Genomic DNA, 144,179 nt, shown 5'->3' with positions numbered 1-144,179 from the left:
TTTCAAAAATAAAATAGACTTAGCTTTGAATAACGTTGCCTGAAACGCGACCAGAAGACCATTCTTGCAGAACAATTATGACGTCACAGTGAAGATGACCTTTGACCTGTTGGATATAAAATGTCATCACTTCGTCCTATTAGACACTGGTGTGAAATCCTGTCATGATTAGAGTCATGTCAAAACATGTTCTGTGACGTCAAAGGGACCTTTGGCCAGTGAATTCGAGTCACTTCATCTTTGAGTCCTGGTGGACATTTGTGCCAAATGTGAAGAAAATTCCCTCAGGGGGCGTTCCTGAGGTAGCACGTTCACAAGAAAGGGAGTTACGTACGACAAGCTGAAAGCACAATGCCTGCATAAAAAGATGACTTTTAAATTGACTGTGGTTGTTCATGATGTATAAATTAATACAGAGGTCCATCGGTGCATACTGAGACACATAAGCACTTCCATGATTTAGTTTCAGTGTTTTGTTCAATAACGTCTTTACTACCGTGGACCTAAAACACAACAGCCGGTTCACCTTGGTGCTAGCCTTTATTTTTAGCGTTTACAACAGTACTGTTAGCATTAGCATCAGTCACATGGCGCCCAATGTGAGGCACACATGGAGTGTGCTGCCGCTGCTGGTGCTCTCCTCCCCCCCCCTGCCTCACACGCCTCCTCCTCCTCACTAGTCTAATCCCAGCCAGGCACACGGAGGCCACTGCTTTAAATACGCCCAGGGTGGAAGAGGGAGATTAAAAATGACAAGAGTGATTAGTGAGGCTATTAGGAGGACAGCCTCTGCTACTGGACAATACTCTTTCTCCAACGAGCTGCTCCTGTGGAAGCATCTCACAACTTTATTTTCCTTTCTCTCATTTACAGGTTGAAATGGTATTTTTTTCACCTATTTCTCACCTTCAAACTCTCCATTTTCACTTCAATTATTTTGGTCGGAGAATTAAAAGGATGAATACAAAGGTAGAGAAAAAGGACGGCTTGGGTCACAAAAAAACCTGCAAAATCTTGAAAAGTCAAAAACAATTGCATAACGTCCAGAAGATCTTTGTCATGTCTCTTCTCTCCCAGATTGCCTCTCTTGTTTTTCCTCCCTTTGTTGCACACTCCCTTTATTTCTCTTCTCACCTCCAAAACAGCCTCAAGTCCTCGATGTTCTCATTGTCACGCAACACTGCATCGAGTATATTCCCTGCTGGACTGTGACTCGACAATTTGTCGGACTACCTTCCTCTTAAATGGAATCTACACTGCCACCGTTAAACCTAGACATACTATAGCACCAGAGGGACCAAACTGTGTATGGATATTCATACTTGATTTATAATCAACCGTATAATTGTACAGCGTGTCCTGAGAATAGACCTTTGCGCTCGTGGAATCATGGAAAAGCCATTTGTTAATGTGGGGGTGGCTGGTTCCTGCTCCAACTGCAGCTGTTTCAGGGTGATAGTAATCCCACAGAGCACCGAGGCCCGGGGCAGCATTAGAGGGGACACAATTCAAAGCCACGCCTGGTTGTAATGTCGTACAAAACAGAGGAACGAGCGGTGACAGTTTTACTGGGAACAAAAGGGGAAACCCTAAATTGGTTGCTCAGATAAGACAAGTCAATACCTGCAGGACAGATGGGCACCGAGTACCAACTGACTGGACACAGACAGCACAGGGTGCCAGTTTCCTCTGTGCAGACTCATGCCAGCGTCAGTCCACTGGCTCTCCGTGTTGCTTCACTGACCTCTATCCTCTCAGAGTGTGCGGCCTGTGGCTATTATAATCTGATTTGTAAGTCTTTGCATGGATCTTATGTAACAGCAGCAGGGATGAGTCTGTAGCTGGGGAGATGTGTGCACACTCAAATCCATCCATGAACTGCACGGTGAACGGGGGAGGAGAGGGGAAGGGAAAACCAGCTGGCACTGTGTGTGTGTGTGTGTGTGTGTGTGAGCGAGGAAAGCGTGCCAGAGACTGTGAGCATTGGGATACATGAGACAAAGCTGCAGGATGCGTAATGACACACACGACATGAACGATGGCTGCGATATGTCGAGCTATTGTATTGGATTGATTGTGCGATGCATCTGAATCATTCTTGTCAAGGCAATAATTATTTGTATGTTTTCAGGTTTGTTTTTTTTCCCAATTCATGCCAAGACAGCAAAGCAGATCTGTGTATGCAGTTTTTGGAAATGAATAGGGTTACACACGAGAGTACAATTTAATAGAACTGTAAGTACATAACATAATCCTTCATCCATTGTGCTTATCTTTGCAGTTGTGCTAAAATTACTTCTAGAATAAACTGTACTTTGCTCGTGCGTCGTATTTTTCTGCACTATCACACTCTGCCAGACCACCTGCAGTTCTGCCCAGGATCCATGATGTGAAAGACACCTTCTCATGGATCCTGGGCAAAACAATCACTACCTTTCTTGCTCATTTTGTTCATACTTTGTCATTTCTCTCTAGACATTCATACTAAATAATTCTAGCCTGATAATCACACTGAATACCATTTCGCACCATGTCATTCCTACAGTCTGGCACTGTGTTCATGTTAGCTGATTTCTTGTTGGGAGGATGGTTATTTTGTCGTATTTTGTCGTAAACAGACCGCAGAGTCATGAATCCGTCCCGCAATGTCATTTTTTGTTGACACTGAAGCTGCGAAAGTTGTTGGTAGGAGCAGTTGATTTAATCATGTTTACATCGACCATACGAGACAATTTAAGCATTTGTATTCCTGCTAAATAATTTTACCCAAAGTTGTACAGTGCCAATCTTGTCTAGTCTCACTGAAGACAGCCTAGAGAAGGAACAGAGTACTTGACATCAAAATGAAACCATTATAAGATAAGGATTGTTTGAACAAAATATCAGCTATTAGCATACACATAAGTAAATGTCTCTCAAATCCATTCATCAATAGCAGACTTAGAGAGGAGCATGACCCTGAAACGATGATTAATAAATGATTCTTAATCCTCCCATCGAGTGACTCACCATCACTCAAACACACTCCTGGGCCAACAGCCTGCAGAAGCACAGACAGCTACATAAACAACACTCTCCTCTCCTTCTCTGGACTCGATGGCCACTCTGCAATTTCCATTTCAAACACTCTCTCCGATGAAATAACGACAGAGCTTTGAGGCCAGTAAAGGACCGAGCACTTAACTGAAAAGGGAAACATGTTACATTCATAGAGAGAGTCCATAGTAATATCATGTGAATGTTTACCCATCAGTGTCACAGGCAAGATCTGCGTGAGTGTAATGACGAGGTTGTCTAGGATCATGAACGCTGAAAATCTGTATTGATGATAGTTATTAAAGCTCAGGCTGCTGCCTGCACTGTGTGTGTGTGTGTGTGTGTATCTATAATCCACAGATGTGTCATGACCACATCATTTATATTTAAGATTATGGTCTCGCCGCCTGTTGGGTTGAAGTTCTGTCAGTTCATTAGTCATAAAACATTGAAGCAGCTCCAGCTTTTATTAGTGCCATATTGATTTTATATCAAGGTGCAGCTCATTATGTCTTGTCAATTTTGAATGATATTCAATCCGATCAATAATATTTCCAGAAATGAGTTACTGCTATTAGAGAGCGGCTGCACTGCTTTTACATAAAACACATTGATCTTCATCAAAGTGACCCAGTGGGATTCAGCTCGCTCTACATTAAGGCTTTCATACACGGTGGAATCCAGGGAAAAAAAAGCCGCCATTTTATAAATCTGCTTCCTCGACTTGTTGTGGGAAGTCACAGTGTTAGTTTGATCTCTGAGGGAACAGTGAGGGAGGTTCAGGAAAGATGCAACCACGAGTCTCCTAGCAGGAAGACCCTTGCTGCTTTGTCCTCCTCGTGAGCCGTTTGACCTTTCACACCCCTGCTCCGTCTCATCCACGCCCACATACAGTCACACTGAACAAGGCTCCATTTGTGCCGAGAGCAAAAACTTAACAAACTTCTCACTGAACACAAAAGCGTAGCTTCACTTCATCGGTCCGAGTCAAAAGCAATCCTCCGAGAACAAAAACAAGTGAGACTCACTGAAATCTGTCTCCTACAAAATGATGCTCTCATATTAAACATGCACTCTCAACTATGTTTTGAGGAAATATGTTTGTTTTTTTGGACTGAACAGTCATTGTTTTAACACCGTTTCAAACATATATATTATTTAACCCATCCACCACCATGACTTCCTGTCGCTGACTTATTTTTAATTTATTTGTGATACGTCATGAGCATCAGCTTAGCTTGAAATGTAATTCACAATGCAGTTTTGTATGCCAAACATAAGATAGTATTAAAGTCTTCATGAGCTCCATTCTAATACAGCTAATCAAAGAGCAGTGAGTCACTTGATAAAATAATGTTAACTCAAGGCCCACTTACTAACAGGTTCCAACAACATCTCATCACCTTCATTAGCGTGAGATCATCAGCACTCAAACATCTGGAAACAACTATTTAAGTCATATGCATAAGTGTAATAAAAGAAAGGAAGAAAGGGTATATGTGTGAGACAAAGAGGAGACAGAAAATGTGTGGAAAGCAAAAATATACAAAGAAAGTGGAATAATAATTTGAATAACTGATAAATCCAAATTGTATGAGGTACTGCATATTTTATAGTAGAGCTGAAATTAGTTGACCAACCAGAAAAAGTGACATAAATGTCATACTTTATCTGCATCAAAAATTCGAAATATAAAAACATTTAATAAACAGTGAAAGAGAGATGATAGGTAAGAGATATGGAGCGAGGTAGAGCCACAGAACAAATACGATAAAGAAAATAGAGTCAGGCTGTTTATTCTGTGACAACAGGCCTGCAGAGAATCTGTGTCTGCACCTTTAGGGGAAAACACCGTTAACCAGGAGTGGACAGATCGGTCCTGTTGTCTGTGAGAGCGCAGGAGGCACCGACACTCCACGAGGGTCCCTGAACTCAACACATCGCTTCACAGGAGCCTTTCATACAACACCAGACTGGACTGGAGCAAATGCTGCCAACCCCGAAAGAAGATTCTTTATCATTGTTGATGAAGATAAATGTCTTTCACTTCTAACTTCGAGCTAAACCAGCTAGCAGCACAATAATGGATGCTGCAAGCAGCCGTGCTTTTACACAAAAATCAATACAAAAGGAGAAAAAATAAACAAACAGATTTGTACCTTCCAAACACCACCGCAGGCTTTCAATCATGCTGCACCAATTCCTCCCCAAAATAAACAATAATATTAATATATCCAGAGACCAGCATGACCCATTAAAGGAGAAAATTGAAAAGCCACAGTAGACCAACATCCTCTATATTTGATATTGACTATCTGTTATTCAACAGTAGTCTGATTTGATTAGATTTCCACTCCATAAAGAAGATCCCGTCACCAATAATAAAATGATACACAGAATACTGATGTTTACTGCAGAATCTTTAAATTCATATGAGAGACATGCACTGAGGAAAATGCTTCTCAACAAAAATATCATAATAAATAATACAATATTAAGAGCTAAAATGATAAGTTGATTCATTGATTTCTCTACCAACAAAAAGTGAAACTACTTTGATTATTGGAATTTTTTTCAAGCAAATAAAAGGCTAATATTTTCTCAAATATGCTGATTTGAAGCTTTCCTTCTTTCACGACAGTAAACCTAATCTCTTTAGGTTTTTGTCAGACAAAACAAGCAATTTGAAGATGTCATCTCGCGCTCTCAAAAATCATCATGTGCATACGTCAGCACAAAAATAATCAGCAAGTTAATCCATAGTTAATTATTGTTAGTTGAACCCCCCAAAAATAGGTCAGCAGTGAAAGCACTCTAAAGAGTTAAATACAGGTCAACAAAATCGGTAAATTCAAAAATAAAGTACAGATAATGTCTCAATAGATTGTCTGCAAGGGATCAAAACATGGCGCAACTTGTGACCTATAGTGTATTACTGCCTATACATTAGCCTATTGGTGTTTCTTTTATTTAGCCTCCTGGCATAAATAATCAAAACTCGCAATATGACGCAATACAATTCAACAGCACACAGATTATCGTCTCTTAACGACCACACAGTTGAATCAACAACTCTCCAAAACTGCTTCAACACAAACGGAGCATCATGACCTTCGTGAACGTCGGGTTCATTGAAGGACTGTAACTGCATTAGTTTAAGCCAGGCGCACTTAATAAACTGGTAAATGTGTGTAGCTGGTCAGCAGTGCTTCAGAAAATGAAATGTATAAAAAGATGTCTGTGTGTTTGTGGCCACGCGAAGAAAGTAGGTTGAGGATCAATAATTTATGGATTCAAGCCAAACACCCTCTATGTGTGTGTGTGTGTGTGTGTGTGTGTGTGTGTGTGTGTTTTATTACATGGCTTTTGTATTTACTGTGTGGAGGCTTGACTGTATTTCATATCGGAAGCTCTGCTGATGAACTCTCCCCAAAGCCGTCAGTGGTAAACAAACAAGGTAAACAATGGTTGCTCTTATCTCAGCGGTGAGATTAATGATGAGATGTTTTAAGGGACTATGCCAAAAAGAAACAAATCAAGAAAGTTTCACGCAAACATTTATTTTGTATTTGTATTTATTAATGCTAATAAATATTTACACTATCTGCTAACAATCATAATCGATCCCCTGGAAAAATACTATACATCATTACAACTGTGTTTTACTATTATAATTTGTTTATGCACCGACCTCCACTTATGGGTGCTCACAGGAGAAGTTGCAGTTGTTGACAAATATATCAATAATATATCTGCTACATTACAGTGTATTATACAATATTCATTACATGTTTTTACACTGGTTATGAGTTCTAAATAAGTGAAGTCTTGATAAATGATATATAAAATATTCTAATTTTCCAAATATAGGCAAAATATAGGCGTAAAGAAAATCATTATGTACATTGTACGTGCTTTATATTATTTAGATGAGTTTTTTTATGCAGGTGAAAAAACAAACTAAAAGCTCATCAATTTTAATTTATATTATACTAATTTTCTCAGAGGATTGTCATATTTCCTTTACCATCCGTCCCATGCAAAACGTACTAATCATCTGTTCAAATGAATGAATATACACTGCAAACACCTGCTTACATGGCTGTGCAAACACACACCTACATGCATGCATACCGGAGAGCAATTAAAAATAGTTTTTTCATTTGCATTTAATTCAAGGTGTCTAATCCACTGTGGGCGGTGTTTGTCACATTAAGTCTGAAGGCAGAAAAATAACTTTGCTTACCCAAGTCTGCAAGACGATGAAGAGGCTTGTTTACACAAACCCCCAGCGTGATTACATTATTCATGACTCAACAGTACGGTAAACAAAAATGTCAAAGCAATTGCACATAATCGTACGAGTTTACTGATAATTGTGTATCATATATAAAGGCTTGAAATTGAAGCTACATGCTGTACCTGCGTCTTCACACGACGAGGCTTAAACATGTTTGAGTGTTTTTCAGTGGAAAGCGACATCACGTAAGGTGAAGTCGTGACTTAAAATGTGGAAATAGAAGCAGCAAGGAGGATTCGTGAATCTCTGACCCAAGCACATGGCACATTTGGCGGCCCGGTCCGGCACATGCACCACGTTTCACAGATTACCGCTGCAGCGCTCTGATTCTGACACACACACACACACACACACACACACACACACACACACACACACACACACACACACACACACACACACACACACACACACACACACACACACACACACACACACACACACACACACACACACACACACACACACACACACACACACACACACACACACACACACACACACACACACACACACACACACACACACACACACACACAGGTCCAATATAGGATGCAAAGTCACTGTGCTCTGATTAATCTCAGTATAATCCCTGACAAGCCATTCAGTCTCAGCTCTGCCGTTGGTGGGAGGACGCGGTGTGTGTGTGCACAGAGCTAACGTGTCCACGGCTACATCCACTAACATGGCTTTTTCTTGACAAAGGGACGCATACAAGCACAACAAGATACATTCTGTTCCCCCAAAACTTGCTGGACACTCACTTTAGCAACCATATAAATACAATAAAGCATGTTCTGTTCCCTCCCACCCTTCATCACTGTCCTCTCATGAGTCAAATTAGGCATTAGACTGAGCGCATGATGCTGCAGCTGCCTGAAAGCAAAGCCTCCTCTTCTTTTTTGTTGCCGACATCATCCCCCTCTCTCCATTACTTCCTCCCTTCATCTATTCCTGCTCTCTGCTACACTTCATGCCCTCTTTATATCATGTTTCCTCCCGCTTTCTTTCTTTCTGATCCACTCTTGGCCAGCAAAGTCATCTACAATATAAAGCGCATATGCTGCATCATTCTATTTTGCTTCTTCATGTTTTAAGCAATGCTAACAATAGGTTATAGGTCACGCTGCTGGTACATGTTGTGCATACATGCATAGTCCCCAGAGGATGTGCCCTTCTTACAGCAGGTTGACATTTTTACTTTTAATGAAATATCTTATAACTGCCATGAAATTAATCCTTTATCTATGTATTTTGTGTCTTTAGTTATCCTCTGACGGTTTAAATGTCTATTTATTCCATACGTGTGTTATCAATCAAAGCACAGTAACTGTACTCTGTGCTTACTGATAGTTTGCAATGATTCAAATGCTGATGATGTTCATGCCAAAATTACACATTGCATTAAAAAACTATATATTATTGCATTAAAACATATATATCTTTATAAAGATATATATTGTTTTTAGGATATAAATATACATATTGTTTTTTAATGCAATGTGCATGACAGCCTCACAGCTGCAGTGGTTGTACACTCTTGGTATCCATAACCTCGGCAATAATCAACATGGTGAATATGTGACAGATTGGGTTTCGAGGACAGTGTATGTGAGGGTTATGGGTTATAGACTCCTAGATTTTTCTCATAATTATGTGACTGAATGGGTCTAAAGCAGAAGTGTGGTTGTGTTTATCAGTATGGAAATGGTGAATTTGGTCTCATCAATGTCCAAGCCATTTCCATGCATGAATCAGGTTTTAGTTTAGTTTTGTTCCGTCTGTTTGTGAATGCTTCTAGTTCTCAGAACTCTCTTTCGTTTTCTAATCTCAAATAGACTGCCTGATTAAATTAGTATTAAATAAATCAAATTAACAAGGACATTGGTTTCCTTTCTCATGACACATTAACTGTGGAATAATCATTTAATGAAAAATCTAATGGTATTATTTTGTTGTATATTATTACTTTACTTTAGGCATTTAATGGTCAATACCTTAAAAAGTTTAAGGGGAAATATGCAGAATACTAAAGTACCAAAGCGCATTCATCATGTTTGATAAGACAAACCTTTACCCATAACAAGTCTTTCCCTTTTCCAGTCCTAAGCCAACGGACGTCTCTCCTGCAGTGGTTGATGCCCAGAATATATAATATGCCAGTCCTGAATAAAACATAAACCATGGCCAGAATACTGATGTTGGAAATGGGATGAAAAAAACGTGAGTGGAAAAGAGCAGAGAGAAACCACGCAGTGACAAACACCTAAAAACACTAAAGCGACCATCACTTTCAACACAAGAACGAGTGAATCTTCAGGATACCAATGTTTCCTTCACTCAGAGCATCTTCTTGTTCTACAGATTTTAAACTGGCTAAACAATGTTCATTCACATTTCTTCTCCATGAGGACATCCAATGAGTTTACCTCGCCAGTGCTCTTATTGAAAATGTGCCGCTAGCATCTGGCCGACAGGACTAGCCAAGAATAGGACGAATGTCCGACTGTCGTTAACCTCCAGAACTGAGCTGACGTCAGAACGCGGAGAACTCCACAGTCCAGTTTTCAACCCTCTGGCATGTGCAGTCCTGTCAAAAGCAATACCGTTGACAGTATATTTTAAATAATAGACTTACTCTATTGTTTCTGGCCGCACCTCTAACGTGTAGTAGCAACTCTGGAGATGGCGAGTCAACAGATATTTTGTAATGCTCGCTGAAGGATCTATGAGGTATCCGGGCAATTAACAAGAGCATGTTAGAGGTGAGGTAATAGGGGTGACCTTTTAAATTAACATTTGTCAAAGAAGTGTCACTGCTACTGAGGATTGGTGAAAAACTTCCCCGTTTAAAACCTCCGGATGGGAGCAGCCTTCAGAAGGTGGGATCAAATATCTGATAAAAAAAATATATTGTTTGTTACTTGTCAGAGGAAAATAAATGTATGCCTGCTTAGCAAGCCCAAGCAAAAGGACAGCAGAGGGACCTGATGGAGAGAAAGGGTTCTACTGTGGGGAGTGGAAACTTGTTTTTAAGCTGGAAGTCATATAAAAGTAAAAGAGGCACTGTGAGGGAAGGAAATAAATCAAGATGAAAAGATTGGGAGGTATATTGCTTCAGGGGACTGTACTGCTGGACTGGATCCAGTACAGCATCACTTTTACTGCATTGCTGAACCACACTTGGCCAAAACTGGAAGCACTGGGTCGGTTGGGACGAGTGCGTTCAGCTCTTAAGTGATCATTTCAACAATGAGTCTCCGTCCTTGGACTTCGAGAGCACATAACAGACACGACACAGCATCTACACTCGATGCTCAGCCCAGTGTCCCTCGTGAGTCACACCCATGTTGGTCAATTCTGCATGATTGACACCGTACGCCAAGATTCAGTGCCACTGCGACGTATTTAGTGAGGCTCGACGTGAGGGTGTAGTGGTCGGGGTGGTGGAGGGGAGTTTAGCATGTTTGACTTTTATGCAAGAGATTGCAGTTTGCATGGTGTCTCAAACCGGAAATGAACATTTGCCTTTTAATATTGCTATTGCATAATAATTTCCTAACCTTGAAGTTTAGGGTGGGAAATGTACTTAAGAAACATTTGTTATATTTGTTGAAAATCTCTTTACATGCTGACAGCAATCAATAAATAACAAAATAAAATCCTGTAACTGTGTCAGGACTGTAATAAACCTGTTCAATCATTCCATGTGAGACAAATGCAATGATCGGCAGAAATGGCTGAATGAAAGGATATACCTGAAGTGACGGGCTGTCAGTGTATATATCAGTATATCATATCAACTGAATACTTACTTTTTTTGTTTATCCAAATTTGCAGACCCCAGCTTTACCTGCTGTAGTTGCCATCAGGGGTGGGAACTAACTAAGTAGCGTATTGTACTTCAGTAAAACTTCTTCTAGTACTTTACTCTCTTTGAAACCAACATGGTGAATGGGTTAACATCCTTTGTAGACGTCACAAATTGTAATAATTTCCCAACAAAATGGCAAAAGAAATCTGGTCTTACCTTCTTAAAAAGAATTGTAGTAAAAAGATTGTAGTAAACTGAATACTTTGGGAATTTGGACTGTCAACGTTAATTTGAAGAGCTCTGGGGGATTTTGATGATCATTTTATTATTATTTTTAGATGAACACATTAATTGAAAAATGAAAAACTAACAATTGTTAGTTGCAGCCCTACCAGGAATTATGAGTAAATAATAAACTGGCATAGTACCAATATCAACTGATAAAATTCCGTTTCTAAAGCCTGCAAGAACGTACATCCCAGAATCCCCTGCGGATCGCGCGTTCTCCCCACTTCCTCCTGTTTGACTTGGCAGAGTCCTTCCTCCTGCTCTCGCCTGCAGTATCTCTTGGCTTGAATTCTCCTTTTATCTCTCTACCTCTCCTTATTACTGTGCACGGCCGCTTTCAATCTACTTCTCTTTCCCCTTTCTTGTCTTCTCTTATCCCTCTTCTTTCCTTGCTCCACTCTCGTTGCCCCTCCCGACCCATCTGTTATCTCCCAGCTGGATCTGTTTTACGCTGCACTGCAGTAGGCCCAGTGAGGATCCGGGCTGTATGAGTCACCCACTCACAATCTGCTGCCCTAAAGCCCTGCAGGCGTCAGTCACATCCAAAGACCCCATTGCTGTCCACGGGGACACACGGATGTACAAGTATGCACACTCGAATGCACGTACCCTTTTCTGGAGGAAAGTAAAGCTGGAAAAGCCTCTATCTGCACTCAGATATGGAGAATTCACTTTAAATGGACCAATAAATTCCTTAATTATTTACCTTGAAGCAACAAACTAAAACAAGACGGTTACCAATTGCCAAATCATAATGCGACACACGGTACAATGAGAGCGAGATGTGTAGTAGTGCTCATTAGTATTCAGCACACACACGCTGGGAAACCTTGAGTCGAACAAGGGCTGACTGCAAACTAAAGGATTACTGCTCTGGTACGTACTGTAAGAAATGTACAGCATCCAAATGTGATCGTCGTTTCTTAAAACCTACAATGAGCGAGACAGATTAATTATGCACTGTAGCTACAATACCTTGACTGATCGTTTTGTTTACATACAGAACATGAATTACATAACACTGCGAACTGTTTTCGACAGCGGTACGGCAACGGTGGCTCGGACGGGTTTTTAGACTCTTCCCAGTCTGAAATGTTGAAATTAATTTCTTAAACATGTACGGGTGGACATTGCTACCTGGAGTTCATGTGATGTGTCTTTGCAGTCTGCGGGGTGGTTTATTTTGTGCTGCTAGAAAATGTCCATGTCTAATTTGTTTTTTACATTTTAAACACAAAGTATCTCAATTTGGAAAGAAATGTACATGGCATTGACTCAAATCTGGTGTTACGGATGATATACTGAATTCATCACCGTTATTAGATTGAATTCATTCATTTAATGATTATGATGTTGAAGGAAATGGAGCGTATCTAGAATAGGAATATAGCATAATAATAAGTATAGCTGAAAAACACAAGAGGTCTATTTACCACTATTGTGGAAGTGATTAAGAGCAAAGGATTCCTCAGTGTTTGAGATGCAGCCGGGTCTCAAAGTGGGACTCTGCGGTCACATTTAGACAGACTAAAGGATGTAGTGATGTAGTGTTCAGCTAACTCTCAAATTCACTAACCTTATGGGGGGGGGGAATTAATAATGGAGATTCACACTCAATTAATTTAAACATGACGTGCATGCGAGATGCCAAACCTGTGAGGAAACTTAATGGCATCTTTCTGACATTGACGAGAAGCAAAGCAACCATTTTATCTGGAACAGCTACAAGACCAAACCCCCCCCCCCACCACACAAAGACTCTTCCTTTTGTTTCCCTCCTCTCAAACACTCCTCCTCTCACACATTATATCTAGCTTCCTTGCCGTCCTCTTCATCTCCCATCTCCCTCATGCAGTTTCTATTGAATTAACATATTGTTGTCTTCCTGCTGGCAGCACACACTCAATATACAGAGATAAAGTATTCTCTCTGCAGCCATCAGACAAATATTAAATAAAAATAAAAATTGTTTTTAAACCTGGGGTTTGATTGAAATATAACAGACAGAACTGCAGGAGACGCACAATGCAGTTTATGATCTTTCTCCATTAATTGAGGATATAACGGCCCTGAGAAAAAAGCCTCACATCATTAGCACATTTGCGTGCGTACGTGACCTTCTTCACGGGACCAGCGCCATCATAAAAGTGACATCTCCCCAAACCATGACTCATTTGACTTGTGACGTGAAAAGCCAGCAATCACCACTTTTATAAAAAATATGCCAGACAGAAAGATTGTGTCTTAGCTTGAAATGATAAGGAGAGTACAAGGTGTCCTTCTTTATTGCAGGCTAATGCTATTTTCTTAAGTACAAATAGTCTCAAGGTATTCCAATATATTACAGTGTATGAAGAAGTGTATGGAACACAATCCCCAGAAAGAGTTATGGACGGCTGGATAAATAAATCTAAATAAATGAATTAAGAAAAGGCAAATTGTAGTAGACCTGCTGGGGTTTCCCCTTCATGCCCCGTGCTTCCATTCTATTTAAAATGGCCACCATGATTAATGCACCACTATGAGCCCGGATGTCCTTGGGTGACAGAGAGACGTCTCACATCGGAGGAAAGTGTGATTATGCGACATAAATTCTTGTTTTGCCATTAAATAAATCATAAATTACCCAGTGGTGTATTTCAGAAAGTGAAGGTGAGGTTGTGTGAGCATGTGTGTGTGTGTGTGTGTGTCTATCTCATAAAACTCCTGTGACTGTGTGGTATTCAGCCTTTTATGGGCTGTTTGACTCTGCAGAGAGCATAAAGTATATCAAGAAGAAATGCACAAGAAGGAGGATTTCCCATCTCTCACAAAGGAGATGCTGTTCACTTAATGTCAGACAAAGACACGCAGCTCATTAACAATTAGTGATGCACGGGGTTATAAGGTCAATGCAGCGCTTTAGGATGTGCAATCTGCTCCAATCTGCAAATAAACCAGTTGACAATATCGCAGCTCGCCTTGTGTTTTATGTTGAAATGTTATGTCATCACAGATATTAAGCCCATATTGTCCTGTCCTCTGCTGTCCACAAGCTCTGCTTTACACTGCTTGAGACAAATTAAATGCTCAATCAATGAGCAAGACTGCTTCAAGACAATATTTGATTTTTATAGGATTTGCATCAATTTGATATAGGATCTTGATTTTATTTTGTAGGGCTAGGTAATATATTGATATCATATTATTATTGTAATATGAACCGGGATATCGTCTTGGATATTGTAATGTTGCATAATTGTCTTTTCATGATTTTTAGGCTGCATTCCAGTAAAGTAATAACATGTTCTAGCTGTTCTATTATTCGCCATGACCCACTTCTATCTACATAACTGATGATTATCGAACAAAAATATCAATGTTTAAATATTTTTTTGAAAGCACCAATATCAACATCCAGGTATTTGGTTAAACATATTGTGATGGTTGATTTTCTCCATAACAGTTTGTTATGTATTCAATTTCAATTTCATAGCATCTCTACAGCTAAAAGATTAGCACGTCATATCTTGATTGCTTATTCCATACAGAAAACAAAACAAATGACAATTCACCATTTTACAGTGGATTATATGCTAAACTAAGATATCAGGTAACTCCATATTCACTTTACAGACATGCAAGTGGCATGGATCTTCTCATCTAAACCTCGGCAAGAAAGCAAATAAGCATATTTACTAAAAAAAATGTAAACTATTCCTTTAATGCTGATAACCATTCTGCCAAACTCCCGTCTTACTCTTTTTGAAATCCCATCCCTTAATCCCTCTGACCTCCTCTTTGTGTGTTGGGGTGGGGGCTCTGCGATGGTCGAGTTGGAGGGTGTGTGTGTAAGTAGCCAGATTGCTAGATCGCTGCCTTGGTGAGTCTGGGCCTGGATTACAAGGCTGTGGCACGGAAACAGAGGGGTTGACCGGAGCCTTCTGCCACTGGGAGTCCAGGGACGATGACTGTGTGTGTGTGTGTGTGTGTGTGTGTGTGTGTGTGTGTTGGGGGTGGGGGGGCTGAGGAACAGACAATAGGAGACCACAGAGACAGCTAACTCTGAGCCTCGAGCTGCCTGAATCGCATTGGGAGCAAAACTGAGAAATGACAGACAGAAGAAATACAAATGCAGGTGCATTTCCTGCATATTTACACACTGAACCACATCTCGTTATGCATGCACACAGAGAGACACATAACTGTTTATGCATATTTACAGATATAAATGCTCCGATGCACACTCGCCTCAGACGCAAGCATTTGGGCGGTTAAAGAACAACTGCAGGGAGAGACGGGGCTCTCATGATGGGTGACACCGGACAGAAATAACACAATCTGTGCAGCCATCTAATGTCCTGTGTGAGCTGCTGGCTGCTTCCAATCTGATCAAATGAGCTTTAAAACTGACAAGTGTAGAACAGAAGCTTTTTCAACTGATCTTTTTATTTAATCTTTCAATATGATGAATCTTTCATATACCATTTTATTCTGATCTGCAAGTGCTACTCTTCAAGAAAAGCAACATCCCTGTGTCGGGCTTTAAACATCATCACAAGCCTCTCAACTGTCATGTGACATAAGCAAAAAATATAAATAACTAATGGCAGCATAAATGAACTAAAAATACAACACTAGACCCCAGTGTATCGTCATATTGGATCCCAGCTGTTAAATGTGTTAATGAACTCCTGTTCTCACAAACTGCTGCATTAGTCTCAGTTCTTTAGGTCCAAAGCGTAACTAATAGAGTTTTAATACAGTTGCTGGCCTTCAAGATATATTATCAGTATCACAGTTGAGAATGATAAAGATGAGGAATGAAGCAAACTGGGAGCTGTAACTAAGGCCCGTTTTGGAGACTGGGTGAACTGGGGAACAAGGACAGGATCAAGCAGCATGTGACTCAACCAGGCTCCTGGTGTCCCGCTGTGTGAGGCCTGAAGCTGACTCTCAGTGTTACTGTGACTCAGCCCGAGAATCAACCTTCCTCAGACGTCGGAGCTCCCGATCTATCACCGGAAATAAAAGTCAACTCAAAGCCCTGGAGTTCGTGGAAAGCTGCAGGGACAGATCAGTCTTTGGCCATCAAGATCCCAGTGGTGACCTGTGGCCCCGACTCTGAAGGCCTCCAATGTGGCCTCCAATGTTACTGAGAGTCGGAGTCCAAAATAACTAGGGATGGATTGAGGAAGCCGCTGAGTAACCTTGAACAGGATATCTCACCATGCATTAGGCCTATGTCTAGAAACATCACGTGACTCGGCATTAGAAAGGGAAAACTTGATTCAATTTCAGCAATAAAAGATAAGTGCGTTTAGAGGGCGCCGAGGTCATGGCGTGCCGCCGCTGATAGGAGCGGATTTCCGCCAAGGCGCACTTAACCATTGCATAACATCGTGCGCGTCGGAGTTCCCACTGTGGTTGGCTGAAAGGAACACCGATTTAAACCGCCCTCCGTGCGGGGGCAACAACATGCGCATCAGCGCGAGCGGCTGCGATGAGCTGCAGCGCTGGTGCTGTTCTGTGCGGAATGTCATCTGAAGGGTACCGAGAGGAACCGACATCCCCGACATCACTATCATCCTCATCATCCTCATCCTCATCATCCTCACCATCATCACATAGTCGTGCCACCTGCCTCATAGAAACACGCCCGAATGGCCGTGCGTCTTCGCGTTATGCATCAAATAAAAAAATAAAAACTCGGGTGAATTACGACGGCGAATGCGGTGCACAACACGAGTACCCCTAATCAATTATTCTACTGGTGCAACGCTGCACCATCTTTTTCAGTGGATTTCAGGACCAGGAAAGCAACGAGTCCGTGATTCAGAGGTAACGACGACAGCAGCCGCGGGCTGCACACACACACACACACACACACACACACACACACACACACACACACACACACACACAGCTCTTCAATTAAAACACCGATCTAGCTGCTCTTTAACAACACACACACACACACACACACACACACTGCCGACATGACGACGTGAGGAGACGTGGGGGTCCGGGGCGTCGCGTGCCTCTTACCTGAGTGGCTTTGTGGAATTGCTTCTTCAGCCCCGCTACAGACATGGTTGCTGCACGGTGTTTGTTTTTTTTAGCTGGTAGTAATTATGGACTTGATGCTGCAGTTTGGTGAGGGAGGAAATCTCGGCCCTAATTGTATCTGCTGATGATTCTTGCAACCGTGACTAACCCCTGTCTACGCTGGTCTTGAGCAGAGGGATCTCCTGTGAGAAAGGGGCTGACTCAAGCCCTGGTCAGGCTATTGGACGTCAGACCCACATGTCGAACACGACGCTGACGTCGGAGCCAGCTCCTCTTAAAGAGGCCGCGTCATCACTGAGGAGGAGGCTGAGCTGTTTCTAACCGAAACTGGTCGAGGAGATGGACGAGGACACACTTGGGGACGGCGGCGATATGAGTAGACCAGTGCTGGACTGGAAGAACAGCTACTCAAGTGCTCACACAGTCGAGCTGCTTGTTCATTAGGCAAGGCACGTTTATTTGTAGAGCACATTTCAACAACAAGGCGATTCAAAGTGCTTCACATAAAACCATTAGAAGCATTAACACATAATGCAAAAGAAAACAAGATTTAAAAACCAATTATGAACATTCATTAAAAAAGTCAAAAAAACATGAAATTAAAGAAATACAGTTAAAGAAATACAATGCAGTAGTGAGATGCAGAAATTGATGGAGATCTTTAAATCGTGTTCAATTAAAGGCAACAGCAAACAGAAGAGTCGTCGATCTGGATTTAAAGGAGTTGAAGGTCTCTGCAGACCTGCAGCTTTTAGGGACGTTGTTCAAGATATATGGAGCAGAAAAACTGAACGCTGCTTGTCCATGTTAAGTTCTGACTCTTGGAACAGAAAGTAGACCAGTCCCAGACGACCTGAGGGGTCGGGATGGTTCATAAGGTAGCAGCAGATCACACATGTATTTAGGCCCTAAACCATTCAGTGCTTTATAAACCAGCAGCAGGATTTTAAAGTCAATTATTTGTTGGACAGCAAGCCGGTGCAAAGACCTCAGAACTGGAGTGATGTGATCCACTTTACTGGTCTTAGTGAAGACTCGAGCTGCAGCGTTCTTATTTACTTTTTACTCCACTTCATTTATCTTACAGCTTTAGTTACTTTTCAGTCATTTTTTCACACCCTTCATGTCCAACGACAACCATGTAACGCCAACTTTCGTGATTTTGAATCCCCAAGCTGAACAGAGGGCTATTTTTCTCGACTTTTTAGATATACATGATTCTGAAACATACAGTATCATGATCTTAGAGTGTAGAATATTGTGCAATGCTGTATATTAAACTAAACCCAAATGTAAATAAATGATCTTCACCATCATCCACCAGTAAAATGCAACATCTGGATACTTTAAGTTCGACAGATCTTTTGACTGGAATTTGACTGATAACACATACGTTTACTTCAGTGAGGTTTCTCCATGCAGGGCTTTCACTTGTATTGTAGTATTAGTTGTTGTACTTTGGCAAATGATCTGAATCCTTCTTCCACCACGAGTTTAGACTCAGCTTTTGACATCAGGATGAAATGAAGAGTAAACATGACCTAACCTCAGCATCAGCATTGATAGATCACGTTTTTGTTGTGATGTGCTTTACTGTAGGTTGTGTTGTCTTTAGTTAAAAATAAGATGAAGTGGCTTTACACCACCATCACCTGAAAAATAAAGAGAGAAACACCTGGATATACAATTAGTTTTAGTGCTCACACTTGTAATGAGACTCAATGACTTGTGAGGAGAAACCTGAAAGTTTTAACAGGCACCACTTCTCCAGCACCATGGACAGCGCCCACCGACAGAGAGACAACTTAGTGACTTTGCCCCACTCTACAGTACAAATAGAATAATGAATGAAAGCTCCCCATGTCAAGGTGCAACTATGCTTATTTAAGCATGCACTTATGTCACTTATCAAAGAAAAGGAATGAGGCACTTATTTTTATTTTCTTTATTATTTAATTTTCTTAAATTTAATATGTCCTGCTCTGCTATTTTATTCTATTTTAGTGTATTGCATATAGTGTAACCTTGTTTGCTGTGGGGATGAATACAGTATCTATCTATCTATCTATCTATCTATCTATCTATCTATCTATCTATCTATCTATCTATACACTTAAGTTAGCTGAGGGAAATACAGCAGTGTGGTCAAACAAGAATATATATTTTTTCGTTTGAATGAAAATGATTAAGACAGCATTTACATGTGTACTGTCGCTTGAGAAAGTTTATTGAGATCTATTGTTAATTACTGAATTCATGTTGATATCGAAAGTACATTTTTTACCCTGGAAACAGCAGTTGCCAATCAGCGGTTTGCAGTCTCACTGCAAGGTCCATGAGTCGATGACACATTCCTCAAGAATCTTCCCAGTTGTGATTTGCATTGTAGATGATAATATTTCCATTTTTCTGAACACTTAAAAGGACCTTGTGGTGACATTGCTATTGACAGCTATTGACAGCTTTCCACATTGTGGACAAAACATTTGTCAACAAACTCCACATCCTATGTGTGAACGAGTATATCAACACGATTAATCATGACCTTGTGTCACCTCCCACTGGTGCCATCAATCAGTCAACTCAGATAGCGCCTACTGGTGCGTAAAGGCACAAACAGCTGCTCTCTCATGGCAGTAGGTTGGATTATAAGAACGGAAACCTTATTTCAAATAAAACTGATTTACAGATAATAGTGGCTGCGGGCGTTTGAGTATCATGTAATAACTAAAAGATATTGTGTAGTATTCTTCTAATGCAGAAACCGCATCGTACCGATCCGCTACGACCACCCAAACCGAGTCATCACAATATAATTTAGCTGATAGGATTAAAATCGGATCAGCGGCACTAATGTGAATAATGGTTCTGAATTAAAGTTCAGAAGTCACCTGCACACATTTATCACCCTCGATGCCAGATGGCTGGTCCATTGTGGCAGAACTACTTGGTTTAGACAGTCAGAGACGGATCCCATATGGCCACAGCCCTGGGATAAGACTCGGAGGGCCGATCACCATATGGGTTATTACATCCTAAATATGACCATGTCTGCGGCTGTGAAATGTCCAAATAAACCAAATACAGGCAGTAAATTTCGAAGCTGCTTCCGTGGAGGAAATACAATATGCAGTCGAGAGAAGCAACCTTTAGGATATAGAAGAGGTGTGCAATGTTACAATTATTACCATCACTTGTACCTCTTCCTTTCTAAAGAGATTACATACAGCTTGTGTTTTGATCTCGATGCGCATATGAAGAGCAAACACAACATAGGTACACAACAGGCTTGCTGTTGTGTACCTGCGAGGAGCATGTGCAGTGCACATGTTTCTCGCCATTAGACCACAAACTAGATGTAAGGAATGCAAAAACACACATAGTCTATATGAACTGTGGGACCAAGCCACACAAAGATATGTTTATGTTAGATATTAACATTGAATGACTTCTTTGTATCTATTTAATGATGTATTTGTCGTTCCACAACACCTTCATTATCTACACTGCGGTTTGATTATTCCATCTTACTTTTCTTTTGTTCTCAAATAGAGTCTAATTATGTACTCAAACTCCACCAAAACGGATTATTTAAGGGGGGTGTTCAGTTAAAGTGGGGACACACATTTGTTATGTTAGTGGCGCCATCCTGTGGAAGAAGTAAGTAATTATCTATGCATCTATCATCTATCCATCTGTCTGTCTGTCTGTCTGTCCGTCCATCCGTCATAAAAAGACACCAAACAAAACCTGCACTTTAAATGAAATGTCAAAAAGGTAATCCTGCAAATGGGTTGCAAAGGCAATTCAATCATTTATAAATCACTGATGCATTAATCGATCTTACTTACTTAAAATACCACCATATGCCCCATATGTCACAAAAATACATGTCAAGGGTTAAAATAATCACTAATCATAAAGCTGTGTTTATCTATATAATCACTGAGGATGTCAACATTAAAATGACATATAATCTATGTTAGATGCTACTAGTCCTATTTTTATAACACTATGCAGCTCTGCCCACTGCCCAAAAGTTCACAATATATGATGCTTTGCTTCCACCTGGTGGTAAGAAATGATGCAGCAATTATGATGCATACGTGCGTACGAGGGTGAAACCTGCCATGCAACACATATGATTACAGTATGTTGCACGAATCAGATCAGACCAGCTCCACAGCGGAAGCTGCATACGTATGAGGCTATATCTGATATATCTGATATATATATATATATATATGTGATGAATATATATATATATATATATGATGAATATATATATATATTTATTACAGGAGCACCCTGAACACCTGTTTTGTGTGAGTAGTCTTGTTGGCTAACAGAGGAATTAGGAGTGATACATCACACCGGTTGACAGTGACCTGAGTGCAGTTCTTTGCTCAGTTTTCCTGCCCGCTGGCCTCGACGGGCAGCTCTGATAAAGTGCTTGGTCCCACGGCTCAGTGATCTGTAGGTGCGTGTGTGGCCTGAGGTGAGTGTCCATTTGTCTTAACTCATGAGGCGATAAATCTCACCTGCACTGAACAGAAAAGGAGGCTGAAAAGAAATACGAGATTGTTGCCATTAACTTTATTACACTGACCACTGGTCTCATTTTTTGTCATCATCTCTTGACTGAAAGTTGGAACAGTATGAAGTTTCTGATTAACACATTACTGACACATTCATGTTTTAGAAAAGTCAGTCACATTTGTAATTTTAAAATCTTACTTCGGCAGTATATGTCCGATTTTGAGCTGAATTCTTATTCTTATATTCATATTTCATACATTTTTCTACATTTTCAACGTCAACTGATGTACAAATTCCTTTACTTTCAGAACCTATTAAAAGGAAATCAAAACCATATCTGTCAAATTCATGTTCAAATTCATGTTCACACGAGAACAAGCCCCAGAGATTCTTGAACTCGGTCACTTGGCAACTTTCTCCCAACTTGATGAATAACAGATTTTGTGTCCTCGGACGTGGAGCTTTGAGGTGTCAGCGGAGGTCAATGGTCCCATGAGGCCCACAGAACTTAACAGTAGTAGGTTTGGTGACTTCAGTACTGAAGTCACCAAACCGCACACTCCTCATCCTCGCCGGGACTTTGTGTTAATTTAAATCACTGATAGGCCACTCTCTCTCACTCTAAAGAGCTGGTCTCCTTTGTCTCGACTATGATGGAATCAGCAATTGGCCAGATCATCTCCTTCAGCATCCTGGTTAATCCTTTTCGTGGAGAGGCTGAGCAGAGTGACAATCACGATTATTGGGTTCCTCACTTCACTCCACTTTTTTAAAAACAGGTACACTATTCATATCTGTCAATCAATAAGCACTGATCATGACCTCTGCGAGACAGCAAAACTTGATCAACTCTATCGTGTCCACAGCGCACAGTGTTACTAACAACACCATAATATTCCTGGTTGAGGTCAACGGTTCTCCGCCACCACGAGTGCCCTTTCCTGAGTCGCCAAAACCTCTTTCAGACCAGCCATCAATCATGGGCGTAAATATAGACTGGGGCCCGTTGGGTGGGGGTGGGCCCCATGAAGAGAGCGGGACCTCAAACAATGTGTAAGGCAGAAAATGGGCCTTAGTTTTCACAGAAGAAGGTTAAACCAAAAATAGTGTAATTTGCAATGCATCTAATTATGTGCTTATTCTATATAAAACACACAAAATAAAATAAAAAATAAAAATGATAATGAATATTTTTTTGGTTTCTTTGGTATAAAATAAATAAATCATATACAAATATGTAATTAGGATTCTTGGGTAATATTGATGTTGTCAAATGTCAACTTTCTATTTGATTATGTGACAAGACGATACGGTTTAGAAGCAACATTTGTCAAGCCGAGCGAGCAGCCATGCTTTAGAAACATTAAAAGCGTCAGTAAAGAAAAGCATGCGTGAGCTTCATAACTAGTAACTAGTGTGCACAAGGGCCCATCATAGTATTGTGCACTGGAGTCTGTCGTGGAACAACCACTGACATCCAGCTCCAACCCTCACGGTTGATCATGAGCTCTTTGGACAGTCACCACAAAAATGAGTCTCCTTTGCAGGGTGACTGGGATCACGCTTAGGAGGTGAGGTCAGAAATCAGGAATCCTCTTTGTAGCAGTTTTCTGGGGTTAACCAACTGTCAGACACCCTCATTAATTGTTTACTTTAATTAGTAGTTTCGCTAATGTCCCTTTAAATGGTCAGGAGCACCTGCTCCTGCACTCAGCCAATTATATCAAATGTCTGCTTTCACTCCTTTAAATTATCTTGCAAAAATTTGCAAATTGGCATGTTTATACTTCATCACACAAAAGCTGCAATTGTATCTGCGAGGAAAATGTGTGCGTAGGTGCAGATGGAAAAGACCGGATGGGCGGGGGCAGCAGACCCGGGGTCATCTGTCACACATATGCCAGCCGTTTCAGTGGAGACAAACCACTAACACACACCAGGCCATGGTCATGTGTTCCGTAATGCCTACCAATCCGCATGTCATCCCACTCCACTCAAACATGCTAATGTACCTGTGCTCTGCTCTAATTGGTCCCAGTGATGCTCGCCCTGCTCCACCTGTGTTCATGGGAAGCCTCCAGTCGGTCCTGCAGCCAGGCCCCCACCACTGTGTGCGAGCGTGCAGTGCTAATATTATGCAAACAAACACGTCTTTGTTGTTTGGCACTCTTTGCACCGACCCGCCACTGTGGAAGAAAGGGAGAAAGTATGTAAAGGGAAAAGGAGAAAGGAATAAGGGGTGGGTGAATGGGGGGGTGCTTGAATTCATTAGTGTGATTACCTGAGGTGTGCTACTTTACAGGGGGCAATCTGCCAGCCCGTTTCATACCCTCCAAACTTCAGCCAGTCCGCTAATGAGCGCTTGGAAAAGTTAGTCAAGGTGGAGAGGTGCTTTCAGTAGCTATACACAACATAATAAGGTGTTATTATATATGCTGGAGCGGAAAACAAAGGATGCTCTCTATTTTAAAATAGCTAGGACCAATGAAGACTGATACAGTTGGAGCTGTTTATTTTGATTCTGAATGCACATAAAATCGTCCTCTGGATAGTGGGCCAATTGATGAACTCAGAGCCTCACAAAAAAAGAATACCCCCTGCTTCGAAGCTTGGCATATCTGACAGCATGAAATCTCCGATAACAACATAGTACACCGAAGGATGACAGTGTGGCTGACCTGTGATATTAGGCGACACATCTTCTTCGCCGCTTGGGACGACATCCCAGAGCAGGGTTCAGCTAGTCACATTCAAAGAGTCGCTTCTCTCTGAGGTGATGTTGTGGACCGTAGCTTCCCGCTACACCGTAAGAGAATGTGGATTAGAGACCAGATCAACCGCTCTCCCATTCTTTTTTCCTCTCTTTTTTTCTCCCCAGGAGCTCAGGCCATAGCTTTAGAGAGACAGCTGCCATGAGCAAGGCTTAGGACAGTCCACGGGGACGGAGAAAGTGTGTGTCAAAGAACAAGAAAAGTGCAAGAACAGCTTGGTTACGATGGACAAGACTGGTGAGAGGGAGGGGAAAGACATCCAAAAAAGGAAGCCAGAGGAGATACATATATATAGATATATATACATATATATGTATCTATCTATCTATAGATATGTGTGTATAGATCATGTAACTTTCCCCTTCTCTTGCCCTATGCCTCTGCTTTATCACACAGCATCAAAACATAGCTTTAGTCCCCCGAGTGGCTGGCCTTTTTATCTGCTCCCTAGCTTCCCACGGCGGGCCGCATCCACCCATAATCTGCTGCTGTTTCATGTCTGGAGTGCAGTAGAAGAGGATAAGGGACTTGTTGAAGTGAAGATCAATGAGGTTGTATACATAGCATATGTGCATCAGGAGAGTGTGATCCCTTTTTTCTTTTTAAGGTGGCATCTGATATAACGAAAAAAGAAAATAATACATGGATGCATCGAGGAGTCGTACCGTTTCTGTGATCTAAAAGTTAAAAAAATAATGAGGTTCTAAAATTGCAGACAGTCAGAGATCAATACAAAAGCGCGTTGAGATTTCAGTCATAAACTCAGCATCTACTTTTTGTTTCTGAACCTTCTCCCTGTGGAGCAAACATGAAGGATAGGAACAATAAAACACAGTAAACATGTTGCATTATACATTTGTCAAAAACACATTTGGCTGTATGTCACAAGTACCTTGTTATTTAGTGCCAAGTGTCTGCTGCGTGTGTGAAATCAAAGCAGATTGGTACATTGGCAGCAATAGTCGGGTGTGAAACTGTGTCAGTGAAGTAAGGGAGATCACCAGGGGCTGTTTTCTACTCACTCCACAGCTGGTTGACGAGATCTGCAAGGACTAATTGTGCATCAGTTGGAGAAAACCTCGGTTTGGGCTTCGATTGTTCTTTGTACTGTGGGCTTCCCGCCTTCCCACCCAAGTGGCACACACTCACACCAGACTGAGGGAACTTAAAAGTACCACAGAGAAGCCTTGGGACACACACACACAAGACAAACACACACATACACAAATCATCGATCAACCCCAAAGTCAACCCGTGACCCTGACCTCCTCTACCCCTCCAGGAACAATCTCCTGCAGGACTCCGTGAAAAGAAAGAAAAAAAAATACAAGAAAGTTGAATTTGAAAAGAAGCCGGGGCGAGAGAGAGAAAGAGATGAAGACAGAGAGAAAATGACACCCAGTTTATTGTGTTGGAATGAATAAAAAGGGGAAGAGAGGAAAACTTTGCATTTGGAACTACTGATCAAAGTAATTCCCACATGAAACCACTCTTAATGAGAGCTGTACAAAAAAAAGAAGGGTGGAAGACAAGGAGTGTAAAAGAGAAGAAAAGAAGGGAACAGTATGCCATTCCTACACAGAAAATAAAGAGATGAATCATACGCAGCGCCTAGCGGAAGACATGGTGTGTGTGTGTGTGTGTGTGTGTGTGTGTTAGGAGGGGGGTTGTTTGAAGGGTGTTTTCAAGATCGTTTTAACGTCTTCACTGAGGGAGCGTCAGAGGCAAGGCCAGGTTAATTAAACCCAAGGGAGTACCAGCTGAGGGGGCCCACATTTGAATATGTCATAGAAATAGCACGAGTGTGTCAGCCGAGGCCGGGGCTCGGCGAGCAAACATGTTGACTATGCATTACACGCTAAAAGGAAGAGAGAGAATTAGAGAGAGTCAGACAGCAAAGGGCGGGGGGCTCCGACATAATTTGCGTGGCACCAATGCTTTACTCTTTTATACCCACTGCGCCACCGGATTTCTCTGAGTTATTAATGTTTGTCATTAGCTGCATTACCCTGGAGGACAGTGACTGAGGAAAAAAACTGCAGAAATTTATATGGGACAAATATTGACAATAGCTGGCTCCTGGGTATTGGAGAGGAAGAAAAGATGCAAACTATGTTAATGAATGGTAATTAACCACAAGGGTTTGTCTCTCCTGGATCCCGGCTAAATTGGTCCCCGAGTTGCAGCTAGAGACAGTCCTGGCCTAATCCTTTATTATAAAAAGATAAAGGAAAACGACATCATTAGCATATATTTGAGAAGGGAGGGGGGATTAAAAAGTGGAATTATTTCTTTTTAATTCCTGAACGGAGGATTCTTCACACCATTGTTAATTATACATAACAAAAAGAAAAGAGGAATGTGATGAAGAGGAAAACAAAAGCTAGGAGAGGTAGAGAAGGACTTAAAAAAGAAGAAGAAAAAAGCAGGACTTGAAGGGAGGTGTGTGGTCTCTTGTGTAGGATGCCAACTCAAGGACAGAGGAGACCAGGATTATGGTTTAATATTCAAAATGAATAATAAGAGTGGGAGGAAAAGGGACACAGATAAAAGGGGTTGGAGGTAGTTATGTCAAGGATGTAACCACTCCTCTAATACACCCCTGCACTGTGCTGTGTGTGTGCTCATGTGGACCCTTGTTAATGATGTCAACAGCAGGGGTCACTTGTTACAGACAGGAACCATGCCAACAGTCAGCTGTCAATCATAAGGGAGGTGTGAGCACCCTGCTGTCCACCGGAGCACCCTCAGTTACCATCACACGCTGACTGACAGTCCTTTGAACTGATGGAAAAATAAGAGAGACCATTTATAAATACGACCAGGAAATTCAGAACAACAATGCCGTCTTTGAAGAACAAAATATAGACAAGAAAAGAGAAATGGGCTTTTATTTTGAAATTTAGAAAAGCTTTTCAGCAGAAATCATTGATATTTAACATAATTAAGTAATACATTATCAACGAATATTTGTAATGCTAGTTCAGAAGCTATAACAAATTGAATACATGTCATACAGATCATTTCCTTCAGTGCATTTGATGAATATAGTTTAGTGGACTTCAATCGTTAAATGTTTTCTCTCAGAGCAGTGCAGTATACGGTCTGATAAATGGATCCAACTCCTCTGTGCTGCACACTTGACTTTCTCAAAGTGTTGACTTGGCATTACGAGGTCAAGTCCCTGCACCCCAAGGTCCTCATAAATTAGGGAGAGAGGTAAAAAGAGAGCAAAAGAAAAAAAAAGTCTAACTTAAACATTAAAGTAAGCATTTGCCTTATCACCCCAGGTCTGCGTTGAGAGTGGCTGCATTATAAATTAGCTCGGTGCTAAAGGGCCACTGTCTGGTAGACATAGGGCACTGAGCGCTAACACAGATGTCGAGGGCTCATTTACAAAAGCCAGGCTGCTGAGTCGAGCCAGTGGACCAGAGTGAGTCGACAGCGCTTTTCTTACAAATATTGGTTCTGCTACCCCGGCTCAGCTTGGCTCAGCCCAGCTCCCACAGAGTAAGAACTGGGGAGGGAGAGAAGAAGGGAGGGAGAAAAAGAAGAGGATGACAGTTTTCCCAGCCTCAGCCCAGGGAGTCAGGCTTTTTCGCTGACTGGTGTTACGAGCGTGGCCAGCTCTTCTGTCAGCACTTTCCTCTCCTTCATCTTCACGCGCACAGCCTCCATTAGCTGGCCGGCAGAGGGGATCTGCAGGGGAGGGAAAGGATAGAAAAAGGGTGTGGGGGCGGTGGTAGTAGGGGTTAGAGAAAATGGGGAAAACACACAAATGCAACGCTATTAAAAAAAAAAGTGTCAGACTTTTGACACCTGGCAGCTTTTCAGAGAGCCTTTGTGCTGTTGTGTGAAACAATAGAACCTCCGATGGGGCCTGAGGACTTGTGAAACGTTTGAGGGACCGTCCATGCTGAGTGTTTTCACGATTCACAAAACAGGCTACACAGCAGTAGCGGTAACTCCTAATCCCACACTTTACTTTTTTCCCTAAGATTCCTTTCTCAATTGGTGGAACAGTAATGTGGGATTCTTAAATATTGAAGCATAAGTTCACATTTGATCATACATTTTTTTTAAACACTTGCATGCATAGATGTACATACATCTAAACAGTTCTTGTTCGCTATAGTTGTTTCTCTTGCTCATAGTGGCAGTGAAGACATCCCTTCCTGATCTAATTTCAATGTAACACACAATCCAGAGTCTTACTTCTGTGCAAAAATGAATTCTTAGGTTCAAGCTAACAGTAGTCAGTACACTCCAGGGGGCATCTGCCAAATTAATCCTTTAAGGAAAAATAAATTCCCTCATCCTGCTACTTCCCCTCCACGGAAACACTTCTGCATAAACAGTCACACAGTTGTCACAGACTCGTCCGTGTGCCGTGTGCAAAGGGGGTTAAACAGTATGGTTTTAGGGAAGATGCATGTGTTTGGAGGTACTTAGCATACCACTGGATAAATGAGACTTTGTTTATGCTGCGCGAGCTGTGTGAGAGTTTGTTTACGAATGGTCTGGTTAGGCTGTTGTTAAAAGGTGGCTCCCATTTATTTAAATTCATCAAGACCTTTCTCGTTTAGATGCTCCTCCGTTCACCGCGGAGACATCCGAGAAAAACGTTTTCTTCCAGAATTAAAAAGGTAACACAGGATGGATTAAAGACATACAAATGGTCAGTTTGCGGTTGAAGTATTCCTTTAAGGAAGAAACAAATGGGGAAATTTGGTTCAAAAATGATATAATAATGTTTAATCCCCACTCAATTTAACAAATGAGCGTCAGCTAAATTTGAGATGAAAAAGGTCTGTGGACTTTGTCTCTCATGTTACATTGTAATCTCTTCTTGGCTAATATAGACAGGGGGAATGATTACGGCATCCAAAATAATCTTTCAATGCACACGCGGGTACCGTGAGTAGTGTTTTGTGACAGAAGCGCAAGATAAAAATGGCAAACATTCCCCCTTTTTTTTGGTGGACTGACGACACACTCCTCTCTCTCCAGCGGGATACGTTGATCACCTTTGAGCAGAGACGCCTCGAGGCATAATTAAAACATCAAGAACATCACTGGGGACATTTACAGCATTGTTGTGTTTTTATTGGACTGTTTATGCTGGGGATGTGAGAGGATGGGAACTGATGTCCACTTAATCATACAGCATTACAAAGGTTGAGTATGGACCTATATGTGTTCGGCGGGCTTCTCCTCTGAGTTCTGGCTAATTCTGTTTTTCCTCTGAATCAACACAAGGATTTTATGGTCATTAGGGCACCTGATCAAAGGCAGGCATTCATACTGTATCACCCATAAATATTCACTTCAAGTTATGTGCAGCCTTTTACAAGCGCCTTTTTCATGCAAGGGAGACAAATTCATTCCCTGAGCAATTTCCTAAGTCACATGGCGTGAGATGAGATGTGGACTGGCCAAGCTGAAAATAGTGACTTCTATATCAGAAAATCTTTCACTTTTTATCTCTTAAAAGAGAATGTGAAAACACAAGCTATTGAACCATACGCAGAGAAAGCAGGCTGACTCAAGTCTGAATTGCCTTAACAAACTTCACTGAATAACATCTGCATCTGGGAATACAAGGTATTGTTGCTTTGAAGTGATTAACACAAACACATATTGGAATTAGGTCTGCAGTTGACATGTTTTAAGGACATTTCAAACCGGAAAGTAAGAAGCTAAACTAAAACACAGGCCGTCCCCATGCCCCTTGACACATCTCTCCTCTTCATTAAAGGTAACAGGAGCAGGGAACACCAGGTCCCGTGGGTCGGGATGTGTGCGTGTGTGCGCGTGAGTGTGTGTGTGTGTGTGTGTGCGTGTGTGCAGTGGGGAGTCAGTTCCAACAACACTGGATGCATCAAACACACGCCGCTATTCCTCAGAGAACCACTACACTGAAGTAACTGCTGAGACATCTCCCTCTGCCTCTGTCCTTCAGGGAGAATTCACTCTCCCTATCTCACACATTGGCACACACACACACGCACGCACACACACACACACACACACACACACACACACACACACACACACACACATGTGCACACTCTCCTAATCAGCTAATTGCACTTAGAGCCACTAACTATGCAAACAAACTAACTAAAATAGAGACACGGGCACAACACAAGGCTCTATGGGACAGCAAAGAGGGAGACTGGATCATTAAAAGTACTGATATGGGAATATGGGTAAACAACACTAACAGGTAAACATGATCTAGATAAACCAAATGGAGGGAAATTTAATTCTGAAACAGATTAAACCCGATACACTTTTAATCCCTTCATTTTTAAGTATAAACTGGGCATTCCAAGTCAGACACGAGGGAAAGAGAATCGGGGATGTTGCAGTTTATGGTCGGCGTCTTAACCACACGTAAAATCAGCCCCGCCTTTAGACACCTTCATTAAAGTTGGTTGATGACAAGTGCATTTAGAAAACTCATTTTCTGACTCTTGGTTGATAAATTGTTCTCTCGTGTTTGATCAAATACATTTGACCTCTTATTCCGATTCATCTCCCTATTGGTGCGTGACTTACATCGGCAGTTTTTGTCACAGGGAAACACAAGTGTTCACGGACAGGACGAGCGGGAGCACCATCTTTCCTATTCATCCAACAGCCACATTTGCTGGGGACCGATACCCTGAAGGATGGTTGGGGGTAAGCTGTAATGCAGCTGCTCTACTGGATCCCCTGGGCTGCTTAAGGCAGTGTTAGGAACTGGCACTAATGTTATGCTACAGTTGATTTAGCTGGGCCCCTGTCCCCTTTGGCAGAGCTAGCCAACACCAGCGCTAAGCAACGCAGCCGCGGTTTTGCAAGATGCCCTGTCCCCTATGGCAACACTAAAAAAGCTACTGTAGCAATAAGCCATGCTAACTCACATCATTACTATTCAACAGGCCCTGCAGAGCAGACCTTTTGTCTAGGTGTGATTTCATGAACATGTTTCAGAAGTGAACTGACATGTAAAGCCACTGACGTTTGTGTGTGTGTGCGTGTGTGTGTGTGTGTGTGTGTGTGTGTGTGTGTGTGCGTGTGTGTGTGTGTGTGTGCGTGTGTGTGTGTGTGCGTGAAGATAAGAACAAGAGCTGCAAGCAAAAGGTGTTTTTATGAGCCAATTAAATGACATTGCTATTCTATAGCCTGGGGCACACCTCAAGGCAAGGAGCAGCTCAAAGTTGCAGCACTCCAGTGACCATTGTCTGGTAGTGGCGTTACGCACATCAACTTTTTTTTCTTTCTTAAAAGATCGATCATCCCAGCCCTTTTGTCTTCTCCCTCAGAACAGGTTAGAGCAATTATTTCCAAGGGCCCAATTTGTGAGTAGATATAAAGATTGTGTCGGGCTGCTGGATGCCTAAATGGGTCCAAATGAAGAAGGAGGGGGGAATCAGAGATATAAGGGGGTACTTCATTCAAATGTCTGCATGCAGTCAGCATGTGACTACCAAGTGGTCTTTCTCAGTTATTCACTAGTTTACCACCCTATGAATATAAATGTGACAGCCATGTATAATTAGGCAGATGTTGCTGCTTAAAATAAGTGACATTTGGCTCCTTCAAATGTCCTACATGAGTGTCTAACTGTATACCTGTAACCCCAGAATTATAGTCTATATTTCTACTGGTTAATTTGATGTCCAAGTTAAGTTTAGGATCTAACTGGTATGACAGGAGCATTATCAGAGGGGTGACGGATTATTGCTATAAATCTCTGTCCCTGGCTGGTGAGCCGTCTCTAATCTAGGCCACTACTCAAGGTAAGGGAGAAGTAGTTACAGTAGTTTTATTACAGTGGGGAAAAAAAACAGCTCTTTGATCTTTGATCTTCTCACTTTTGTTTGAAAATCAAATTTATCAAACGGGGGAATAACAACAACAACAGCATGATAAATAGATTAAAAGCCCAAGCACAAAGGCACCATACTAAAAAGTCTTGCATTTGATTATCTCTGATAATGAATATGTCACATTTGCCAAGAGGGGTTTCAGGTAAGAAAATCAGGAAAGCACCGGTAAGCCTATTCTCTCCCTCTCCTTCGTAATTACCTACTCCAGCAGCGGAGCAGATCCCTCTCTTTTCTCCCCTTAAGGTCACTAGGGACTGATATGAAAGGGAATTGGACACTTGGGGCCACAAATACTGTAATTAAAAATCTCTCCTTTTCTTGATACGTTGTTTGGAAACATCATTTCAGTGTGCAACATGCATTTGTTAGGGATCTGACCTAAATACACCCTAGATTAAACACAGGAACGCACCGGGTCTTTGTTTCAGGTTCCTACTCATTAGGTGTGAACATGAGTTGATTCAGGCACAATTGAGGTATAAATATAGAAAGGTGATATCCATACCAAACAGAAGCAATCTTTAGGTGGATTCAGCAATCAAGAACACACCCCTGATTAACAGTATGGCTCACTGGCCGAGGTAATGTACTGGGAAGCAGTTACAATCAACAAAAGTGTCTGTGCCTGCAGCAAACTGTCACATATAAAACAAGAAGGCGCTAAGAATTGTTGCCTCTCGATGTTTGTTCACTGACATAAGGGAATTGAACACATCTAGTCATCTATTTAATGAGGAAATGTCTACTTTCGTCATTAATTCTCTTCCTGTAGTAACATAAAGAGCGAAAGTCCACTATGCTCCAAAGGATGACCCCTCGGGTACAATCAGACTAGCAGTAAGCTTAAAGCTCCGAAATAGCATCATGACTCAAGAATAATAGAGATTATTCACCTGAAATGTGCCGTTTGATATTTTCGAGCTTGCCTGGTTAAGTCATCGCCCCGACAGTTTAATGGCTAAGGAACAGCAGCAAAAGGCTGCATCTGCTGTTTCTATTTATGTGAAACGCAAGTTGAACTTAATGAATAAGTCACAGTGTGATCTGGTATTAGTAAAGTCTCCTCCGGGGATCCCTCCCCCCCTAATCCCTGCCACTGTTCCAGTGACATATTTACAGTACAAAGGCTCGTCTCGAGTCCCCTACACACACATACAAACACACTCACAGAGACAGAAAAAGACTGGCTGATTTAATTAGCTCAATCATTAAATAAGGCTTAATTAGAGTCACTTTCCTTCAGAGAGAAGTGTGGGACTCAGAGCTGTTCCTTGTCATTACAGAGGCATAATGAGCCACACAACACAACACACTACCCATCACCCTCACAGCATCGCAACAATAGAAAACTTTCCCACTGCATTAGCACTGTAAGGCATGGAGCCTTTGATATCTTTAATACCACGGTTTAATGATGTAATACCCTGGGGAACCACCAACATGATGAGAGGCTTTGACAAGAGGTGACATGAATAAAGTCTGTTATTTGAATTTAGATAAATGATGGCATTAACATCGTAGCAATAAGCAGCAGCAACCCCTCCCCAAAGTTCAATAAGGTTTTGAAATTACAGGAAAATGTTCAGCCCTGTAGTCCATCCATAAACGCCGTTCATGTTTTATAACAAGTCCAGTCCAGATGGGTCTGGCCTGTCTCTGCTACCGTCTTAATGTAATGTTCACCTGCTTGTTATAGTTTGGAGGCTGATAAGAAGTGATGCTTGTACGTCTCCCTCGGGTGTGATTGTGAAGTAAATATTAGCGGGCCCTCAGCGCCACCCCAAACCACTGTCCTCTCATAAAGAAATCAACAGAGTCAATGACTTTTTAAATGTTATTATGCTGTCATGAGGCCTGAGATGGGTACGTGTGTGTACAAAATGAGTCTGAAAAATGATCTGGAGGGAACGTGTGTGTGTGTGAGTGAGTGTGAGTGTGTGTGTGTGTGTTTGCATGCATGTGCACACGCTTGCATGCACATGCTCCTCCTGTTCATTATTGGCCAGCAGCAGAAGCCAGTCATTTCCCTGTCTTCATAAAGACTTGGCCCATTAAATTCTACCTCCAGTCAATAATTAGGACTCCACAAATAAACCAAAGGCAATTAAATCAATGCTTCCCCGGGCCGGTGCCTGGACCCCATGGCCCACATGGACACTCCATCTTCTCTGCTGGCCTTATTCATGGTGGGTTGCGGTGGAGCCATACAGCACACCCCCTGGCCTGCTCATGATTATTAGATAGCACCGTCCCTCGATCCCGACTATGGAGCGCCGCTTATGGTGGCTCTCCACTGAGAGGCGTAGGGTTTGATTTCATTAACTCACCAGTAGAGGTGAGAGACGAGGAAATGAGTGCAATGTTTCATTTGCCACTGCACCAGCATGAAGGGAGCAGTAAGTCAGAGCATTCACACACACACACACACCGTTTGCCGTCTCTCTTTCTTGTTATGTTGACATGTGGCAGTGCACAACAGTGATGGCGAGCAACAGCCCACACACAGAGACACAGACGCACACATACATTCCACTCCTCAGCTCTTTCAAATCTGCACACACACACACACACACACACACACACACACACACACACACAGAGTGAGTGATGGTTTTTCTATTGACAGGGCCACTGAGATAATAAAGTGCTGTCCCACTGGCAGCTCCATTAGGCACTGACAGTGACAAGATGAGGCTGTCGTGAGAGTGCACATGCACACGCGAATACGTACACATTCCCAGACATACACGCCGATGGACACATCCTCATCCTCTTTCAGTGACAGCCAGCCAGTTAAGGACATGGATCTCTCTCTCATCTTTCCTTTGACTGGGTCTATTTCTGTCTCTGTGTCTTTTTAACCAAAGAAGTGTATGTGAGTGCAGTTCGTGGGTAAGATCATATCACTATTAGGGGAGTGTGTTATTAGTGTCACAGGCAGGGTGACAGGCCAGGCCATTCCACCTCACAGATGTTCTGCTTGGTGAGCCTTTCATAAGCTATGACAGAGAGGAGAGAGGCAAAGGGGGTCCAGTATGAGAGTTCCTGAAGTATATTCCCTCACTATGAAACGGCAGACGAGTATAGTTCAGGCACGTTATCATAGGGGTCTTCAAAGCTTCACATTAGGAGATCTACGTTAATCAACTAACAGACAGGCACAAAGAGCGTCTTCCAAGACCCTTCGCCTGGTCTCCTAGTATGTGAGATATCACACCAGCCTGTCAGAAAAAGGACAGAAAAAGGACAGACACATGCAGACACAGAGTCTGTTGTCCCCTTGATACGACAGCATGCTTTTAAAAACTAGAAGAGATAGAGAGAAGATGAACAATTAAAAATAAATAAATGAACAAAAAACAGAACAAGATGGACTTGAAAGGGGATAGAAAAAGTCGGTTTGCAGGGAGGGGGGATGACTGCGCTGGTCCCGGCGGTCCCCACAGAGACCTAGGGGCAAGTCTCAGCCTTGTCATACTCCACTCTTCTCCTCCACATCAGCTCCTCCACTCCCTCCCCCTTCCACCACCCCTGTTCTGCCCACGGAAAACGTCGATAGCAGGCTGCTGGTGCCGAGGTCTCTGGTGGACACTAGCTCATTCTCCCGGCATCGACAGGCCCGCCAAATCAATATTTAGTTCCCCACTAACAAGCTGCCTCGGGGTCTGAGCCAGAGAGAGAGAAAGAGAGAGAGAGAGAGAGAGAGCAATGCAGGACAGGATGGCAGAGAGAGAGAAAGAGAACAGGGACTGAGAGCTGTCCAGCTAGAAGGGAAAAACATGGATTCAGTAGTGTGTGTGTGTGTGTGTGTGTGTGTGTGGGAGGGGGAGAGGAAGGTGGAAAGGTCAGAAGAAGATATGGGGAACAAGAGAACAGTGTCTGGTATGTGTCGTGGTGCGGAGGCGACGCATGAGTGCCTGCGGCAGCCGCTGACAAGTGCACAGACAAGACACACATACACACAGTCGACACTCTCAATCATACACATATCACAGCGAGCAGACGTTGACAGCACTCGAGTAAAGCTCCAGCAGAGCACTCACAGATGAGTGGCTGTGTGTGCGTGTGCACACACACACACACACACACACACACACACACACACACAGCACACACAGGATGTAGTTGCTTTTCTTTGTTTTATCTTTTGCATCATTGCTTCTTTTTTTTCCGGAGCCTGGAGCAGGACACGTTGATGTGGGAATGAAAAATGGGTGAAACTGGTGCCCAACATTTTCTCGACTGACAAGCAACACATCTTCAATGTTGGACTAAAATAACCCACAAAGAATTATGGAAATGCAAAGATAATTCATTCATTCAACCCTTAAATGGAAATTAAACTATTTCCATTTAATCAAATTAATTATTCTTCAACTAAATTATCAAACCAAAAAAGGTCTTGCTTCTGTAAAACATAAAACTCGACCTTGGTAACAATAACTACTTTTACCGGAGCTGTAATTCAGCAGCAAACAACCGTTAGCTATGAGTCTGCCGGATTGCCTTCGACATGTTGAGAGTTTTTTTTTTTGTTGAGAATTTGTTGATTTTGATAATACAGCTGCTTCATTTCAATTCATTCTTGTTACCAGAAACTTTCAAAAGAAAAACATTCTGACAGTTTTATGTAACCCTTTGACACGACAGACAACAGTTATTCTACAAATCGACAACAAATCAACAAAGAGCTCGCTAGGCCAGAAATTCCTTTAACAACTAGAAGGGCACTTGGAGAGCATAGACCTCCGCTAAGGCAATGCCCTGTCTGGCAATGTAAATGAAGTGAAACATTATTTGTGTATCTGCGCCTTGATTCAGATCTGCTCCATTTAAGGGGATTATTCCTTGGGCCCTTTCACCAAGTTTCATTCAAATCGAGTTAGTAGCCCGTAATGCTTGATAAGAAATAAACCTAACCAAAAGGAAGGGAAGCAGCTAACATCTAGTGTATGTGCAGGAATGAGCAACTTTTGTGATCGTCGTTGCAGATGTTGTGAGCCTGACCTTCTGCTGGAGGATGTGGTTGAGGTGGTCCAGCCACTCCTGGTCTCTTGGACTCTCTGAATGGTGCTCTGCTCCCTGCAAACACAACAGCAAAAACATACAATTCAATGACAGGATGGAGAATACAAAAATGCACGGAAAATCATGCCGACGTTGAGAGAGAATAACCTCCAATAAATCCTAAGAATCATAGCGTTTTTTGGACATGGATAAAATGTAACATTTCAATTGAATCAGACAAGAGTCACTCGATGTTTCTAGAGAACATGCAGCTCTATCTTTAGATTGGCCTCTGTGAGTCTCCTGCTTAAGGGCAAAATTGTAGCATCACACCAGCCAGGACCTTGAAGCAGCTCTCCGGAGACTCAGTGGCGAGGTACGCCAGGAATACGTTTGCATGCTGCTCATGTTTAAAGACCTAACAGAGTGGTAGCCTTGTTACTGCTAATGAACAGAAAGGAGAGCGACGGCGTGGCCATGTACACCTCAGCACTAATGCGTTACCTCTTCACTTCAAACCCCAGGTGTAGCTGCTGGAAATGATGTGACGAGCCTTGTACTGCCTCACAGGGAAGCGGGGAGGGCAGGAGGGGGAAAGTGTGTGTGTGGCAGAATCTAAAAGTCCCTGCACTTGCAGACTGCCTGACCTAACAGGCAGGTCTGTGTGACGCCTGGGACGGCTCGGGCTGTCCAAGGCCAAAAGTCCACGAGGGGGCTCATGCAGACTTATGTGAACTTTGATAGAGTTCCCTATCGGGTGGCGACCTCACCAGAGTGCGCCCTGAATATCACCTGATATTCATTGCAGTAGTAATGTGAGTCAGACAAGGCAAATGTTGACAACTCATACAACTAACAAAAACAATTTGACCACCTACGTTTCAGCTGATTAAATTATTTGCAAGATTAATGCTGAGCTTTTTACAGTCATGGGAAGTGCCTGTGAATAATTATATTATAGCTATTATTTCATCTGAAGCAGCTGATGACACACATTTCGCCAATGTGAAGAAAATTCAGCACCATCAAATTTATGTTCACTATCTGGTGTATTTTATGCTCATTTGTCTAATTTTTACTGAACGGCCACAATAAAAGGTGTTTTAACTTTTGTACTACACAAAGCAATGTGCCCTTTCTTCTAAACATAACTCAAAAAACAATTTCACAAAAATACGCAGTGACCAGGCTGGAAATGTTAAGATGTGGCCATTGGTTGTATCCGTGGCCAATTAGAACGGTCTGGAGTGTTGACGTTTGGATTAAGGATGTCTTTCTCCCTGGTTTCCCCCAGCTTCCTGGTACCCTCCTTGTGTTATCCTTGGTGGTAGCAGTTGATCTCGGGCTAATTTCAGTGCATGCCTAATTGTGCCTGGAGCTCGAAGTAACTGAGAAAGTAAGGAGTGATCGGGGGAGGGGAGTGTGTGGTTATATTAGCGAACCAGAAAAAGAGGGTGAGAGAGTGGAGAGTGGGCCCTCCTTGTGACTACTGCCTTCAAGCCTCCCGCAGGGGTGAACGCAGTGTGAGAAACAGTGCATGTGCTTGAGAGTGAGTGTGCTATCCCACCCTTGGTAGAAATATAACAAAGCACTGACCCTCCATCAAACATTAGGTGCAAAACAAACTGGTCTGGCAATTACAGCATTATTACATCTGGATCATTAACTCCACAACAAGTTGCCAGGGGAGCCTGGGAGCAGCCCAGCCCTCTCTGGTCCTCTGTTACCCGCTATGGAATGGACAGAGGCAAATAACAGTGTGCAGCGCGATACATGTGTGTAAGCATGTGTGGAGCACTTAAGTTTGAGCCCACTTTGATGCCTTCTCTGCATCTAAAAACATACATCACATTGATTGTGTGGGTTTGGTAAGGGAGCAGCTGTACGTTTCTGTATGACTCCTAAAAAGCTTTGAAAATCAATTAATACATACACGATATAAAAATCTAATTAACAAATTCCATATTACCATGAAATAGCTGAAAACACTTTCGGTGCTATGCTGTCTATAACTCCAGCTGCACAAATAGAAGGGACACAACCGCATTTCAACACCTCAGGGACCAATCGACAAATCAAGGAGGACAGAAAATATAGTTTGCAGCATTTAGAAAAGATGACGGTCATAACACGAAAGGTCATCTGTTCCCAAAATTCTCCAAAAATATGACCACAACAAGGACTCATTCATAAAGAAAAAGTTTTATATGCATTATATTCAAAAGTACATTGATTTCAAAACCAAGCACCAGTGCACTACAATGTTAAAAACTTCTGCTAACATTGTTGGCAAGCGAAATCTGCCGAACTAAAGAAACGTAGCAACGTTGGCAATGTATTCTCATTTAAAAGTAAAAGTGAAGACTGAAACCAAACCCTATTAAGCCCTGGGTTCTAATTCAGCACAACCAAGTGAATAAAGGAATACACTTGCTATGTTTTGGACTTGTTGAAGACTGCTGGGACATCCTGATAACCTCATGTCTCGTGTGACGTCCCCAAGTCCAAAAGAAATACATACAATCAACAAGGGTTGTGCAAAAGAAAACTTCCTAACATTTCTTTGACTGGGGGGTCACAAGATCACAAATCTGAAACAAGTATCATGAAACTTCCACTCTGTGCCGAACTTTCATATTGTGAAGAGTTGTAGGCCATGTATCCAGTTTTCAATACTCACAACTAGAGAAGCATCGTGTGCACAGCTAAAGTGTCGGCTTTAAATAGGCTGCACTTGATTTTCCCTGTGGACACACACTTCCATACAGGTCTTATAATATCTCCAGCAAGCGTTTCAATTAGTGCACATGTGAAATAGCCAACATTTCTCAATGACATCCAGCTAAATATACACATGTCACTTTTTCTGTACATTCAAAATCAGACTTACACGCACCTATTAACCTCACTGTGACAAAAAACGTAGGATTCTCTGGTGGATGTGTTCCTTCTCGACAGTGCTGTGATTTATGAATTAGGGATTCACGATCTGATTCACGACCTGATACCGATACCTGGGCTTTGGGTATCACCAGATACTGAGTCCCAATCCGATACCAGTGTTTAATTGATAAGCTTGATGCCTCACTGTGTGGAAGTGACTGAGATCATTTTACGTCACGTTTGACTTAAACATCATTGTCTGAACTCTTTAAAACATAATATAACGAACAAATACATGGATTTAAATGTACCGAATTGTTATTTATAAAAATAGTATCTTATACCAGATCGCCCCATTGTCACGATACTCAATCCAACTATTTGAGTCAGTATCAGACCGATATCAGTATTACTATCGATGCATCTCGAGTATGAATGTTCAATTAACGCCATGTTAGGGCACCAAGCAGCACGCCGTTAACCACCATTACAATGAGAGAGAAAACAAGTGGTGGAGAGAGTGTTTTTACAGGCAGATGTTTCAGCTCCAATGAGGGGGACTTTTTGTCAAGTGAGAAACTGTTCCCTGTCATCTCCTGGGTGGAGCTGGGCTGCAAAGGGCTAAAATTGGTTTCAAGTGTGAGTAAGTGCCTGGAGCTCTCTCATCTTGTGATAGATGGGAGGAAGTCCCCAGGGGTGGGTGGTTGATTGTAACAAGGCATTGCTAATTGATGACATAGCTGGGTATGATCTATTGTAGAGAAAGGCCCCACCAAGTTGGAAACAAGTGTGAATCGCTGATTTCTGCACACAGCCGACCGTCAATAGCAAGGATTTTCAGTTCAATGACTAGAAGGAAAGAGTTGTACTTACTCAACTTGTGCTGTATTAAATCTCATATCAAGTTGATCGGTGCTGGAGGTGTTGATGGGTTTTTGATCTTGTCGAGAGCCAGCTTTAAACATGAAGCCACACTCTGTTGCACTGCAACTCACTTCCCAACGTATTAGCGACACACCTTGTGTGTGTTTGAAGCTTTGGAGCTCTGATTGAGCTGCAATATTTGACACATTGGTGTGAGAATGTGTTGGTGTGGCCTTTACAGTGTTGGACCTGGCTAACTTTCCATGATCCACCTACACCATCAATAAGAGAAGGTGAGACAGAAGCACAGACATCAAAAGCATTCTGTCCACCACCGGACCCTCGTCAGAAGATACTTAACACCCTTCAGGTGGAACTCCTGCATCTGTTGCCAGATGATGGCCACAGTGACTGTAGCACCTCATTTATTCTCAATTGACCCCAAAGCTACAAGGTGATATTGATGATATGTCTTTGCCAGTCCTCTAGTGCAATCACCAAGCCAAAACTTTAAGCATGTTTTGAAATGTTACAGTACAGAACATCTATTATAGGTATGTTGAGTGCTCTGGGCATAATCTAGGCCTGATATAGATCCTCAAGTTAGCGTTTATATAAAATGTTGACCCACTGTCCCTTGGCCTTACCTGGTCAGCATCCATTATGTCCGCAAGATCATTCTCTGACATATCGAGGATGGAGGCAGCGATGGACTTGGCTTTGATCATAGACTTGGCTGAGAGGCGGCCCTTTGCTGCCACAGCATTGGCCTGCCTTAACCTCCTCCTCTTCATCAACTGCTGCTTGACCTCTTGAACGTCTAAAAGTATTTCACTGGCCAGGGCCTGAAGGGGGGAGGGAGGGGGAAGAAGAAGAAAAAAAAGAAGAGATGATGAAATGTATATAGAAAAACAAGAAGGATAGCTCTGGCTGGCCGATGAATAAATGAAATTGATCAAGCATGCGCCAGAGAGGCCTAGTACATTATGGAGGAATATTGAGTTTGACACACTCAGATTCTCCTCAGTTTTGCCTCACGCTCCCTCGTAGGAATGTGCACCTGAGGGTTTGTTGCCCTGTCGATTGAAAGCTGAGGGAACACAGCTTTGATACCAAACGTACCCCAAGTTTTGCTAAAATCTCCACAGACAGAGAATCATGCAACAGAGAGCGAGAGACAGTGAGCTACTGAAAATACAGCCATTCATTTATTTATTTGCTTTCTGAATGTCTCTCAGTGTAACAGCGCAGCATAACACTGTTAATAATTAAGCTACGAGGGGCTGTTTCAAATGGTGCCCGAGTGAATGGCAAGCGAGACGAGGAAGGCCTGGGATGGCACAGTTGTCGGGCACTAAATGGGAGTTTGCTCTAAATACAGAGATACAATTAAATGTTAAAACTGCCACTGTACACGAGAAAGTCAATAAAGTAAACTCCCCTTTGCTTCATTTTGAGCTTATTGATCGAGGCAATAATCTTCTATATCATTCCCTAGTAAGCTTGCTGAAGAGCTGACCTTGGAATAGATGGTCAGATGAGAGAAAGCGAGAGACAGAAAAACTCTGTACACAAAAACAAAAACAAAATAAAGTACGACTTACTCTTGGACATTACACAATATAGCCGAGCAAGAGAGAAGTACAGTGTGTGTGTGCGCACACACACACACACACACACACACACACACACACACACACACCCACACCCACACACACACAAGCACACACATACGAAAACACTCAAGTGCATTACAGTAACAAGGGTAATCACACATGAACAACGTGGAATTGAGGCAAACATCTCCACTCCTCTCTCTTAATTTCACACAGGTGGACCAGGTGCTGTTTACAAAGCAAGTGGTGGTTCTCACAGGAGAGAAGTGAATGAGTGGTTGGAGGCTCGCAGCTGGAGTATGTGGAGTGTTGCTATTTGTCTGTTAGCAACATGAAATGTACACAAGCAGAGCAGAGACATTCAGAAATCCAAAGGAGACATGTAGGAAAACCAACAGGATCACATTATATAACACCCATACAGATAAAAAAACAACAACAACAAAATAGGTTATATAAATCAAGTCTAATGTATAAACACTTTAAAACAAGAAAAGTGTCAATTTTTCTAGTCCAGATGCTTTGGACAGAAGCAGTTTAATTCCATTTAATTTCAAATCCAGTTTCATAGGTGGCCTATGACTATGTTTGTGTAAATAATTCAGAATAGCACTAATTGAACAGGACGAGCAAAAATCTTAACCATCGTCAACCTCCTAATGAAGGAAGGCAGCTTCGGCTCTTTTTGGTGATCTGAGAGCTGTGTTTACCCTGAAGGAATGCACAGCTCATTAACTAACAGTCGGAGATCCTATTCTTTTATTTACAGCCTAATAGATATTCACTGTCACTCTTCAAGGGTTACATTCAATTGACCTAAACCCTGCATGTGGAAGAATCCAGAAAGAGATTAAGGGGTGAATGTATCACTCATTCTGAGCCTTGGGAGAGACAAAGGGTGGGAGGGGGATATGCCAGCATTCACACACACAAACACACACGCACAGACTCACACAAGCTATTCAAATACATACATGGAAGGTGTTGGGTCTGTGTGTGTTTGCCAAGAGCTCTTAGCTTGACTAGTACTCACAATTGCCAGAGGAGCAATTTAGACAGGACGAGGATTAGAGATGGGGATCAAATGAGCAGCAAAAATATATCCTCTTTAATAACTAGCTACCTCTGAACCTCTTCACACACATGAGGACACAAAGGGCTATTTGGAAACATAAAGAGCAGAGCGGGAGGGAAAAAAAATGCTTTTATTTTGTTAGATTAGGCAGGCATGGATTTTATTTTTAAAATGCTGTTCACTGTTGTTCACATACCCGACAAACATTAGTACGATTTTTAATGATGTATAGGTATATGGAAGGAATACTGTAAGATAAAGGTAAATGTGTTGTGACCTCATTGTTTGATAGGTTACTTGATATCTAAGACCTACGTCAAATTCCAAAAACAGACAGAACAGACAAACACTGCCAAAAAAATACAAAAAAATCCCCTACTTTTCATCAGGGATGACCAGCCAAAATATTCTTTACAAGAGAATTACCGGAACCTTTAGCATGTGTGTGTGTGTGTGTGTTAGAGAAGTAGTCACTACATGCAGGGCCACTGTTTAGCAGTTCAATAGCAGTGCTTACAGCCTGGGGCGTGTGCAGGGGCCAAAAGGGTTTGCTGGCACACAATAAAAAAATAAAAAAAATCTCCACACACAAATACACACAGCAGCAGAAACAGGCACAAAGGACAGAAAAAACACCAAAAAAAACAAGCTCATAAAGACACACACAGAAACATCTACGCACACGCGAGCGCATGCAGCCTCCGGTCCTGATCAATACATGACAAGAGTAAATCTCCTCCGGACGTCAGGCAGTCCAATCAAAGGGCTTGGTGTTCTTATAGGGAATCACAGGAGCCAGGGGGAGGCAAACAATGATGTGAATCCTCAACAACAACACAATGGCCCCACCAGCCTTGGGTTATGGGAATGGAGGAAAGCAGTTATAAGAGCGTGAACTGTATTTCTATGCATTTTTAGACACATGTGCTTTCACATGTAATACAGCCTCTATTCATAGATTATTTGTAGGTTTCATGCATGTGTGTCTTTTCATAAATGTGTATGGTTATGCTGTGTGACAGAAATAAGAGGTTAAGAAAAAACAAACAAGATAAAACACATCCTCTCCACCTCCAATTACCCATATATGTAAGTGAGCCATACAAGAACAAGAATAGTGCCAGTAATTTATTTAAGCTTGTGAGGACTAAAGATAATTGCCATGAAACTGTGTCCGTGATCTGCCACTTGATTTATGTGTGTGTGCAAATACACTGCCATCACTATCTATCTCTGCCAAGCTGTTTGCTCCTTTGATAGACAGGTGTCAGCTCAACAGAGTTGACGGACAGTCTTTATCAGCCTCTGCCAGACACACACGCAGACTGACACAGACACACAAACACACCTCAAGGTGATGGATTAGGCCTAGACAAAAACAATAGTGCCCATTCCCTGTTGGGCACACCGTATTCTTATAGTGGTGGCCTGTGTTTCCCTATGTGTTAGAAGAAAGTGCAAATGCATAATGGCACATACACACTTTGTTACAAATCAATCCATCCATCTGCTGACATTTATGGCGGATCCGGTTCTGGTGTCTGCAGAGCAGGCTGAGCAAGGCAGTGCTGACGTCCTGTCCCCCGAACCACATCTCCAAGTCGCTCCTGGGGGATCCTGAGACTTGCCCAGGCCAAGTGGGATATGTAGTCTTACCAGTGTATGGGTCTGGGTTTCCTCCCAGTTGGACATTCCCAGAATTTGTCAGGAGATGGAATTCTCTCAACTGGTTCTTTTTAATGCGAAGTATCAAAGGTTCTAATCTGGGCTCCTTCTGTTAATCTGCTTCTTTTGAATTATTTCTTCTTATTCCCTAGACGTCATGTGGCTGAAATGTCAATTGTCAACTAAATTGAGTGCTTCGCCTTGAGGTTACGTTCCCTCTACACCACAACGGTCTGGTACAATGCTTTGCATCATTGGCGACAATACGGTAGTGTTGGGCAATATATCTATATTTTATTGATATTGTAATATGAGACTACATATCGTCTTCGATTTTGGATGCAAAAGCTACATTATAGTCAAGTTTTGTAATTTTCTGAATTTACTATACTGTTCTATTTCCTTTACCGATGTTGTTATTACATCAACATTACTAATAAATATTTATAAAAAATCTCATTGTGTAACTATTTTGTGACAGCACCAATGGTCAAGATTAGACTATCGAGGTATTCAGGAAAAAATATTGTGATATTTAATTTTCTCGAAGCACTATCAAGAAGTAAAGCGGATTATAAATTGCAGGGTTAGTTGTTGGCTCAAAGCGTCAAAACATTAAGCAACATCACAAGCTCCAATTTGTCCTGATGGTTAACTGTGCCTGGCAAAGGGTGACTTAGAATCAAGCTTAAAGCAATGCATTTACTTCCACTTACGAACACTCTGAGAAACGTGGAACCTTTTCAGGAGTGACAGTGACTCGCTCCCAGGCACAGGGGCCGATCCACTGAACCGGTACCTCGACACATAGGTGCTGACCCTCATCCTAACCATTGTACATTGTACTGAAGCTCACTGTCTGATGAAGCCATCAGAAATACATCATTTATAAAAGAAATCCTGAGGCCATCAAAACGGACACGCTCCATCCACTCCTTGGAATAAAAACAGTTATTGCAATCACCCGAAATTACTCAAGACATCCCACAAGACATCAGAGGGGACACGGCGAAAAGCTTTTTCAGAGTGTACAATACATGCAAGATGGATTGATAGCTATCTGCATGCAACAAGGCCCTGCCTCCTCTGTCTGTCGACAGTTTTCCAGAGACAGAAGGAATACCTTCAGAGCTGTGACTGCAGTCAGCCTCATGTAGACTTTCCCAAAAAACTAAAGACCACTCCAGTTAACACGAGACAAGCTGTTCATCCCAATCTATGTTTCCACGCCAAGTTAGTGTTGAAGTCCATCAGGACTCCATCTCGAGATTCCAAGAAGATAAGATACCTTTAACTGTTTTGTGCCACATGGGCCCAAACAACAGCCAGAGAACTTCCTCTCCATGACCCACTCTCACATATAAGCAACTCCCTCGTTCTCTGGGGGAAATGGAAAGACAGACTCTACCGATGTAGCTGTGCATAGAGGTGAGTACACAAGAAGAGGTTTGAGGACTACCGTTTTGAATGCTTCCGTTTGACATTCTGGCCTTAACTTTGGTGAAGTGAAAACACACTGTAAAAAGGGTTCAAGTTTTAAAGCGAGGACACGGACCAAACAACACCATGGTAGCAACCAGTCAATCACAAGGAAGCCTTGCCCTAAAGCATACTCTGATTTTTTCTCACAGAGATCTATATATACAGTATATATATATATACATACACTTCTTTTTGCAATCTGTTGCCTCTTTGGTACAGTACCTTGATGAAAGAATGAAGCTGCTCCAGCTGGGAGAAGGCTTGGCTGAGCTGTCTCTGAATCCTGTCCAAGGCATGGGAGCTCTGCTGGGTCAACCCCTCCATTTGCTCAGTGGCTGTCTGTTCCAGTGCCGCCAGAGCCTGCTCACTGGCTCCCACTCGAGTCTGCAAGGCATGCATGCGCTGCTCCTGTAAAGAACAATTGCAGGCAGAACTGGTGAGCTGAAGGCAAACAATATTTTGAAGAAAGTAGAGCGCCTGCATAGGTCTGTGAGACATTTGTGGCAGTTGTAGAATTTGACATTTTTAGACTTTGCCGACTCCGACTGGTGGTGTGTCTAATGAAAGCAACATATAAAGTTTTTTTTTTTTTTTCCATTGGCACTTTGCCAAATCAAACCATGCCACTTGATTTGCGTTTGCATTATCAGTTTTACCGTACTGAGTTGTGTTAACCAGTGACGACCCGACCCCCCTTATCCCCCTCAAAGAAGTGTGTGTTGCGAGACTCGACCCTGTGCAGGAGACCAGAGAGAAAGACGCTGTGTGTGATGTTGTGTTTTCAGCTCTCAGTACATTTGTAGCTACTCACAGAACCTCTGTGGTTTGAAGTGTACTTTCTCTCCTGCGTTCGTTTGTACGTTATGCTTTTAAAAAAAAAAACATTTTGCTTCTCAGCTGTATAGATATAGTTGCGTTAAAAATGTTCTTATTGTACTGTTTCATAATGAAAACTTTTAAATACAAAAATATTGGGTGACTTTAATTGTGAAGAATTTATAGAAAATCAAATGTGTTTATCACCAGATTAGCATAGCTTTGTTAGTGGCTATATTTCAATAGAAACAAGATTATTAATACTACAGAGTGGAAAAACAAGCTGCAAATATAACAAACTAAGCCAGCACGTGTGTGGAAAAGTGAATGTAGGCTGCAGCTATATTTCATTCTTCAACTGCCATTAGATTCATTTTAAAGATCATATTATCACAAAGAAAAGCAGTTTGCACACTTTGAGCTTTAAAATCGATTTTATCTCATGTAATTGTTTTACAACTTAGAATCAATTTTGGAAATGTTGATTACTGTTAAAATGCTTATTTAATCCACTGTGATGTAAGCAAAACAATAAATACTCAATTCCCAGGTTGTGAATGCTATTTTGCCTGAAGAGGACTGAAAAGAGATTTATGGTTACTTTCCCCCAATCCTGAAACCTTTCTTTTATTATGAATTACATCATTTTAAACTGTGATATGATATGTTTTTTATGCAGTGTACAATAGGGGTGGGAATCTCTAGGCACATCACAATTTAATTTGATTACGAGGGCTACGATGCGATTATAAAACGATTATCGATTCATCTTGATGCATCAAAAATAAAACAATGTGAAACAGATAAACACTCTGGAGCTCCGGAACAAGTGCTTACTATATAGTTAAGTAACTGAACTGAACTTGCCTCTCAAATATATAGTTTCTAAAAACATTTAAAATATTTCATATGATATTATTCTAGTTTCATACCTTATTTTCCAGGTCCTCCTTCAGTTTTTTACAGGAGGTTTCATACTGGCTTTTCTCTGTGGTTGCAACATTCAGTCGCCTCTTCAGAGAATCAACGAGGGCCTTCCTGTTGGTGGCCTCCTCTAATAAAGTCTTCCCCTGTGGAAAGTTGGAACAAAGGGGAAAGCTGCTGTTGTGGTACTCACGTCATTTATAGTAATGTGTTTTACTCAAATCAAAGAAGTATCTATTCTACTAGCTGATGTAACAGTAATCACAATGAATTATTTGCCTTTTAAGTCATCTTGGAAACATTATATCCGGGATATGAAGAATACCGAGCATGCAATACCTCATTCTCTTTGTCATCCTACCAAGGAACATCACATGAATTGGATGACAATGATAATGGTGTCAGCTGTAATTTGTGTACCTTCTTCTCCAGCTCCTCCACCTGTTCACGGTAACTTTTCTCCATCTCCTGCAGGAACTTCAGTCTCGTCTTCAAGTCCTCCACCAGCTGCCTCTTCATGGTCACATCGCGCTCTGTGTGACTCGCCCTGGGACACGGACACACACACACACACACACACACACACACACACACAAATAAGGTATGAAGTATAAATTAATGTGGATTTTTCAGATCACAGTCACATTTGCGCACAGACATACACTGGCATAAAGTATCTACGTACATAGCAGAACAGCCACACACTGGCATAAAGTATCTACGTACATAGCAGAACAGACACACACTGGCATAAAGTATCTACGTACATAGCAGAACAGACACACACTGGCATAAAGTATCTACGTACATAGCAGAACAGACATACACTGGCATAAATTATCTACGTACATAGCAGAACAGACACACACTGGCATAAAGTATCTACGTACATAGCAGAACAGACACACACTGGCATAAAGTATCTACGTACATAGTAGAACAGACACACACTGGCATAAAGTACATAGCAGAACGGACACACACTGAAATAAAGTATCTACGTACATAGCAGAACAGACACACACCAACATAACGTATCTAGGTACATAGCAGCACAGACACACACTGACATAAAGTAGCTACGTACATAGCAGAACAGACACACACTGACATAAAGTACATAGCAGAACGGACACACTGAAATAAAGTATCTACGTACATAGCAGAACAGACACACACCAACATAATGTATCTAGGTACATAGCAGCACAGACACACACTGAGACAGAAACAGTCACATACACACAAAGCTGGCAGGCACAGTGTCCCCATGCAGTGCATCAGGCATGACAGCTCATTATGACAACTAAATACACTGGCATGCTGTTTGGGTAAGTGGAGGGGGGGATGTGAAATAAGGATGCATATATAATTCTAACTGGCATATATTAGAACAAGTGCTCTGGCGGGGAATGCCACACTAAGTGTGACTGGGGAGTCCTTTTGACAAACGGCGTTTCGAATCAGCAGTGACACTACTTGAAAGACTGTTAACAAGTATTTAAATGTTTATTATTTGCAGCTCAGGATTACACCAGTCACATATAAAAACATGTCAGCAGGGGGACCTGGCTCGGGAAAGACTGATTATGGAGGAAATATGTTCTAAAAAATATTATTTGTTTGTGTGCTGTATACTGTGCTGATAATACTTCCCTAAAGAGAGGCAATGTCTCTGTATTGTAAGCTGTTCATGTTGTAACTGTTGCAAACAAGCACCCTGTGTCACTTCCTATTTTGATAACTTGCCGTATTGACATGCTTAATATTCCAGCATCCGTGAGGCCTTGTACTAAATGGGCTCAGTATGTTTGTATGTTTTATTCTGTTTTCATAAAAGGCAAATATGAGGCATTTTTCATGGTTGTCTTTACCTTGGGGAATTAGAACAAATAGAATAAAGATCATAAGCACGCGGTTAATTAAAATGTTTTTTTTATTTTTATTTCAAAGATGTAGTGGATCTCTTAGCTCCCATACGCATCATGGCTTGTGTGTTTTAAATAAACAGATGACGAAACGATAGAGCAAATGCTTTCGTGTAAGTAAATGTCCCCGTCTCCCTAGGTGGATGCCTGAGGGCAGACTGGCTAAATAAATGTGAGCTTGTCCTATTGGAGTGACATTAAATTAAATGAGAGGAGTCTAGCCTGGGGTCTTTGGGGGAAAGTAGTGCGGGCTGGTTACCCCATGGATTTGGCCATTAATGAGAAAACCCATATTGAACCTTTCAGATGACTGTCTGGTGTTGACTTAAAGATGGAGCGCAGCAATAATAGCTCCAGCCAGCTCCCTCTGTCCCAATGCTAATGGCAATTAGATCGACAACATTTATTTTAGATGTTCTCTTCTTCTGCACCCCAAAAAGAATAGAGGATAAAAAAGAATGCAGGATATGTGGTGCTGCTGCCAGAGTGTGTGATCTCTATTTATGAGTGTTAGTGGAAAGAGAGCCTCAAACTATATCCCAATCACTCACACGTTTGTTCCCTTTGTTCTGCGCTTGTTTGGCAATATTGTTCATCAAACATGCGCGTATTGTAATGATAACAGTCAGTGGTCTGAAGTGTGAGTGCATAAGACAGAGCCAGAGCGCACATTTCTGTGTATGTTGTTAAGAATGAAGTGCGGGTGGACGTTTCATGTGGCTGATAGACAACAGAGCTAAAGATGAAAGAAGCTGCTTCATAAATAAGGCAGGGCCATAGTGCCGGATATTGACTGAGGACATGCCGGTATACTTTGAAATTCATTTCTCCCCCCCCCCCCCCTCTTCTCTTCTTTAAGGCGAAGCAGCCTTGCTCCCTGTGTGTGTGCTGAGATGTATATTTCAGAGACGTCTAGACATGTCTTTCACTCTGTGAAGGGGTCCCTCCATGGAGGCAAATGGTGAGGGAGGCAAGAAAAGATGGCGAGTTACATGTGTGCGTGTGTGAGTGTGTGTGACAAGAGCCAGAGGAGAGTCCAAGGCTGTCGTGGAAAGCTGAGGGATGTTCACTCTGTCTGGCTGTGATCCGCTGTGCTTTGGTCACACACAAACACACACCCGCTGCGATTGTACACATGCCCTGGATGTATTATTGAGAATGGCAGGCAGAGGACACAGCATACAAGACAAAGCGAACGAGAGGGAGGAAAGCCAAGTTGTTCTTTGTACCTTTCTCTCGGTTCAAAGATTAGACACTAATGCAGAATGATGATATACGCCTTTCTCAACACTGTTTAAATCTTGACAGTTTTCCTTGAGTGAATTGTTTACAGCTATACATTCTGACTTTGTAATGCAGCGATAGCTACAGGAGGTGAACCATATAACTCATTAGGGCTTGTGGCCCACAGGCCAGAGTGATGGTGTGTGGGTTTTAGTGTCATGGGCCAAAATGATCCCTCCTGCGGCACACAAACAATCAATACACTGCTTTGATCAGCAGTCCGTATCAGCTACCCACATAAGTAACATCGCACTACATGATACACGAGACACCCACATGCTCACGTGTCTGTAGACACCAATTCCGTCAGTAATTTGTATTCACTCGCTCATGAGAACTTGCATAATTTCACAAATGATGTACGCGGAGGAGAAGCATGCCCAAGTGGAGTGCAGCAGAGTGCTGCCACATGGTGGAATCAAACACTACAGATGGGAGCTGCAGAGAATGTGCATGCATGCAGACAGACACACACACACAGGGAGACGGGAGAGACAAAGAAAGAGACAAGGATGGCAAAAAGAGAAAAAGGAAAAGTAAAGATCTGTTCTGCTGCGAGAAAGAAACACAAAGAGAAAGAAATAATACTAATGAAGAAGAAGGGAAAAAAAAAAAAGTGTGAAACTAACTTGTCCTGCAGCTGACGGAGCTTGTCCTCCTTCTCCTGGTGTTGGCCTCGCAGGGCTTTGTTAGCTGCCACCTGCTTTGTGACCTCCGCACTTGCACTCTGGGGGGGGAGGGCACACGGTGTGTGTGTGTTTGTTAATGTGTTTGAGTGTGCGATCGGGGGTGGGGGGAGGTTTTTCGCGACACGGCTGATGACAGGTCAGGCACAGCATGCCTCCTCATTATAGTTACAGCGGGAGGGTACAAGGTGCTAAAAGAGGTTAAAAGGAAAGCTGTATTTTTCAAAGTGGATGAGAAAAAGGGAAAACAACAATGTATAGACTAAACTACGGTATATATTTCAACGGGGACTATACTGTATATACATGAAGAAGAAAAAAAAGAGAAGACTAATATGTTTTTTTAAATCCAACAGCAACATTTAATGTTTATTATTAAATTAAATTATTAAAATGTCTTTTTTATCTTTTATATCTCTGCATTGCGACATATTAAGACAAACACCTCATGACGACAGCTTGACTTCTGATCATTCGACTGATGGATATTTAAACGTGCATGTTCACTTTGGTTTAAAGGGCCCCCCCCGTGTCTCTTGTGGGAACTGTAACAGTACAAGCTTTTGACAATGTGCTCGCCCGGTGAGTGCACCCCCACAGTGCATCCCTTTTGCTGTCACCTGACATGACTTCCTTTGCTGTGTGTAATGACAGCAGCAATCTGCTCTGTGACACTGATGAGCTGGCTGCAATGAGGATGATAATACCGTGGTACCACTCGCACCTCATTCCCTATGATGTAGGGCACGTCTCTACTGTTATTCCCCATTTATCATCTTTCTCTGACAGGTACCCCGTAATAAGATCAAATGATAAGAAATGATAATGTCGGAATCACATGCAATTTCAGGTGATGTTGTGTTGAAAGACTCAAGAATTTGTTTTTTTTAATGCTATATGATTTGAAAGTAAAACCTTGACAGAGTTTCTTTCAGCGTTGCTGATCTCCTCAAGGGAATCTGTCTATCAAACAAGTGAGGTGTTAAAGTGAATCAGAAATATCAATGTTATAAAATACCATGGAAATGTTTTTTTCCTGAATTAAAAACATTAATACCAACACTGGTGAACTGTTTGATACTGCATAATAAGTCAAAGGGAAAACAAGAAGAAAATTCACTCTGAAATATACACAATTCATAACCATTATTTTCATTCTTTTTTTCCATCAACCTGCCTGTCTGTACGAATATTTTTTGAGCCAAACAGCATTCATGGCATTATCTACTCAAGCTTCATACATAGTGCACACAATTGGAAATGAACACAATCCTTAATACCATCATCCTATTAAGAGATGTATCTCATAAGCCGTGCACAATAAGACAAAGCATGAGGCCTATTCATGATCACCAGAGTTCTGTTTATAATCACTAACCTTAAGTCTGGCTTGAAGTTGTTTGACCTCAGCCTCCAGGGACTGGGAGGCCGGATTAGCTGGGGCGGGCATGGTCCTGCCCAGGCAGGAGCACTGTGTGTGTACTGGTGCTGCTGGTACAGTTTGTTGGGGTAACGTGATCTGCCTCCACTGTTCCAGCTCCATCTCCAGAACCTTTTTCTGCTGCGCCTTACCAGCCAGGTCAGAGGTCAGCTTCTGCAACAGACAGACAGAATTGGTGGTCTAGGCTACTGCTAATGATACTTCAACTAAAAAACAAACTAAATATTTTATCGACTCTTATTAAACCAAGGAACCACTTTTTTTGTTATAGGATGTCAAGTGTAATGGTAAAAAGTAATGAGATGCCATAAACCAAAAATCCCAGCTTTCTCTGATGAAACATTTTTTTTGTAAAAAAAAAAAAAAAGACTTAATTTTAAATTTTCATTACATGAATATGATAGATTCAGAGACAACGTAAACACAATATGTTGGAAATACTGTATGCGTTAGCAACAGGGGGGCTGCAGGCTCTGCTTTAATATCTAGTCTGTGAGAAATCTCCTTTTTTATGCTAATCAGGAGGCAGATGATGCCGTTGCCCAGTCAACAGGGCCTAATTCTCCCTGTGATTGGCATGCATAATAAAGCCATCCTGCAGAATCAGAGAGCACTCTGGGACAGACTGAGTTCAGTATTTCGTGAGAGGATGGGTTTATAGTGATGAACGATAATGGCACTAGCTGATCATGTACAATGTACAGTGTATCAACGATTCTAAACATAAGCATCTGAGGTGAACACTTTTAACCGCATGTGAGCGGTGGAGCTAAAAAAAAAATCTCTTTGTCTGCTTATTAAGGAAATATGGGGCAGAAGCACGTCTGTTTGGTTCAATACTGCCACAATTAGCTGACCTGGTATCATTTCAAACATCAAGAATGCTTAATGGCACAAATAGGAGACATGATACATGATGCTGCACACATTGGGTAAATGCTGGAGCGCACACAGAGACACACGCACACACACCAAAGTGAAACCACAGATTCCCAGGAGTTTGCTCTCTGCTCTGCATACATGGAGGTTATTGATATCTGGTTGCTGGCTGACACCTTTTAATAGAATCCCTCTTGTTTTAGGTTTCCTCTGCTCTGTTGAAGACGCACATGCCACATCCCCGGGGGCCGGTGGGAGAGAACGAAGCAGGAGTGATAGAGTGGGAGAGAGAAAGGAGTGGAGAATGAAAAAAGTGGCGCTCTGGCTGCAGTCGCCGTGGTGCACGGATTAAGAACGGCATTGATGACAGTTCCTGTAATACAGGCTTTGATTTCACGGGGCATTTTTTTTAGCCCTGGTGAGAGATGACACTGACATTGGCTGATTTACTGGCGGTCCATTATGCTGGAAGAGAGGACACCTCGCTCTCTTTCTCACCTCTGAGCATGGGTCTTTCCAAGTGATACTCAATCAGTAGCAGGATGAATAAGGAAACGGAGTGCTGTAAAAGCCACACACATAAACGCATGCAAAGATCACAGACATAAACAGACACTAGCGTAATGTCTTACTGTATAAATTCCATCACTTTGTATTAATCCTGTCAGCAGGGATATTTATGTGATTTGTTGTGCAAATATCATTACAATTTAAATAATGTCTGGATCTTTTTAAATTCAGAGGGTTGTGTCTGTTGCACCCACTAATCCTGTGATAATCCCAGCCCCTTACATGTTAGAGGAGGGTAGTACACTCGGCACTTCAAGAGATAAAGCTGCTAAATTTGCGAGGCAATGTCACAGTACAGTGCAAAGTGAAGTAAATGGGGAAGTAATGACTGAGAGAGGTAGATAATCCGAGCAACTAAATGATCCTGTATTTGGATGATACGCATGACTGGCACATTTCGTCAAGACATTTTTCACCAGCCTTGATAGAAATAGGAGGGCATGCTTCACCTGTCACCTGAGTTTATTAAGCTTCTTATGCCACTTTAAGGGATAATTCCAGTGTATTACAGCTTGGGTCTTATTTTTGTAGTTTATGGACAATATTTCTATCAGTAATAATAACATTTGGATGTAAGAATATTTGCCATATTCCTAGATCTCAAAGTTAATAGTTGGGATCTAGGAATATGGCACATTAGTAATAGAAACACGGCTGTTCATACAATCTGATGGACAATACCGAGAATGCAGGGGACCTGACTTAAAATTTTACTTCCAAATAAAGTGGTCTAGATAATCTGGCTAAAACTATACGTTGTTTTACAACCATCGATGAACTTTGTTGCAGTGACATTGCTATGGTCCCTAGATCTAAGCAATGGCATCATAACCAAAGCAAGTAATAATAAATAGGAATCATCCTTTGTGACTAATATATTGGAAAGAAAGGGAAGCAGCCACACATCTGAAAGTCCGGGTTACATTCTGTTGCTGATTAAGACATCTGTCAGGACACCGTTGTGCTGGGGACTCTGTGATTAAAGTTTCACCATGCTGTTGAGCACATGTCCCCCTCTCCAACGCAGGTCTATTCCGCTCTCATGTTAAACATTTGAGAGCAGCAAAATGTTGTTTAAATAGCAGCTATTAAATGCAGTTATTAAGACGGTTAGAAACCAAAAATCAAAACTCATGCAAAGACCACAGAGAGAAGGTGGAAAGGAAGGAAGCAACAAGGGAGGGACAGAATGGCTAAAACGTCAGGCAGACACAGCAACTTCAGGTCATCAGATTAATTGGTTTGGCCGATAAATGTGTGAACGAATAGTTTTTTAAATATAGACTAAATAAGAGATTTTTTTCTGAAAGCATTCTCCAAATTATAATTATATTCTCCAGGTTAGAAAAAGTGGAACACGCCGTTTTTTGTTGTTGCTACAAGCAGAGAGAAGATGGTTTTGGTTAGTTCTATTTAGTTTCGGTCGAGTTTGAATTAGGTGGGTTTTACGATTTTATGCCGGAACAAAACGGACGATTAATCTGCCATCAGCTTTTTCCTGCTCCAAACTTATTATATCGTCCCTTTAAAAATCCACTATGGGTCGATCTCTAACAGCAACACAAACAAGTTTCTGAGAAACTGCCATGCTACTTCTCACATGATGGCCCCTGTGGAGGCTGTCCTAAGCCAATTACAAGCAGAGAGTTTTAGTTAGAAAGTTGGCAAGGACCGCCTGGAACAAGCCCAAAGTCCATCACCTCTTGCCCTTTCCAGAGAGGGCAACGAGACATGGCTTTGGCCAGTCAGTCGGCTCCAACTTTCTCTGGTGGAGTGGCATTAATACTGCAGGAGAGAAGAGGAAACAAACAGGAAGACAACAATTCCCTCTCTGTCCATTCATTCACAGTGGGTGCGTTTGTGTGCGTGCGCGTGTGCGTGGACGTGTGTGTGGCTTTACTGCTGTGCCTGAGTCTAAGGTCTTGGGCCTTAGCAATCAGATGCCTGAGTGGGAGCACAAAAGCCACTTCCTAGGTAGCAGTACTATGAGGGCTGGACTCTGACCTGTGTGTGTACAAGTCTAATATACTGCATCTGCACTATTCACTCAGTAAACATATACAGACATGCAGAAATATGGGCCTAATCAGGCGTCCAGTGGGCCCTCGCTGGCTGCTGATGTCAGAATTCACCAAAAGAAGTCTCCTGCCTGTCCGATTAACGACTATATCCATCTAGGTGTTGATGTGTATTTGTGTGTCTGTGTACAGTATGTGTGTGTACATATGTTGGTTTGTACAAGGAAACCCTGGCAGGCAAGGTACTGTTTAGGGCCAAAGTGCTTGGTGTTTTATTTATAGTCTATACCAAGTCTAAGAGTTTCCTACCTGGAGGCAGGTACTAAATAACTAAATGAGTGTGTGGCAGTGGTCACCGTGTGTGTCTGCACAGACAGGTGCTTGTATTTGGAGAAATGTAACTGCTAGTGACACAGACTGTTGCGGAGGACTGCCTCGTTGAAACATTCAGCGAGACAAGAGCAGTCGGGGAGAGGAAAAGAGAGAGATCCTCGTCTGATCTCCACATACAGTCAGCCACACGTATTAAGCATGATAAGTGCAAAGGAGCTGCTACTGCTGCACTCTCAGTCCTCAGCAAATACAAAAGAACCACAAAAAGAAAGACAGTAAATTAAGAAACTTCCCGACATTCATAAGACAACAATTCCCACACTCCGGCTTTCTGATTTACTAATATCCTTGTTTTTTCCCCTAAGTTACCTGTGTGAGCTGCTCGCTGCTGCAGAGTTTCTCAGTGAGGGAGTTGAGTTGTGCCGTGATCTTCTCATTGGCCCGCCGCAGCTCTCTGGCAGAAAGCAAAGCGTCTTTCCTGGCACTTCGCAGTATGTCAATGTGATGCTGCAGGGACTCTACGCGCTGCTGCAGAGAAGAGGAGGAGTAGTGCTGGGTCTTCATTAGCATCCTCTTCTTCCTCCTCCACCTCCTTTCCTCTCCTCCCGTCCCTCGGTCCCAGGGCTCATGCTGTTCAACGTCTAACAGGAGGAAGTACACGCAGGCACCTCAGAGTTGACAAGTGCACTGAACAAATCCCTATTTAGAAGCTACTGGTGGGAGTTAACAGGCTGATGTAAAAGTGTCTCTGTGTATGCACAAGTGAAAACTACTTGAATGATTAACATTTGCCATTTATAACCAATTCAGGAGTGTCAAGTTCTGAAAACAAAAAAAACAAAAACAAAAACAAAGCTTGTTAACTTCTTAAATACTTGTTTCCGATCGACAGCCTGTGCATACATTGAGTGCTCTTCCTGCTCCAATTAATAGTCGATTAGACTTTTGTAGTTTTGCATGGGTGTGAAAAAGGAAAACTCATGCTACCTCGGGCCAGAACATCGGGTTGTTTTCTGTGGGATTTTGCTGCCGGTGCCGCTGTGTTCGAGACGAGTGAACACCTGCAGGACTGAAAAGACGAGAACAAGTCAGAGACGGAGACGAGGAGCAGCTGTTGGATGTAACACAACCAGTTTGACATGTTGTGCTTCCTGAAACGCAGCTCATAATGACACCATGATCACAGGCTGTGCTCAGTTTAACGCGACAAGACGAATCACCCTGCGCCTTAATAATTCACCTGAGCGCGTTCAATTGACTTCAACGGCAAACGCTTCTCAGCGCGGATATTACTCCTGACAGACGCTGGCTTGCAAATACCGCCTTTGTTCAATCACGGCGCATGTGCCACGTGTGTGTGTGTGTGTGTGTCTGTGTGCCACCTCCCAAACGCACCGCATCGTTTGTAGTGACATCAAAGAAAGGCACCCCCCCCCCCCCTCCCCCCTGCCCCCCTTCTCTCGTGCCTGTTTCCTTTGTATAAAGGGTCAGGTAGGAGTTGATCAGTGCCAGGTTTGATCACACAGGGCCTTGCGGAGAGAGGAGTGGGGGATGAACCCTTTGGTTTGTGACATAGGGTGTCGTGAGGGGCCAGGGCTGTCACAGCGATGAGCCCGGGAGGAGCTGATGGGCACATTTAGCAGATCTGGAGCGGTGAAACTTAAGGGGATCTGAGAGAGAGGGTCCTGACAGCTCCCTGGCTACATGTACAACAACAACCCTCTCTTCGTCTCCACCTTCTGCCGAGCTCCCCCCCCCCCCCCTTGAAAACAGAAAGCGAGGGAGACAGAATATCTGTAAAGGTCCCCTTCTTTCCCTACTTCTTCTCTCTTCTTGACGGACATTTCTCTCCAGGGTTTGGAGCTGCCATGTCCTGCTATGAAAGGGTTTGATATGGACAAGAAAAAGGGTCCAGGCCTATTGATTTTAATGGTGTGGAGAGGAGATGGAAAAGAAGGAGCACCGACGACAACACACGGGGCAAGACTTTGTGAATAGGGAGCAAAGGGAGTCGAAATCATACATATGCTGGTTGATCACATAAACCTCTATAATTGTATTACCTTCACAGTAAACATTTGCAATTTAGTAGGCTTTTAAGATGGAAAATGGAAAGTTGTATTAAAAAAAAGACATGAATTAAAAACACACTCTTTTCACTGTCAACTCGCAACAAAAATACTTCATCTGCCGTCCGGTTTCTTTCCTACAACTCTGACAATCATCCTGTCAGAATAAATGTGGAGACATTGAGGACATTATAGTAAATTACTTGAATTACTGTATCAGGCACAATAAGACACAACACAGACTCTGTAGCTGTAAATAACTTTCTGACTTAAATTAAATACAATTTGACTTGCAATTTTGTCAACGGATTCTATCTTAATACATACGTATCAGTTTATTATAAATATGATGAATATCACCCATCTTAAAATTTTGTATTATGAAATTTAGGATCCAACAGTATTATTTTGATAAAGCGTATGCTTCAATAACAGTTATAGTTTAGAATCAGTATCGGGATTCAGAAATGTTTTTTTATGATCGTCTTAAACCACTGAAATAATGACACAATTAAAACAAGCATGTCACAACTCGAACAAAAACCGTATGTGCTCTGAAGCCATTCATGGTGCTGGACATTCACATAAACCCTCCTGAAATGTTACTCTTGCAGTAGTCTGCAAGGGGATATGCACATGACATGACTGCAGAAGGGTATTATTCATTCCCTTTTTGACCAACCTTTTTGTCCGAGCGTTGTCTGGAAGGCATTGTCCCTGCGGCCACACTGTTGAGACTGTCCTCGTACTCTTCATCACTGTCCGTGTAGAATAAGTGAAAAGGGTTATTACAGGCCAGAAGTTGAACCCACAACCCTGCCTCTGAAACTACCACCAATCCAATTTACCTTTTATGGATGATTTAGTTGACATCAAGCAAAAATATGTGCATTTCGCCACCCCACCCTCCTCCCTGCCTTCCAACAGAAAATCAATGTCTCATCCAATTTCTGAGCTGAAAGTGTAAATGTGGGTGTAAATTAAGTGAAAAGCTGCAGTGTCTGCTGCTGATGGTGAATGCATCAACATGTATGAGAGCGGCTGTGGCCTTCATTAGCCCTCTGTGTGTGACAGACGTGTGTGAGCGGCACGGCTGAGCGGAGCCAAGCAAAGTTGCATCTGATGGACACACGGCGAGGGCTTCCTGGGACACACATACACACACGCTGACACACACACGCTGACACACACACGCTGACAGACACACACACACACACACACACACACACACACACACACACACACACACAGGTTTATTGACAGTGACCTTTGACGTGAAGGTGGAAGCCAGTGACATTTACGCTGGCGGGTTTATTAAGGTGGGGCCCGGGAGAAGCAGCGGAGGTAAAGACCACAGAGAGAGGATGTAACTGGAACATGACAGGGCTGTGGGGGTAGTTAGGGTTAAACCCGATCTGGAAGGGGCACAGGGACTAGCTGAAGATCTCTAATCACCACCAAAGACCGGGGTTACAAGCATTTGATGAAAAATGAGACCCGTTTCATGTGAGGCAGCTAAACCGGTCAGACTTAAATGTTGCCTTGTGATCACAAGTCGGAAGTCATCTTACTAATAATTTGAAAATACTGTTCTACTAATTACACATTATTTAAATTGACACATACTACAGAGAGCAGAATACTAAGTCTCAACCGTTCAACAGTAAACATGAGGCCAATCAGACAGGAGCAGGAGTTACGGTAACTGCACCCACAGTTCAGTTAAATGTGTGGGTAAATTGTGTGGGTCAAATCACGAGTAATGCCGAAGGATTCTTTGATATGGGACACATAGGGTGTGATGAGTATGAAAATGCAATGAATCATATGCCACCAGATCTCTACCCTGCTGAACATTGATGGGCGTTAGACGGCGCTCTCCACCACCATCATTAAAAAACGCCAAATGAACATCTTTTGAGAGATGGCATACTACTGTACACATCTTCCAGTTGAGGTCCAGCAACTTGGAAAGTCTAAAAGAAGACGGACTGAACTTGTTCCGCTGGCCCATCACCTCAGCAAGACACTATACGTTGGATTTCCCTTATGAATCCGTTTCTTGTCAATACATTGTCCCCCATCTGTAATGAAGTGTATTCCAGAAACCATTTGACACACAATTACAAACACACCACACATTCCTACACACAAAAACAATTCAATATGTTTCTGAGCCACATTCCTCGTGCCCCCCTGCTCCCATTCTGTCCTCCTCTTTAACAGAACTGCTGATCTGCTCAAAATGGTCAGCTGCCTCCAGCAGCTCAAAACTTGAGAGGGAGAGCCAGAGGCAGCGATAAAAAAAAAAAAGAGGGGGGAAATAACAAAGACTTGTCAGTAGCCTTAACGAGTCTGACATCTTTATTTGGCACTATTTAGGCCAGACCTCCTTAGGCAGAAATACTGTATTTCCGGGAGAGCCTACCAGACATATTGCTGAGGAAGACCGCTGCGAGATAAGCGACGCAGAAGGCTTTACAGTAACAAATCAGTTGACAGGTGCCTTAAATAAGACAACATCTCTGAAGGATTTACAGTAACAAATCAGTTGACAGGTGCCTTAAATAAGACAACATCTCAGTTTAGAACCCTTCTTCACAGATCCACTTAGATGCTGCTCTCAGGTAAAGCCTATATTAGACTGCTGCTTATTAGCCACATGGAGAGGCGTTAGGAAAGCAGGGCAGAGCTGCACCCGGTCCCTGTTAAACAGCCTCATGTGGATTGAGATGGGGTGGATTACAGCCTGATGAATTAGTTGGTGAAGAAATGGGGAGTTAGTAGGATCGAGCGAAAAAGAGAGCGGATACAGAGAGGCATACGAGGAGAGAAAGTGAAGGCAAATAAATATCAGCGAGAGCACTGAGTGTTTGAAATCAAATCATTCCGACCATCACTCAAATGTTGGCTCAGTGGCTTTTTTTTGCATAAAACATACATGAAATAATTACTGTCGATGGTTCTTAATTTAGAGGGTGTTAAACAGCTTGTAGACATCTGGTACAGAGCCGAGTAGGGTCATTCAGAATGTATCCAACTAAATTAGCGCGAGGAGAGGAAAAAGGAGGGTGGGTAAGATGGGTGTGTGTGAGTGTGCGAGTGTGTGTGTGTGCGTGTGTGTGTGTGTTGGGAGGGGTTTATAGGGGTGGTTGGAGGAAATAAGAGTAGCGCGCACACACGTGAATTGACATGCCACAAGATATCCAACATGACTAGACGCAGGGGTGGGCTTACCTTCTATACATGTACACTTGTGTGTGTACGGGCGGAGGGTGGGGGTGGTGGTGTGTGTGTGTGTGTGGGGAGAGGGGGGGGGCGGGGGCTTGGTACTTGCAGGGGGATCCTTAGCGCTGTCAAGGGGGGGTTAGTGAATATGCAAAGGACCAGTAAATTAAATCAAACTGCCAAACTGTCCATTTTCGAGGTAGCGTGACTAGTGCATGAAAATGGCATCACTGGAAGGTATCGGGGCTTGGGCGGCCCCCTTATCCCTGGGCTTTCCTGGCATCGGTTCAACTTTGTGTGGAGAGGTGGCTAATTTTGCATGCAAATTTCAGTCAATAAGCTCCAAGCAAGGCATCCCAGGATATTTCAAAGGATCTGACAGTAGTTTCCCCCTCCTCTCTCTCCTTCTCTCTATCATTCTTGCTCGCATTCTTCTTTTGGCTCCTGAATACCAACTAGAAAGAAGATGAAATTCAATCACCCATTTGCTTACACTTTGCATATGCACGTTGTCCCCTCGATGCTGCGTGGGCCCCCCACAATTCAGCCAGCCCATCCGCTCTACTCCTACCACCAAAAAAATAATGAGGAGGGTGCCTGTGAGAATAAGTGCATCTGTGTGTGCGCGTATCATTACCTATCGACGCTCATATCCTCCCACTCGTCCTTAGTGGGACTCGGGCTGCGGCCTTGCCAGCTGATGGCTTGATTGGGGCTGACTGTTCGGTGGCTGCACTGGTGTAACGGACCTCTGAGCCTAGTTGTTTTGAATTTGACCTTCCAGCTAATGTTGCTTGGGATTGCACCTGCCTGTGCTGGTGCTGCTGCTGCACGATTCCTGTAGAAGTCCCTGGCTGCCCTGAGGATCCCTAGATCCGGTTTCAGCTTCAGCAACTGATGATGAAGTTTGGTAGCCTCTTTCTGAGAGGCAGCTAGCCGGCCTTCTAAAGCCATGATCTCGCTGCGATGGCGCATCCCCTGGGCCTGGGCCTGGGCCTGGGCATGGGCCGCCTCTTCACAGACAGCTTCCTGGGTTTGCAGATGATCCAGGGAGGCTTGCAGTCTGCGGCACTTGTGGGCCAAGTCTTCCTTGGCCTCAAGTAGCTGCTCGTTCTCTTCCCTCAGCCCCTCGGTCTCCTCCTCCAGGGACACCATCCTCCGCTCCAGATGTTCTATCTGCAGGAGTCAGAGATAACTGTTGTTTTTACCAAAAAATAGTCAAACTTCTGAACATGCTGCTCTTGGAATGCTCGTGAAAACAACAACATGCAAAGTTGTGAGTTCACCCTGTTATTTTTGTTATTAGAGACAATTACTGTTAGAGGCCAGTTCCTCATTTGACCTGTGTGTGGTAGCATGAACACAGTGGTTTCCCGAGGGTGTATGTGCCAATGAATATACGCAGTGTGTACGCCTAAAACAATGAGGGTTGTAACACCCTCCTCTCCAGCCTGGCAAGGCTATGGACATCTGACTGGCACCCCCATACTCTGATCACCCTCATCAAGCAGGAGCACTTAGTCTATTTGTTAGATCTTTGGTGGAGGCTGTTTAAGAGAACAGTGGATGCCTGCTGGGTTTGTGCCTCCAGGCAATTTTTCCCTTTTATTTGGTTCCCACTCTGCCTGCTGGTGAAGCCTGGTACCTTTCAGAGAAAATTAGATGACTACCCACACTCCTGATGATTCACTGCCATCAAGGTAGAAGGGGGGTGCCGAACAAATTCATGCAAGCGTTTTTCTTTTAGTTTTTTTTTTAAAAGAATGTGTGCACAAATATGTGCAACCAACAAACAGCTCTGATTCAACATTCATGTTAAATGAGCTACAGTTTTCTGGGATAACTTAATAAAATGTCGTCTGCTCCACCCCTACAGTTGATATTTGTCGTAATTTGTAGAACATTTGTGAGAAAAACAAAAGTACTCCTAAAATGAGACACAGAGTAAGAACACTTTGGAATCTTTCTTGATGGAGGAAAAAAAAAAAAAAAGGCATTGTGCTTAGTTATGGCTCTGTCGGGTTTCCTTTATTGGCAATGACAAAGAACACTTAGCGACGGCATAGTGCTGTACCTTTTTAAATGACTGTTCCATTCGCTCTGAAGAGACAGAAAGCTTTTTCGGTGTGCTGCTTTTGACCTGGCGCTCCTCCAGCACTTTGTGAAGCAATTCTGCAAAAGGGAACAAAGCTCGTTATTGTGACATGATGTGTCAAACTCAGGCGGCTCAATCAATAGAATGATTATAAAGAGGGTACATTAAATCAATTAGCATTACTGAGGTCTAATTTCCTTCCAAAAGGGTCCAGTTTCTTTTTTTTCTTCTTTTGTCAATCGAATCAGACGGAATGCAGGATCACTGTTGCTCTTTTTATAAGGACTTTAAAAACCTTCGCAGTGCTAAAACCCACCACCTGTTTCTAAAACCTTATCAAATAGCCTTTTTTTGTCCTCCTGATTAACAGAAAGGTGTTTTATTTAGTAGTCCACGCAGAAATAGGAAAACACTTTTCAAAAGCACACACTGGTACACGCTATGTGCAACCTCTCTCTCTCTCGAGGGATCTGAAACAAACGAAGAGAAGTGCTTGAATCCCTCGTGAACACACAGCCCCAGGCTGCACTGCTTTGTAGTCCACTATGTTTCCCCAATGGACAACTAATCTCCGCAGACTAACATGAAGAACTTCAATAGTGGCCTTGGCAAACATATGATTTAGTCTTTATGATAACAGAATGAATGCAGTGCTTGGGGATTTGATGCAGACATTTTCATGTGCGTATACGCAATCACAACAGGCCTCAGTGTCGCTGTTTGACAGTATAAACCTGCAAAATCCTATCTGCTCACCAAAGGGCAACAGAAAACAATATCAAACTTTCTGGTTTTCATTCTTTCCTGTTTAACATTTATGACGAGAACGACCAAAATAATTTGTACAATAAGGCTGGAAGCATTAAATATTTAGGACCTTGACTTTTCAGGTCAGTTGATCTTTTTGGAGAGCGAGTTGGCAAGAAGGGAGCGTTAAGGAGTGAGGACAATGTTGTGAGGAGCTGCTGCTCCCTTGCTTTGCATTTGACGCTTTGCCCAGGGAAGTTTGTTACTTTGAATTAGCCAGCTCTTTTGTCTTCCCAGCATGTCACATCCAATCAGACAGAGCACCAAATGGGACAGGAGGGCTGCTGTGTTCGCTGGGTACATAACCAGGTTGGGAGACAATTATCAGGCTCCAGTGCTGGTGGCTTGGGAGTTGGCACCTCAGCACTTCCTTCATAAGAAGACGTGGTGGCTCCCTAGTCACCCACGGTTGGAGGAGGTCCTGGCACTGCGGCATACATTAACGTCCCTCCCACGTCTCCTCGTGGGCTGCAGCACGAAGACCCCGTTCCTTTCATCTGCTGCCTTTCGTTAGTGTGATCCCGGCGAGGAGCGTTTCAACCCGCCATCCCTTTGATCGGGTCACAGAGATTCTTTAGGAGCAAATGTTTTGGCCATTCACAATTTTCTTTTTTTTGTTAATGATGTTGAGTTTACTTCCTATTGACTCAAAACATATTGGTTTCAGTACAGAAGTGAATATCGCAAATGATATCCACGACAATACAGCCTTAATTTCAGTACGAAATAAGAAACACAGCTGGCATATATTTATTCACACAGTTTACGGTAAGATTATATATCACGTAACACATTTTTATACCACAAACTGTCTCTTTCTTAAAAAATTTACTGTGAATGGTTAGTTATTGTGCCAAGAGTGCAGCTTTTATATTAGTGGTAACACAATTAAAATAGCAGTAGTGGAGAGCACATTGCATAAAGCCACTCTCTGCAGTTGGCATGGATTTAGTTAATGACGGCATAGAAACTGGAAAATGATTTGGACATCACAAAATACACTTATTGTCCACCTTTTGTGTAACATTTATATTCAGTGATTATTAGTCTCACAACATGTGAAACTAAGTATGTCCTTGAGAATGGGCTCATTTCCTAGTATTCCTGACTAGACTGTCAATCAGAGAGGATCCACTATTTTAATTAGTGGCATCCTTTAAATCACAAGCGTGCATCTCAACAGAGCCAATCAATGGTTGTGAAGAAAATTAAAGTGATCAGGGACAGATTTTGTTATTGAACTAGTTAATTAACAGTTGCGGTGGTCAACGTCTAACAAAAGGTTGCAGATTGGATTAAAAGTGATGTGCTTTTCAACATCGGGAATGATATACGCAGACAAGATGAACACTACTTGATCTCTCAATCAATTTGCAAGGAGTTGATCAAGTCTTAATTGAGTTTTCGTATTAATTCCACTGGGATTTGTCCTATTAATTCTGCTCAGGAATAGACATGGCTCAGAGGTAAAAGGATGGCTTAAAGGTGCCGTCATTTAAACACGTGCAGGTGATACATACAGTGCCTTTTTTAAAAATATATATGTACTTTAAGCCTGTGGCATGATCCTTGGCATTGTAGAGAATGATACAGTAAACTAATGCAAGAATAATTGTATTATAAAAAATCTAAAAAATTAATTGAGGCAAAATATTTCCACACCAAACTGAAAGAAAAAAAAAAAAAAAAAAAAGAAAAAAAGGCTGAAAACAAGTCAAGTCCCAAAAAACTTTATGAAGAAAAAAAGGGTTCACCTTGGTGTTCATTAGCAAGACACAAGTGGAGCTCCTTCACGGTGGCGCGGTCCATAGCAGCTTGGACTCGCAGCATGTCCAGCTCCTCTTCTACGCCGGCTCTGCAATTAAACATCATCATTCACTTTTCACAAACATAAATGGCGTAACAACATTTTAAATAGATAAATATGAAACCACTACAACACAAGCAGTGTATAACAAGTATCTTTCTGGATTCCACTGTGGACTCTGTTATTATAGAAACTTTTATAACACATTTTAACTTCAAATCGTATGCACTGGCTTTCTCTTCCCAACAGAAAAGATGACATTGTGAAGAATCAACTAATTAAAATGCTTTTTAATTCATCTGGAAATCAAAGTGACAAGCAACATGAAACGCCAAGGTCGAAAAGTACAGTGTGCGTCTGTGTGGGTGTGCGTGTGGATCATAACAGACAAACAGACTGGAAAGTGTGCCCAATTACCTCTCTGCAATTAGCTTGATTCCTGCTAAAGGCTAATTATGTGGAGCCATGCTCGAGACTTTGCACTTTCAAGTTATTATTAGGACCCCAACTGAAGTCTACTGAGGATACACACAGGCCCGCTGAGACAACCACACCTGAAACACACACCTCATTTCCCTCCCCTCTGCTCCACAGAGTCAGAGAGAAACACTAGAAACAAGCTCCTGCTACTGGTGGCATTCTTCCCTCAGTTAACCTCATTACAACAGTAGGTCTTCCTTCTAAAAGGCATGCAGCGAGTGCAGCATGCGTGATACACTCTGAAGTGTTTGAGGAGTAACAGGGCATTTGTGGATATATGGTGAACTATGATGAGCATGATGGCAATTAACTCAAACTAGACACCTGTTTCCACCAATCTAATTTCGCGAGATCAACCAAGAAATGTTTCCATACGTATACCAAGAAAATGACTTGGGAAAAGTTATCGCCATAGCACAGGGAAGAAAAATTAATGAGCTTTTTAGCCCACACAGTTCGGTGGAGGCCTTGTCTAATGGCTGACCGTAGCTTAAATAAGTACACAACTGACTCCCCCTGAGGGAAGGGGGGGGGGAGCAGATGGATATGTGTCGCTCCTCTATAGATTTTCCTCCATAAATGAACTCAAGTCGATGAGACACCGGCACTGCCTTATGTGTCCAGGCTGTTAATGGGACAAATGAGCTGAAATATGCAATATGTGAAATTAGCCTGTTCCATCTCATGTTTCTCTTTTATGCCTTTTCGGATGCTGATGGTATTGACGCTAAACCAGAGTTCATATGCAAAACATTACATTTTGTTGAAAGATAAGCATACTTTGTTAGATGGAGATGGGATTAAATTACAGATGGAGCTCTTTGGCCAAAGGCCTCCGGTTTCACATCATAACAATTTGGAGATGGAAGACTATTGCATCCTTTTTCAGGAGCATTCAGTTGTTGCAGTGTGTGCACCAGTCTGCCATATATTGGGAATTAACAGATGTTGCAAGAACAATAATACAAATTTGGTGACTTATCTTCAATATCTGCCAAGATATATTTAGGGAAAGTAAAAATAAATATAAAACTAAAATTAATTAATTTAAACCTTGATTTGTAGGCTAATTTGTATTTTTAATATAATATTTAGTTTTGTAAAGTTCAATGATGTGAGTCACAATGTTACCGTGCTTTAGAGTTTACATTTAGAACTACATTTAGTATTGAAGGATCTTACATTTTTTTGGCTAAATTGATCAATGATGATTGATCACATCTTTCTAGTTTCCTTGAATGTTTGCGCCAATTTTCCCTATGTCAGACTAATTTATATATATTTTAATATACATAATATAATATATATATCATTCATTATATTATTATTTATTTATTATATTATTATTATATTTATTTATATATATAATTTATATATATAAAGACTTATTTAACCCCAGTTACCTTCCAATTTATGTGAAATGATACCACAGAAAAGGTTCTCTACAGCCACACCTTCTATAGCGCATGTCAAGTCTTTTCATTTAAAAAAAAAAATCTGAATACTAAATCAAATGAAGCTAGTCGGACAATTTTCAAATCCCTCTCAACTTGCCCCTTCGCCTAAGGTAGAATAACACTCAGCAGGCATAAATAAAAGCAAAAGACTATTCTCTGCAGAAACCAAACTAAAGGCACTAGACAGGTGTTACTTCTGGTAATGATGTGGTCTGCAATGTAAGTCTGTGTCTCACGCCGCTCTTTTGGCCCCCACTTTTGAAAACATTTTCTCTCTCGTGCAGCACCAGAACTTCAGCCCTAAGCTACCCACTCCATGTCATTTGATCTCGTCTCTACCCGCGTTGCACCCGACACAGCTTAGAGCAGACTGCCAGCCTCCATCCACAAGGGTGTGCAACACAACATCATCTGCAGCCACTCTGCTTTTCACATGCCAGCATTCTCTCTCTCCGTTTCTTGCTCGGCACATAAAAACACACAGGAACAGCAGGGAATAGGGTGAGAAAGCGGAAGAAAAAAAAAAACCTCTGGCATTTTTATAGCTGGGGAAAGAATCTTGTTTTGGGGTGTGTGTTTGTGTGGGTGGATGGGTGGGGGGGGGGGGGATTCCCCTCTGGTTAAACTCAGGCTAGGGGGCTGTTCATTCATGGCGGGAGTTTGGGTGGATAAGCCACCGCTGTCAGCAGAAATGGTGACTGGTGGAGTTTACATGGCTCAGCTCTGTATTTTTGCTCTGGGCGAGCAGCAGCAACAATGAGTCTAAGAGCGAGGTTCTCCGGCCACAGGCCATTGTAAATAGGGATTCATGTAACAGCCACTGGTGGAAACAACATAGGATGTCCACAATATTCTGAGGCGTGTTGATGCCACAAGGTATCCTAAAATGGAATAAAAAACAATATCATAATGTTGTAATTATTAAACACAAGGAACAACTAAATACCACTTCTGCAGTCAATGACTATTCAAATATGAGAGGACATAGGCACAGTACATTCTCTCATCTACTGTGTGTGTGAATTGTGTTTCTGAGGTTTGGTTCTTTGAAACAGGGTTCTTTGTGCTCAAATTTCATCTCGTTATGGAACTAGTTAAGAATTGATGGCACACGGAAGCTTGTATCAGAATTACTAAGTGTAAAGCAAGTTGTTTTTTTTTTGCCCAATAATTAATTTCCCAAATAATTAATGAAGGAAAAAACCTTAGTTGTCTGATTAAAAAACATGCATAAAACATTATGTTTGTGTGTGTGTGTGTGTGTGTGTTTGTGCGAGCAAATGTGTCCCTCCTCCAACTAAACCCTGGTCCGGGGGGCAAAAGACTCTCATTACTTCTAATACCTTTTAGCAAATCAAGATGAAACGAAAAGAAATAGACGAATATGAAGAACATCGGGGTAAAATGTATTAAACTTAATTAGTGTCAACGTCGCTTATTGGGGAGGTTCACGTTCGTAATGGTCACTCTCTATAGAGGAGCTTCCACTGCCGCTGCAGTGCAAATGATCTCAAAGGCTTTTTCCCCCAGTAATCGCTAGCTAATTTATGCTTTGATGTAGTCGGAGTATAGCATCTTAAGTCTGAGGGTGCACTGCATGTGTTTATTCTGTTTATGGTGCCTAAATAATCCCTGCCTCTTTTTACCAACAGACCTTTAACAACAATTAAGAAGCACAGACATGGAGTGCCGCAGACAGATGCATAATGAGGCAGATAAAATGATCCCACTGCAAATGTTCTTGCCCACTCTGCCCGGAGTTGCTTGCCAGAGCTAGCTACTACAACCAGAAGGAAATCTCAATTGAAAATCAGCCTTGGTGTCAACTAGTTTAATTGTTTGTGCCCTTTGACTTAAATGCACTGCAGTGTCCATCTGAGAGATATTGTAAACTGATGAAATGATGAGATATCGGTCAGATATGTCAGATTCTGTCAGTGCCTAATCACGTGACTATGTAAAAGGGGAAGCTATTTTAGTTGTGTGGTTGTTTGCTGACTAAGTAATGAAAGCAACAAGGCAGTTTCATACTATCAAGAAACTGCTATTTGTTTCAGACAAATTGAACTTGCTTATTATTATTTCCAATCCAAGTCAATTTCTGAGTTTGCCAGGATAACTAAGTTCTTGTCTACATCTTTTTAAGCGACGGAAATATATTAAAAGGGGCTCCAGGGTGTGACTATTTTGGCACATACGGCCAAACATTTGCCAAGTGTGATGCTAAAACATAATCTATTGATTGTTCCTTGTCAAAAAAAATGCTGCAGTGCCCATTACACCTGTTAGCGGCCCTGAGAGGTCCAGCCCAGACATCATGGGTGGAGGTAACTGCTCCACCACCTGACTCCCCTGATCCCGGTAAGATGACAAGGTTTCTGGAAAATTTGTAGTGCACCTAAATTTGTGCTGGTGCACCTGAACATTAAAAGTTGGGCACAGCAGTGCACCAAATGTAAAAAGTTAAGTAAGTTCAGTAAGACGCAGCAACAAAACGGGAGCGAAACGCTGTATTAACGCCTGAGGTACAATGACACGTTCAATAATCACATAATGGGTGTAATGTAATGTCTTAGCCATGTTTTTCCTAAATGTACTGACCAAATAATGAGCACATCTTAACAAAGTTCAAAGAGACCATAACCCACGAAACACAACACAAGAAACCATCCTGCTAATAATTCTCGATCATTTTCTTGGTAAAAAGGTTGTCAAACAAAGAGCAGGTTGTTGCTTACTGGATCCCCAAGTCGTCGGCATGAGCTGCAGGGAGACAGTAAATCCGATAATAGAGCAGACCTGTCTCACCTTCTTGTTCATCCTCATACTCAAGTGCAGAGATTGGAGGGGGGCCTGGGCTTCATAAACGTATCTTACCACTGTGGGGACCCACTGTGCAGGGCTTATACAAGCAAACGGTCATTTGGGCCTCACAATGGTGTTTTAAACGTGCTGTTTTTTGGAGAAGGTGATGGGGAGCATCTGTGCACAATATGATGATATGACAATAAGGAGGCGCGCATGCGATTATACCGAGACTCTCCTCTAAAGCCAGCCACTTGGCATTTAAAGCTTTAAAAGCGGCCTTTATTTGGCCCTAAATTCTTCAGCTGCCAGAAGTTAATTACCCATTAGTGGATCATTGCTAACACTTATCTAGCATAACCTTCACAAGCACATTCATTATAACACGATCAACGGAACAACAAGCTGCTTTCCCCAATCGTGTCCTGGTAGTTACGCTTCCACAAACTCTTGCGGTTGTTTGCCCTGTGATGGACACACGTGTGCCTTTTTGATGCTTCTCAACAGACATTTGCATTGCATGGAAGTCAAGCTGTTTGGTTAAGCTGGTATGGTATGGAATAGAGATGGGCAGTATGCCCTCGCCTAGTTTAACACACTGAGCTGTGTGCAGAGGCGGGCCCTGGAACCAAGAGTTTTTTTAAGTTTAAAGACCCCAGCCAAGTTTTCTTTGCATCAGCCACCCGGGTAAGAAGGAGCCCTGGGGGTGGGAAGGGAGGAGATGATGGAGCTGGTCAGAGGCACATGAAGGGGATCAACACTAACCCTGGAGAACTGGCCGGTTACACAGCTAGGAATGAGGCAAACCGCTCTCCGTCCCTTGTGGTTTCCCTCGCAGGTCAGGTCCGAGGGCCCTACGTGTTCACAGTAGTCTGCCCCCCCCCCCCCCAGTGCTCAACTCTGCTCAGCTCTAGTCGTGGCCAGGCAGGCAGACGGACGGACATCCCTTAACAGGCAGCATCGGCGGCACTAGGGCTGCTAGCCTGTAATTAGCTCGGACAGCTCGGGCTTGGAGAGAGGCAGCCGGGCTATATCATAATGAGCTCAGCTGGGATTAGGAGGACAGGGCAGGAGGGTGAGCAGAGGGGAAAGCAGTAGAAGGGGTGGGGGGCAGGTACCAGAATTCGGGCCTCAGCCTACTGCAGCATTACAGAGGGCCGGAGGGAGACAACTGGGAAGACAAGGCGGAAGAAGGGAAGGGGAGGGTACAGAGGCATAGGATAGAGGAGGAAAGAGGTGAGGAGAGGTGAAGGCTAGGGGAGATGGGGAGAGGAAGACAGTGGCTTTAGGCCAAGCTTTGTGTAGCATCATAGCGGGTCAGTGTTAGTGGTACGGTTACAGGGGCATCTCTAGATCAAACAAGACAAGGACTATACCACACCCAGAGACAGACTAAAAGGAAAAGACAGGCGGGAAGAAAGATAGAAAGAAAAACTAAGTAACAAAGAAAGAAATTAAATAAAAAGTAAAGAGTAAAACACCCCAAAAAAAGTATGTCAAGTATCTTATTGACAAAACATTGCACACAACGGTATTCACAGATGGACTGCGATGTGGTTGCACTCTGATTGAACAAGTACATCTGGTGGACCTGCATTTTATTTTCTGTTTATTTGTTTATTTTCTGTTTGTCTGGTTGGCCCAGTGGGGTCAACTCTTACTCATATATGGACTTAAAAGTCAGAGATGACTGTGCTCAGCATTTTCTACCTGTGATGTGGATAGCTGACCTTTGGGTTCGGACCTAAGTTCATCCATGACTGGACATGAAAATGACACCCACTGTGTTTCTCACCCACATGTGATGGGAGGGTATAAAAGGTTTTACGTTTTCCTCAGAGAGTTGAAGAAATTCTGCAATCCAGCAAACTGTGCTTTTCTTCCCATGATTCATGTCCAATCAAGAATTCTGATAAATTGATCTTCGACTCCAACCTCATCTGTGAAAATCAACTCCCACAACACTCACGTAAGAACACCGGCAACAAGACTTACAGTGTGGTATAAATGTTCCGTTAAAAATGAAATTATTTTACAAAGACACCACCAGCAATTCTGATGATGTGATTTAACTTTGTGCACTCAAATTTGTGAATTTTTTGGGCAGCCAATTTTACAAATGAGCACAGTCTAATGATCTTGCTTTGGCCCCTGCTGGCTGGTAATGATGTGGAGAGCTAGGTGGACGCTGCGAAGTTGGGAAGGGCACACTCAAATCGTAACACCCACAAACAAGTCAGGACAGTGGGAATGCTTGTTGGTATATGTGTCCACGTGTAAGACACAGAAGGAACGGTTTCAAAATGATGCATGCACAGCGCTGGTATTATCTACGATTCAGCCACGCAGCTTTGACAGCAGGTGACTTACTTTTCAATAGAGAGTTTCCTGGTGAGGTTTTTCAAGTAGGCCAGCTCATTCCACACCGCATCACTGTTCTCTTGTCTCAGCTGCCACGGTTCTGCACGCTGCGTCCTCCGTCCTGGCCTGGACACAAGAAGACAAAAAGTACAACATGTAGAGGCAAACAAAGGCACACATACAAATTGAACCGATGGCCTCACTTATGTACACACGCACACACACACACGCACACACGGTAAAGCAAACATACTAACAAGGGGAAATGGTTGGTACTGTATATCATCTTGCGGCCTCTGGCCAATTCACATCGGGGTAATAAGGCCCCTTATTCTGTTTTTGTTATTCAGCCATCTTTAGCAGTATTCAAATGAGCAGCCTTGACTTTGACATTTCAGTGGCAAATCATGTACACACGTACGCACGTCTGCGAAAGCCCATGGCACTGCCCGTGTGGCGGGGCGTTGGACCATTCCCTGTGTGCCATGCAAATGTAGATAATGGCGAAAACACACTCGCAAACGAGGTCATTCAAATGTCTACACCTCACTTATGAATACTTAATGACACTTTTTGCTCAGTGGCTTCCCCCTCCATTGAACTTCACCCCTTCAACTCACACACACACATACACACTGTCCCTACTGCGATCAACTGCATCCCTGCTCACACCCAGCTCATCAATCAGTCTTAGTCCAACACACTAAATTACAATTAGCCTCTCATTTGCAAACTAAAATGGCTTTCAGTGAAAAATCCACAGATTGCAAAAATAGTGGATGAGAATATAATTTTTGTCTCTCTCACACACACACACACACACACACACACACACACTAGAGTGTATCATTGTTACTCAATCAATGAGGTAGATGTCTGTAAATGGATTGGGAGGGTCACTGCTATTGCGGAGGGCACCTTTTCCCGTGGTCATTATTGGCTCTGTAGATACAGCCACACTCCGCTAATACTACTTAAACCCTGGTGCCTGGGAGTTGGAGGCTACTGGAGAACGGAAAATGTTTTCATTTAATACTGCTAATGCCCCTGTGAGCAATTTGGAGCCCTTGGAATTCTTCATAGTGTATGCGTGTGTGATTTTATATCTGTGTTATCTGTGGGCTTGGGTTAGTTTCCCAGAGTGCAAAGCTACTTAACATATAATCTCACTGTATAGTCACAGAGATTGATACACTTTTACACATTCTACAGCGAACACACAATTAATTCAGGCTGAGCTGTCGTAACACTGCACGGAGCTGTAAAAGTACATGCTATTTTACCCACAGCTCGGTTTTAATTCTCTCTGTGTGATTTTTAAGTGTGTAGTGTATCAACTGCATTCCTTATGAAAGGTGTATGAAGCATTAGTAAGTCACGGTAAAGCTTTTTAAAGCATTTTAATTTGTTTACAGTGGGCCAAAAAGCTGTTGAACATGGAGCCATGAGAGAGCTATCTTCTTCAGGCCTCAGTGCTTTCTCCCCTATGGTATCCTAGTTTCCATTATTAAGCAGGAGGAAATAGAGAGAACTTTTCCGCGCTGCTGCGGCTAATTGCTCTGATTCAGGGGGAATCTGTTTATGGGCGCAACTTTGATCAGAGTACGGATGCTTTAATAACCTTTAATTTTATTTGCTCACCCTCATCATCCCCAGTCTGATTAAAAAACTTTTTTCCCTTCCTTAATATAAATAAGAAGTTGGCTTTTTCCCCCCCTCTCCTTCATGCCATTTTGGGAAAATATGGTAGTAATGGTGAATGGCAGGATGGTTTCACTGGGACGAGCCAAGTATGCACCACCTGCATTCTGATGAGCCAGTGGACCCTTCGTCTGCTTTGTGATTGGCTGGGAGTTCTATCCTAAGTGGGACAGGTTATCACGCATAGTGGTGACGTCACTCCGCAAGTATCCTTACAGCAACCGATTGTTTAATTCCATACTTAATTCTGCCGATGAGAGGTGAATATTTATATACGGTAAACAAAAATCCTGGGAGGTATAGAAAAATTACTTGGTTGACGTAACCTGAGTGCTGTATATAAACGTAAGCATTTGAAAAGTACAGGCATGTGTGTGGCAAGTTATGGTGTGAGTGTGCGTGTGTGTGTGTGTGTGTGTGTGTGGCAGGTTATGGTGTGAGTGTGTGTGTGTGTGTGTGTGTGGGGGGGGCACAGCCAGAAGGGAAATGAAAACGACCCCCTGCATCTTTCCAAAAATGCAACAACACAGCATGGAAGCTACAAGGAAATCCTTAACAAGCTTGAAATGCAATGAGACCCGGTGCCTATCCCCACTGACTTGTTAGGGCCCTGATTTCCCAGCACTAATGGGAGTATTTAAGTCATTTTCTATTGTCTCTCATTCAGGATGGCATTACCCCCAGTGGGTTTTACAGCTATTTAAGGATGGGGCTTAATGCCAAATGAATGCCAGGATCATAACATTGAGTGACTGGCTGGTGCCATGCAGGGCTCTGACTGAAAAGGGCAAAGCTGCCTATTGCATCAATTTTATGTCAAATCAGTCTTGAAATACAAATACACTGACACTACAAACATATTATTATGGATTTTTTTTTTGTCTTCTCAGCGCTTTACTGTTAATGGCCTTAACATACAAGCATACATGTTTTCTCCTCATCACATGGAGGCAGTCCACCACACAGCCTTTCTTTGCTAACCTGCTCAAATGAAGACCAGCAGCACAACTGGTGTCGACTCTGAGAGTTTTCTCTCTCTACACCGCTCTGTCTTTGTTCCCACTGTCTCAGACACATGCTGTTGAGCCGCGCTGAGCTGACATGAGCCGAGTCGAGCCTAGCGCTGAACACGCGCTCTCACTCACTCCACTTTCACACGGGCTCACATTGCACCGCTGTTTTCTTTAATTAACCCAGAGAGAAAACAGCTGACGGGGTCAACACTTTGCTCCCGTGCGGCCACCAAACATATGCACCTTGAGTTACATTTTAAAATGGACTCAATGACGCTGCTGGAGAAAAGAAACAGAGACAGAAAAGGTGGGGAAATGGTGGGGGAGGGGGGGGGGGACAACGGAGAGAAAAGACACATATATTAAATGGCATTTTCCAGCACATTTTGCGCTGTGTGTAAAAATCCTGTGGTTTCTGGTGAAGATAACAGGTCGAGGCAGGAAATGGACCCTCCTCTCCCCTCCTCCTTCCTCAGCAGGCCTTCTCAAACACCTTGCACCCCCCAGGACCAGACACCTCCAGCCTCTGGCTCTCACATTCTAATGAACGCTGGGGGAGAAAAGACGCAGAAGCGCACACAGACTTGGCACAAAAAGGCCCAAATTGACTGGGCTTAAAACCTCAGAGCTTTTCAAAGGCAAAGGAAGGAATGTCTTCCGCTTTCCCAAATCCAGCAATCAGGTCTTGTCAGACAACATGTGGAGAGCAATGAGTCCCTAAGACGCTTTGCGAGAGGTTTCAGAGGGTTGTAGCATTTCACAAGGGCTTTTAACATCAGACAAGGTGAGTTATGTGCTTTCAAACGTCTCTCACTGCCTGCTGCCAGGTGGAGCTGGACATTATCCAAGTTACTTTGCGTGTGCAGAGGACCTTTGTGGTTCATGAATCAAATGTGTGTACACCAACAGGTCCTGTGAATTCAGTGAGTGTTCAGTATTTATTGTGTCACATTCATAAACTGTATTGTGTAGACTGTTTACTCACAAGCCCTTTGATTTCTCCATCTCTTTCAGCTGGCCTCGGACTGCCTTGTAGTGGGTTTGAATCAGACACAGGCGTTCACGCCGCGTATCATGAGCCCTCTTCAGCTCTTCATTCTCCTCCATCTGTAAGGCACAGCGACAAGACATTTTTTTTTCTTTCCCGAAGTCGTATGTGTCAAATGAAACATAACTTAGCGGAAATAGGGAGTCAGTTTCATTTACACTGGCACAGCCGTGTGTCAGGGAAGCTGAGCAAAGCCCCTCACCGGCTACATATTTAAACTGGTCTGCAGTCTTTTCTCTCTTCGCTTTCCTCTTTGACAAGTGCTTCTACTCTCACTGGGCTACTGAGACATCATTAAGGGACGACATTTACACAAAGAGTCAATGGGGTCACAGAACAACGAGCACACACACACACACACACACACACACACTCTTTAACCAGCAAAGAAACTCACTCGCTGGAGTTACCAACTGATGACCAGCGCATGTTGTGTTGGTGGGGCTTGTAGCGGCGGGTTTGTTGCCGACACTGTTGTTGACAGCTATTAAAACACTGTGAGATTGGGCTCCAGCTTTAAAGAGGGAGTGAGAGAAGACAACATATAGATTTTTCTTGTCACGGGCACCCCTCTTCCCCATCACACTGACCTTAACAGCGAATGCGGCGGAGAAAACACTTTCAAAAAGGTAGGACAAACAGAGGTGGAAAGAGAGCAAACGAAGAGAGAAAGACAGCTCATGAAAATAGAAGGAAGAGAAAGAGAGAAAACAGAGAAATTAGAAAGAGAAGGAAGAGAAAGAGCAAAGTAAAAGAGAAAGTGAAAGGAAGAGTGCAGGACAGGTTTCTGCTTGAGTGGCCAGGGCTAGGGAGAGTTGTCGAGCGCTTTCTGAAGGGAAGGAGCTTGTTTACTGCTGATATGACACGGCTGCCCTGCAGAGAGGGAAATGCGAGCCCTCAGCCCTGTTATTATTAACAAGGACAAAGAGAACAGAGAGCGCACAAACATGCACCGGACATACAACAGGTGCACACTCACACACACACACACACGCAATGCACATTCACACTGCCACTGTGACAAGTATGGATTTTCTCTTGTGCGGATTATTCACAGAGGACATCTGCAAGACATCCTCGGCCCCTTCGAGCTGCCCCCAACCTCTCAAAAATAAGGCTCTAATGAAAGGGGCCAGACCAGGCTAGAGTTAACTGGTGGAGCTGGGAGCTGAAGGAGGACACAGAAGAGTTGAGGCTGACTGATGGGGGGCTGGGGGAGAAGAGGGGGGGCAGGATGGAGCAAGTGGCAGGGCATTAGCCACATCATGGCTTCTCAGGCTCCTTACAGAGCTTCCCCTGGGCAGCCCAGTTCTGGTCATCAGGCCACAGACCCTTGCCCACAGATCAATACACCCCCTTACTCAGCCAGCATACACGTCTGCGGACGTTCTCAAGCTGAAAAATAATTACACAGCAACAGCTACTGTTTACTTGAAAGTGTGCGGAGTAAGGAAGTAAAGAAATAAATAAAAAAATGGCCATTATTATGAGAATTGTTTATTTGTCTGCTGCTGTTAGCTGCGAAGGTCAAAATGTCAATGGTACAGACTGGCGTACCCAATTTGAAAGGCATTCTTTTGGAAATAATTAGATAGGATCAACTGGAGAACAACAGACTGGACAGAGTGAAGTGCTGTACTGGAAGATCCTGGAGGTGAGGTATCAGCTATAGCTGATGGAGGTCATTTTTCTCAATGCCACATCCAATCAAAGGACATGACCACTAAATCATGCTCTGAACTAATGCTCTCAATAATGTGACCACGGAAGTGCGTTGCCAATCACAGTTTCTCTGTGCATACCTTTGCTAAATGCCCCTCAACTGGCAGACACATAAATGGCACCATTAACTAAGACAGTCATGCGTGTCGTCTGAATCTACGTTGAGCATTAAGGTCTGACTAGTTGTCTGCCAGTGATATAATTAAGACACTTCAGATCTGACAAGAAAATGATGCCTAATGTGTTCCTGAGATTGTGTTCAAAGGGAGATAACCTCTACATAATCACTCACTCACTGGTCAGCCTGAAATACGGAAAGGGTAAAGAAAGGCAACAAGGAGAACAGCGGTAGGGGAAAGTGGAAAAAAACGTACTCTACTGATGAAATTAAACAAAGAAAGTCTCATTTTGAGACCTGTAAAGAAACACAGGAGAGAGGTGTATTTTGTATGAGAGAGGGAAAAAAACCATGGGACTAAAGGATAGTGGGAGAAAAATGTCGTAGAGCACATGAAGGTTAAAAGACCAATAAAGGTGATTCGTTTAAGGGAAGAAACCCTGCTGCATCCACTTTCACCGGAGCAGCTCCTCTCCTGCTGCTTCACTTCCTACGCTCTGTTTATGTGCGCACACATATGTATTTGTATGTGTGTGTGAAAGACACTGTGAGAGAAGGTCACGGAGGAGGCAGTGGCAGCGGTAGTGCAATTGAACCCTTTGGAGACCGTGACTCTTACAGAGCTGCACACCTTCCTACAACCCAGTGGCTGATAGCAGCAATCAAATGTATTTAGATAGTGGCCGGAGCAAGAAGCCGGCGCCACTATGCCGGTCTGGTGCTCCACACGACCAGCTGGACACCACGGTGTCATGTGGGGAAAACATTGCGACAGAAGACTCACACGGACACGAGTAAACATTTGGCTCTTTTATACTCTGTACCGGTTTCTACTCGTGGCAAACCAACATTCTCGAAGCTCCTCAAAGTTGCAGGAAACAAAAGGACATAAAGTTAGAATGAACCCCCCAAAAAAAGAAAAGAGGATTGATCGATTCATGTAGATAGGGAAAGGAGAGGATATTATGCGTATTCATCTATGTATGCTAGTTACCTTCAATTGCAGCAGCTTCTCAAGGTCTTGAATCCTCTGTTCTGCCCCTCTTCTCTTCCTGCTAACCAACTCCACACTGCTGGCTGGGGACAAAGACCTGGATCGCTGCACCGGTGCACCCTGGGACAGGTAGGCAAAGAAGCACTGGGGTAAGAACTTGAGCACACTTCCCTTTCACAGACAGGCACAAACCCAATGCAACAATTAACATCTGGAGAAACACTGAGTGAATGCCAATAATGGAATCATCCATGTTCTTTCCATTCCCCTCTCACCTTGAGTAAAACATGAACATTGTCTTCTTCGGCGCACACACACAAACAAACATGCTATCGGAGGAATAAAGCAAGCTGGCTGGAGCAGCAGTCCGCAGAAGCTGAAGGGAGGAGGTTGAGTTATGTGTGTGTGTATGTGTGTGTGTGTGTGTGTGTGTTTGGAAGTGGGAGTTGCAAGCTGAGAGCGGCAAAGGTTTCTCCCTGCGACTGGCTAATGAGTATGTTCATTTCCATTTACATTGTTTCTTTGACAATAATGATGTCCCATTAGGGGAGACTAAAGGGGCTATAGATTCCAGAATGAGCTGGGCTTCATTACAAGAGGTGGGCAGGGAGGCCGCTCTAATTGCTCTACTAGGGGCCTCCAGGTTACACTTGATAGGACAACTGGAAGAGCCGCCGATTAGAGGAGGGGGGGTGGTGGTGAAGTTTGCACTCCAGCCTCTTATGTAGAAATAAATAAAGAAGTGGAGAAGCACTGGGGCCACGATGTAGAAAAGCAGTGGGAACAATATGCTAGTGGAATATGAATATGGTAGGATAGGAGGCCCCATGCGGTGCCTGGCAGAGCTGACCAGATGGCAGGCTAAAATATGCAATGCGACTAAACGTACAACAGTCCTTGGGCTAGAGTGGTTCAGGAGTACAGGAGGAGGAGGAGGTGGTGGAGGAGTGGGGAGGTTTATGATGAAATGGGTTCTTTTAGGATTTGTTGTCTATTAAAGTTTGCGGTCTAATAAAACTACAGATTGGAAGTATTTTAATAACACAGGTTCCAGTGTTCCTTTCGAAAATGATCCATGTATCAGCCACGGGGGGAAGAAGGCTTAGCGGAGTAACTCGTAAACTAGTTTAAACTGCAACCGAACAAACTGTAGGCTGTGAGGATTATTGTGGGAAGTTGACTGAAGAACACAGTCAACAATGTCGTCCGGCCCGGTTTATGAAAAAGCATTTTACTGCTCTGCATTACATCTACAATGTACCTCATGCGTGGGTATGCAAATGTCATCCTGCATAGGAGGTGAACCCTGTCATTTTATAATGTCATTAATAATAACCATAAAAGGCAATTATTACCTTAATGGAAATACAAATCCCAGTGCATGGGGTTTGATATTGTAAAAATATCAATATCAATATATATAATAAATATTATAACAATAATAAATACACATTTGTGTCACTTTCCCAGGGTCTATTCTGATTTGGTCACTATTATTATATTTGTAAAACCATTTGCCTGTGACCAACATTTCTCAGCATACCAGTGTGGTTGGGAATGTGCCTCCAGGCTACAGTTGACTCCAGTGACCTGGAGGGCCCGGTTCTGCTATCGTGCTTGCATGGGTGCCAACAATGTGTTCTGACGCTGCCTTAATGACTCTATGCAACTAATTAGCAGATTGGTTTGCATATTTCTGATGAGTGGCAGGCCAACTGGCTTAGCCTGTACGTGCATAGGGAAAACTAAGAGGCCAAAAAGGGAATCCAAATCAACTAAAAGTCCTGAACTTTAAAGTAAAGAGGAAAGAAGAGCAAAGTATGATAGAAGTACATTTTGGGAATGATTTTAACGATGTGCTGAATATTCCATCATAGCTGTTCCTTTGTATGGGAGACGACATAAACTGCAGTGTGCTTTGTCTGAAGGCGTACAGGGAAAGATGACATGGCCACACTGACAAATGACTGACATTTGCTGCAGATGTTCTCTCTGGCCCAGTTGTATGCAGGTACACAAGATACATGAATGCCTTCTGCTTGTGTGGGAAGGTCCATGTTATGACAATATTGTTTATGTTCGACAAGACGGGCCTGAAAGATTAAAAAAAAAAAAAAGATAACACGAGGCAAAGAACGATGTGCCCGCTGTCAAGCTCAGCAGCTGGTTGGCGGCCACGACCTGACCCGTGCATTACACCCTGTAACAGCTCTGTAGACATGAAAGTGCAATGCAGATGGAGGGGAGGGGAGGAGGGCATCCAGTACGAGGGGAATGAGGAGAGAGGCCCGAGCTTGTATGCGAGAGAGAGTAAAACTCTCAAAGAGGAAAGATTTCATCGACTGCCTCCCTCCTCCAACATCTCTCTCTCCATCTCCCAGAGAGAGGGGTCACTGTTATCAATGGGCTTCTTTATGATCGCAGCAGCACGTCATGTGTGAGTCTGGAGCTCTCAAAGCTGAACACACGCACACACACAGACCTACGTCAACGTGTAAACACATGGGTGCCCACATAACACAAAGCAAATGTACTCCATTTAACAAAGAAATCTATTAAAAAGGAGTACAAGAATTTAAAAGACCAAGATACACTGCAAAACACATGAAAAATGTTAGAGCCGGTAACCTGAGAATACACAACTACGATGAACCCACACAGACAGAGTACCCAAACGAAGACGCCGTGAAACCAAATAAATGTGTGTGGGAATGCCTAGCTTCCAGTGGCACAAATATGAGGTAGCCATGGTGGAACGAGCCAAAAGGATACAATAACGCCAAATGATAGCCTCCACTACGCAGCGTGACAGACACTTGAAAGATAGTTGACGAGAAGAGGTCCACCGTACAAAGAGCTAGAAACACATACAAAGAGTTAAGTGTAAAACCCAGAAGTCTGGCTAGCTGAGGAACTCGAGTGAGAATGCCACGTTGGGGGCGGCGTGTGGTTATAAATGGGGACGGGACGCTTCCCATCATGAGATACCAAGCAAGGTACGACAGAGAACTGCAGAGGTTTGATTCGAATCATCAATCATGCTCACAGTGGATTGCTGAAATAAAGTACAATTATTTGTGAAATAAATTACATATTCCAGATGGTTTTTAATTAACTAAATATGAATAAATGTAACTTTTATGAATCATTGATACGTTTTGTTCTTTATTACTCTTTTTTTTCCCAGTTAAAAGAAAAGCAGTTTAACACTTGCTGCATGTTGCAAAACGTGAGTCATGTAGCACTTAGAGCTGCGCGTCGCCTCAGCCTATATATATTTCACTTTCGGCACTTAGAGAAAGCTGCAAATTGTGTCCTGGGTGGTAGCAGTGGGCTGCACAGAAGGCTCATTTCATCAGTTTTTGACCTTGCAGACTGGTATTATTGTTTAAATGGAGTGTAATGAAGCATAACAGGTTTATGGTTTATTTGAAGCATCATCATATTTGGATATTAAGCAGCCAACAGAGACACCTACTCAAAACATTCTGCGTGTTAATAGTAATAAGGTTGTGATGATGAAGTTGACGTGTTGTTTACTTACCTAAAGCTAATAACCTCAGGTATTACAAATAGTTTGACCTTGTGGGAAGAGGGAGAATCAGGTATTGGCTGAAAAGGTGAACATGCCACTGGTGGCTGGTTGAGTAAAGATTCATACTGTAACAAGAATCTAAATAATTAATAGCCGGTGCGAAATGTGTTTGTGTTTGTGTGTGTGTGTGTGTATGTGTGTACATAAGTGAGGCCATCGGTTCAATTTATATGTGTGCAAGCGTGTCCGAGGGCAAACACAACAGGGCCTCCAGAAAAGAGGAGCACATTGAATGATGTCAATATTGTTTATTTATTTTGTACAACATAATTACATTACATGTATAAACTGCCTGAACAGAAGCACCTCCATTGGAAATATAACGAGGACAGCTCTACACATTTATACAATGTGTCTTCAGGCCAGCTTTAGAGTGAGGGAGGCCATCTAGAAACATGCCCTGCCAAACTTATGAGTGGAATACTGAGAAGATCAAAAGCTTCTTTCTTGTTCATAATGTACTGTTGAAGCGGTAAATTAGCCAGTGCCTGAGCCCAAGGCATGCGTGAAACCAGCAGCACACGCCGGCCTGGTCACAGTAGGAGGGGCATCTATGTGTATGTGTGTTGGAGGGTTCAGGACAAAGGTTGGCAGAAGCACGGTCTGATAAATCACATGATTCACAACAAACCGTTTCTCTCATATCCCTTCTCTACGGCTTTGATCTGATCTGAGCTAAGTAGTAATGGGTAAGTGTTAGCCACTCACCCACGTGCTCTCTTTGACACAATTGGCTGTAGTGTGTGATAACCTACCTGCTTTCCTCCGACGGAACTGGTGGACCTCTGTTGACGGGTCTGATCCTCTGGCCTGGGATCTGAGCCTCGGCTGGGGGCCCAGTCAGAATCAGGGCTCGACCTCTGAGCTGCAGCATCAACCTGCTCTGACATCACTGCCTGTAAGAAAAGAGACAGATGCATTGTGTGTTTGTGAGTGAGGGAAACAGGCGTATAGATGTAGAGAACAACATAAAAGTGACTAAACTCATTTTGAATCCAATAGGACCGACGCCTCTTTGTTTATTAGTCAACTGATTGGTTGTTTTGGTCGAAATCAACGAAGATTTCTTTAGTCCGTTAGTCATTTATATGCTTTTCTCTTTCTTTGCTGATTCACTGAAGCTGGTGCTTTTGTGTGATTCTTGGGGGAGAAACTTAAGCCCGGCTCAGACTACATTAGTTTAAAAGAAATTGGGTTCCATCAAACACATAAGGAGAACCTCCACAGATGTTTCTATCTCAAATCCTAAACAAACACACATTAGAGGATGTGAACATAATTGTGCATCACACACACACACACACACACACACACTACAGGTTATTATTAAGGTTATCGTGCCAGAGGGAGCAACACACCGCACCATCTACACCAAATGGACAGGGTGCGACAACTTGCTCTAATAATGCTTTGCAGACAAAAAAATAACTAAAGCAGAAGGCGAAGGGTCGAGTTTGGGTGGGAAAAGGTCTGAGGAGACGCAGTCAACGTGGGTTGGCCATTCTTCAGCGTCAGTCTCCTTGGAGCAGACTTCACTCTGTCATGATGTAATCATAACCGTTATCATCCAGATTCTCCTAAATATCAAACGTGTTTGAAATTATTGGGGTTGCCCCAATGAGGCTGCGAATGGTTTGGAAGTTTTAAGACTGGATCTGTAAGCCCCTCCCACACATTACCAGATTATTTGGGTCGAACAGGAACTCTCCTCCGATTGTCGAGAAGAGTCCAAAAGTCTAAAAAGTATGAGCCCAGATTGAGTTTTAGAGATCGGTCAATTAAATCAAAACCATATTTGTGTTAGTCGACGAAGAATATCTTTAGTCGAAGACAACCCTAGAATCCAAAATTAAGATAACTTGGCTTGCTGGGCAGTTTTCATTTTGTGAAGCACATTCACGAAACAAGTATACATTTCCCACAATACACTTTAAACTTTAAGCATGTGTTTGCATGAGTATTTGTGTGTACAACCTTAACAGAAATGTGATACTTTGAATATGAACATGTGTCTTATTTAAAAGGACGACGTTCTCATGTAGGTAATAAAAAGTAATGAATAATCCAACATCTGTGGCATGTTATGCATGATATCGTAATCATAATTCATTTAAAAATGTCAAACTAGCCTCAGCTTAACAGAAACAGTATATAAACAATAAATACATATTGATCTGACAGGTTCAGAACCAATGTTCACTGTCCAACAGTTTTTATTTACTGTTGGACACATTTACAAGCAATTGCACTAAACAGACATTCAGTCACTTTCTGGAAAATATCATGGTAAATGAAATAGTTATTAAGATTACTAAACTCTGAATACCATTGATAGTTAATGCAAAACATATGCTTCAAAACTAATTGTAGTTACAATACAGACATAAGATTGAGGTCAAACAAGTCTTCTCTGCAATTTCAGAAAATTGAAGATCAAGCTATTTTCTTTGTTTACCTTATAGTTTCCTCTTATGATTACAAATTATAGTAAAGTATAGAGAAATCTAGAGTGGTGCCGATATCAGTTTGAGTGAGAGATAAGCCCACAATCAGATCACAGACACGCTCAAGTCCTCACAAACTCGTGGGCCCGCATTTCTACCTTTGATTGAATCAACGGCACAATTAATTCAGAGAAATTAAGGAAAATCACAAGCTGACAGAGTCTCAAGTAGTTCAATAGACTTACGCTTGTATAATCAACGTCCACGTGACATTTTCATATGCCGAAGACAATAACAGGATGTGTCATGTGGCAGTGGGACAGGTAAACACCGCCCCCAGCATTGTGGTGTGTGTGCTATAATGGCCCATCTATTTATCAGTGTCTATTAGCCAGTGTCTAGCAGCATCTGCACACCTCAGCACACAGTGGGGACTACCAAAACAATGACCCGTCTACAGGGGAGCAGAGACTCACACATGCACATTCCACATTCCACAATGTATCTGTGCAAGTATTGAGTTTATAATGTCACCTAAATGTTTGCTGCTACTGTTATTAAAAGGTTCATACAGTTTTTGATGGTAAGGTGTGTGGACAGAAAGGACAACTTTTTTAAAAAAAGGGACAGGCTACATTCTCTTTTCGATACACAAAATGTTTTTCTGAGCATAGCTGATGCCTGAGTCCTTTATCTTGAAGTTAACACTCATCCACATACATGTTGACTCCATCACCGTATTGCATAAATTCTCACCTTTCTTATCTTAAGTCCTTCAAAAAAACCCTGCTGCTATCAACAACATGTCTACTAAACCCATCAAATCAAAGCCTGTGTTTAACAAGTAATGAAGAATAGCGCACAGGATGTCATCACCTTTTTTCCATCGGGTCCTGATTGCATTATCAGAAACCTGGCATCTGGGCGTGACCTTGTTAACTGCCAGGGTAATCAACTCTAACCAAAGGGGAGGAGAGGGGATGATAAATTATTAGTGAGAAAGATTTTGTTCATGTTTTATTAAATTGGCCTGTCAAAGGGGGTTGGTCAAATTATCTGGGGCCTCGTTTATTGGAGGCCGGCCATATTGGCGCATCTGTTACAATTATTTATAATTTCCAGGCAGTCAGGAGGACGGACTGGGTTTTTCGGCATCAGCCACATAAAGCAATTTAGAAATTAACTGATGCGGGAGTGTCTGAGTTTTTTCCCCTCTCATCCCCATCCTGGTTTTCATCCAGAATTTTTTTTTTTTTCTTGAAACTTTAAAATAGTAAAGGAGCATGCATACAAAAGGGGCAACACAATAAACATATAACACGCAACTTAGTGAAAGCAATGGACTGGGAGAGAGCATGAGATTGATAGAGAAGAAGAGAGCGTGCAGGTGCAGCGAAAAAAAAGAGCAAGAGATTGCGGGGAGCTGAGGGAGGGAGGAAAAAAAAAAAGAAGAAGAAAAAAGCCAGTCTTGGTAATTACTGAACACGATTAGGTTCTTGGGGGAACTTGTCTGGCACTCACGGCCCTAACTGCTGAGGATGCGGCAGGCAGGACCATATGGAGGGAGGCTTGTGATTGTGCTCCCTGAAGCTCGTGACCCGTCTGCTGCCGAGCCCTTGAGCTGAATGTGAAATGAGACTTGCCAGGCCTAATGTTCTACACATGCACCATTTATGCCACAAAACAAATCTGATCACTGTTAATTATGGAGCAGCTATAATCAGGAGGGCCCCCCCCCCCCCGCCACACACGCACACAGACACACGACTACATGCATACACAAATACATGCTCGCACATCTGTGGAGCGCCAGCATTTCTGGAAGTGATTGGATTGGCTCCAGAAGTGAGGGCTACAAGGTGTGTGTGTCGTCCCCCCCACCGGGTCAGGTGCACTTTGCATTCAAGATAGTGGTTCTTCAAAAGAATGCATGTGTGTGTGTGTGTGTGTGTGTGTGTGTGTGTGTGTGTGTGTGTGTGTGGTTGTGTGTGTGTGGTCGTGCCGAGAAGAGGAACTTTATAGAACGACAGCACACGGTGAGTAGGATGAAGAATGCATGCATGTTTTCGTGTGCGTGCAAACAGGCCGAGTCCTCCCACACAGCCTGTTTGACCCGCGTGCATGTGCTTGAACGAGGCAGCGCATGTGTCTGCAGCGGCACATGGCTGTGCTTCATTAATGAGGCGATCTGTGCTACACAGAGGTTCTCATCTAATGAGAGCAGTTGAGCTGGTAAAACACTCCACTGGAGTCCATGTCATTAGTATGTCTCTGGCCCTGGACATGGCCCAGCTCCAAAAACACACTCATCCACAAACTCATGTTGACAACACTGATAACACTAATAACACACTCGGCATACATAGATCAGACAGACATTGCATTATCAGTCATGAAACATTTATCAGACTATAATTCTAAAACAGTATTTGAATGTAGAATCTTTACACAATGTTTTCATACGGGAAGGATGACTGATACGTCTGAGGAGGAAAGGAATATGTAAATACAAGCAGCAGGATGCACTAAATGTTTAAAATACTTCTAGGGAGGTCCTGACAGTTGAGCTAAAGGAGTGCCGTTCCAAATGGGAAAAAACTGAAGAGCTGCCAGAGTCAAAACAAGACCCATGGGAAAGACAATTCCAAAATATCGGACTTATAAAAGCTTTCCATCACATTGTACTGAAACATTGGCAGAGAGTAAAAGCACCCTCCATCCTTCTACTGCGCCGTACTGCACTGTGAACAAAAAACATACACAAAAGAACCCTCTGGCTGACTCCAATATGTTTGTTATGCCCTTGGTTGAAAAATTAATGTCCACGGTTTCTTTGAATCATTATGGTTTCATTATTTTTCACTTGATGGTTGCTATTAATGATGAAAATGATCAAAAGAAACTTACCTCAGCCAAACGTGACCCCGCAAAGCGACGGGTGCATTTATGAGCACACTTGTGTGTGTGTGTGTGTGTGTGTGTGTGTGTGTAACTAGCACTTTAATTATACATCAAAAAGTGTTTAGATTGGCTAACATCAATAACAAGCCGGAAGCAGATGTTAAAAAAACCATCTCAACAAGCTATGGGAGATGCACAATCAGGGCTTCTTTCGATTTAATAAAAAAAGAAAGGAGAAAAAAAGTCTGGCCACCTTGGGAAATGATGTTTCCGTGCTTGAGATTCAGTCTATAAAACCCAAATGAGGGACTTGTGTGTTAATAACGTTTTGTGTATTGTATGCTAAACTGTATGCATAAAATAGTAAATGTAGGTGCAGGTGCACGATTTCTCCATCCTTTACGGAAGGTTGTAGGATATGGGGTGGCTTGACCAAAATGACGAGAATTAGTGTATTTAATAGTATGAAAAAGAGGTCCTTTTCATAGAAGACATTTTGACATACTAGGAATAGCACTGATGTTACGACTAATATTTATGATGGCTCTGATCTATTCAAGGGTACCAGTGTGAGAGTGAGTCATCGTGCACAATACCAGGACCCTAAAACTGAAGCAGCTAAATGGGATTCATACAATATTATCTTATTATTAGACAATAGCTTACTGTGATATGTCAAAATGTTCTTAGTGAAAAAGTCTATTGAACAGAAAAAAAAGTTGCAATATACATTTAAAAGACAAGGGGCTTCATGCAACTTTTCTGGAGTGAATTAAAATGCCTAATTTTCTCTTTCTAATGCTGATGAGCGAATAACCAGTGCTTTGAACGACTGCCCACACAATTAACAGTTTATCACCCATCTACTACGGTGAAGGTTCCAGAAAGCCCGAGGTCTGCTATGGATTCTAATGTTGGTCTTTAATCACCGCACAGCTCTGACAATAGCCAAACACGAGACTATTATAAATATTTTAGATGTGTCCACTAATGAGGACTCTCTACCCTGCCTCTACATTGTGATGGTGACCACCCAACCTGGCAGTTTGTATCTGCATCTCATTGGGTATGGGGGGGGGGGTCACCCGGGGGCCTGATGATCAGCCAGGCCCTACAGCTAGAAGATCAGGGCGTGGGGCCATCTCCAGGCTGACATTACGGAGATAACGCACTGTTTTCAGTACGCACACAGAGACACCGATTCATTTTTAGATTTAAAAACATGAGTTAGTTAAGACCAAGGTAAATCAATATAATATTTTTTTTTTGTGAATCTGAAACAGTTTTAAAAAAACTATGTTTTAATGGTGCTAAATTCAATATCCAGAGCATAATATAGCAACAAAAAACTACTTGGTTTGTAAAGATAAAGTCACTCCGTTCATGTAGCCGGTCCGGTAGCCATGTAGAGGCCAAAGAAAACCTTTAACCTCGTGCTGGCCTTGCAGGTCAATTAATATTGGAGGTAACAATATCCAAAAAGCATAGCATGACTCACATTAACTTAAAACAAGCAGAACTGTGGCTTCACGCCTTAGTAAAGTCTCCTTCCGCTTCATGCAAAGAGTTAACTTGACATAAGACAGAAGAGAACAGACAGTCAATCTTGGAGCACAGCATGGAAGTATAACACACAATGGGTGTTATTCCTCTCACCCACCCTCCTTCTTTATTCCTGCTCCCCCCCCAACAAAAACCACTGTGGGAGGGGGTGTTCAAAGCCGTCGCTCTGGTCTATATTCAAATGAGCGCTGCATCTCCCCCCTGCGCTCCCGTTGCGATCAGCACTTTGATCACCTCCAATGGTAACTTCCACCAAAACATTTAAAATTAAAATCAAATCTGCCTTAACAACCCGAGCATTAGAATTTAACAGGTGTTCGGGAGGAAGTTGTTACAGAATTTGCGATTATATACCCGGATACACACACCTTTAGTCAGACACACACCTACGCAGACACACACACACACACACACACACAACCTGTCAGTGAAATTACAGAGTGGGAAACAGAAAGCCCTCCTGACTGAGTGCTATACCTTGGGATACCTGAGCTGTTTGATGTCAGTAGGTAAGAAAGTTAAAGAAACAAATCAGCCAGACAGCAGCTACATGTGTTCAGTAAACAAAAGTTCATAACAATTCTTAGCATAGGTTATTGTGAACACAGTATTTTTGTAATTAAATCTTTGTTTTGTACCTGGGTGGGGAAGAAACACGGGGTGGAGTTCATGTTCAGTGTGATAAAATAAGAACGCACACATGTGTATATACAAACCATTCATGCATACCCACACTGCACACACACACACACCACTAACTGAATCTTCTATAAATGTAGTATTAATTACTGGGGGAACCACTACAGTACTGTATTTAATTACTGACTAAATGATCCCATTTATATTTCACCGCTGGTTAAATTAGCAGGGTTAAGTGAGAAAGGGCGATTGTAACTCACTTAACATTTGAGCTGATATCTGTTAACTTTCAGTCTGGGGGCAACGCTGTCAGAAAAAAATCAACCAATCAAATTAAACAATTACAGTCTGTGGAGGCACAGAAATTACTCAACTGCAGCAGAAATATTATCTTCCGCTGCGTCAGCTACAGAGTTGTTTTATCTGAAAAAAGATGTTGTCTAAACTGAAGTAAAAGTCATACTGAGGAAACAAATTGAGATTACATTATAGAAAAAAGTGCAATGCCCTACACTGTTATGGAATGAGGTTGTGTAGATAAAGATACCTGTTACTATTCTAGTCTTTGACACTGTGTGGTCCAAGAACCACCTATCACCATATCATTAGGAGTTGTTAAAGCCCACTTAAAATGTGGCTGCAGCATTAATTTAGTTTATATTAGAGCCTCTATTGCCTTGGAGGGACGGTTCAAAGGTAGTGAGAAAAAGCCAAACCCCTGCTGACTGACAGATGTAGAACTGGAACTCCAACTTCATCTTCAGAAACATAACTAGGCTCCAATTAAATCACCTCTCTCCACCTCGTATCTATCTTTGCTCGCTGACAGGACTGTGTTAAAGGACTTCCAGGTACTTGGGTGGGAGGATAGAAAGAAGATAGATGAAGTGAGTAAGTCAGAGAGTGCATGCGTGCCCAGAACAGAGAGCTGGAGAAGATCATAAAGATGCTGGTGCTCAGAGAGATGCAAGTATCAAGGGTGAATATAGCGATATTAAAAGAGTGATTCTCAGTTAAGGAGCACCACCACAGGCCATGCTGGGGCTTGTCAGTCTAATCCACCTACACATTGCTGCCTCTGTACCGTAGAACAATTAGACACAATCTCCGGACATGTGATTGAAAGAAGTATCATTATTGTGTTTATAGTGTAGGAAAAAGCTACATACATTATGCAGGGTATCATAAGCACACATATGTTGTTGTCCACACCCATATAAATGCATAATGCATATGTACTATATATATATATATATATATATATATATATATAAGTTCAACAACGTAGAGTAGCATCATAGAAAAACTGTTTTTTGCCTGGATTTGCGATGCACTGGATACACTCGAAAAAGGAGAGGGCTTCTGTAGGTGGCCCTAAGGTTAAATCCATATTTTTGTGTAATTACCCTTATAAAATCAAAATTACAATACTGCAGTCAAAAAACATGTTTGCCTGCAGTCAAAAAACATGTTTGCTCTCCAGCTTGCACCCCTGTACAGAGCGTGTGTTTACCCCTCTTTTGTAGGCTACTCACCATCACAACTACAACTACCAGATGTTGTCTTTATATTTTCTTTTTATTAAAGAGGACACTCATTTGCAAGATCAATATTCATATTGTTGTGTGTCTGAATTATGACATTGACCTCTGAGTAAATTGTAATGGTTGGCTGTTTTTTTATCAGCATTCGAAATTCAGAGAAATCTAAACCGTTGCATAAATAAACAACCCACCGCACTGCAAAATACAAACAGTTTTGAATTCAGTGTGGATAGCCTCATGTACATAGATACGACTTGAATATTTTTAATTGATCTATTTGCACAAACTTTTCGTGTTTGATTTGAAAAGACCTGAAGAAGGGTGCTTACCTTAAAGTTGGTTTGTCTATTTGGTGAGGGGTGTTGCTGCTGCTGTTGTTGCTGCTGGTGCTGTTGCTGTTGTTGTTGTTGTTGTTGTTGTTGCTGCTGTTGCTGCAGTTGTTGCTGCAGTTGTGTCTGTTCCTGCTGCTGCTGTTGCAGCTGGGCCTGGAGTTGCTGGATGTGTTGGTCCTTCTGAGCCAGCAGGCTGCTGAGCTTCTGGTGACTCTGGCGGAGGTTGCCCTCACTAGACACCAGGGCCTGGTAGCACTGGCTCAACTCCTTGTACAGCTGTCGATAAACACAAACAGGACAACGGGTTGCTGAAGCAAGCCAGGAGGGGAGGTGAAGAGGGAACGGGTCACGTCAAACAGAGATGTGACGTCAAACGGAGGAAAATGAGTCGAAATCACTCACGAGAGATTGGGTGACATGAAGACTGACATGGGTTTTGATATGGGGATGTTTTTTTAGTTCATAGTAAAAGGAAAGACAAAAAAAATAGCGGGATAAAAATCCAACAAAAAGAAGGATACAATAATGTTCCTATAAATTCATGTTTTAAGATGCTTAATTGCTCCAGATGTCTCCCCCGACCCCCTCCCTGTGTAGTGCTGAGTATGATACAGTGGTAAAGTCATCAGATAGAAGGGTGGTAGGTTGAGAACCCATTCACAGTAACAGGATACGGTGAGAAATGTCCTTCTTTTCTGGCACTAGTCAAATAATTGTAGGTTACAGCTAGCTTGGAAATAAATCACCACAGCGGGTGAGGGCAACAAAGTGGTTCTAATAACCATGAGTTTGAGCTTTGGCATGCGTGTGTGTGTGCATGTCGGTACCCTCTGACAGGAGCTGGTGTCAGCAGTATGAGCCTCTTCTTGGTTCCTCAGGACTTTCTGAGTGTCTAGGTTGAGTCCTTCCAGTTGCTTGATCAGATGGCTCTGCTCTGCTGCGTGCTCTGTGCTCTGTCTGTACAGGGTCTGCACCTCTGTGAACTCACAACTACACACAGGAAACATGTCAATTAAATTAAATTTCTCTTAAAATAGCAATGTCAGCATTTAGGTTTATTTCAGAATTTTATTTTGTGTCCCATGGAATGACCAGAAAATGCTCCACTAACTAATGAGGATATTTTTATTCACCTAGCTAAAACCTAAAGAATGGTCTCTAGTGCTGATATGACTGACATGTAAGAGTGCCTCTGGCATTAAAACAGAAAAGTAGTTTAAAAAAAAAAAAAAAGGTTGAGATTACAAGTAAGGCCCCGACGGTTCTCACAGTTTTTATCATATCGACTAAAGCTTAGTCAAAGCCTGCAATGTTTCCGTTTTCTACTTCTTTTAAAGCACATCCACTATGCAGGGTTTATCAAGTGGCTTTAGGTGAGCCAGAGTGGAAGAAATCTGTGTCACCCCCGAGCCTCCCGGTGTAGAGAGCAATATAGCAACTGGCCGACACAGCAACCGATGTGGAGTAATGTATATGTCTGAGCACAGGACAGATGTGTTCTTCCTTCAACTAATTAAAGGACTGCTACAAGAAAACAGACACTGAGGTGTATTGGGCAATGCGTAAGTTGGAAGGGCTCACCGAAGTTGATTGAGTTGCCCCTCTTTTTCTGCTAGCTGCCTCTCTTTGGAAGAAAGCCTAGCCGTTAGACTGCTACTGTGGCTCTTCAAGCTGGACAACTCCTGACATGCATTGTGGAGCTCCTCCTCCAACTCCTGGTGTAAAAGAGCAACGACGGTGTATTGATATTTCAGGAACACATAGCACAATGTGTTAGCCGTGATTGAGAACTATAGGCCTGCAACAGCTCACATCTCTTACAATTTACACATGCAACTACATTGTCACAACCCTTTTGAGTGCACAGCAGCCTTGTGACTGAACCAAACCAATGAGCAGACAGACGTAGAACTGCAGCCGCTGCGCTGCTTTCGCTGTGCAGCAGGTGTAGACAAGGTGTTAGTGACAGATTTTTCTTAATAGCAAAGAACTATTAGAGCAGGGCAGGGTGCACAGCATCAAACACACAAAGGTCTCCAAACCTTGATAGATTACACGTAATTAAAAAGCGCTTCACAGGGCCAGAATTAAACATATGCTAAATTAATTAGTCTTCAGCAATTACAAGAAAGGACATGAAAAGATGCCATGATACCTGTGTGTATAAGTGCATAAAAAAAGCCATCATTTTGGTTTGGTGTCTATACATGGGAGGACATACAAAATACACCTGACAGTAGACGACGATTACCCTGCAGGAGAACTCACGATGTTTCGATTTTGAAGAGAATGTTTGTGTCATAGTCAAGCAGGTACTTTCTTAAGTGTCTAAATAAGTGAACATAAAAAGAGCTGCAGGGCCATTGTGTTTCTTTCATTTTGTCCATATACATGCACTGGAATAAATTATTTGACACATCTTTGCTATGTAAAACAAATTGGCATGATGTATGATACAAAAATAATTAGGAACAGGTATGTTGTATGAGACTGTGATGGATGTGCATAGACTAGTAGCGGGGCTCCATCTTGTCCAAGCGTAATTATTCTGCCCTGACTTATTTAAGACTTCCTGTCTGACTCCATTTGACTAGCGTAGCAATATGTTTCATAGCAATCAGTCTATAAAGAAGGGGCAGAATGTGAGGCTCTTCTGCTGCTCCTATGTCCTCCGACTCTAGTATTGGCAGGCAGCTTGATTTCTGTCAAGGAATGGCAAAAGGCGGCTGAAATGAAACCTCCGCAGGACTTTGATTGTGATGTGAGCCTTCTCTGCATCCCCCTTGACCAACCAATCTTGTAAAGATGTGTGAGCTTTGATGTGCGCATAAATTGTGAATGACTTCTGAAACTCGGCGAGAGTGGTCACCCTTTCCGACTTCTCTCTCTGGAATGTAATGCACATTAAATTTCTTGATTGTATCATTACGTACTTACTAAACATTATCGAGTGCTTGTAGGAACATTCCCCCCCCCCCCCCCCCCCATTCAAGCCAGTGGTTCACTGCTGTCACTATCTAAATCACAGTATTTCTCATGTCCACAGAGATGGAAAGTATTGATTGATACCAATAACTGGAGCAATGGACATATTCTGAAAATGACCTGCTTGCATTTGTAGAGAAATAATGACTCACAACTACCAACACACTTGTGGTCAGCCCAATTAATTTTTTACCCCGCACAAGGAAGCTCTGTGTCCTCCATGTTGAATAATGATGTTTCCTTCCTTTGAATATAGACCGTGCATATTTAAATGGTGTGCTTTGCAAAAGATATCTTTTTATATTCACATGCTAAGGAGGAGAGGGTACGAGGGATCAGAGAGTTCAAGGTGTGCAGAAGAAATGGAAAGCTAGAAGACGGTGCCCTTCCTGTACAACTGTGTGTGTCTGAATGGACTTGTCCCCGTGTTCATACCTTGACTCTGTCCTGGGCAGCATCCCTCTGGTCTTGATGGCTGTTAGCCTGCCTCTCTTTCTCCTCCAGGTCAGCTCGCAGGGCGGCACAGCAGGAGGTTAATCCCCCTTTCTCCTCCTCTAGAGCCTGCACCACCTGCCGCTCCTCCTTCTTTTTCCTCCTACACTCCGTCTTCATTTCCTGGATAAGAGAGGTGTGTGCATGTGTATGTAAGGAGGAGAGTGGGGGGGGGTCATGAGGGCCAAATAAACAACGGTGACGGAAGGAGAGGAATAGAAAGAAATAGCAACGCAAACTGAGAATATGAAAGGAGAAAGATGGAGAAGTACAAAAAGAGAAGCAACCCATGGGGTTTAGGCTGAAATGAATATGTAAACAGTGGACCGACTTTTGCTGCGGGAGCCCCCTGCATGAGCCACTGATTGGCCAAGGTCACCTGTGCTGTATGACTGCGCGCACACAGATGTTGGCTGGTGCGGACCGAGCCGTGCCGCAAGAGCTGGTCTCATGCAGGTACAGGGGCCAGTGTGTCTGCTTTAATGACAGGCTCCTAATGAGAATAGTGCTTGCTGCAAGACCCATTAGACTCAACCTAGGTCTCCTTTGATGCTGTCCCCCACAATTTCTCGCCATGAGACCTCACCAAGACTGTGTAAGGACCATTCCTTTATCAATTAATCATAGCCAGGTCCCAACTAAGCATAATTAGGGAGAAGCCACACCATCACATGAACACTTTTCACTTTCCCCCACTGAACCAGTCATTAAGTATTTATCTGAAAGTTAACAGGCTGCTTTCCTTTCTCTCTCTAACACACACACACACACACTCTCCAGCTGTTAAGTATTCTCTGTTGTCAGTAGCAAGAAAGAAAGCTAAAAGCGAGAAAGGGAGAGATAAAGCTATGGTGGAAAGACACAAAGACGTAGAGATTGTGTTCAGGAGGGCTGAGCAATCCTCTTTCTCTTCTAAATGATTCAAATGCCTGTAGCTATTGCCACGGGGGACTTGTTGTGTTCAGTGCCACGCAGAACAGAGACTTTTTTGACTCGGAGGCCCAGACCGCTACGGAAAATTAGTTCCACCAACCTTAAGTTCCTGACTGTTATTGACCAGTTGTTCACGCAGAGCTGTCAGATCCTTCTTCATTAAGGCACTCTCCTCGTCCACTGCCGTCCTCCTCTGTCCCGAGTTGTTAATCTCCTGCTGCTGCCCTGTCACTTTCTGTGGCAGACAGCGAGACAGAAAAAAAAAGAGAGTGAGCGACACAGAGAAAAAGAAAGATAAGGAGAAAACGAGTGCCCTGGACTTGGAATACTGTTGGAATACTGTTATCAATTATATGATCTGGATCTTGTCCTGACCAGTTCTGAATAACATAAAACCAATAGGTCTAAATTTACTAGGCATTAGAACTTGATAGCGCAGAAATATATCTTTAAATATTAAGTAGATAAAGTGTGTTAAATATTAGAACACAAACTGTGATTTTTTTTTCACATGAATGCGTTAATACAGAAATATTGTTGCAAATAATTATTATTTTCCCAATTATTTTATTTTTTAAGAAAACCATAAAAAAATACCCATTGCAATTCTCGAGAGAGCCAGCTTTGATTGAAAAATTACTTAAAACATTTGATCGATTTCGAAAGTGACTAATTAATAATTCAAGTATCGGTTAATCCACAACCCTTAACAGAAAGCTAGCACATACTATTAAGATGTAACTATTGTGAGTCAGAAAATATAATGCTGCATGATTAACGATTCAATGTTTCGTAAGGTTCATCAAACCAGACCGGGGCCAGCAGAAATTGTTCAATGATTTTAATGACCATCCACTTTTGAGGCTGGTATATGTTCCCGTCATGTATTTTTTTGGCAGCCATTGTGGCGTTAGTAGAAGGAGGCTGGCCTATTAAGACTGCATCAGCTGGGGTTTGGTTTCAGCTGGTAATCCACAGCCTTCTGTGGGTACACCCTCCTCTCAAATAACACTGTGCTTTGGGATGCAATTAATTGCCATGTTGAGGGAAATCGCTCAGATATATCCAGATAGTGGATTTAGCGTTCCTCGCTACTCCTAGCTCGCCATGGTAAGAACAGAGGGGGCTTTAATAGAGATTTATACTGGAGAGCAGAAAATAAATTCAAACGTTGATAATGAGGTAGGCAAGAAACAATTTGAACCCCAGTAGTGCTCAATTGATAGAGGAGGAAAAAAGGGGGATTCCGCCAAGTTAAGAGGTCTAGGAAAGAAAGATTAGCATTTGAAAATTCCCAGTGCTCTTCAAAAATGAAAGCTAATTATGTTACAAAAATGGAAAGGAATAGCGAGGGAAAGCATATAGAAAAAGAGGTGGAAGATAAAAAAAAAAAGGAGGCTGGAGGAGAAAAAAAAAGTTGGAGAATGGAGATATCAAGAGGAATGTAGGATCCTGTGTGGACTCACTGGACCGTCACTTCTCCAAAAAAAAAAAAAGAGGAAAAACCAATTAATCACTTTGTGTGTGTTAAGGCTCAAGATTGCGGATGAGATGATGGCAGTCAGAGGGCCACATGACACAGCGCAGAGTTCAGTGCTCTTAATGAGATTCTCAAATAGCCTGTGAGTCTCATTACCAACAGTCTGATAGGAGAACAAGACCATTTATAAACGCATAGAAACCACAAGCAAGGATGAAAATGGAAGAATTCTTTGACAACATATTGTCACTGTAAAAAAAAAAAAAAAAAAAGTATTTCATCAGATCAGCGAATTAGATGTAGATAGGTTCATACGTTTACTTTCAAACTATTTTGGATGATGAGTAATGAATGATGAATGAAAGAATCACTCAATCATAACAACTGTTAGTGTAGAAATATGACACATTGGAGAAAATAGTCCAGTTGTGTGGCTACTTATCTGATGGCTGTGGAGAGTTTTCGGCCTGCCTGCCAGCCATTAGTTTGAGATAGTAATAACAGTTACATTATATCAATACAATATGCAGTTCACCGGAGCCTCGTTAAAATCAAGCAGACTTCCCTGAGATGTTATAACGTTTAGAATTTTGAGTGTACCCTTCTGTCATGTAAAAAAGGAAAGCATTTAATTTCTAAAGGGGCATTCAGAATACAACACAATACATGTTTTTCTGCACAGTATGCAATAACAGGCCTTTCTTATGGAGACAAAATAAATAGACCACACTTAATTTCTTTCCCACCCTGCATGCCTATTATTGATAGAAGTACAACTTATACACAGGAGTTGCAGTAACAATATTGCAATTCTAACATATTCATTGCAGTGTCTCACCCATGATCCTATGTTCTTTTTTTTCTTTTATAATTGTGAGATTGTTTTCAATACAGCAGCCTATGTTATTGGCCTTTGTGGCATTGGGGATTACTATGCACATTGTTCATCTATTAAAACGTGTTAGTGTTTTATTAAACAACTTAATCCAACATGTGCTTGACTGTCTTTGTACTTGTTGTTTTGTATCTGTCCTTCTTGTTTACATCGCAGCACTGAAGGAATGGCACTATGTGCAACCTGTGTGCCCTCAATAAGGCCCAAATAATACACTAAAATAAAGTTTGACATAATCACACATCTTGTGCTCTTATGAGTTAATATTATAGGTACTGTATCGACTGGATAAAGATGGCTAAGGAGGGTAATTTAAAAAAACACTGGCAAGCTGATGACTTCATTACAGCCTGTCTCATCAGGAATGAACATGATTCTGGATGAGGCACGCTAATGAAGGAGGCTGACAGATGCTTCAGCGAGGGGATGATGATGATTTGGAGTAAATTACATTAGTGATGTCATTATTGTCAGCCATTATACCATCGAGAAATATTGCTCAAAGCGGGGCGCAAAGGAGAGCAGGTAAGAGAGAGACAGAGTTTAAAGGTGCAAGTCCAGAGATTGGGAGCATTTCTATTGCCTCACAACTGCTCTCAAACATGTCGACGGCGAGCCGGCGGCTCATAGCGAACAGTGTGAACTATGGTGAAAGTGCTGACAGAGCTGAAAGTGTTTACGGACAGAGTTATAAGCTGTAACTGCTGTATGGGAGCAGTGCCGTTCAGCACCTGTGAGCTAACCAGTTGGGCACACTAATATGCCCCAACATGCCCACCAATAATGTGTCTGAGATCTAGGTCTGTGAGACAAAAAGTGCTGTACCTGTTCCAGCTCCTGAATCTTGTAGTCTTTGGACTGGAGGATCTCCAACACTTTTCTGTCCTTGAACTCAGCTTTGTGCTTCTCACTGGAAGAGAGAGAAAAAAGAAAAACAAATGGGCATGTGTTCATAGTCATTTACAAGACATACCTCTAGGGTAGGAACAATTAGACAGCACAAAGTATGTCATCCTATAAGGCTGAGCGATAGCTCAATACAATAATGTCAATGGAATCGTATTGTGATAAGACAAAAACGTTGCCTAAATTAATAATAAGCAGATACTAACCCAGGTTATTATCTAACCAGAGACCTTTGTATCTGGACCCAGACTTAAAATGATTCAAATTTGACAGAACACCTCTTTTTTAACTGGCGCAGCCTTTACGGCACTCGTTGAGTGGTCCAGGGAACACACCGACCAATTACATCACGCGATGCTACTCGGCCAATCAAATATGTGCATTCCGATAAGCATCGCCCTGGACTCGATTGAGATAAACACACATGTCAGAGACGGAGAGAGAGAACATGAGTCAGAGAAGTTATTTCACATGGCGTTGGAATGTGGTCAGAGAGACCAGAGCCTTCAACCAAGAATGGAAAGACTCTTAGATGTTCAGTCTTCTCAAAGGCAGTTCTAAACCAGTATGTCTCCGATGTTCAGGGCCCGTGGGGATTTTTAAAAGCAGCAATGTGAAGCGCCACGACGAGACAAAGCACACATCTTTTGAGCAAATATACCTACTCAGATCCGAAATGAAGGCACAGAAAAATAAACCTAAGAGTCAAATATGAACAGAATCCTAACACGTTAAATTCACTGCCCAACAATGAAGTTAACAAAGAGGAGAATAGAGGTGAAACAAGTGGTTTTAATAACCACTGAGATAGTCGCTGCACATACATTTCTCTTTAGAATATAAAATCGTGGCTTTTTTGGGTGAAATCACTTCACACCTGAATTAACTGAATTTGAAGCTGCAGGACATTTTCCTTTTAACATTTTTTTTTTTTATGTAGTACTTTCATGCACATTCTTAAATCAGATTAGTCTGTGTGCATCCATCTAGTCAGTGCAGAGATGGAAACATACATTTATTATTTCTCTAATTCTTTCACTAGTATGTTCATTTTGCAATAACAGTATTTATAAAAAGAGAAAATACTCAATACTTTTCATTTTCCAAGAACTTTATTTACGCAAACTAGGTAATATGTGGTTATTTCAAATAGACTATTGAATTACGAGAAAACTTGCTATTTTATATATATATATATATATATATATATATATATATATATATATATATATATATATATATATATATGGTTATCGAGATATGAAATTACCTATATCTTGATGGAAGATTCTGGCCATATCTGCCAGCCACATGCCTACTTTTAAACACAATGGGTGCACAGTAAATAGAAAGAGAAAAAAAGAAATTTCAGAAATCTGTATAGGTGTTTTAGTTAGTTTGATGAGACCGATGTCATACAGTATGCCCTGTTACTACTAAAAATGTTTTTTGTAACCGTCATCTAATGTAAATCTTCTATCAATTTCTAATTATTTGCGCACCTGCTAAACTTGGCAAATAAAGAATAACCCTTTACATTACATTATTTTCATATAATGTTTATAACAACTATTCTTTAAGAAAAGTATTATCAATGTAAATAAAAAAAGAAATATCCGTTTTAAAAATGAGAGCTACTGTATTATCCTGCCGCTGCACCAAACTCTGAACTTTCCTCTTCAGCCCACTAAGCCTCTTTTATCATAATGAACTTTTAGGCAGACAAAAAAAGGCATCAATTGGGGACCTGTTTGTTTCAACTGCTAGAGGCCACCGGGGGCCACCCGTTCCCCTTTCTCTCATTTCTTTGCCTCTTCTGATCAGCCCTCTCCCCTGGTAGACACCAAAATAAGTATCTGGTGTCCCTGGAGGAGCTGGAACGCAGGCTGGCCTAGCTACATCTCCTTGTATATTGTCCTGAGCAACCAACCAATCACTCTACAAGATCCACACAGGAAGGGGAGGGGAGGCTGAATGGCGGTTCCCAGTAGGCACCTGCGCTTGACTGGAGTCGACACAATTACCATGTCAATATCCTCCTGCGCATCAGGTGATACAATACACATACATGCTCTGGGTGCATGTTCCCTCACGAGTCTCAGTGGACCAACATACTTTGATGGGTTTCCTGTGGGGCTATAAAGGAACTGAAGAGGGTGTGAAGAAGGAATGAGACGCATTGGTACTAAGGAACTCTTGACTCGCTGCTGCACTGTGTTGTACCCCTATTAAGGGTCTCCAAACAACTGAGAGACTTCAAAACGGATGTGATATGCACCCATGATAGTGAAGAAATTGTTTTAAGGAATCCTCAAAAGAGAAAAAAAAAAGTCTATTAAAACATGTCCAAGTATTGACTAAAGCTTTTCATTAATTTCTACTTATGCATGTGGAAATAACAACTGGTGTTCAAACTGCAATTGTAGCATAATCAAAGACAATTTAAAGTAGGGATGCACCGATAATGATACCAGTATCGGGTAACTCATCCGATACTGTGCTCATATACTCGTACTTGTACTCATACGAATCCAATACGACCCAATACCACTTTACGGCAATGTGACATTAGCCAACAAGATTAGTGGTTGAAGTGCCTAATAAGCTGCCACGTTGCAATGATATCCTGATGCACCAACAGGTTATTTCCATAATTTACTGACATCTGCGGTGTACGCACACAACAGGCCCCACCCAGGTCAGCTGTCCGACTGTGAAGTCTGCCGTACCGTAACAGTTCTGAAGGTAGCAGTGCAGTGTGTGTACAGTTTATTTTTTGTCGCAAGCCCAAACCCAAGCCAAGTTTCCTTGTCTTAATTGCAAGTGCTACATGCTAATTAAAGTAAAGGGGGTTAGCCCCGAAGTTAGCGACAACTCTAGCTTAGCCACACCTTAGGTGGCCTGACCTTTAAGGTCGAACTGTAAGGAGGTGACCTTTACTTGTGACCTTTTTGAGTGGTATTGGTGCATCCCTAATTCAAAGTCAAATATTTTTTTTTAGAAACAGGAAAAATATGTTTAATTGATCCAAGTGGGCATCAAGTGTGAACAGGCCTGAGCCTCTGCTCTTTTCTGAAAGTTCCCATGCCACTGTGTTTGGTGCAGCTTAGCTACCCTGCAAAAGAGGTCATATCCAATCTCACAATTTATCCGATAAAGACAAGTATTTGGCAGGAGTGTTTCAACTGTCCAGAATGGGTGCGGTAGAGGAGTGTTTTCATTAAAAGGGTTTCCATGGTTGAACTGCTAGACCGGGGATAAGAAGGCTTAAATCAGCATCTGCACCAGATTTCGTCGTAACCCCAGTAGAATGGCCAAGGTGCCTTTAACACCCCTTGAACGACTTTCACACATATTTCTCTTCACTTGTGAGATAAAGGAATTTTCAGCTACTGAGCCTCTCAGGTAGCAATTTGAAAGATGAATCTACTCACCGCTCAACCACCAAACTGACAGCCTGGGTCAAGTCGGGATTTGCCACTTGCAGTTGTTTCCATAGGGACCACACAAACTCCTTGTCTGCCTGTGAAAAATAAAATAATCAGCGAGTCAACAGCAGTTTTTCTTAATTGAGATAGAAAACTTTTACATTTGTCTCAAAATGCAATGAGGCCCACAAGGGAATCTCTGCTTCACTCGCGGCAAAACAAAACAAGAAATAGGATGCTTAATGACATCATCATACAACAGAAGTCAATCAATAATTTAAATATCTTGTACAAAATAGTTTTGATCTGGCCTGCCCTCACTAATCAAAAGCCTCTCGTAACAGGATTTTTCCTCGCTGAGATGTGACCTTCGACTCAAGGGGAGCCGGCATTGACACTTGTCATTATGCACTATTTATGACTGGGGAGAGCTGGGATCCAAATCAAAACACAGCAGTCGAGCTTGCATTTTCTTTATTAATCAGTTGCGCTGCGGATATGTTTTCCACTACAGCTCCAAAGTAACTAGCCCCAAAGAAACTCAAAACTGATGACAGGGAGAGTCATCTTCAAGTAGAAAACCCAGCCAGCCCCCGACACATTTCCAATTCAAATTGTCTCGCTGTTTTTTCAAACATTTTTAAACTACATTACATTTAATGAGGGACATCTAAAAACTACATTTTCTGACATTAAAAGACAGAATTATACCAAATCGACTTAATATAAAATTATCTGATAAATTATGTTCACATCATCATAAGATAAAAGTCATCCCTCCCACTGGAATCTACTGGTCTCCAATTAGTATATGAATTTTAACCCCCTTTTGAAAAGTGTCTAATCAATTATTTACTAAAATGGCAGAAGCAAACCTTGATAAGACCATGAGCTGAACACATAAGTGGAAGGACTGTAGATCTCTGTATGCATCTCTATGTGTGTGTGTGTGTGTGTGTGTGTGTATATATACAGTGAGAGTAGGATGAAGGAGGATAGAGATCTCATCAAATCAGGCCCTGCAATGTAGTTAACGATGAAATTAAGCAGTGTGGATGACTTGAAATAGGTGGTCTCCCCCTGCTTGGCCTTTGGCTGCCATTAGCCATTCCACAGACAAGTGTTCAGTGAGGACCCTCATCAAGATCTCTCCTTTGCTATATGTGTACTTAAAGATGTATTGAATTTGTGTTTGATGGTGTCTGAATTATTAATTTTGAATCTAGACACTGCAACACCATAGGCTAAACATACCAAAGAAAGTATCTGGAATTCAGCCACATATTAATACATTTAGCATGGTCTAGTAGGAACATTTGCTGGCCGACAGATGAGACTCTTTGTAGTTAATGGCTGTCCTGGAGTACATCTTGCAAGAGACTTTAGACATCAGTGGTATTCAAATGCCACTATTTAAATTGTACACTTCACAACTAAAGGTTCCCATTAGATAGACAGAATCGCTGATGTTATGCTCTCGACAAGACCACCAAGGATGGCTGCGATGTTCAATGTAGGGCGGCACTAACTTTCTGAAGTGAACAAAGTCTCACTGGTAACCTAGAAAGTACAATAATGCAGTGCTCTACAAGTGAAATGAACATTTTAACAGATACTACACTGCTCTTATTTGCTTGATATTAATAAATAAGTGATGCACAACAGTTTTTGGTTGTTGAGTGAGCAGACACCTCTAATTATACCTTTCCTTTACTTGCCCCAATACTGGAAACACCATAGAAAACATTTAACAAGAAAGAAAATATACATGTGGTCTCCAACAAAGTGTTTCATACATTATAATTGTAAAATGTAAAAAAGGACTCAGACATACATGTGACTGCTACAGGTGTTTTGTTTTATTCGGTATCATTTTAGCTGTTGATTAGTCATACTCAGTTATAGTGAATTGGAAGCAAATTAATGAAGTTTGTTGGTTTATTGAATCATGTATGTGCATGAATGGATTTGCACAAATACACAAGTTTTTAAGGGGGCTTTGTGTCTGAAGGTATATCTTCATAGTCCTTTTTTACGCGTAAACTGGTAAAAGTCCCTTCAAACATTATATAAAATAAATATGGCAACAGGTATACAAGTGGTTATTGCCCAACAGCTCCACAACAAATGTTCCATGTGCCAAGTGGTATCTAAAGTCTAATAAAAACTAAAATGTAACACATCATCTGCTGAACCACACAGATGTCTGTCTATGTACCTGTAAAACAAGGTACTGTGAATATGCAAAGTGAGAGATGCTGGGTTAAGTTCACTCATGTTATTAGGCACCACCTGGTGGTGACTATGCAAGGACACCCTCCCTCCATAACTGAGGAAAGGTTCTCAAATCTGCTCATGAGCTTTTTCTGTGACCATGTGTTTGTATTTATTTAGATAGATAGAACAATTGGGAATATTTGCTGCACAGTATTTACTGTCTTTGATGAATGTTTCATAAAGTGTGGTTGGGTAATTTAAAGACTTTTGCAGCTACATAGCAGTGACAACTAAACAATTAAAATATGCTTGAAGCATTTTGGTAAAAATCTAATCATCTTTAAACAGTAACTAATTCCTGATGATAGATATGCTTTACAATGACCGGTAACTGATAATCCTCAACCTGAAAACAGTAACCATGAGTCCATCCTTATGGAGTTGAAATTAGTCAAGGTGAAACAGATCTTAGGTAAAATCATAAGCCATCCATCCATCCATCCATTTTCAATACCGCTTATCCTCATTAGGGTCGCGGGGGCGCTGGAGCCTATCCCAGCTGACATAGGGCGAAGGCAGGGAACACCCTGGACAGGCCGCCAGTCCATCGAGGGCACATGTAGGGACATACAACCATTCACTCTTACATTCACACCTATGGGCAATTTAGAGATCAATTAACCTGCAGCATTTCTTTGGACTGTGGGAGGAAGCCGGAGAGCCCGGAGAGAACCCACGCTGCCACGGGGAGAACATGCAAACTCCACACAGAAGGACCGCTCCGACCGGGAATTGAACCCGCGGCCCTCTTGCTGTGAGGCGACAGTGCTAGCCACTACACCACCGTGAAAAAAAAAATCATAAGCCTTTTTTCTAAATCAAATATAATAGTAATTAAAAAGCTGCATGGTTTGGAATTCAATAAAGTGGGTAGTCATTGTCTGATAGAAATGAAAAAATAGTACATACTTGCACACAGTATGTAATGTGAAGCTAGGCAAGTGTACATGTAGTCAGACAAAATAAACAATACGTTTGTGATAATGTTATTGTGGTAAATATATGATGAAGACTCTTTGTATTTTCTTCTTTTTTTTATACTAGTTCAGTGCAACGAATTTCACTCATTGCTTCATCGGGCTTATGAAAAGCTGAAATGTGTGAAAATAACAGTTCAATAATTACCAAATAGTGTTCATATTGAGTGAACAATTGTCAACACACAGCTGGGCATTTGTTGACTGAACTTGACAGCCATCAGTTCACTCAATAAATGTCACTATTTGAGAGAAACTCCATTGTTATTGTGTTCCTAAGGTATAAGGAAGCAATCCTTCATCGTGAGTGTGTCAAACACACACTCACACATAAGCTACATTACCTGGCATTGCATGAGCTCATCTGATAAACTCGTCACCTGCTCCTCCAAAACCAGGAGGCGAGTGTCATCTTTTGAGGACATGTTGGGACTGAAGGAAGCAAACATAACAACTGAGGTCAGTTTGGACATTTTTAGAAAACGTGTGGCAGTGAATAAAAGACAGCACGTTACCAGTATGTAAGCAAGCTCATACTTAATCGGTGATGACACTGTTGATTAAAAACGACTTTATCTTTTGGAAAGCGATGTCGAGTGGGGATGTGTATCTGACGTTAGCTAACGTTAGTTGGCTTAACGTTAGCGTTAACTTACGTGTCTTTATATTGTCAGGATAAGACAGTCGAGCTCGGTAGACGCTCTTTATGAAACGTTTCACTACGCAGCTTAACTTACCTGTTTCGATAACTTCCCAACCAGCCGGATATCAACACTGTAGCAGCAGCTACTTAGCTATCTTAGCTAACGTTAGCCACTTAGGTTAGTTAACAAACAACCTAACATATATTCCGTTTATCGTCTACCGTCGACAGCCTTCCGCGTTAAGTTAGCACATCGTCACTGCGTGCTTCAACTGTAGAGTTTAACCATCCATTAAATGGACCGTTTGGAGACGTTTGTACAAACAACCAAAACAAACTTTCTCACTGAATCACGGCGTTGTCAATAGATACCGAAACGCTTTCCTGTTTCAAACAAGCCCGCTGTTTTTCCTTTCTGTCCCTCCGAGTCGTCGCCGTCATCACGTCATTTTACGGCGGCTACAGTTGACGTACGGCAGAGTGATCCGAATGCAGTGGTTTTCAAAGGCAGGTCAGGGTACCATAAGGAATCTTTATGGTTGTTTCAGGTGGTCCTCAACACAAACAAAGACACTTTAGTTCACACTCCCACACACTGTTTTGTTGTTGTTGTTTTTTACTTAAGGACACTAAAATGATATACAGCAATCTTATGTAGAAGATACACCTAATAAATGTAGACCCATTGTATACATGAAAAACAACAACATTGTTCACACACCTATAGCCTAATAGCTGATGTATTTGATTACAATGATCGCTAAGCCTCCAGTTGGCTAAATGACCGGGCTATAGGCTGTGTGTTTAAAGACCCAAATTAGCAGACTGTTATAATAATAATTACAACAAATATTTGTTTACCTTCTTCATCAGAACAGTGAGCATAAACACACTATATAAATTGTGTGCATGCATGGTTTGATGCAATTAAACGCCACTCCAGTTTTCCAAGAATAGCACTCGTCCTTGCTATTCATTGCATACACAGCATAAAAATAATATGTTATATGCAGGCTACCGATTATATTGTTTACATTCTCTGAAACTCATTCCAATATCAATGTCTCACTGTTTTATTTAAATTATCTGAATAGAAGGCCACAGATATATTGTTTTATTGTTTATCTTTCTTTAGAATATTTTATTTTGTCCGGTTATTTTATTGTATAGTATTTTATTCTATTCTTTCTTAAATTAGTTAGTTAAATGCTTTCTGATGCTATATAGGCACAAACAATTTTCACAGCATATTGTGTTGTGTATGTAACAAAAAACGATTTAATTTTAATTTTATAGGGTCCAGAGAGAATGACTTAAAATCCTGGCGGTGACTCCTTCAACCAGCCCATACCTCCCACTGGGCTCTTATCCGAGGCACATTTTAGCTGACATAGAGCAACTCTGAGCAACGATTCAGATCAAGACCAAACTACCATGGGTCAAATCTATTGGCTATAAATTATATATAAACACTTATATGAGAAAGAATTCTTAATCATCTGAGGATGAAGAATATGCTTCAGTATGTGCAATGATTCATTGTTTTCTCTTCTCACTTTTAGGCTTATCCAAGCTTTCCATTGTTAACAAGCTATTTAGAATCTTAATCCACTTAATGAAATGTTTTGGAGTGTATGAACAAAATGTCAAATTAATGATGTATCAAACTAATTTGAATAATTTTACAGTTTTTTACAGAAGACATTTTTACATTTCACAGTCAGAAAATTCCATGCTGTTATTTAGATTTTTATATATTCCAGAGATATATATATACATATAAAATCAGACTTCAATAAAATCTATCTTTTAAGGGTAATAACATGTGTTGTCCAATTGATATATTAAAATGTAAGGGCTTTTAAGTTGTTAAAGCAGTTGTGTGGGCTTTAACAAGCACAAGAAGAACAAGACAATGTATGCCAAAAGAGTAAAATCAAGTAACATTAATATAACATGGCAACATATCATAGGGAGATATGTTGTGTTCTTTTGCCACACACACACACACACACACACACACTACATAGAATGAGGGTTCCCCTGTGTCTGCAAGTGCTGTTTTACAAGCCTATAAATCCCTGCTTGTATATCAAAGCTGAACAACCACACGAAAGACCGCAAAGAAAAATGACAGTGAGATATGATATTGATCTTTAAACGGCAGTTTATGTTTCAAATGTAGTTTTTCTTGTAATAGACACACTTTCCTCACCCTTGTTGATATTTGCCTGATTTTATATGTTTTTAATGATCTGCTGTAAGGTCAAAAACATTATGCACAATACATTTTGAATTACTGAATCCTCAGTGGGAGCTCTGAGATCTGGATGCAAACGAGGGAAAATGAACAAAGACGCTTGTTCGACATCTGTTTTGCTGGTGAGACAAGACAACTCCATATTGTGTGGCTAATGTACTTAAGTGTCCAGCCAGATTTAGAGCACAGGGTGAGAGGGGAAAATGAAGAAATATGAGGACTGGCACTCCTCTTCAGTCAGACAAATGTTGGTTCATCTGCTCCTTGCTTCACACATACACACACACACAAACACACACACACACACACACACACACATACAGAAAGAGTAAAGATGCAATTGACTTAGCATGATTAGGCTGTTCCTTGACCCACGAACACTGCCTCTCATTAAGATCCTCATTTGCGGAACAATTTTAGAAGCAGTAGACTGGTACATAATGTGCAACATCTGCTTGCCCCCTGTTTCTTGTTTAGACGCACAACTGACACATGGCATCTATGAATAAGCCTCTCTCTCTCTCTCTCTCTCTCTCTCTATGACCATCCATCATACATCTGCAACAGGGTTTTGAGTCTGGTCCCTGCAGTTGCACCTTCATATTTAGGTCAAAAGTCATTTGAAAAAATGCACTTATAAAAAACCTTGAAAGGGATTAATGACATACAGTAAGAGGCAGATATTATGGCAGAATACGGTCCATAGAAAGTCAAATTAACACAATTCTCTCTGAGGTAGCTGGTAACTCAAAGGGATCATTTTTTAACCATGCCCTCTTTCATCATCAAATGCGTGTAATTTGGCCCCAGACATTTCCAGTTGCTTGCATGTTCTACCCAGGCATGTTCCACCATGTTTTGACAGTGCCTGCTGCTGCTGCTCTTTCCTGAATCTGAAGCAGACTGTATCTCCCTCTTCTAAGTGTTTGTTGTCTGTCCCACTAATGACAGATTAATCCAGATCTCCGCCGAGCACTCTTTCAAATCACCAATGATGTGCTTCCTGCGTAAAAAAAAACACACAAAACAAAATACATTTTCTCACACTCACTTCAACGTTTGTCATTATCTGAATCTGCTTCTTTCATCTAAATTATTTTTATTTGGTTGTATGAATCAGCTATAAATCAGTTTGTCGTTTACGCTGTGACACATTTTTAAAATGTATGTGAGATTGTGATTATTTTTGTTCTGTCTTAACATTTATTTGTCCATTAAAACTGCCTCTTGGGGCCAGATTACACTACTTGGGCAAATTATGCATACTGTGGATAAGTGTCGTTGAGATCAAACACTCTACAAAACCACACCACAAGCTTCTTCAAGTTAGTTTTCCTGAAATTTCCCATACATACTTAAAATGTAAATTGCTCTAATGGACTGAGTCAAATAAGTCACAGAATTGACATGTGGCTCGACATTCTTTAAAATTGCTCTGTTAAGAGATGTAAGACAAGAAATGGAATGTAAATATTTTTGATTCGCTGATATTAATTGGCCCACAGTTGCTGTATAAAGTATCACCGCTGTCACAATAAGAATAATAGGCTACCTTTAATAAATGTCATTTTAAATAACACATTTCATTCCCTGCTTACAACCAGTCTGCGTGAATAAAGAATCTTTCATTGAACACTCAATCATTAGATTGCATCATGGCATTCTTGGGAACTGTGGGGTTGTGACTGAAAAGAGACCCACCCAAAATGTATACAAGTATAAATGAGATCTCTGAAAATTGATATCTATAGGCATAAATCATCTTTCAAAGGATGTTTTTACTGTAGGTTGTTGGTATGGTCTGTTTGGAGAGAGATGATCAAGTGATTCAACTCGCTCATCTGATCATCATAACACACCCTTCTTGTCATAATTATATATTTCATAATACAGCTGGATCAAGCAGATTGTTTTGTTGTGACACTAAAAGTGCACCGCACGGTTTGTCTTCTTTACTGGAGGCCACAGAATATGACTGACTCAGACGTATTCGCTGCAAATACAAACATTACAAGAGTAAATGTAAACCGACCCTCGTTTGAAGATGTCTCTGTGGGCCTCTGGTGTCTAATTGCCCAACAGTTAATACGTGAAGAGCCACCCCTTGAAACAAGACAGCTCTTGCTTTGACAGTCCCAATAAGCATTCTGCTCTGCCTCAGCCGAGTCACAAGGAAGTTTATGTGCTCAGCAGCATTTAATCTACCGGAGGGGGAGGGGGGGGAAGGAGAGAATGACACATAATTGTGATCATGCAAATACGACGGCATGAAAAATTCCAGAACCAAATGACAAGCCCCCGTGTGCCGGTGCTGACAGAGGAAGGAAGAGAGGCACGTCCCGGGGAAAAAACATGACACTCCATGGAGAATTGTGAAAGCGCAGTCTCCGCCTGACGCCTCAGGTAAGTGGGGATATTGTCTGCATTAATGTGGCCTAGCTTTGATGCGGAGGGAGGAAAGAACCTGAGAGCAGTGGGAGATGACAGCAGATACTAAAGAGTCACAAGTCCCCTGCTTTAAAGGAACATTGATTTTACAAATGCAAGTTGTGATGTCAAACCTGCACAGTGTTTAGTAGAACATCCCCCCCCCCCCCCCCCCCCCCCCCCCCCCCCCCCCCCCCGCTGCATGGAAATGAGACAGGCCCGCAACACGTGGGTCTTTGAACACAGTCACTTTGCAGCGCGGCTGATGACTCTATTTGTTGGATGTCTAATGTGTTATTCTTGAATAAGATTAGATTATAATAAACTGTTAACACACTGGGTGCAGGTTTAAATGGGCCATGACAAATCTTTGCAATTGCCCACTAAATTCATTTTCCAATAGTTGACATTTTGTTTGTACACATTTCTATTCAAGCGATGCCCTGAGGAGGGATATTATATCTTTTACTGGAGTCAGTGGGGGAATTATCAGCCACTCTTGACCTCAAGCATGAGCCATCCTCATGCTGAATCCTGTGAGACCTTGGACTGCCTTCCAAAACCCCAGGACAGAGAACCCATTGATTACCAGTCTTCCCTCCTTTCAGCCCTCAGACACACAATATCTGTGCACCTAAATCAGACAACTCCAGTTTAAAACCTTCCCTGGTCACAAACCTTACACTCTGTCTCTGCCATCACGTGCATTCCTGAATGCACGTGGAGTCGCTGACCTTCCAAAAGCCCCCACTACCTCAACCCCCACCACCACCACCACCACCACATGCTGTGTGCACAAGCCCCCTTGTTCGTGTCCTAGCCCCAATGAGATGGCATGGACCTCTGTTTGACTCCCATCTGATGACCTTCTGGTCCTATCCTCAACAGACAAGAGCTCTCATAAAGGAGGAATTGATCCACACCCTTAGAGGCAGCAACGTACATGTGTGTGTGTGTGTGTGTGTGTGTGTGTATGTATGTGTGTGTGTGTGTGTGTGTGTGTGTGTGTGTCCGCAGTGCCATGAACCTCAATCGGGGCTCACCCAACTGGCGTGCCATCCCAACCCCGGTTAGCTCCCTCAGGATGTGTGGGAACAAGGAGTCAGGCTATTTCCCTTGGGCTCCAATGAGACAGCTTGTCCTTTGCTTGGTGAAAGGGTAAATTAGGTGGTCAGGTTGTATTTAAGTTCATATTTCCCTTGTGAGAGAGGAGACCAAGGACATGGGACATTGATCGCCCTGAGTAAATGTTGTCCATTCGGAAAACAGCTTTTAGTATTGGTCTATTTATAGCCCCTGTGCTTCCTTCCTTCTTAGTTAGAACTTACAGTTGTACTTTAGTGTTTCTCAGTGAATCATCCTCCCTGCATTATAAAATAGGACACCCGAATGATCAGCATCCCTGTTTTGCTGTTTATGATTTCTGCTTCTCCAAAATGAGGCTCTTAGGATAGAAGGTGTTGCTTGATATACAGATTGCATGAAGCCCTCGAAAGGCAATTTTGGGATATTGGGCCATGAAAATAAACCGGACTTGACATGATAGAAGCACATAACTTAACGTAACGAGAAAATACCAAGTTATAATAAGCGTGATATTTATATGGCATCAGAAATATCACACCACTAGTAGTAGTCAAGAAACGCACATTTTCCTCCTGATTTGTGAAGACAACTTAAGAGTATGAGCCAGTCCTTTGAAAAGTCTCAACGCTTCTTAGGGATGGTTTAACTGACCTTTTCTGGCCCTGTCTATGCTTTAATAGTGACTGGAACTTAATGAACAGGAGGACCTTTGTGGATTTGATGGATCCGCGAGTGTGGTGTACACGCTGCCGATGGTCTTCCCAGGAGGGGGAACACCTCAGTAGCAAGTTCAATAGCTCATTATCAGTGGTCCCGCTGGATAATTAGAGAACAGCGGGATTCTGTCACAGGGACAAATAAACATGTGCGCTCTTTCTCTATCAAGCTGCCTTTACTGCTTACTCGTACAGTAGACGTTTAAAGGTTCTGGATACGATATTCAGAGCTTTAATATAGCAGCAAAAAAACAACGTAACGTTATATGGAGTAATGTTAATGCAGATAATGAAGACGCTCTCCCTGTGTGTGTGTGTTGTAATCTCAGTTTCTTAGTGCTTTGTTTTCATGCACTGCCCCTTTAGCACTGAGAACGCCATCCCGACACACACAGTCCTTATGGAAGAGTCGCGCCCACCCTCCGGCTGCCCTCCGTTGTTTGTACTGTTAGCTGAGAGCAGCCAACTCAACTGTCGCCATTTTTGAGAGCCGTGTGGAGGCAATAGACATTTATATATTGAATTTTTATTTTGACACCTTTAATGTCAATGTCTATTTTGACACCAGGGTGGTACACAAAAGTAGAGCCTCTCTGATAGGCTGCTAACTTTTTTTTTTTTTTTTTAAAGGGACAGTTCACCTCAAAATCTAAAATATATATTTTTCCTGTCGCGCTTTTAATCATTCTGGATTGTTTTGGTATCAGTTGACTAGTTCTAGAGATATCGGCCATAGAGATGTCTGTCCTCTGCAATATAATCTCTATGGCACTCTCCTTGCTGTGCTCAAAGCGCCAACAATTATACATTTGAACAGCAAAGTCTCTTTCCAGAAATCATGACTTGGCTACTCAAGATAATCCATAGACCTTTTATGAAGGAACTATTTACTTTCAGGCACAGTTTCAATTCCTGTTCATGCTTTGTTTGTTTATTTCTTAAATGGTATGGGCCACAATATGTACTGTTTGTGACATTTTACAGTTAAAAAAACCTATGTGATGGAGGTAATTTTTCTAACTCTGTCCATACAGGCTGCCTAGTCAAAGCAGACCATCCCAATCGCTATGGTTATGTGCCTAAAACAGTGGACTAAAATGGGTTCCATCAGCAGCAAGATGAACAATTTATAAAGCAGCTAAAACATATCCTGAGTCAATGATGTACATTACCTCAACTTGTATTTTTCTACTGCAATTTCTTTTTACTTATTTGTTGGCTGACTTAAACACTGACACATAGATATATCGGTGGAAGGACACTCGGAGAGAGTAGACCTCCGCGCCAAGGCCGTTTCCATAAATGAAGAATGTATGTATTTGCCACGTGATCAGATCTGTTTAAAAACGCGGTACACCTTTCCAACAGGTTTCATGATAATCAGGTCAGGAGTGTTTCCGTAATCCTAAAGTAATATCACCCAATTATTGTCTCTATACATAGGACCATGCGCCATTTCGTATACATTTTTAAATAAGTGATTTGTTTGATTGGACATTTGTTAAATTAACCAATACCTAGTTACAGTATATTTTTGTGTGTGTGCCATAATCCAAAACCAGCATGTAGATGTGACTGACATCAAAAGCAATATGCCTTTCAGCATGCTATACCTTCACAGATGGAGCTGTACAGGGTTGAATGGGTCACTGCAGGCATGTTCTCTGTCCTGGGTGTGGTTAACGTTCGGGAACAAAAGCATGTTGCTTAAAATCATGGTTTTAGTTATATGTTAACAAAATAAATGTTTCCCTACATGTATTTGTAGTTGTGAACTACTGTCAATATTATTTCAAAGAGATGAGCTTAGATCGAAACCTTAATTTCTAAATGAACATTTTGCTTCAATAACAATAACCTGTGGAGTTGATTGACCTGCTCATGCAGCCCACCCAGCAATGGAGAAGCACAATTCTTTCAACAAGTATGAACTAAAGAAATAGCTGGAAGTTGAAAATACGGCATCGCTACACACCCACTATCATAACTATATGCTATCGCACATCTTGTGTGGAGAGATCTTTTCGATCCGATAGTTCGGCAACAGCAAAGTAAATACGGGTCGTGTTTTGCTTTGATGTGCAGTTAATGTCACATTACTTATCCACAGCCTCCGGTGTCTACATGGTTAATCAACACTGCTGTATCAAAAAGAGACTTCCTGAGCAGCATCAACGCATTTGAAGTCAATGCAAAATGATTCAAACAACCCTTTAAAGGCCCTTTGTTTCGTTGCTCACATAAGTATGTAATATCTCCTTTAATTAGCAATGTAAGCCATGACAAACAGGCATATGGTCCTCGCTCTCCCACAGCCTTGACCAAGGAATGAATATGCATATCCTGGGACCTCAGTAGCTTGTTACCCTGGAATGAATTCTACACAAGCCTAATCCCTGATCTATTATTTACCCCTTGACCAAACATGCAAGTGGGGCTTCCAGACGCTTGACTGGGATTCTGCTGCCTCTCTCACCCCAGTGGAGGAGTCAGGCTGAGTAGGGCTGCATGTCTCTCTTTCTGCTCCACTCTATCCTCAAACACACGCGCACGCACGCAAGCACGCACACGCGCGCACTCCTTCAACTCTTCACTCTTGAGACGTCTCAGTCAAAATGTTGAGCAAATCCTCCTAAAAACAAAGCCCCCTAAAAACAAAGCCCCCCCCCCCGATGAAACTTGAATGAATGAGCCCACTTCTGAGGCATGCGAGGGACACAACTTAGTGTCACATCCCTGCAGTACACAGAGAACCCCCCCCCCCCAAAAAAACTATTTCCGATCGCCTAAAACACATGGGTGGGCGTGCGTGTGCGCGCGCACGATAAGTGCGTGTACTTTACCCCCGCAAGGGCAGAGAAAGTGAAAGAAAAAAGAAGAGAAAAAAAGTGAAAGTTTGCGTTGATGAAATGCAGCTTGCACCCGCACGAAAGTTAACACGGCGTTTCAACGGTGGCTGGAAATTGAAAACACGTGTATTCATGTTGTACTATTTAAGGCCATTTACTGTTAGGATGCATTTGACCGATTATTTTATAGGTGGTATTCTTTGAGATACCGATTATTTTGACCACGATACTCCACAAACTAAGCACCACGGAATGTTCGCCTGCTTTTCAAGTGCGAATGCGCGTCTCCGTGCCGATGCCTCGTCTCGGGGGGCTGAGGGGCTTTCTGCCACATGCTGTCGCATAGAGACGTTACTCTTCCTCCTGACACGACGTCGTAAATCAGCTCAACCCCGTGGACCCACAGTCACTCGGGGTTACAGTCACACACGGCGTGTAAAAGCCCCGGTCTGACTTCCCTCCAGCCCCCGGACCGTGCGCTCGCTCTCCTCGGCGCACTGCGCTGACTCCGCAGAAGGAAACCATCGGGGGAGTGTATGTAGGAAGGCGTTTTTTTTTTCTTTTCTTCTTCTTCTTTTTTTTTCTTTTTCTTCTTCCTTTTGGTACGTTTTTTTCCTCTCAAAGGTAGGACAAGAAGTTACAACACAGCTTCTGGTTTGTCAGTGATCAACCCGCGTGTCTATAGTTGACTTGTTGAGTTTTTCGGGTTTGGGAAAACGACGAGTGGGACAGAGGGGGGCTCGTGCGTGCCGTTCCGTCACCGCGAGAGAGACCGGCGCGTTTCCAAACGTTTTGACGCTCGGCGGAGAAAGCTGGGACCACACGTGATTCTCGGGATAAAAAAAAGAAAGAAAAAAAAGAGTGAGCGTTTTTTTTTTCTTTCTCCACCGTGTTGCATACTAAAATAAAACAACAACAAAAAAAACTGTCATAAACGTCGATGATATACGTTTGTGAGAAGAACACCGACGTTGAGTCACCGACGCGCGCGCAGTGTTGAAGAGGAGAAGGTTCCCCACTTGAGGGCGAAATCAGACTTTTTTGAGGACGCCAAAGTTGTTGAAAAGTGCCAGGAGTCCCGGGGTCTGTCAGTTACAACATGCTGCAATGGTAAATATGATTCTCTGCTCGTGCTAACTTAAGTTATTAATGTGAAACATATCACAAGAATAAGTTATGGAATTGTTTTTTGTTTTGTTTTACAACTCCTGTGCTGGTATGTCATCGGCACTCATCGGAGCAGCAAAAAAAAGAACAAAGTTTTTATGAGTACTTTATTTCCCACACGTGTTTCTTGTCATATCCACACATGGCTGGATATGTTTATATGCCTGCATTTAAGAGGAACATTATTTCTTCTGCTTGTTGTGATCTTTTTCTTTCCTTTCTCTTACACGATCAATAGTATCAATCATTCCAGTTTTTGGAAGGATATTAAGGCCATACTCAGAAATGAGACCTATATAATCGGTAACAGTAGTAAGTTAACAAAATACGACTTAAATTAATTGTTTAATAGTTTTTCATCACGACTTTCACAGTGCTCTCTTTTCCCCATAGACAAATATACAATATTTACTTGACATTAAGGGATAAGTCAGTTACTCCAGAAAGTGTACACAATTATTAGATTGTTTACAAGATATTTATGTCATAAGTCACTTGATGCTACCTGTAGATTTGGGCCTTCACATTTACAAACGCAAACAAACCACTGAATGCAATTAAATGCAACTTAGTGCAATGTCTTGAGGTAGCAAGCACATATAAACGGAGAAATGTGTATTGTGTGTTTACTTAAACAAATGTGAGCAGACTTCATTTCATAGCTGGCAGCAACATTTCTCGAGTTATTTTTCAGGCCTAAAATCCCTCTGCTGAAAATCCTGCTTCACCTTTCTGCAGAATTCCTTCTTGTACTGCACGCTGTGTTTTTTGCAACAATTTATTGATTTCCTGAAATATTCCCTGGCTTTTCTTTTTCAGTGATATTTGGTTTGTGTGTGTAAGTCTTTACCTTATACTGAAGACATTTCAGTGTGGACATATCCAAATGCTTCGGGAGACAGGGAAGACAGAGGGAGACGAGTAGAACAAGAGAAACAGCGAGAGAGAGAGAGATTGAGATGAATGGCCCCACTTAAAAGCACAACAAAAGTACCTTCACACTTATGTCAGTGAGATGTGTTTGAGATTAATGTTTAGCACAGTATTTTGGCCTGGTCTGAGTGTGTCAGGGATGTTTCATGAGCCTGTGCTGGTGCTGCGACTACACTGAAGAATGCCAATTTACATTCCTGGAGTGTCATTTCATTACTTTTATCTCCAGGCTGCTCTCTCCCTGCCAGACCAGTCAGGGGTCTGCCCTTTGCCACACAAATCACACAAACTAAAATGCCAGTATTTGTTTTTACGTGTGTGTGTGTGTGTGTGTGTTTCTGTCTCTCTCGATAAGTATACACATACTACGTTCTCAGAGTCATTGGCAGAGAATAAGTGCTGGTGGTGTGTTGCCAGAAAATACATAAACCCCCCAAAAAGGCGACAGAAAAAAAAGAAGGTTGGACAACAAAACTCCACATAAAATAATGGAGAAAATGTCGAGGCAAATGTCCTCATTATGCACTGAATAGATTCTGCCTATAGCACTGTTACGTGAGGTTAAACAAAAAGTTAAAGTTGTCAGCGAGGCTGCAGCTAGGTCGTGATTCCTCTGGGTCTGTGGGAATCAGAGAGGGGAGAGTGTGTGAGAGCGTGTGTGTGTGTGTGTGTGTGTGTGTGTGTGTGTGTGTGTGTGTGTGTGTGTGTGTGTGTGTGGGGTGGGAGCCACTGGTTAGTCGGTTCAATAATCTGCTGGACAGGTAGGCCTGTGACGCCCCCCTTAGAGAGGCTGCTAATGAAGAGAAAGGCTGCTTAGTGGTGCTCCGCTCTGACCCCAGCACCTCTCCCTGTCCCCCCCGCTGGCTTCCTCTGATTACTGCTCACATCGAGAACTCTTTCTTCCTCTTCTCCCTCTACTCCATCCTCTTCCTTTCCCGTGGTTTTCTTACTTTCTCGCTCCCTGCCTCTTTATTTGAAAAGAATGGCTGCTAAGTGTATATGGGAACTATTGATAACCCTTTTTTACCCATTTGTATACTTGCTTATTCTCATATTATATTGGATTAATCGAAGGAGATAATCAACACTTCACCTTTATGCTCAGACCCACTTTCTGTGCATTTTTCGCCATGACGAGACTTCACTCTAATGTTGAGGGTATAACCCCGGTGGCGCACGGCTGAAAGGAAATATGTGTAAGCACAGAGCAGGAGGAAAAAACAAACAAACAAAATGTATTTTAGATTAAGGGAAAAATGTACTTTCACTCATGCTAACAGGCATATATATTCAGCCTCGAGAACATCAAAGCAACATTCTTGCTTTATTTATCCAGGTCATTGCGGCACCTATATGGCTCTGCTCCTCTCCATCTGTCCTCAGCCCCAATACTCTCTCGAGTGACTGATAGTGTGTGTTGGCAGTGACAGAAAGGTAATATTGTGAAAGAGGGAGTGGGGTCATATACCTAGTGGTGGCTTGAGATGGAAATCTTTGAGCAAGACCCTGAAACCGAAGCTGCAGGCTGCAGCGACTAAACAGAAACACTGTGAAATGTTCAAACAAATTGGATGGCAATTTAATAAAGGGAACAGTGTGAAACATACTTGATTTAAAACAATATACATAAAGTGGACATAATTAAAAAATGTACCTTAGCAAACAAAGTAAGAAACTGAATCTTCACACACTCAAACTCATGAAATCTCTCTGGTTTCCTCTGAATACATTATGAAATCTGGTCTGTGTGACTGTGATTCTTGAGTATGAAAAAAGACATACATTGCAGAATAAGGAGAAGAGGTAATGAATAGGGTTGATAGCTGTTATGACATGCACATTATCGTACAGATTGATATCTCTAAGTGTTTTCTATCTGCTAAACTATAGCATTTACTCTGTAGTGTGACTATAGATCACTCTTGGAAATGGCAAGTTAATGAGATTAAAACCAGGCCCAGTGCTACAAGCTGTGTTGGAACTTTAAGCTGATACTTGTACTTACATGTGTTACATTTTTTGCGTCATTTTCCGTTTTTTTTCTTCGGGCTTCATTTCGCATGCTAATCCAAACACTATCACACTCCTGAAGCAAGGCATCAGGAACACTTTGGTCTTCGTTCATGAACACACCCAGTGTGTGCAGAAGCCACACACTCCCTCAGTCTTTATTTGTTTAAAGTGAGAAATGATAGAACACATTTTGCACGACTCAGCTTTTAGAAAATACACCCAGTGCTGCATTTTTCTGTCTACCCAGACACGGTCATGATTCTTACATTTTCAGCTGTAATTTGAGGTGGCCTTAATTGATTCTGTCCAGAACTAATTACCGGCAACTGTGTAAAATAAACACTTCAGTGTCACTGGGTGGCAACTGTCCGATCGGGAGGGAAATTACATTTCACTTGTAATCCATATGTTCTTCAGCAGGGCTGGAATATAACTCATGTCGACGCTATAGAAATACCAGAGACGCTGGACTTGTGTAACGAACAGGAGTATAGTTGTAACCAAATGGCTCAGTTGGGAGGTATAGGGTTATGTGGTATAATTTATATTTTATAGCTCCCTCCTGCACTGACTGCACTCCAGAAGAAAGTTGTTCGATTTTGTTCCATGAACAGTGAGTGAGAAAATCTGGGATTTCACTTGTGATGGAAACTCCAGACACCACTTTGTTCCTTGCTTTCTTCTTGTATTTTTTATTCTCCTGTTGAGTCTCATTTCTTGCTTTCAGATAAAACGACACCGAACTGCTGCTGTTTCAATACATGCCACATATGTGGATGTTTGTTTGTAGGCTTCTTTTATTGTGAGTGTGTGCATTAGTAGCCAATGCCTCAGTGACTCAAACGGCATGGAAAGATCTCCTCAGGCCATACAGAGTGATTTGATTAAAAGAGAATAATTTGCCCTAAAGGTGTCTTTTCGCTTCCCTCCAAAGAAGCTGCTGGAAGAAATCTGATATGACAAGATAAGTGGTGGCTCATGAAAAATTCCTGAGGACTGAGACGTAGCACGTTTACTTTGGAATTATTGCCCTGAGTGTCTAGTTCTTTGCTGGTAACTGTGCCTGACAATGTTATTTTTTACCCGCGTAGCCTTTGAAATGATTCCTAAGGTTATCTATCGCGATTTCTCTCATTTAAAACCTGTTAATGCACTGTCCAAAAAAGGACTGTAACAGTTGTTTTAAACATCATACCTTTAACCAGGTCTCTAGACTCGTCCACTTACTCTGACAGGACGGGGCACTGAGTTTTCATGGACTGGTTGAGCCAATCAGGATAAGCCAAATAACCTTCTAACCCCAGTTGAAGATATGGCCGTCGTACCTTGGCCCAGTTTCCAAACTTTCCACCGTATTCCAGCAACGTAAAAAGCAATGCAAAAAGTGAGACGATTAATTGTGTTCAAGTGTTTCCTGATGCAGTGCTTCCTCTTCCTGCCCTTGTCTTAACCTGGCATCAGGTGACATGTAACATGTACTGTAGATGTTGGTGGCGTTAGCATTGGAATCGGCAGGCTGGATTTGGGCCTACACATCTGGGCTTACACTCACGCCAACGCTGACATTGGTAAGAAGGGGGACACTTTCTTGTCCTTTCACCTGTGACCTCTAAGTATCAGAGGTCCTCCTTTCACCCTACCTATCCTTTATTTCACAAACTTTAATAATTTAATGATTCTTGTCCATGAACACTTTTATTACTGATGCATTACACGCCGTCTCGAACACCAGTCTCGTAGTTGAAGGTGTTTTTTTTGTCCCATCCACATCCCCGCTTGCTCACCAAAAGTGTTATAGTTAGTGTAAATAGTTAACACCACGTCACTATCTCTGACTGTTGCATAGTCACATGGATGCATTTCATTTGTGTTGACCAACTCAAAAAAGTGTCCTGGTTTAATGTCCGTTGGCCTTGTTTTGTTGCTGAGCGACACGAAAATAGAATGGACAATTTGTGTCCATGTTCACAAATGACTAGATTTCATTTTTTTTGTTACTTTTTAAAAAGCTGCTGCGAGACTAGGTTCTTATTTCTGTGATTGCCTCAGAAAAGCAGCCATTGGGGGGGGGTTGTTGGCCTGCTCGTAGTCGTGTGTAAGGCCAGTCAGGACCAGTTTGCATTGCCTTGGCTTCTCCCTCCTACTGCAGTTGGGTCCTGTTGGTGTCACAGCAAAGAGTGAAGCGTCTGTGTTTTATTCATGTAGTCCACTACAGAGCAACTCCTGTTTGAAAGGCTGAAACAAACAAACAAACACGTTACAAGTTGTAACTCAGTTCACGGCGCACAGGCGGAACCCTCAACCCGTGTCACCATGTGTCTCTTGGAGTTGCTGACTTTGTATAAACTGAATACCATTGCAATTTAAACAGTCAGTACCGGGAAGCATTGGTAAGTCTGTCCTGAATGGCAAAAGCATTACATGAAAATTTCATTATGCTACTTCACAGGAGTGATTTGGCAGGCTTATAGAGCCCATTAGTGGACTCTTGGTGCACTCATATAACAGGAGGGGGTGGGGGTGGGGGTGGGACAGTGCGTTACCCTTGTTTTATCACAAACAAATTGCCTTGACATTGCTGCATACTATTTCCTAAAGTACACTATACATTATCCAGTCCATCCAGTGTTCCATCATCAGTCATTCCAATATCACATCAGTGTTGTGATTTCATAAATGTGTCACACACAGGATAAGAGAATCCTTTATTAGTTACGCTGCGGTTGAGCAACATGCGAGCAATGCAAAGCTAGGCTAAACATTTTAAACATAAAATGGCATTGTGTACTTTGTTGGTGGCCCATTTGACTTCCAAAAAGACAAATCTTTTTCAAATGTTTGGAATAGTAAAATGAACAGAAACGGCAGAAATTCAACACAAATGAGGGAGATTTCAGCCACTGCAAAATCTTCATGGAGGACTTTGGAAATTCCTGGTATGTACCGAAAGTTTGATGTTGTTACTGCTTCATATTGTTATTATGTAATATAGAGGGAACAGAGAAGTCTAATTCCAGTATATAATAACTGTGTAATCAATCTACAGCTATTGTAAAACTTAATACATCAAATTTTGAACATGTCTTTTTTTAAATTGCATGACATTTTATAATATTTTATTCATGAAGTGCACAATCTAACAAATCTTTTGTGTGTCTTCATCCAAGCCAAACAAGGCTACAGCATAAAAAGGCAGAAGACAGAGGCTTAGTAAAGGAGAATATTTCTATCACTCAAGATGTATTCAAGTGCTGCTTTGAAGGTGTTGTTTCTGGTTAACCATTGCATTCACCATGCTGTGTTCTCTGTACTACTTACCTATTTGTCTGTTGAAAGTAAAGGAGGAAGTTGTAGTACATCGTCATGAGAGATTGATGCTCCCTGTTCCCAGCAGACAGTTAATATTGGTTTTATTCTACCAAGAGCTTCATAGAGCTTCAAAGAGTTCCATAGTGGCATGACCTTGACAATGACGAACGTGAAACAATGAAGGTCCCCTCCCCTTTATGAGGTAGTCATTTCTACCGAAACCACAATGTTTTTCTAACCTTAGACCTGCTATATGCTTTTTTTTTTTTTTTATCTCCCCCCTGTAATTACAATACCAATGTCGACATATGCTTATGATGTATGCCTTCAGGTTAGGTCGCACATCTCTCTTCAAGTCTTTTCATTCGCGTATTGAATGAGCTCTACACTACTATTACCAATAACAACATGTCCAAGAGCAGTAACGTGACATCCGTGTCTGCCGTTAGTCCCTCCCCTTTTTTGTTTAAGCATTCTTCAACAAGTAAAAGCTAACCCAATAGAGAGATCCATTTGACTTATGAATCTTCCAATCAGAGACATTTCTTGGACGTTTATGATTTTCCACCATACTCCTAGCTGCTGCTCTGCTGCTCTGGTTTCACTCCCCTTACTGACCCCTACAGCTCTGGCTAGTTAATGTAAAACACACCACCTCCAGTGTGCCTAAGCGGGTAAGTCGCCACAGACACCGCAACGCCGGTATACTGCCAAATACAGAGAGAGATTTCACTGGGCGGCAATAGGCCTGAACAGCCTTGGGTGAACTTGTTTGACTTGAATGTAACGCCTGTTTATTTATATGTAAAACACCCAAACTCCAGCTTTAAGTTAAGTACTCATTTTAAACCAAACCATTGGCTTTGTCTAACCCTAATCATCACTCATAAAACTTTTTTTCCAACTGTGATTTGTCACAGTTTTTGAAGGCAATGCTGAATGATGCCATCATGCTGAACGCTGATAGCCATTACACACCTGCTAAGCACGCAATGCAGTGAACATCTACATTAATTTGGTTTCCAGTAGGCCTTGACCTCACGGTTTGGTAGGAACACATGGATTTACTCTATAAACCGATTTGATCAAATCTCAGAAACTTCCTCCTTCAGTCTGATTGCCTAAAATTAAACCTCACCATAACTTTAGCATCTTTGACTCTCAATCAACGTCACACTCTCCACAGGATATGCACATTTAATTGACCATGCTACATCTATTGAACTGCTCTGTAGCATGCAATACATCACCATGAACCTGGATGACATGTTAGAAGTCTTATCCTGTGATTGTTGGTGACAAAGTTGCTATTTACGGTGATAATCATAGTATTTAAGCGGTCTAAGGATGATGGGCTTAAGTGTCTTTGTTTGGTCCTTAGTTCACTTTTCCTGTTCAAGGGAAACTAAACCCTGTGAAGGGCACATCTGTATATGTGTGTCGATGCCTGTGTGTGCATGTGATTGTGTCCGTGTGTTTCCACATGCAGTTGTGGCTGTGTGTGCTTTTGGAGCTGAGGGGAAATCTGCTGACAGGTAGTGTGTCAGGAGGGGGACAGTGGCGCTTTTGAGACAGACACAAGAGACGAGGGAGAGCGAAAGAGGGCCTCTTTCATGTGACTCTGCATTCCACCAAGGCACAGCCAGAGAGAGGCACAAGATGAGACATGCGTTCCCCCCCTTCCCCCTCGTCACTCCCTCTGCCTCCTCCCCCACTGCTCTCGCCCCCCCCGCCCCCCTTCCCATCCAGCCTCCACCCTTACTCTCTGCCAGTGACCTTAACATTTATCAAAAAAAATAAAACATGCTGGAATTCCTCTTGAGCATCGGTGTCCTGGCGGGAGAGTCAGACGCACACACATACATGCACACCCTGTCGCAGACCAATCTGTTTGGAATATTGTGGCGCTGTGGAGGGGCCGTCCTTGTTGTTCCCTGAAGCTGAAGGAGGCCGGCCTCGAGACACTCACACACACAGAGACATGGACACATGCTTGCACACAAATTCTCTCCTCCTTCTTGTTTCTTTATTGTACCTCCTGTCACTTAGTCCTATTCATTTAACCTTTCATTAGAGCCAGCAGACAGCCCTGTGTGTGTCTGCACAGCTTCAGGAACAATGCCAAAAAAAGCCCCACTGTCACAGTTATTAGATTCCTCTGGCCCCCCTTTACCCCGGCAACTCAATATTAAGAGAGGGAGAATGAAAGAGGCAGGAGGCAGACAGGGGTAACAGAGAGGGAAAGGGGTAGCGTGGTTGACGCTGCATAGCGTACAACTACGATGGCGAAGGATCCTCTTCACTTGTCAAGGACATGTGCCACATGTTGATAGTAGACAGGTCTCAGGCAGAACAAGGACGGGAATGTTGACCACCACAGAAAAGAGACACCGAGAGGAGAGGACAAGCGTGGTGTGACTGTCTTGTGCTGTGGCAGGCAGCACCCTGGAGGAGTTAGACTGAAAGCACACACAGTTTGAGTCGGTTTGAGAATCCTAACCGGTGGCACCGATGACGAGCATTAAGAAGATCTAATACCCGATCTTCTTGCTGATGGTCCAGTTTACTTATGAAGGTCCTTTAGAAGCATCAGTATTAAGTTGAGACTGTTTCATAACCAATTAAAAGTTCCTTACAGTAACTTTAAACAGAATAGTGAAAACGGTGCCGATAGGAAGTGGATTTCAGACTGAACCTTCATTCGTTACGAGCATCCTATTGACGAGGTACTAATAATTATTGAACAGAGCAATTGGGAACTTTTCACATTGAGGGTGACTTGTGGTTGTGTAATGTCAATTGGGTGACGGTACCAGGAAACATGTTTTTCAGTAATAATAATCTTTCCCCATAACCGAAAAACAAGTGCTGCCAGTTCCCATAAAAAAATGAATAATGGTGCAGTCACTAAAAGTAGACATTGTACTTCTAGATTGGAATTATTGTTCTGATATCTTAAGTATCATATGTAAAAGCATTTCCTCCTTATGTTGATAGAAAATTCAAACGGGCAGCATTATACATTTCCTTCTAAATGTATTTGCTGTATTTAATTAGTTACATGAATGTAATCTGTTGGTGACAGAAATTCATCAGGTTTTTATTGGACTAAAAATCTCTGCACTTTGAGACACACAGGTTTGGATGATTCCTAATCGGTCCACCCAAACTAAACTTTGTGTAAATTGCATCGAAGTTCAGCCATCTCTGGTTACAATGTGCATGTGATTAAACGCCTTTGGATCTGCTTTGATGAAGGCTGTGCTCCCTCTCTGGTAACTCTTAGGAACGCCTTGTGCAGTCCAGTGAAGCCCAGTGAAGCTGTGCTTCGGTCAGTCCAGCCCAGTCAGCAGCCAGCGGACAGTGAAGCTTCCTCCAGTAATACATTAGCTGAAAATGCATCAAGGCCTGGAGTGGAAAGGCATTGGTCACTCTGGTGGGGGGCAATGAATCGCTCACCAGTCATTGCAGATTGAACTAGTCCACACACACACACACACACACACACACACACATATACACACACACACACACACACATATACACACACACACACACACACACACACTTTCCCCGCCCTGAAGACAGCGGGCCAGAAACATAGCAACAGTCTGAACCCTAACCATCAGGCAGCAGTCTTGATGAAGTCCATCTCTCACTTCTGTCACCCCTCTGCTCCAAACCCTCCCTCTCTCCCCCCTCTGAGGCCACCGCTCGCTCTATGAGACTGACTCTTTATTATCCTCTTCCCGCCACTTAGTTAGAGCTGTGACCAGCAGTCTGTCTCTGGTCTGTCCTCTCTGTCATCCCCTTTTCCACCCTCTCCTTCTGCCTCGAGGCTGTCGATCCACCTGTCTGCCCCACATCTCTCTAATTCTCTGATTGAAGTCTCTTTCCTCTCTCAGGGCTGGAATTGATGGTGGTGTTATTGTGTCCAGTTCTCTGGTCCTAAAGACGCTCCTTCAGGTCAGCACTACTACACCATTTAAGACATGCTGGGAATGGGGTAGACAGTGAACAACTTTTCTTCTTTTTTTTACCCTTGTGTGTGCATGTTCTTGTATGTGTGCATACTTGTGTGTGTTTCGACCAGGGTTATCCATTTGCCTTGTCAGTTTAAGCAATCAAAGTGCGCTTGATTGGTTTTGAAAATGTTCTTAAATTCACAAAAATCTTGACCTTCAAGCTGAACTATTTTGTCATTTTGAAAAAGTGACAATATTTTCTCCATGTTCCTGCTCAAGTGTAATGTTTGCCCTTGGTCACCATAGAAATGCATTTCAAACTTCTATTTTACAAAGCAATTTTCCAAGTTTGGTAGGAAGTAGGTTATACATTTTCCTGATGAAAAAATATACCTGTTCAGAAGTTTTAATTCCATTCTTCTTGTAAATTATTGTTCTTACTTCTCACCTGTACAATAATCAAGGTCCAACTCACACTCAAAATGCATGTATTTCAATTTCTTCACGAAATGGAAGCAATCTTAATGATGTAGATCTTGAAAGATTTCCAAGGTCAAGTAGGCCTTCAGCCTGAATGATTCGTTACCTGCATATGTATTCACATTTATCCACTTTAGTTTTTTCCGTAGCTTGCTTTTGCTATAAGGATGCTCGTTGAATATATGGTAAATCTTACCTTGTACCAGTATTCAGCTACAGTAATTGGTAAAAAGATATAGAGTTTAATTTATCTGAGCGTTTTCTCTTTCTTTTTCTGTCTCTCGTTGTCCCCGTCTTTTTTTTCTTTTCTCTCTCTCTTTCTCTTACTCTAGCCCCCAGTCCCTCCCCAGCATGGACCTTGTATTTATTACCCTCTAAGTAATCACTTTGCTTTCTCTTTTGATAGACTGTTATTGCTCTAACTAGCAGAGGTCCCTATAGGTATTTGGAGGCTTTCCAGTTTTATTAGACAAAGGCCTCATTATTCAAGGCCAGCATTAAGACCACCATTAGATCCATTTGCCCCCTAGTCACATGTATCCAGTTGCAGCCAATTCATATTATAGCACACTTAGTATTTACAACACAAACATGCTCATTCCCTCTTGTCAAAGTTAAATATAGACGATATTGAGTACGCTTGGCCACTTTGTTAGAGGTAGCTGTGAAGATGTCTCTGCTCTTCTCTACTTTAAAATAATAGTCTTTGCACACATTACATAGATAATATCAACATAAATGTCTGCTACCTTGATAGTTTGGATTTTGAAGTTGAGTATTGTGCATATTTTTCAAATTTTAGAAAATGGAACACAAGTTCTTTTGGACATACTATAGGGGACATTTCCAAATGGTATTCATGTTGGCACTTCTGTCACGAAGACCCCTGGATTGGTTTTCTTCAGAGTTTAGCAGCTACCAAGAAAACAGTGAACATTGCATTTTTGTTTTCCACACTTATTACTTTGGTTGTTTCCTGTCCACCATTGTCCACATTGATACTCTTTGGTAACTGGGGAAAGGCGTCCAGGGAAAATGAAAGCGCTATGTTTTGGTTTCGCAATGGTTGATCCACTACCTTTGTGCCAGAAATCGACCCTTCGTTGTCCTGGGAGATCGTACCCGGTGGAATTCAGAACTGCATCGTGAAAGCTGCGCTAAAGGGAACCAGTTTAATCGCAGATGGTTTCCTTATTCTAAAGCCATTACTTTGTGTAATTAGGGATGGGTACCAACACCTGGTGTTAACCGGGCACAGGTGCTGAACTATTATAGACCAGAGTATTGATCAGCTCCAACGTTATTGGTTCTTTTATTGGTTCTTTTTTTAACGTTTTAGTTACATTTATTATCAGGCTGCAGGATCTCCTATGCCTGTTGTGTAAGGGCTCTCGCCAACTACACACTCATGAACACAAACACAAGGAACAAAGTCAGTGAACAGCAGAGGAGACAGTGGAATGAACCAGGTGAAGATAACTCAAGTTGACTACAGCTACACTTGTTATTGTGCAATTACTGGTCGTATTCCAATTGGAAAATGCTTGCCATGCTAACTAACCTAGCTTGCTAACTAGCCTAACTTGCTAACGTTGGCAATAATTTCAACAAGGGTAGCCTTTTTGTTTTGTTAATGTTATGTCTATATATGCTGAGTCACTGGTAGTGACTAGCAAATGTTAATCATGCACATGTGAGATGCCCCAATAGATATCAAATATCCCAGATATCAAAACCTTATTATAAGACAGAAATATATTTCGGTAACATTATCTCAAAAGACACACCTGTAATATATAGAAGTTGGGTGGTTATTTCATAAGTATAAGTATGGCCTTTTATGGTCCTAACAAGATATGTATTGTGACTTCCTCTTCAGGCCTGGGGGATTCAAAACATAAACAGATGCTCAACTTGTAGAGAGACAAAGAGATTTAAGGTGCCCCAGTTTTGATTTCTTCCATTTATTTGTTTCAGCTTTTTAATTTCTTTGCAGCCACCTGTGTGTCCAATATGGGGCTCAGCCCTCCTAATCGATGGCCCCTTATTGGGTTTCTGCGTCAAATATCTCATCGCTTTCTGGCCCCTCAGGCAACAACATCCAAACTAATAAGAAATCTCCTCCGTCTCTCGGGTTGGGTCTACAGATGAAAAAAAAATGATTAGTGCAGAGATAGTATGTATCTGTGACTGAAAACAGATTTTCAACAAGTTTGCCAAGTCAAAACTAAAACCTCCAACAGAGAAGTTGACATGCTGACTGATGAGGAGGATGCTGATATATCTGCACACTGAGCTGGTTTAATTTGTAAGAGTTTATTTTCCTTTGTGTTCGGCTCTCTCTTCAAACAAAGTTGTACACACCCCAAAACTGAGCTTTTTAAAAATGTTCTCCTGAGTGGATCCATCTACAATTGCTTGTGTGTATGGCGAAAAAGAAGCTTCTCCCAAACACTGATGTATATCTATGAAGCCAACTTTCTCTTCCTTCTAAGTGCTTGTTTTGGATGCCAATAGCTGATCAAATATGACAGGTGTTGCATTCATGTTGATGCTATCAGTCAAATTTGCATGAGTGAAATAATAATTGTATTCATAGTCTAAGTAAAGGAGTGCATTTACAATTTCCTTATTCACTTGTTTGACAACAGTAACAGAAAATATCGGAAAGTTGTGATTTGTGGCACTAAAAAACAAAATAAAAAAATCCATATTTGCCTTAAATGATAGTAAGTGTTAGCAATGAGCATGGGTCACCGGTCCAAGACTCAATCTTTGTAAGATTTATTGTTTGCAGACAAGAGAGTTGGCAAGAAGAGTATCTGGCATTTTCTTTCCATTCTTTTATTTCAGCATGGATATTACATATTAATGGTGTTTTCTGATTCGTTGGCTCTACCGTGGGCTTGGTCTCAGACAGCTGTATTTGCTGCTTTATTGTGGCAATGTCGCAAATTGGTTAGAGCTATTGCTTCATTCCTCTGAATGTAGCCTACGGGTTGAGTGCTTGATATTTAGTATGTTAACGGACATCGATGCAGCTAAATACAACCATCATGCGAAAGGTGTTGGTACATAATTAGTGTTAAAGAGATATGATACACATGCATATCTAGTTATGTCCACGCAGTTGTGTTAAATGTTAGGACCTCGCTATAACCCTAACTATACCCAGGAAAATACACTGGATGTGTCTAAACCAACTCACAGCCCCATTTACCTTGATGTTATCTACAGTCAACAACGTTAATGATAAGAAGTAAAGGATGAGGTCTGGCAAAAATACCCATTGTCTTAAAGTTGAAAAACGTTGTCTCTCCCAAATATACAGTACAGTAGCACACACATTTATGCACACACAGACAGGCTTTCAAACACAGAGCATGAAATAAAGGTTCTCTTTAAAAGTTGCTAAACAATGAGGGTCAGGGTAAGAGAGGGAGAGAATAATGCATTAATGTACGACAGTATCTGAATCTATATCTACATGATTGATATATCTTATGTAGACACAGATAAACAGAGTGTGTGTAAGACAGTGTGTGTGTGTGTGTGTGTGTGTGCACAAAGAGAAAGCGAGGGGAAGAGAGAGAGTGCCACTTTGGAGTAAAGCTGTCATTACTCCGGCTGGCTCACTCCCTCATAAATACTGATAATGAGATGTTTTCAGCAGGCTAATCATTTGCCAATGTAGAAGTAGGTAATGTGAGAGGAACACTCTTTCCTCTTCTTATTTCTGGAGATGACACTCCAGATTTTATTTAGCTTGATTCTATTTGGATCGCCTGACAGCACAATAGAAAAGAATAGACTTTCTTCTTGCTCTGTGGGTATTGAAGAAAAAGAGAAACGTTTTGTGGAATCTGAACTGCTTGAAGCAAACAGAGGTTAGACTGAAAATCTCCTAACATAAAGTTGTAATTTAGACTGCATTGAATAAATCCCTGTTTGTTTTTCAAGATATACTTGTTTTTCATCATCGTCATTTTTTTGGATTAAAAACATTTTATTTAACTTCATTTATTAAGGGATGTTTTGCTGTGAAACAGTTTGACCACAGTACAGTCTGTTTCACAAACAAATGCTGTGACATGTTTTGCTAATCATTTTGACCAATGCATAAGCCCTGTTCATGTATTTGCTTTTTGGGATCTATGGTAAGCTTGCAAATCACTTTTTCAAAATGGGCCCCTGATTGGATGGCGAAGTCAGAATAGTTGTGTATTAAAGGCCATAACTACCACCGCCCTTAATGACTTAAAGAGTTTGAAACGGTCCCCATCCAGCCTTCTACAGGCAGTCAACATCGGTCCTTTAGACCATGACAACCAAAATCGTACCCAACAGCAGATCAGAAAACAGATGTTTGTGTTTTGAAAGGCGTACCATGTTCCTGTGTGTCGCAACAAGGTCGTTAAAGTCACATGGGTTGTTTTTGGAGAGCACTGACAGACAGTCGGGTCTTGAGGGGTAAACTCTCACAAGATGGTTGAGGTTAGACATCCACCTTAAGTGGTTAAGGCAACTTTTGGGTAACCATCGTGACATAACCTTGTCATACAACCTGTTTTCCTGTTCAGGTTGTAGGATTTGTGGAGTTCACCCGTTAATGCCCAATTTTGTTAGTGTGTCTTTGGCTTCTACGTACTGAGGCCAATGAAGACATCCGGCACATTAATCACAGAGGATTAATGTTTGTCAAAGAAATATGTTTTTGTGACAAACCTTGAATATCCATGTCAAAACATACTGCATACTGCCTACTGCATATGGTGTTTGTATTTGTATGAAAGTCTGGGCATTCAGAGCTTCTATCTCATCCTTTTTACCAACAGATTCACTGTGTGAAATCCTAATCGAGTTTGGGAGTTTTCCCTCTGCAGGTCGGCCACATGAAGGGCCCTCTGCTCTCGACCCCTGGCTCAGAATGAACTGAGATCTCTGGAGGCATTCCCAGGATAAAATAAACAAGAACATGCCTTTGAAAAGCAGCCATTGACACTCCACTATATATATATCTTTCCTATGGGCCATCACTCTAATGGGTGTTCCCTTGGCAGCTCTATGAAAGCACTGTGCAGCATGTCATCTTCCGCCGGCCATTAACCAGCATCCTTGATCATTTTAATAGTCCCTCCATACTGCATCTCTCCGACTCCGCAGTGATTGGACAAACACGGGTGTCCCTAGTGATATAAGAGGAATACATTGAGGAGCTACTGTGGTTTTCCATGGCCTCGCTGTGTATTGTTTACTGGGTCTGCTTGATTGCCCTCTGTCCAAATCAGAGGGTACAGGCAGGCAGGGCAGGGGTCTACAGGGACGCACTGTGTTGTGGACTGTCCCAACGTGCTAAGAATATTCACTCAACCCATGGCTCAGAGGGGCTACCCATCCATAGCTCAGTAAACACACACAAACACACACATAGTAAGAGCCATACATTTGTGCACCAGGGACTATATGGCCATGCATAAATGGTGGGGTGTGCGTTTGAGAGTGTGTGTGGTAGGAAGCCATGTCTGTCTCCACGTCACAGATAATTACCCCCTGTATGACTTTGCTCCTCACAGTGGGAAAACACAGCAGACCCCCTCATTGACAGTAGCACTGCAGCTGCAACATAACACCAACCATATGCGATCTGAGATGAAACACGAGTTAGATACAGTTTGAATATATACATGCATCTTTTCCTCTAGTCTTGCCTGTTCTTTGCTTTTAAAAAAACATATTTTTTCTGTCTGACCGTATAGCTCGAGGTCATTTAGCTCATTGCCAGTGTCAGACACTTCCATAAAAGCGTAAAAAGGAGCGGCTTTTCTCCGTTGTAATCTTCACCCGTCTCTGATTTGTATCCGTTAATCCCTTGCTTTAAACTCATAATTAAGCTAATTAGACACTATCTCAGTACAATTGCACCTCATTGGCCATAGAGTGAAAACATTCGAAGAGCAAGGTTACATCTCTGAGTTAGAATGTGATAAATGCTAAAGGCCAACGCAGTCATTCAAGCTTTAAATACTTTTGGTCGATGGAATCTTTCCCTTAATCTGCTGTGCAGATATTTTTTAGAGGCGTGTTTTTTTTTTAAAAACCTTGTGGAATTCATATTTCACAGTCATGATTTCAGAGCAGGTCTGGTCCTCAAGGTCACCTTTGCTAACCTTGCAAACCAGGAGGGTAGCTTATCAGAGCAAAGCACAGTAAGTCAAATGTGTCTCTATTCCATCTTACAAAGTGATGCAAAGGTAGAATTAAAGCAAGCGGATAATGTTGTCTTTTAGAACATTCTGGTTTGTAGTGTTTTTTGCGACCAGAGAGAGACATCAGAAATGGTTCTGTTTATCACAGAGAGAGAGAGAGAGTCTTTTACGTAAATGTTTGTGAAATTCATTTGGCTATATCCTTGGTGACATGCAAGTTACGGGACAGAAGTCTTTGAAAAACATAACCGGCACTGAGTATTGGAGCTGCCAATGCCTCAACATGACCAAAACAAGTGCCGTCTAGTGGGAATCACTGCTCATATTAGCAAGCTGGGATTCCACTTTCTGTGTGAAAGCCAGTTAACCGAGTGCAAGCGACATCGTAGCCCCACTAGCCCTCAAATGTCAGTCAACTACTGTCACGAGAAATCGTGTCCAAAAACATTTTGTATCCTCTTTTGAGAAATACGTTAAAGTTAGATACAGGAAAGGGACAATCTTGTTTTTTTTTCTCGATATTTCAAAAAGATATATTTAGCAAAAAGGCCTCTTACCCATGATTCTGTCTTGTGGTCTTGAATTTGCCGGAAGCTGAGTGAAATAAGATTTGATTATCTCAGAAAGATGTTAGGGGAATTCAATCTTTGTGTTTGTTTGTGCGTGTAAAAGTTTTGACCCTGTCTCTGAGGGTTGTGGTGACTTGATGTTGTTTAGACTCATCTCCCTGCCTTTTCCCCCCCTGGAGACTTGTCTCAGTAGCAATCCCAGCATCCTGTTCACTGCTCCGTTGCATCCATATCGCACTAATGATCATGGGAGTGGACAGCTGCTTAATGCAGTCGTGTCATCAGAGCAGCTTTCTGATAGCAGCTCCATTGCACTTGACGGGACTCAAATGCATCTGGTGCACACGAGCCTCCCCACATTTAGCAGATCGACTAATGCGGTTTTGGAACATCTCGGTAAAGGTGTATTAGATGTGTCCCATATCACAGTTGCAGTACATGATTACAAGACGTATCATTTGGAGTGTGTGATTACAGACGGGGTTCTTATAATCTTTCGCTGCTCATAACGCTATCAAATTTCAAAGTGTTGCTCTCAATTACATTACGAATGTGTGTCAGAAATGATTATTAGATTAGAGGGGACCTTTCTGTTTAACTTTCCAAAATCAGAAAAACATGTGCTGCGGTTACTCCCCTTTTTTTCCCCTCATGCTTGACATACTCACGGTTTGGTGACTGCTTGGCGACCCATCATGCACTGGAGGGGTGCCCCCTCGGCCAGCACTGGTCACCTGACCGCAGTATATCCAGTTATCCAATCATGCGCTCTCTCTCTCTCTCACACTCCGCTGGAGCGCTCCTGTCCGGTGCAGCTAAAATAACAGCGGAGCAGTTGGAATAATACAAGTTTCATAAAAGTGTGAGAGGAAAGGTACACCCGCTCAAGGTGACCATGTGGGATCTTAACATGTGGCTGGTTTTCCCCACTTGCATGTGTGTGTGTTTGTTTTACCTGAAAGGACACTTCAAATCACACAAAACACATTTCCGATATACCTCTGGTGTCATCTAGTTATTCATATAGCTTTAAACTATTCTGAAGGAAATGAAACACAGTTCACAGGAGGTTTGTATTTACCGGAACCAAAGTAAGCCACTGGACATAACAGAATCAATAAAACACTGATAAAACAGGAGAGCATTGCACACCTTTTTACAAACAGTTTTGAGATATCCATAACGGAGACAGACCTGGTAGAGATAACTGAAAGCAGAGTCCCATTAAACTACTGGTAGAGAGGGCATATCAGGGACACTATGTCTGGAAAGATGTTCTACTGTAGAATGTTGTTTTCACTGTAACTTTTCTGTGGTTTGAGCACCACAGACAAGTTCCATTGAGCTCTATTGTATTGGGATAGTGGCAACAATCTCAAACCTTAGAACCTGGGCAAATAAAACCACTAATATCCGGTTATCTGCATATCCTAAGAGGTAAATGAGAACATGTGAATATGTTTTTTTTGTAATTTAAGTGAACCCACCCTTTAAATCGGTCAGAGTCTAAATGCTACTAGAGATTATGTGTACTTATGACCACCACAACTCCTCACTCATCTCAGAGCCCTGTCCGTCTCTCATTTTTGGTGCCTCTGCCGTTCCCTCTCTTTTCTTTCCTTTCTCTCCGTCTCTCCTCCTCCCATCCTCCCTTCTTGCAGTACATATTTCAATTTGCTCCCAGGAGCTCGCAGGTCTGTGCCAGACGGAAATTCGCTGAGGCTGCAGGAGCCCCCTTGGAGGCCACATGGAGGAGGGACAGGAGGGGAACAATCAGGCCCAGTCCTTCCTTGCTATCCCTCTCTCTCCATGTACTTTTTTCTCCCTTTCACCCCTTCTTATTTTCTCTTTCTCCCTTACTCTTGTTTCCTCTCCCCCCCGTCTCTCTCCGTCTCCTCTGTATCCAGCCTGCCAGGCTACACAGGTCCTCAGGGTGACTTGCTCTTGGCCCTCAGCACAGAGCCCTCCCCTTTCCTCCCCCCCCCCCCCCCCCCTCCAAGTCCTCCTCCTCCTTTTACTCCTGTCCTCCTCTCCCTCCACTCTCCTCCTTCCTTCTCCAGCACTCTCCCCGGGGGGACGGTGAGGCCATCCAGTCCCGAGCTGTCCATCAGCGAGGGTGTTTACTTGCAGCGTGACAGGCCGACACATCTGGAGCGCATATTCACTAGTGTTCACACTTTTTTTCTCCCTTTCACTCTCTGCTGCCCCTCTAAATGTCCTAATGCTGCCAGTAGGAAAAAAACGTTCCGCTCATTTTGGGGCCTTTTGTCGTCGTTATGTCGAGCCCACCTCTAACTTTTCTACACTCACTAGAAGCGCACACAAACACACGCACACACACACACACACACACAAGGACACGCACATGCAGAGATTTGTTTTAGTCCATTTTCCCCTCATTCTTTCATCCCTCCAGTGGTTTTTCTGTTGCATGACAGAAATTGGAGTTAACCACCAGCAGGGGTGGGCTGAGCGGGTAGTCAGAGCTGTGATAGGGATGGGGGCAAAAGTCAGCCTTCTCTCATCCATTTCTCCCTCTCCCTCTTCCACTATCTGTATCCTGATCTCTTTGCCTGTTCTCTCTTTTCAGTGAGTGCAAACTAATTACAGCAGCTCCTTCGCTCCTTTTTAGAAACCCATGACTACTGGTCTAATGAAGTGACACTCTTTCTTCATCCAGTGTCTCTCTACCCCCTCGCGCACTCATCCTCCCACCCCCATCTCCTACCCTGCATCCCAGCCACCCACCCACCCACTCTGTCTGTTTTCCCAACATTCCTGTGCTGGTGTGTGACTGTGATGGCTTGTCATCTCGCAGGAATGTCCTGCTCTCCCACCTCGTCCCCCCGATTTGGCGTGAAGCATTTGCTCCTGGTTTCCGACTCTGCACATGTACACACACAGACACACACGCACACACAGGCACACACTTGAAATGCTAGCTTTAAAAGAAAAAAAATGTGTTCATGCAGATGGTGTCCATTGGGCTGCATACCTACTACCCCTTGGCGTGCGGCCACAACAAGCACAGCCATTCTCAGATAGTCCCCAGCTTGTTTTTCAACTGTAGAAAGTGTGCACTAAGTTATTTTATCTTATGTTGCCGGTGGTAAAAAGAGCCATTTACTCTCTATGGTAAACCCGAGGAATTCTTTTGATTGCAGTAATGACCAAATACAGTCTACCGGGACGTTTTATTTAAGGAAAAACACTTGTATCATGCAGTTTCATGTTTGTAATATATAGTGAATCCCCCAAAACACAATTTGCAGCTCATAAACCCTGGTTGCACCGCATTATGCAAAATAAATTGTGACCACGATTATTAGCAAAATGTAACAAATGATGACATTTAAAAAAAAAAAAAACGAATTCAACATCGCAAACATTTTCGAGTTCCACATACATTCTAGATTCTGTTATATGAAGCACAGGTGACATCTAGACAAGTTTGAGCTTGGAGAGCGACACATAATGACTTTTTCTAGTCCATGCTTGTTCTATACTCCCTACATACGGTGAGGACTTATCAGAGGCCTAATGGCACACAGGAACATGCTGCACTCAATGACCCGAGGGAAGACTTTCAAAGAATAATATTTCTAGTGCGTTTGCATTCATATGTGTGTGTGTGTGTGTGTGTGTGTGTGTGTGTGTAAGTGAGTGCAAGCGACATAGTCTACTGACTGGCATCATCCTCTGGAACAAGTCTGGCTCCTTCTAGATCTGGTAGACGTGTGTGTGCACGTGTGGTATTATTTGCGTGTGTGCGAATGTGTAGGAGATATCACCGGGCTCTCATGTTTATTCAGCTCAACGCCTGGATGACCAGGACTTATCCGCCGTCCTGATTACCCGGCCTGGCCTGCCACCATTAATCCTTCAGAGACCTCAGGCCCCTTAAACAGCCCTATCTATACACGCACAAGCAGAAACACACACACAGAAAGCAACGCATGCATGTTCGGTGTATATATATATATATATATATATATATATATATATATATATATACACATATATACGTATGTGTGTATATATATATATATATATATATATATATATACACATATATACGTATGTGTGTATATATATATGTATGTATTGTTCTGATTGTTTTCCTCGCGTTGTCTTCAGGTGTATGTGTCTTTATGTGTATGCATGTGTGTTTATTTGTGTATCTGCTCCACCATTTGGGCCTCCAGGAACCTTCCAGGCGTCTCTCTCGGCCCCTAGTCCCTTTAATTCCCAGTGAATTATGTGTTTGTGTGTGTGTGTGTGTGTGTGTGTATGTGTGTGTGAGAGTGTGAGAGAGAGAGAGAGAGAGAAAAAAAACGCGGCAAGTCTAATTTGTTCAACAGTATTTTCTTTATCATCTCTTGTAATTCTCTGTGAAGACTCACATAAGTATGTTTCATGTTGAGTAAAAATGACTGTATTGTACATAATAGCCATATTTTTCTTCTTCTTTTCTGGTGAGGGGGCCTGTTGGAGCAAACTGAGTGTGCACGCATATTGTGCTTGAGTGTGTGTGTTCATGTGTATTCAGGACACCGGGGTTCTTTTCAGTAATAGTCACAGGGCCAAGACAAAATATTGACCATGGCTGTGTTCCCTATTCTGGTTTTGCCCATAATAAATGATGCAGATTGGAAAAGTAGAAACACATTTGGGTTGATAAGTAGCCTTTGGAGCTGGCCCGCCATGCCATTGAGGAGGGAGGGGGCTCTCATTTCTCACTTCGCCTCAATTTTAAAGTATTGCAGTGACTCAAGGGCAGAGATGCTTTGTGTGTGTGTGTGTGTGAGAGAGGTTTTAACTGTGGTCTGTGTACGTTTAGAGCGAGCGGGTGGTGAGGGTGTTTGGACTCTGAAGGAATGACGACAGCGTGTGATGCCAAGACCCATTTGAATATATACACAGTAGGGAACCCTCTCATTATAAACAGGAGCTCATTCTCGTGGGTGTGCCTGTGTGCACATAAAAACACGCTCAGAGGATGGTGACAAAACACTGGAACTTGTACAACTGGAATAAGAACATTGCTAAGTTCATATCTTGAGGCTAAGGATAACAAAGCTAAAGTTGAAAAGTGTGTGTGTATGTGTGTGTGTGTGTGTATGTGTTGGGAGGATATCTGTTTAAATGTGACTCCCTCCCCCCCCACACTGCTATTTTAAATGGTCTCCATGAGATGAAACGCCTGTTGACACACACAGTTGTCCTTTTCTCTCATTGTTTGTCTCCCTCTACCTTTCCACCTCATTCATGTCTTTATCTCTTTGATTTATATTGGGTGGGACCACTTGACCACCTGAGCAGACACACACACACACACACACACACACACACACACACTGAATCGTCTCCTCTGACTCCTTCCCCTTCTCTGACATTGCTCCATCTCTCCCTCCTGTCCCTGTCTTCTCCTCTTTTTTTTCCCATAACAAATAACGGCGTAGAATTCCCCTCGCTTCTCTCCTGGGGAATTTTCATTACCGCCCCGTCCCCCTGCCCAGAAGGACTCCCCGCCTTGAACTGTTCAACAGCTGCGGTGTGGACACTCTCTTCCAAAACAGGCCCACTGTTCACAAACAGCCGCCGGACTGAGGGTGGGGGACTCTGTGTCAACCTCCTCAGCTCCAGAGACAGAGCTTCTCTTGCATGTAGCCCACTCACCTGGGGAGAGAGAGGCCTCACCTCTTCTTGCATTAGATTAAGAACAGCTTTCAGTGGGCTTGTGCGCAGGCCGCCCAGTCTCACTCCCAACTTGTCAAACATTTGGTCAGTGCTCCACGACGTCTGATATGACGTCCACTATACGAGACACATTGGGCTTTCAACAAACTACGATTTAAACCCATCTGTGTCATTATCAGACGTTAGAGTAACTCTTGTTGTATAAAGAGCAAAGAAAGAACATATTTAAGGCAGGATAGATGTGTCACACAAACACGCCTTTCACCTGGGAGACTGCTGATCACGTCCCCAGTGAAACCAAGTCATTGTTGATTTATTTTACTTAACTTACATACTTAACGCCTAACTAAGTACTTGTGTTGCCTTAATCTAACAAAGTGCTTTTGTCTGCAAGTAAACCTAAAAACTGAATAAACATACGTTGGAAAATTATTTTGAAAAGAGACTGTATGCTTATAACAATTCCAAAATGACACAACTGAGTGGAAAGCTGATGCTAGAGGGGTTCCTGGAGCGTCACAGTTTGAAGCGTAGGGCCACCGACCAAACTGCTGTAGATAAGTTGCGAGCGAGAATGTTTTAATCTCATTTACTACAACATGGGTCTTACTTT

At 42.2% G+C, this 144,179-nt stretch overlaps 1 protein-coding gene across 3 annotated transcripts; it reads right to left on the bottom strand.

Annotated features, from left to right (window-relative positions):
- Window positions 1-27,670: 27,670 nt before the first annotated feature.
- cntln (centlein, centrosomal protein) lies at window positions 27,671-110,321 on the bottom strand. 3 transcript variants are annotated; one of them, XM_034540647.1, is made up of 27 exons: window positions 110,259-110,321; window positions 109,588-109,675; window positions 105,996-106,084; window positions 102,481-102,565; window positions 99,381-99,515; window positions 98,291-98,470; window positions 96,452-96,585; window positions 95,698-95,860; window positions 94,868-95,146; window positions 86,203-86,343; window positions 81,853-81,972; window positions 78,956-79,077; window positions 75,266-75,382; window positions 68,101-68,201; window positions 65,519-65,616; window positions 64,082-64,620; window positions 60,899-60,974; window positions 59,135-59,216; window positions 58,517-58,788; window positions 54,285-54,500; window positions 52,850-52,947; window positions 49,429-49,555; window positions 49,017-49,154; window positions 47,491-47,676; window positions 42,078-42,275; window positions 37,684-37,758; window positions 27,671-28,495 (listed from the first exon to the last, which is right to left on the bottom strand). In XM_034540647.1, exons 2-27 carry the CDS (start codon window positions 109,666-109,668, stop codon window positions 28,385-28,387), a joined length of 3,963 nt encoding a protein of 1,320 aa, XP_034396538.1. In that variant the 5' UTR covers window positions 109,669-109,675; window positions 110,259-110,321; the 3' UTR covers window positions 27,671-28,384. The 3 variants fall into 3 exon arrangements, with proteins under 3 accessions (XP_034396538.1, XP_034396529.1, XP_034396519.1); XM_034540638.1 differs by having other exon boundaries at window positions 110,233-110,311; XM_034540628.1 differs by having other exon boundaries at window positions 109,981-110,306.
- Window positions 110,322-144,179: the final 33,858 nt, after the last annotated feature.

Source organism: Cyclopterus lumpus, chromosome 1 (genome assembly GCF_009769545.1).
Source record: "Cyclopterus lumpus isolate fCycLum1 chromosome 1, fCycLum1.pri, whole genome shotgun sequence".
NCBI lineage: Eukaryota > Metazoa > Chordata > Actinopteri > Perciformes > Cyclopteridae > Cyclopterus > Cyclopterus lumpus.
This window is presented reverse-complemented; position numbering and strand designations above follow the sequence as displayed.

Excerpts from the sequence above, each read along its gene's own strand:
- cntln (XM_034540647.1), bottom strand. The coding sequence starts at position 109,668 with ATGTCCTCAAAAGATGACACTCGCCTCCTGGTTTTGGAGGAGCAGGTG. Across the intron at positions 106,085-109,587 it reads ATGAGCTCATGCAATGCCAG|GCAGACAAGGAGTTTGTGTG; the intron begins GTAATGTAGCTT and ends TATTTTTCACAG. Across the intron at positions 96,586-98,290 it reads CTGCCCAGGACAGAGTCAAG|GAGTTGGAGGAGGAGCTCCA; the intron begins GTATGAACACGG and ends CTTTTACACCAG.